This window comes from Cupressus sempervirens, chromosome 1 (assembly GCF_028749045.1).
Source record: "Cupressus sempervirens isolate cs-2001-9-10 chromosome 1, ASM2874904v1, whole genome shotgun sequence".
In the NCBI taxonomy this organism is placed as follows: domain Eukaryota; kingdom Viridiplantae; phylum Streptophyta; class Pinopsida; order Cupressales; family Cupressaceae; genus Cupressus; species Cupressus sempervirens.
In genome coordinates, this window is record NC_143118.1 from 484,564,318 (window position 1) to 484,708,496 (window position 144,179).

The 144,179-nt window shown below is 34.7% G+C and overlaps 1 protein-coding gene across 1 annotated transcript; it reads left to right on the forward strand.

The window, feature by feature from the left end:
- The first annotated feature begins 45,274 nt into the window (after positions 1-45,274).
- EMB2775 (ATPase family associated with various cellular activities (AAA)) lies at positions 45,275-105,234 on the forward strand. The gene is made up of 11 exons (XM_089828621.1): positions 45,275-45,511; positions 71,993-72,103; positions 72,190-72,222; positions 78,049-78,217; positions 78,725-78,906; positions 79,164-79,300; positions 79,789-79,887; positions 80,877-80,946; positions 81,110-81,184; positions 81,345-81,390; positions 104,869-105,234. The coding sequence occupies exons 1-11, from the start codon at positions 45,428-45,430 to the stop codon at positions 104,925-104,927; spliced, it is 1,065 nt and encodes a 354-aa protein (XP_089684747.1). The 5' UTR covers positions 45,275-45,427; the 3' UTR covers positions 104,928-105,234.
- Positions 105,235-144,179: the final 38,945 nt, after the last annotated feature.

Sequence of the window (144,179 nt, forward strand, 5' to 3'; positions counted from 1 at the left end):
CTTAGGCTAAACCCAAAAAGGTGTGCCTTTGGTGTCACTTTGGGACAATTGCTAGGCTACATTATATCAGCAAAAGGCATTGAGATCAATCCTGAAAAAGTCCAAACTATCATGGAAATACCTCCTCCAAGAAATATCAGTCAATTGAGAAGTCTCCAAGGACGTCTACAATCCATAAGAAGATTCATTTCCTAGTTGGTTGATAAAGCACAATCTTTTAACAAAAATTTGCATAAAGGCTCCACTCATATTTGGAACGAAGATTTTTAACATAGACCAAATCAAAGGGTACTTGGCTAAACCTCTAATTTTGATGCCACCCATTCCAGGAAGACTTTTCATCTTGTATATCTCAGATACAACTTCTTCTCTTGGAGCATTATTAGTACAAAGTGATGAGAGTGGTAAAGAACAGGTTATATATTACATAAGTCAAACTTTGGTAGATTATGAAATGAACTACACCAGTATTGAGAAAGCCTACCTTGCCACTCTCTACTTCTCAAAAACTCTAGCATTACATGTTGGCACATACAATACACCTAATTTCCAAAATTAATCCTCTAAAATGTTTGTTTTGCAAAGCTAAACTTACCAGTCATCTAGCTAAATGGATGATGATTCTTTCTGAATTTGATATTCAGTATGTCGAATGTAAAGCTATCAAGGGGCAAGCCATAGCTGACCAATTGGCTGATTTTCCACTAAAAGATACGACACCCATGAAAATTGAGTTTCTAGATGCCTCAATTATGTACATCATTGACAGAACTTGGAAAATGTTCTTTGATGGTTCCCATACATAGAATGGGGCTGCAGTAGGCATCTTGTTTATTTCCCCTTATGGTTATACGATCCCAAATCCTAAAAAATCTTCTTCCCTTGCACAAACAACATTGTAGAATATGAGGCATTTAGCAAATAGGATGAAAATGGCTCTGGAATGGAGAATCATTGAATTTCATATCTATGGAGATTCTCAACTTTTTATAAACCAAGTGAACAATTAATATCAAACAAAGGATGACAAGTTGATACCTTACAAGAAATTGATAGACACTCTAAGGAACTATTTTTCTTTTGTGACATTCTAGCAAATTCCTAGAGCATAAAACAAGGTTGTCAATGCTATGGCTACTCTAGCATCTATCCTCCAACTACAAGAACATGAATCATGATTTGAGTTCCAGGTGGAGGAACTATGTCATCTTGCTTATGATTCCTTAGATAACCAAGTGATCTGTACTATTGTAGGTCATGATTTGTCTGGCTATGCGGCTTTCTTCTCTTACCTGTGTGATCAAGTTATTCCTAAAACCCTCATGTGTAACCACAAATGCCAACTCATCTGTAATGCTTCACATTACACTCTGGTCTCTAGTGACTTGTATAGGAAGAGTCTAGACAGAATGTTGCTTAGGTGTTTACAGCTAGAAGAATCCAAAAAGGCACTCACTAAAGTCCATAATGACATTTGTGGGGCACATTCTAATGGCCTTGCACTTGTTCAGAAATTTCTTAGGGCAAGTTATTACTGGCCAACCATGCAAGCTAATGTCATTCATTATGCCAAATCTTGTCAAAAATGTCAACTTCATGGCAACTTAATTCATGCTCCTAGATGTAACTTGATTCCCTCTGTGACATATTGGTCATTTCAACAATGGGCCTTTGACTTGGTAGGCAAAATTCATCCAAGTTCATCATTAAAGTAACTGAGTATTTCACCAAATGGGTTGAAGTTGTACCACTATCCGCTACTATAGGCAAACATGTTGCCCTATTTATACTGAACCACATCATTTGTCATTATGGTATTCCTTCTTCCATTGTTACTGATAATGGAGGACAATTCAAGAACAAGGACCTCAAACAACTGTGCAAGAAATCTTGAATCAAACAACATTGGTCCTCTATCTACTAACCTCAAGGGAATGGCCAAGATGAGGCCTCTAATAAAACATTGTTGAATATCTTACACCACACAGTTCACAAGTCTGGGAAAGATTGGCACCTACAGATAAATCTGGCACTTTGGGCCTACAAAACTACCATTTGTACTCCTAAAGGGGCCATGCCCTTTTCTCTAGTCTATGGCTCTAAGGTTTTCCTCCTATTAGAAGTTGAGATCCCCTCCTTGTGAGTCTCCTTACATGGGTTGATAACTGATGAAGACCATAGAGCTATGTAAGTACAGGAACTAGAGACTCTTGATGAATGTTGCAAGGTTGCTTTTGATCACACGAGGGCTTCTCAAAAGTGCATGTCTACTTAGAATAACAAGAAAGTTCACCCTCATAAGTTTCAAGTACATGAACTTGTGCTTAGAAGGAATCCAAAAAATTAGCAGCATAGAGAGCAGAAGGGAAAGTTTGAACCTAACTGGTTAGGCCCATACATTATCACAACAATATTTGGGTCTAGTTCTTATCAACTATCTACTCCTAAAGGGGAAGAACTTGCATAGCCTATAAATGTCCTACATTTGAAGAAATTCTATGCTTAGAGGTTCACAAGTCAGCTATCCTATAAATATTTATGATCCTAAAAAAATCCTAAAAAATTAGAGAATGTCCTAAAAAAATGATCATCTTAGTGAATACCTAGCAATAAGCACTTTGACTTATCACCAAAAAAATAAAAAATACAAAAAATAAAAGTCTTAAAACAATCTGCCGAGTGGTGAAAACTTGGTAACAGGCACTACTTGAGACCTTTGCACCTATGTCTATCAGTCTCAAATCACTCACTCTACAACACATTTCCTAGCTTGGGATTGTTTCTTGTCCTCATCTTAGGGGCATAGTTGCTTAGCCTATTGAGGTGCCCTTGTGCATTAGGGTTTCTTTGGCAACTCACACAACATTTCTCAACACTACCCCCCAACTTGACATCAAGTGTTTCTCAACACTTTTTAGATAGTTTACCTACAGCCTCCAATGTTGCGATATTTCTCACTATCAGAATCAAGTCTTGAAGAAATGGCAAGTGACTTACACATGCACACTTAAACACTTAAACTATTGAGTTATGATGATTTTTATTTTCTTTGGGTGATGTCTATGATGGTTTCTTTGCTATATGTTCCCTCCCTAATAGTCTTTTGAGGATGTCATTGACTAGAAGACTAGGAGCACAGGGCATGTTTTCTTGATTTATGCTTGTGGGTATACTTTGTTTGTCTACGGTGTTTTCGAGCATTTATACTTGTGCTACTTGACACTTTGATGTAAAATGTATTATCCTTGACTATTTTTGCAAGACCACACTCGGGGGTTGTCCTAGTGCTTATGCCTTGATATAAGTGTAATCTTGCTATATCAAACCTAGGGAATCTAATCATGTATCCATCTTGACTTACATGTTTTTGATGCTTAGATTGGGTTTCTACATTCCTATATGATATCAATCATATTCATATCTTCATAGTTATACTAGTGATGGTTGTACGATCTAATAATGTCTCTAATAAATGCTCAATGATGAAATTAGAGTCAAAATGTTATGCGCTTCTTTTTGGTGAACCACTTTGCATATTAGCTTGCATTATAGGTTCATTCTCTAGCATAGTTTTGCATTCTTTCATATGGGGAGAGCTCTCTCTTCATCTTTTCTTAGACATATTAGCTAACTACTTTCATAGCTTTCTTTGTTTTCTTTTGAATCATGTCTTTTCATCTTCTTGATCTTTTGCTTCACCTTTTTTGCTATCCTGACATCACAAGGGGTTAATATAAATATCACATTCAACCTATCCAAGTGTTACATGTTTCAAAAACATAAGTCTATATCATACACATGAGAGCTAAACATCATACATGAGAGAGATACATGAGAATATCCACATAAGTATAAAAGCAACACATACATGAGCAAGAAACCAAAACATCACATGAAAACTTAAAATGTTGAAACATCCATCAAAATGAGACAAGTATACAAATTTGTCAAATCCAGTATCTCATATATATAATGTGTCACAATACATATACAAATGTGAGATCCAAAATCTAGATATCCACCTCAAAATGCATGGAGTACACTCAAAACTATCAAAACTGCCAGCCTAGACCTAAGACTGACTCGCACCCTTTGTAGCTAGTGATGGCCCTGATGGCAAAGCTTGTCTCCTATATGGCAATTGTACCACACCCTCTGATCTGTCAGCTTGCTCTAAATAGTCAAGAAGTCCCTGCCTTGGTGGCACCACACCCCTATAGGTGACATAATAGTATGTAGCACATGTGCTATGATGTGATGCCTCTCGCCTAGCAACATCTCACTCCTTGCGGAGCTCCTCTCCTCGCACTCGCTCATCCATGAGCTATTAATCTTATACTACAATGATGACCCAGGCTACCTATAGCTCTACCTCTAAGGTCTAGATCCTCACATCGTGGTCATCATCTCCCTTGGTAAGCTACTCTGCATGTACGTCTACCCACTTTGCTCTCTCGCATCTCAATGGATGCTCCTCCTCCTCCACCTCCCTAGCAGCCTACACCCACATCTATCTCCTCCTAGATTGGGAACTATCCCTTACCTCCATCATTCTACTACCTCTACCTCTGCCTCTACATCCTCCTCTGCTATCACCTCTTCCATGTCCCCCTATTGCGGTTAGGGCATCTGGCTCTGTAAATTGAGGAAAAGGATGTCTCTACATCTTGTATAGGTAAGCTAGATCTACCCCTACATCAGCTACATCTGGGCAATAATCCCAAGGAGTTCACACCAAAGCTATTGTCTCTTGGATTGTCATCTGATAGTCTAGCATGGGTAGCCATCCTCATGTTTCATCTATGTGGAAGCAAGCATAAGTAGTGGTCTCCACTAAGATCACCTATGCTCTGCAAACTAACACCATATCTAGATGATCATAAATCTCTCCACAATATTTGAGTGTCTGCTTACTAATGGTTTGCTATATCACATATACTCTAGCTCCTAGGCATCAAACCATCTATGGCACTCTCGATAGGGTTGCCATGTGAAAGCTATCAACTTGTCAAAAATCTATCAGTAATAGGTGATATCACCACTATGGGTCAGTGGGACAAATCTTGTGTATCCAAAAATGTAGGGTTGGCTCTGCTCCCATGGCTACACCCATGGTCAGATAATAGCAATGTGCTCCCATACCTAGATCTGTGCTAACACTGATTTGCATTCCCAAGAGTGACCCTCATGGTACACTATCTCATGTAGCTCATGATATGTGTCTGCAAGAATAGCTAGCCCCCATGCCATCTTGTGAGGTCATGCAATCAAGTTTGCTAACAATTGATCCCATCCTAGTGGGAAGCCCTTTTCACTTCTATCTGTCACCAACACCTAAGCAACTAGAGAGAATAATAAACATGGTAGTGGGTAATCATCCCCATACTCATTAATGAGTCACTCCCAACTCAAATGACAATCTAAGATGGTGACATCGTGAAATATCTATTGCATCATTGCCCACCCCTTTGTCGGGGTCTAATCATAGTACACCTACAACATATAACAAAACTTGGCATCAATATACCTCACATCAATATCAGACCCTGAAAGAATAATAGAGCAATCAAACATACAAATCACCAAATCACTATGGCAAGGTACTCGGAGGATGCGATACACATCCTCTAAGGTGATTGTGGTCTCTCCGATTAGTAAGTGAAAGGTATTATGATCATTGTGTCATTGCTCAACAAGTGTAGTCAACAATCTTTGATTCACTCATATATGGGGCATCTATGTAACCCATCTCAAGCCCATGCTAGCTATGGTAGTAGCCTCATCATTCGTCAAATACTCTACAACTTGCAACCCCACCACTTTGGGGGCTCTGATAAGAAGTGTAGGAAATATCATCTATAACACAAGACATGTGATCAAATTCCATGTGACATTTCTTGATATACCCATGTGATACATTTTTGTTGTGTGACATTTCGCACCAGTTCATGTGACAAATGTGTATGTTCCATACGACATAATTTTGACTATCTGTGCGATACATTTTTTAATGCAAAGTATCACGCAATATTTTCTAAAGTACCCGTGCTATAATTTTTAAAATTTCACATGATATTCCATATTCCACTTCTAAAATGGGCACAAAGGGGTCAAATAAGCTCAAAAAAGTGGTAAAAAGTTGAAAACTTATCGACGCCTCATAGTGGGTTGGCCAGTTGTGTAATCATCTACATTGGAAATCATGTTAGTGGATGCCTGCTAATACTATTTTCTCTCTCCAAATTACTCTAAGCTCTCCAAATTCACAAAAGACAAAATGAATTTGAAAATGACACTTGAACCCCTCTTATAGCCTTCTAACCTCATGTTGACCTAATTTTCAAACTCCTCAAAATTTTGCAAAAATTACACCCCTAGCTAGTTTCGACATCCTAGATCCATTTTTGGGATCGAAATCAAAATTCAAGTTCATCTTGATAGTCAAAATTGCATTTTAAAATTCTACCTTCTTCTAAGCAGTTAGGTAACCTTTTTAGGTCTAATCTTTGAATCTTTGTTGGGGCATCTTCATTTCTTCATGTCTTCATCATTTCTATACTTCATATCTTCTTCAATTCACCTTTTCATGTCCATAATCACCTTTCTACTTGATTTGACCTTATTTTCATGCTTTCTCCTTCATGGTCAACTTTGGTCAAACTAGGCATTATGTCATTCCTTGATAGTCACTCTTTGGTTCTAGTCATCTATCTATAATCTTGGACATTGCTATATCTCAATTTTCTCATATCCCGCTTGTTTTTGTATTTCCCTTACCTCATTTAAATTTTGATCCTAAGGGGGCAGAAATACTCTATCATCACTTGCTATAGCTATCTCTTTCTCAGGAGCATATGATTGATCTTCATTTGTTCTCGATCTATCTACTTTGCTAGGTGTTAGCATTCTTCTTGAATTCTAACATCGCCTTTTTTCTAGTGTTTAGTACTATCGCTATTAGGTTGTACATTTAGGATTTGCTATCTCCTTCTACGTTTTGTTCTTTGGAATTAGATATTTCTATCTATTGCTGCCTACCTGGCTTCTATTTTCTTTGACATAATTTCCTAAATTGATCATGCATTAGTCAAAGAGGGACAAATGTAATCACCTAAAAATGGTCATCTAGACTATTAGCGCCTTCTCAACATTTTGGCTAATTTAACTAATTATTTACCTAGACCAAATTGCTAATAATCAATTAATTTGATTATAACCTATAGTTTGACTATGCTATCCTAAGTTCATTATTTGATTAAAAGAACATGTCCCCTTCTAATTAAATAAAAGACCCCATTCTTCTAACCCACTTAAAGTGCATAACCCACTTAAAGTGCACACACAAAGTCCTTTTTCTATTTTTCAAATTAAAAGAAAAGGCTTTGTGACTTTTGTCTTATTTGGGAAGTCAACTTCTATTTTATTGGTTGACTTGTGTGTGTACATGGATCCACTTCATTTTTGAACTCCACCATTGATCTTCCATCATCTTTACCTTGATCTGTGTCGTCCATATGACTTTAAAAGAGAAAGAGCATTCCCCCTTAAAGGATCCATCCACCTTTTGAATATCATTATGCTGCAAGTTTTCTAATAGGTTTCTTTGGAGCTTTGTGGAGAACTTCCATTTTCTTGTCTTCATTCTCTCTTTCCATCACATTCTAGCTTAATATCATGTTGCATGTTAGTTTAGTTTCTCTTTTGCAATGACTTATCTCACACAACTTAACTAGGTTGGTGTTAACACTCTCATCCTTGCTTAACATAGCTGCATTTTTCATATTCATACTAGTTTAGTCTACATTTGCATTGCATTATTGAGGCATCCTTTGTAGACATTTGCACTCTTGCATCTCATTTTTAAGAGAACCTCCCATTGCATGGTTTACTAGAAAGAAAAGCATTCCTAAGGCTCAACTAAGAGCCTTCATATTTGAATCATACTCTCTTGAACTCCATGGATATGGAGCTCTAAGCCAACATCCAAGCATTTTGAACTCATGGAATCACTTGGATAGAAGGGTTTAGAGTGTGACACAAATCGAGTGTACAGATAGAAGTAGTAACACAATTTTAGGAACGTAAGTGTGGTAGCTACAATTTTTTATTTTTTTTAAATGTAGATAATGTAACATCAAAATTTATCAAAACATAAATTTTTCTTATTAACTAAGCTTGAGACTAACAAAATTTTGAAGATATTTCATGAGCATCTTGCTACTTGTCTTCATGCTTGTGGTCTTATTTAGACTTCTTATTCCCTAGTGTTTTAGTAGAATTATGACATTTTAATTTTCTATTTTATAGAAATTTTATTATTATTTGAATTCATACATAGTAGAACATGCATTTATTTGCTTAACATGAATTGCAGAATCATTTGCATATTTTTCTGAGAAACTAGCACAAGTAATAAGATTTGTGTCTAGTCATATATCTTTGAGTGCTCTAACTTATAGTGTATAGGAATCTATCACTACAAGACTTTAGAAAAGTGTAGTTAACATTCAATCTAGTTTTAAAATGATTGAACACAAGAATTTAAAGTTGTTGAATTTCTTTTGATAAAGATTTGGATTGTTGTTTTCATAATATTTAAAATTTATGTTCCTTGAGAAGAGTATCTCATGTTACAATGACCATGAGCATGGTAGATCTAATGTAAAGAAGATAATTTTGATTTTACTTTGCATTATTCTTTAAAGGCTACTAGCTCAATGGAAGAGCATTGCTTTATAAGTAAGAAGATGGTGGTTCAATTCCATCATGCTCTAATATGACTAAATTAATGATTAAATAAACAACTAAATATATGATGAAATGAATGACCAAATAAATTACTAAATAAATTACCAAATAAACCACCAAATATACTACCAAGTAAACTGCCAAGTAAACTGCCAAATAAATTACCAAGTAAATAATCAAATACACAACTAGTTAACAATAATTAATGATGAAATAAACTACCAATTAACAACAATAAATGACTAAATCAATGATTAAAATAGTTTAGTCATAAATTTAGTTACAAGATAAATGATTGACAATAAATTACTAAGGTGGCGTGATCAAAACTAGTCATATATCTATAATTTTTAGTAGTCTACTTAGTCATATATTATTATTTGTGTACTAGTAAACATTGTTTTATTACTTGGTATGTATTTTTGAAGTGCAGATCCGAATGCATATATATAAGAGTAGAAGAGACATGTCTCTATGTTAATCAATAGTGGTTATGGTAAGTTAATTTCCATTACACACTATTAACAATTATACATACATACACACACATATATATACATATATACATACACACACATATAATTAATGACTAACCAAATACAATATTGTTTAACCAATAACCACTAGGGATTAACTCTAGATCAATTCAATACGACTGAAGGTACAACATTTACACCCTCTTAGCTGGGGAAGATTGTTATAGAACACATTAAGCTCTCAAGCATATAGAGAGATATCATCTCAATATGATATTCTTAGAATAACATATTTAAAGATATCAACATATATCCATTGAATTATATATAATCTTGTCGTGCCCAAAATATCAGGGCAAAAACACAGTTTTTTTTTTAGGTTAATTAATCCACTATGTTAATACATGTTACCTAAATAGGGTATGGAAAGTTTAGAAGTGAGTTGAAGTTGTGATTCAGAATGATGCCTAGACGACATCTCAGTTAGAGGGTGACATCATAAATTTGAGAAAGCATTAGGGTTCCATATTTCAATTCATTAGGTTGGTTTAATTCCCTAGGTTAGCAAAATTTGCATCTCTTAGGAAGTGATCTGGTACTTTAATATTTAGTCTTGTTTAGATTCATACTTTAATCTAACTAATTAAATCATCATTATTCTTTTTTTTAATTACCTTCAACATACCTTGTTGGATAAGTTTGTAATCATATTCCTGGATGATATTTTGATATATTCTCGTAATGAGAAGGAGCATGAGGAGCACCTGAGACAAGTGTTACAAGAGTTGAGAGAAAACCAGTTGTATGACAACTTATCAAAGTGTGCATTCTATAGACCTAAGACACATTATTTGGGTCATGTTATATCATGGGATGGAGTCTCAATGGATCCATCAAAAATTAGGGCCATCATGTATTAGCCAATACCCACCAGTGTAACCAAAGTGAGGGGTTTTATGGGACTAGCAAGACATTACCGATGCTTTATTGCATTATTTTTTAAACTAACACACCCAATCACATCTCTTTAGAGAAAGAGGAAGAAGTATGAGTGGGCAGAGAAGTGTGAGAAAGCTTTCCAAGAGCTCAAGAGAGCCCTCATGAGTGCATCGATCCTCGCAATGCTAGATCCTTCTATGAATTTTGTGGTGTGCACAGATGCATCTTTAGATGGTATAGGGGTAGTTCTTATGCAGGATGGATGACCTATTCCCTACGAGTCTAAGAAGTTGGAGGCTCCTGAACTCAATTACCCTACTCACGACCTAGAGCTTATAGCAATTGTTCATGCTTTAGTGAGGTGGTGACACTTTCTTCTAAGTCATAGATTTGAGCTTCATTTGACCATCAGAGCTTGCAGTACATATTTACATAGTTAAACCTTAATGTTAGGCAAAGAAGGTGGATGGAGCTCCTTTGTGAGTACAATTTTGATGTTCATTACATCAAGGGAAAGGATAATGTGGTTGTAGATGCCTTAAGTAGAAGGTGTCATGAGCTTTCATCTGTGACTACTTATACTGATTTGAGAGAGTGTATCCTACATCATTTTCTAAAAGATGAGCTTTATGCAGAAGTTAGTCAGTTGGTGCATTCTCAGAGACCCTTAAAAGGGAAGTACATAGAGTATTCATTAAAGTCTAATGGACTTTTGCATCATAGAGGACATATTTATGTACCTTCCATTGGGGATTTGCACGAGCTCATTGTACTTGAGGCTCACAGAGCACCTTATGCAATGCACCCCCGTGTTAAGAAGCTACATGCAGATCTAAGGTAGTTATATCACTAAGAAAGCATGAGATTGTAGATTGCTATCATTGTTGTGAGATGCCTTGAGTGTTAGAGGGTGAAGGCAGAGCATCGTCATCTTAGTGGGCTTCTTCAGCCTCATGAAATTCTAGAGTGGAAATGGGATACTAAATCTATGGATTTTATTATTGATCTTCCCATGTCTTCTTGTTGCCATGATGTCATTTTAGAGACAATTGACCAAGGTTGCCCACTTCTCACTCGTGCATACTACTTTCACATCATAAGACATAGCTCAGGTGTTTTTATGGAACATTTTCAAACTTCACAACATTCCCCGTAAGATCATCTCAAATAGGGACTCGTTATTCACTTCATCCTTTTGGAGAGAGTTGCAGGCAACATTGGACACTAGAGTCAATTTTAGTACAGTGTACCGTCCTCAAATCAATAGTCAAACCAAGAGAGTGAATCAGGGTTTGGAGGACATATTGTTTATGTATGTGATGGACTATCAGGTCAAATGGGAGGAATACTTGCATCTTGTTGAGTTCACCTATAAAAATGGGCACCATTCCTCTATAGGTATGCGACCTTATTAGGCCTTTTATGGAAGACCTTGTAGAACACCCTTGAGTTGGGATAGGATCGAGGATGGAGTATCCATTGGTCCTCAGATACTTAAAGGGATGGAGCAACAAGTGACCTTGATTAGACATCGCCTTAGAGAGGCACAAGATAGACAGAAGAAGTATGTTGATGTGAAGAGGGTTGATCAAGAGTATAAGGTTGGAGATGAGTCTTCTTGAGAGTGTAACCACACAAGAGTTTGATTCATTTCAGAAAGGGCTCTAAGTTTTCACCTCGATTCGTTGGACCATTTGAGATCCTAGAGAGGATAAGACTAGTTGCTTACCGTCTAGCCTTGCCACCTAGCCTGTCATGCATCCACGATGTGTTCCATGTTTCTATACTTAGAGGATATATATGATGAGTCTCACATTATATATTAGGATGCCTTTTAGGTGGATTTAGATAGGTAATTAGTGTTGGAGCCTATTTGTATTATTCCTCAGCAGACCCTAGCTCTTTGAGGCCAAGAGCTGGACTAGGTTAGGGTCTAGTGGGATTGTTATGATGAGGTCATGACTTCATGGGAGGATGCAACATATATGAGATCTTAGTACCCATACCTTTTTTATGAAATCGAGGAGGAAGTTCATGCCTAGTGGGGGAGGATGTGAGGCCTCACATCGATCCATCATAGCACATCTGGTACATTTTATTTTGACACAATATGACTCGATATGTTGAGACATTATCTGATGGACTAGATATTATTATATTATTTTATGTCATGTGATGCTTTAATTTAAAATGCTTAATCATTTTTTTTGATGTTTTATAAGCATGCATAATGATGACGTATTATAGTAAATGAATTCAGGATTATGAATATATTAAAAATTTTGATTGTACAAATCTTGATGATCAAATATGTGTGCAGAAATGAGGAAAAATTTATTTAAATGAAAGTTTGATATTTTTATCAATGTGATTATGCAATTTGGTTTAAATGTATGAATATGATGTTATCAAACTACTAATGTGCAAATTGAGTGTGTAGGATTACTAACCATGGAATTTATCAAAGAATCTGTAATTGACCCTATGTACAATCTAGGAAACCCAAGGTTGATTCTAATGAAGAGACGCATACTTCATTGTTTTTTATTTTATTTGTATCATAATCTAAGTGTGTGTATAATTCTATAATTGTAAGGTGTTTAATGTAACGTAACAGTGAATCCTATGGTGTCACTTGACACTCATAATTCATATGTGTATTAGCACATTAATTAAGGTTAGCAGAGTAACTTGTTACTTAAAGATTGATTTAGTAATCTAAAACTAATTAGTTGGTAACCTAAATTAGTTACCCTAATTAGAATTTAGTGGAAAGTTTGCAGTCCTAGGATTTTAAAAAGTTTAAATATTTCAAGCTAATTATATAGGTCCTGAAATGATCCTAGAGGCCAAAATTAATGCAATCCAGGTGCCTAGGGGGTATGTGTATGGGTTGGGGACATTTTTCACCCTTCTAAATCCTTCTATTGACTTTTATGACCTCCTAAATATCTCATTTCCCCTTTACTACGAAAATTCAACATCTCCATAAGTTTTCCAAGTTTACACTTCATCAAAAAAGTTTTCTTAATGGTAGGATCAAGTGGGAAGACCCTAGAAGGGTTAAGTCAAGTCTAGAGTTATTACCATTTTAGGTGGGTGAGTTTAGAAGTCTATTTAGTTATCATTTTGAGGGTTGAAGGGTCTTCACTCATTCTCTGCATTTAGAAAGAGTCAAGCTTGGAATTGAAGAGGAAGAAGGATTAACTCTTCTCAAAATCTCCATTGCCATAATCTTTATGAAGGTAGGATTCTTTATGGATTTTTTCTTCATGCTTTGTTTTTGTTTCTTATGTAAATCTCTTGCATGTCTGACTATTTTGTGTGTGTGATGAAATATGTGAGGGATGGGTTATTGTAGGTTTCTATCTACTTTCCTTTCATGTTTTCCTTTTTGTTTTGTGGGAAAAGTTGTTAAGGGTGTGTTGGCATTACTCACCTTCAGATAGGGAAAAAGTGGCCATATATGAGAGGAGGGCCTTAGTTGGACTCTGGGTTAGTGCAAAGTCTCTCCTCATGATGAGGAGAGGGAAAAAGTAAGGTGTTATGGGCCCTTATTTGTCAATACAAACTAGTATTTGTTTGTGGAGATACATAGAGAAAGAATGAAAGATCATTGTGATTATTGACCTCAAAAGAGGCATATGTTTGGTATTTGTGATTGACATCTCCTACCCTAGAAAAATCCACCTTCTCCGTAGTCTTGGTTCAATATGGAACCTATTGTGCAAGCCTTGGATGAGATTAGTTGTTAAGTGTGTCAATGTGATTGAATTTGATTGTCATCCAATCAATTTTGGTTCTCCATGATTATTTTTATGTAAATTTGCAGATTGCTTAGTTGATACCTTGATATGAAGCAAAATTGGATTTAGAGTTTTTTGTTATTCTTGAGTCCATTGCTATGGGGACTTATCCTCAGGAAACATGGTCCTAATGTATAATTCATTACTAACTTTATATTTGTAACGATAATGATATCGGATTTTCTTTCCTGATTGAGTCTTTGAATCAGGTTTTTAATAAAATATATATGAATTGGCTAGCCCACTTATGTTTAGAAAAAAGAAGCAATTCATTTCTTATAACATTCCTTGTGCTCCTGAAAATTCATTCCATATGCAAATGATCAATTGTAATAATATATAATGATGTTCTACGAAGCTGTTTGATTTAATTATGATTATCTGTTAGAGTAAATTTGATTCAAATGAATGTTACTTTATATTGCATTGTTAGTAACTATTAAAAAATACTCCTATTCGAATGCAAAATATAACATCAAAATCTATGCCTATAATCCATCCTAGAAAATGAATTAAACATTATCACCTTATGCCATGTTAAAAAAATTATAAAAGAAAACTAACACTTGATGAGAAAATAATTTAAAAAAAAAAAAACTAACTCTTGGAGGAGAAAAAAAGAACTTCAAAAAAATTCTTCTATTTTGGAGCAAAAATGCTCTATGGAATTTGTATGCAAGTTTTAATTCTCTTTAGCAATAGAGAATATTCGTAGAAAGATTCCTTTTAAAAATCCTTTAACACTTTCCAAATAATAAATAAATAATTATAAAATGCAATAAGAAAATAATATCAATTAAATTAACCTATGTACATCCTATCTTAACCTTACTCCCTTCACCCACTAAACTTTAATCCATAACTTCCTACCCTTGCCAACATCGCCCCGTTAAAGTCCTAAGATTTCTCCACGTAATTTAGACGCATGGTAGAGTGTGGAGTGGATTTTTTGTTAGGGCACACAATCAAAGACATGATTACATGGGACTTCCCTCCAACATCCTTCCTCCAATCAGCACAAGGAAGTTTTAAAACTTTAAAACAATGCCCTTTTATAGTGTCATGTGTACCAACCTAGAAGGGACAAATTTGCACTTGAGGCTAGCAAACATAGGATCACATGCAGGGTGTTGGGGACCACCCATGGCAAGTGGGAAGGGTAGGGATGGAGTTAGAGTAAGGGGCAAGGGTAAGGTATAGGTGAAAGTGGTTGATATTTGATTAGTGTTAGTATAGTATTTAGAAGTTAAGTAATTGCTTAGTGAGTTTAAGAAAAGTAATGTTTAGGATATGTGGTTAGTGTTAAATTAATTAAATTAGATAGAGTATTGGTTAGCAGGTGTTAGTGGAAGTGGTTAGGTGTTAGTAGTAGTTAGGATTTGTTCAGTTTAGAATTAAAATGTTAGATTTGTAATTAGTATTATTTTATTTTATTTAAATTTGACAATTTGTTATCTTGTTTTTTTTTTTTTAAGGTACTTATGTCATGTTTTTAAAAGGGTAAGTTATTGTGAGGCATTGCCCTGACCCATCATAGTACAGTTGATACATTGTTATTTTGATACATTATGACTTGATATGTCAAGACATTGTTAGACAGACTAGACAATATTATCTTATTTTATGTCGTGTGGTGTTTTACTTTGAGATGGTTAATTTTGTTATTTAAATGTTTATTGAACATGCATATTGATGATGTAGTACAGTAAGTAAATGCAAAATTAGGAACATGATTAACACCTTGATTATTCTAATGGTTAAATGTATGAACAGAAATGAGATAAACAATTGATTATATGAAAGATTTATGCTTTGATTTATGTGACTATCCAGATGAGTTTTATATATATGCATGTGATTTTTCTCGAGCTATTGATGTGTGAAATGAGAGTGCAAGATTATTAGCCAAAAAATATAATAGAGAATTAAAACTAGACCATATGTACCATTTGTGAAAACTAGGGTTGAGTCTAATGAAAGATGCAGACCCCATTGTTTCATAATTCTTTTGTATCATAAATTGAATGTGTGTATCATTCTCTAATCATTAAGTGTTAATGTTTTGTAGCAGTGATTTTATAGTGTCGCTTGTCACTCATGATTTGTAAATGCATTTCAACATGATAATTAGGGTACGACAAGTAACCTAAGAATCTGAGTTGGACTAGGTTAGTGACATAATACTAATTAGTTAGTAATCAAGATTAATTACCCTAATTAGGGTTTACTGATAAGTTTGCATTCCTAAGATTTTTATAAAGTCCAAATAGTTCAAGCAATTTAATAGGTCCCTAAATAGTCCTAAAGGCCAAAAATTATGAAAACTAAGTACCTAGGGGGTATATGTATAGATTTGGGGCATTTCTCACCCCTTTAGCCTCTTTTGTTGACTTTTGTGACCACCCAACTATCTCATTTTTGCTTTAGTGCGAAAATTGGAATTTCACCATGAGTTTGATAAGTTAAACTCCACCATGAAGTTTTTCTTAATGATAGGATTGAGTTAGAAGACTCTAGAAGCCCTTGGTCAAGTGGGGAGTTATTGCATTTTGTAAATGGTTGAGTTAAGAGCCTATTTAATGGCAGATTTGAGGGTGGAAGATTGTTCACCCAATCTCTAGATTTAGAGAGTAAAGTAGGATTGAAGGAAGAAGGAAGGATAGCTCTTCTCAAATTTCAGTTTTCCATAACCATTTGTGAAGGTAGGAATCCTTTAAGTTTGTGTCCTCATGTTGTGTTTCATTTCTTAAGTAGGTTTTTGCATATGTGTGTTCATGTGTTTGATGAACATGTTTGGGATGGGATTGTAATGGGTTTTCTTTAAATGTTTCCCTTCGTATTTTACATTTAATTTTTGAGAGAAATTGTGAGGCATGTGTTGGCATTACTCACCCTGGAATAGGGAAGCAGTGGCCATGTACGGGAGGAGTGCTTCAGTTAGACTCAAGTAGTGCAAAGTCTCTCCTCATGACAAGGAGAGGGAGAGAGCAGGGTTTTATGAGCCCCTACTTGCCAATACAATCTATGTTTGTGTGTTGGAAAATTGAAAAGTGAAAGAATGGAAGTTCTTTTGATTATAGCCTCGAAAAGACATCTGTTATGGTGTTGTGACCAACGTCTTGTGTCTAGAAAAATCCACCTTCTCCCTAGTCTAGTTCGATAATGAACCTATTGTGAAAACCCAAGATGGGAGTAAATGGTTGATTATGTCTTCATGTTGAATCTATTTGTCTTCTGGTCAGTTTTGTTTTATCCATGGTTACCTTGATGAAATTACAGATCTCGTAGTGGTCTCCTTGTTATGTAGCCAAGCAAGAATTTAGAGTTTTTATTTCAATTTAAATGTGTTGGGAGATTTCTCTCTAGGATAATGATCCTGTTGTAAAATGTTATATGTTAAACTTATTTTTGAAATGGCCATGACGTCAGGTTTTCTTCCCTAGTTCTTTCCCGATGAAGTCTTTGAATCAGATGATTCAATAAAATAAATAAGAAGTGGTTAGTCCATGTATGTTGAAAAAAATTGGGTATGCATATGATGTTTCTTATAATTCAGTTTATATGCATATGTTTAACGAAAAATAGATGCAATGATGTTTTACCTTTCTTGTGGCATTCTTATAGTTTAAATTACATTCGTATGATTATGGTAATTAGATGAAATGATGTTAAATACAATGTTATGCAATTTGATTTCAAATTATGTTAAGAAAATTTAAATTTCATAAATGGCACTTCATCTTGTATTTTCGTAATTGTTGAAACAAAAAAAAGTCCTAAGTGGATGAATAAACAAAATATTGAACTCTATGTTATAATCCAACTTAGAGAAAAAAAGCACCCCCTTGCCTTGAAAACTAAATAAATTGAAAATCCAACACTTAGAAAGAAAAAAAAAAGGACTTGAAAAAAAAAATCATCCTAGAGCAAAAAGCTCTCTACCCTTTGTATGAGAAAATTTAAATTTCTTTTATAACATGGCATAATTTGAAAGATTCTCTTTAATATCCTTTGTCATCATTTTGAATAATAGTTATGTAATTATGACATAAATATAAATATATAATTATGAGTAGTATATATATATATATTCAACACTACTCTATCATATCCTAAAGTCTCATCCACTAAACTTTAAGCCATAACTCTTAATTCCCTTTGCTCCAAAATGCCTCTTTTGTTGACTTTGTGTTGGTGATAAACCCCACACAAGGTGATGACATCACAAACTTTCCATCACCCCAAGGTAGGTGAGCTTGGGAGTTAGGAGGTGAGGTTAGAGGTAGGTGAGTTAGGGGGGTTTAGAATGGGGCTACGTGTTAGGATTTTTAGTGCTAGAAAATGTTACTTGTTAGTAATAGTAAGTTATTTTATTTTAATAATATTATTATATTAGTAAAGTTTTATGTTTTTGGTATTAATATTTTTATTTGGTTAGTAAGTTTTTTTTGAAAAGGATTTTAAATGGAGATAATTTTAGTTAGGATTTAGTAAAGACTGGTTATTAATTAAATGTTAAGTTAGTAGGTGAAAAGTTAAAATTAAGTAGTTATTTTGTTTTAAGTAATGTCTTAGTTTAATGAAATGTCATTTTATTTTATTTGTCTATTTTAATTATATTGTTAATGTTAGATATACTTATTTTAGAATAGGATTGTAGATTTGAGTATTTTTAGTTTTCGTTTTAATTTATGTTTAGTAGTTAGTTAGTTTGTAGATATAGCATATTGTTGATTAGTGTATGAAATATTTTAAAAGTAAATAAAATTAATATTGTTTTAGATTAATTTAAATTTAAGTAAAACATATATTATTTTTTATCATGTAAGATTTAATTAATATTAGTAATGTTTAAAATGTGATTGACAACACTAATCTTATTAATATTAATATAGTGAAATTTAAGATTTGATTATTAAATATGTAGAAAATGAGTTAGTATGTTAGTTAAGTATTAGTTGGATTAGTTAATGTTCAATTTGTAGTTAGTGTATATTTAATGTTATTTAATTGTGACAATGTTATTTCTTTATTTTAAAAAGGTAGTAATATTGTTCCTTTATAATTATTTATGTTTTAACAAAGAGGGAAATAACAACTTATTTAAATAGGAATTTAAATTTCTATGACTAAATAGATTTGATAAAGTTAAATTTAAGACTAGGAACTATTGGTCTCAGATTGGTTTTGACAATTGAGTATCAACACACTTAACCAATTTTCACATAGAAGTCGAGTACACTATATATGCCGAGCTACAGTATGTGCCAAGCTAGAATTCCAATAGGTGTCGAGTGATCTTTAGGTGCCAAGCAATCTTCAGGTGCCAAGTAAAGATCAAGTGCCAAGTGACTTTAAGTGTCGAGTGAACCATATGAGCCGAGTGATATGTAGGTGCCGAGTCACAGTTGATGTCGAGCAAGCTAGAATGCAATAAGTGTCAAGCAAACTAGAATCATATATGTGTCGAGAACCAGTAATCCAATATGTGTCGAGTAACACAGAATCATCATATGAGTTTGTGCCTTCACAAACTCAGATGTAAACCATTTTTTGAGCTGACATAGAAGAATCTTGAGGCATATTAAGGATAAGAATGAATCTTTTATATTTCCTATCAATCAGCATGCAGCCAATAAGAAAAATGGAGAAGGCATGCAACAAATAAGAAAAGTGCAAGGAATGAGCGGGAATTAAAGATTCAATATGGATCATAGATCCATACCTAACCCTAAGTCTTCAAAATCCTTAAAAGGAGGATGAAACCCCATTGTATGAGTAGAAGAGAGCAGTGTAAGGGAAAACTATAGAAAAATTCAGAGAGAAGTGTGGAAAGACTTAGAGGAACAGAGCAGCATAGTAGTATTCAGTTGATCAAAACAAAGCAAGGGTTACGAATAGATATTGGATCTCAAAGGATCAAGATTAGAGAGAGCAGATCAAGTGCCTAAATTTAGCAATCAAGGATTGTAAGCTATCAATTTTATTAATCTAATACTCTCCAGCAATTGTATTAGAAGGAAAATCCTATGTTGATAGGTTAGCTTAACAACTAGGTTGTAGATCGTTTGAAAAGGTGATAAAATCCTTTAATAGGGTGACACTTCATGTAAAGTGTTTGTAAATCCTTTAAATGGGTCACTATTGATACAACGTAAAGCCTTTAACAGGATAGACCATCAGAAGTGGTCAAACATTATTGCTGCAGTGATTTTATGGGTATCATCCCCCCTCTAGTTTTACCTTCTCATTTTGGAGGGTTTCTAGGTTACCAAATTTGGTGTTATGTGATGTGATGCATATGTTTACTTTATGGTTGTTTAATATGTTTACATGCTTGAAGTTTATTTTCAGTTAAAAGTTATTAAGGTTAAAGTGTGATACTTCTTATTCACCCCCCCTCTCAGAAGTATTCTTCCCATTTGATTATTCCAACAGGAACAATAATCTATTGGAATAAGACTAAGTCATATTTATATTCATGTGTTGAATTGACCTATGAAATGGAAGCTATGAATAATCTAATATTCAATAGTTAATGATTTTAATTAGTTAAGAAGTCCTTTTAACATTGGGAACAAGTATCAAGGTAACTTAACGAACGTCTTGAAAGGATATAACCTATTCAACTAGGAGATAGAACCAAAAACATGAAATGGAATTTGGAACTCTAGAAAACCTAAGGTGACTTATGTATGTCTTTAGCTAACTAGTATTAACATAGTAGATTTATTAAACTTCAAAAAAAAATAAAAATCCATGTGTTTTTGCCCCATATTCTGGGCATGACAGTTATAGGTGTTTTGTTTTAATAAAGAAGGGAATAAAAGATAGTTACAAGATTATGTTGGGTTCTAGATTTAATATTTAAATATCTTAATAGACTTCTAGAAAATAGAATTTCATCATTACGGTTGAAATAGTAAATTTAATTAAATGGAAATTTAATTTCTATAATTTAATAGATTTGATGAAGTTGAATTCATAACCAGAACAATATTCTATTTGGTTAAGACTAAGTTGGTTTAGGGTTGCGAGTAGAAAGTTATGACAGATAACTAGGGTTAAGTATCGAATTGATATTAAAAGTTAAATTAACTTATGAGTTGAATATCTTGAATAATTTAATAGTCAATATTTAATGATTTTAACTAGTTCAAAAGTTCAATTAAATAATGGTAACAAGTATTAAGGTATTTAGACAAACGTTCTAAAATAATGAAACCAGTACACCTATGAGAGTGAACTAGCACACGAAATGAAATATGAAACCTTAGAAAACCTAATGTATCTTGTGTGTCTTAGTCAAACATGTATTCTTTTTATAGGTAATTTTTTTTGTATTGATATTGATAAAGAGAGTGCATTATGGAAATATGGCTGAGAGCCTTACAGTATGAAACTACCCTTACCCTACCCTTACATATACCGTTAGATAAAACAAAACAAAAAATAAAGCATTAACACTTTAAAAGTTCAAATCACCCACCCAGACATTGACCTAAAATCTAAAACAAAAGGAACTACCACCACCGTTGTTATTAGCTACTTCTTGAACCAATTTGCCACTTCCTCATTAGTGAAATTTGGGGTTGAGCAATCATCCTTCACCGAGAAACCCTTATTCATCCTGCGATGCTTTCCACTATCATTGCCCTCATCAGGAAGCAGAGAGGCATCTACCCATATTCCCTCTATTTTGGATGCACCCTCATGCAGATGGGATTTATGTTAAAGTAAATAATTAATTTATTAATTATTTATTTTATTTACTTAAGCTTACTTAGGTAAATGCATTTATTTAATATTTAGTATTTAATGCATGTAGTGGTTAGTTATTGACAACACGGGAGTTTGTTCCCTTCTAGCATGTTCCACCTTTTGTGGATATGTGTTGGGTTGTCATCCTTATCTTCTACCACCTTCCAGCTTGTTCTACAAGCTTCCTTGAGGTCTTTATAAGCGACCTCTCTCTCATTGTACAACAACACATCACTTCTCATTGTAAATACATTTTCTTCTTGTGTTTACACATATGTGGTCTCTCATGTCCATTTAGGGTTTTACCCTTGCTTCATGCTCTTCCTCTCCTTGGCTTCTCTTTGACAGGTTTTCGCATGCAAGTGATCTTGGGCGTCTTCAGAGTTGGCTTTCATCAACTCCAACAATTTCTTCACAAGCTAATGGCAAAGTTGTTGTCCAGGGGTTATCGTGCTCTTCCTCAGTGTGGCCTTCATAAAGCCTCGCTCCTCCTTTGCCACCCAAATGTGCTTAGTCAGGTATTACAAGATCATTCTCCACCCCTTTTATGCTTTGGGGATATGAATGCATGGTAGATTTGAAGAAGGGCATACCACTAGTAGTTGAAGGGAAGAGTCCCCTTAGCCAATCAGCTGCCATGGTTTAGTACCCATCTCAATTCCAACATCCCAGATGACTCACTCTATAATGTCATCCAATCCCAGAAGCCATTGCCTATCCACACTTTTGGCCATGACCCAATGCACCTCTTCTTGCGATCACTCCTACCATCAACGCAAGTGCCACAAACAACGATGCCACATCCAAATTTGACCTCCTCTTTTAGAAATCCTCCAAATGCTCTGGCCCTAATAACTATTGAATGCCTTTTAGAAAGCTTGGTCATAAATCACAAAAATATGTTTCAAGCACTGCATGGATATTTGACCTTCATAGGTTTGTATTTGAGAATCTGAGCCAAGAGCAAAATTGCCTCCATTTTTTACTCAAAGAAAAATAAAAACTTTCCTTGCCTTCAACCTGAATATAAATGCCTTGGAACTCTCCAGAACAAAGTATTGAAACAAGCTGAACACGCCTTTGACACACGTGAGGGATACATTGGTAACATGGAGATCTCTGCTTGTCACGGGATGATTAATGTTATCGTAAGTCGAAATCATGATGCCATTCTTTTCAGACTACAAATTGAAGTACCATGGGTGAATTATTAAATCTAATGGCCAACCAAATTTGTTCTCTTTATTTAATCTCCAAGGTGGTGAAAGTCCTCAAATATTTCATATTGAGGGCCCAATGCTGAATTGGCACCTAAATTGGCTATCCAATCTGCCACTCTATTTGCTTCCCTGAAGCAATGTGAAACTTTAAAATCATCAAATTCTAGAAGCAACTCCTTGACTTTCTATATACTTTGATCCGAATGCCATGCCTCCATCTTATCTCTCTCAATGCCATTGATGATGATTTTTGAGTCTCCTTCCAAAAATATATGTTTGCATCAAATTTTTGCTCCTAATCCCAAAACTTCCCTAGCAACAAAACACTCTGCAGTGTTATTTGTACCATCCTGCAAGCATTTGGATGAAAATGAAAGTATGTTACCCTTATGGTCTCTTCCACACATCCACACCCTGATACACCTGGGTTTCCCCTCACTGCCCCATCAAAATTAATTCTAACCCATTCCTCCTTTGGAGGTATCCATAACGCCTTCTCTCTTTTTGAGATTGGATTAGCCCAAATATGCCCATGAATGGGTCGGTACTTGATATATGGGAAGCCAAATTGTAACTGAGAATCATGCCTAGTGTATACTGAGTGTATGGTATTATGTGCTAATGATGCAAAGGATATTACTTCTACAATCACCCTTTCAAGCCTCTATGCAAACCTTGGCCAAGCTTCTTCCTTATCCTGAAAGATCCTTCTATTCCTCTCTTTCCACATCTCTCATAAGGTTATGGATGGAATAATTCTCCATGTTGAACTAAATACTTGTTTGTTCTTTGTTGACTAGGCTTCCAACCATCTAGTAAAGTGGTTGAAAGTGGGCTTACCCACCCCAGTTTATATTTTACGATGTCCCAAGCCTTATGTGCAAAACTGCATTGGAGAAGAAGATGGTCTAGAATTTCTTCCACATTTTTACACAAAGGGCATATGAAAGGACCTTGGAAGCCCATTTTTTGCAATCGTTCTCCTAGGAGAATCTTTCCACAACCAGCCAGCCATGTGAAGGCTCCTGCCTTAGGAAGACATTTGCTATCCCAACACAGAATTTGTTCCCATGGTATATGATTGTTAATGCCTTCAAGGATTTGATATCCTAATTTGACTATATATTTACCACTCTTAGATCCACTCAAGATCAGCTAGTCTCTATTACTAGAAAGAACTAAAATTGTTTTCTTAAAATCTATTGCAAGCTAAGTCTGTCTATTGGATTCAAATTTAATACTAATATCTCTTTCCATTTTCCTTTTGTAACTTTGCCATTGGTCAGAATCTCAATAAAATTTTCAACTTTTTGCCCTCACTACTGCCTAGTAGTATCTACCAGCTACTCTGAGACTCCCAAATTCTCTAGTTGAAGGCCCCCATCCTAGAAATCCATCCAAAAATTTGCCTGCTTCCCATCCCCAATTTTCCATGTCAGGTGGTTTGTGATTATAAATGTGCACTCCATCATAAAATTCCACATAATTGAGTCCCATAGGGGATCTTCCATTGTTAAGATACAATTATCTTCCATGTTGTCATGATATTTAGCTCAAAGGATCTTGAACCATCTTTGGTTACCTGCTATGTGCATAAAAGTCTCACACTTCTATAAGCCATTATTCTTGAGAGAACCCATGGAAGAGGGAGTCTCAAGAGCCGGCTTATAGTTCTCTATCTGTGACATGCAAAGGCTACAAAATGGTGGCTCTCAAATGAACCAAACTATGCAACCCTTGCAAGGTGCACCATAGAATGAGAGATTCAAAGAGTAGAGGCAAGAGTGCCAACATCCAAGAATCTAGAATAAAATGCAATGCAAATGCAAGCTATTCTAAATGAAATGCAAATTAACAAAGAGAACTAAGCTAAAGCATAAATGAAACTAAGATAAAAAAGTATGCCATAATGTAAGTAGAATGAGAGCTAAGCTAAAATGCAAGAATGCAAGAGTGCTTCAAGTCTCCAAAATCACCAAGAAAACCTACAACATAACAATAGCATGAGAGACTAAGATTTTTTGAATGAGGAGAGAGCCCTCCCTTTTAAATAAAAATGGACAGTAGAGATTAAGAGGCATAAGAGGAATAATCAAGGGAGGAGAATACATCTTGAGTGATCCATGTGCACAAGCATCTCAACCAATCACAATTAATGGTTGACTTTTGATAGGGTTTGAAATGTGTCAAGGAGAATTAAAGTTATTTAAAAAATAGAAGATTCCTCTCACATATGAAATTGTGCATTCATATGTAGACAAAAATGCCTTTTCTTTTATTTCTAAAATAGGAATAATGCTTTATGTGTGCACACCTAGGATAAGAGATGAGTGGAGAGTTTTATTTAATTAAAAATGGGACATGTTCTTTTAATTAAATATGAACTTGGGATCAAGTGGTCATACTATAGGTTATAATCAAATAAATAGATTTTTGAGAATTTAATCAAAAAAACCATTAGAAAAATTATGGGAAAATGCTAGAAAGGGGAGCTCATAGTCAAGATGACCATTTTTAGTTGATTACATTTACCCCTCTTTGACTAATCTGTGATTGATCTAGGAACACATGATGTCAAAGAAAACAAAAGCCAAGTAGGCAGTGATAGATATAGATATTTGATTCCAAAGAATGAAATACAGAGAGAGATAACACATCCTGAATGTACAGCCTGATAGCAGTAGTACTGAACATTAGAAAAAAGATGATATTAGAATTCAAGAAGAATGCTAACACCTAGAAAAGTAGATAGGTTGAGAAAAAATGAAAAGATCAAACAAATGCTCCTAAGAAATAGATAGTAGTAGTAGGTGATGCTAGAGTATTTATGCCCCCTTGGGATGAAAATCAAAATGAGATAAGAGGATGCGAATATGAGAAAGATATGAGGAAATCAAGATATAGCAATGTCCAAGATGATAGATAGAGGATTAGAACCAAAGAGTAACCACCAAGCAATGAAGATATGCCCCAGTTTGACTAACTTTGACCAAGAAAGATAAAGCATAAGAATTAGGTCAAGTGGAGAAGAAAGATGAAATAGAAATGAAAAATGATGATTTCCCCAACAAGATTTAAAGATTAAGCCTCAATAGGTCAACCAACTATATCGAAGAAGGAAGAAATTTTGACTAGGAAGATGAACCTGAATTTGGATTTTGATCCTGAAAATGGTCAAAATTAGCAAAGATAGGTCAAAAGAATAGATGAGATGGTAAGATAGAAAAGAAGCGAGAAATAGGAAAGAAGAGATAAGATAAGATCAAGAAGATTTAAGAGATGGATGAGTGTAGTTAGCTGACACATCCATGAAAGATAAAGAAGAGAACTCTCTCAACATGCAAAATAAAAAGCTAAGTTAGAATGAACCCTAGAATGCAAGCTAGTATGAAAAGGTGCAATTGCAAGGGTTACATAAGTAGGTCCTTGTTTTTATCATCGAAACTTATTAGGATGTCAAAAGATCATACAATCATCACTAGCATAAACTATGAGGATATGAATATGATCTATATCATATAGGAATGTGGGAATCCAACCTATGTATCAAAGACATATAGGTCAAGATGACTATGTAGTTAGATTCCCTAAGTTTAGTATAGCAAGATTACACCTATATCAAGGCATAAGTGCCAGGATAACCCCCGAGCACAGTCTTACAAAAATAGACAAGGATGATACATTGTAGGTCCAAAGTGTCATGTAGGACAAGCATGAATGCTCTAAACCCCTTAGACTAACAAAGTATACCCACAAGCAGAAAGCAAGTAAAACATGCCCCATGCCCCCAGCCTTCTAGTCCATGACATCCTCGAAAGACAATTAGGGAGGGAACATATAGCAAAGAAATCAACATAGACATCACACAAAGAAAATAAAGATCAACATAGTTTAGTCGTTTAAGTGTTTAAGTGTGTGTGTGTGTGTGTGTGTGTGTGTGTGTGTGTGTGTGTGTGTGTGTGTGTGTGTGTGTGTGTGTGTGTTTGTGTGTGTGTGTGTCACTTGGCCATTTCTTCAAGACTTGATTCTAATAGTGAGAAATATCGTAACATCAGAGACCGTAGGTAAACTATTTGAAAAAGTGTTGAGAAACACTTGATGTCAAGTTGGGGGAGTAGTGTTGAGAAACATTGTTTTGTGAGCTGCCAAAGAAACCCTAATGCACAAGGAAACCTCAAAGAGGCTAAGTAGTGGTGTCCCTGAGACAAGGACATGAAACAATCCCAAGCTAGGAAGTGTGTTGCAGACTGTGTGATTGAGACTGATAGACATAGGTGCAAGGGTTTCAAGTAGCACCTATTTCCAAGTTTTCACCACTTGGCAAATTTTTTCAAGACTTATTTTTCAAATTTTTTTTATTTTTAAATTTTTTTTTTTTTTTTGGTGATGCATTAAAGCACCTATTGCTAGGTTTTCACTAAGATGATCATTTTTTTAAGGACATTTTTTGATTTTTAGGATTTTATCAGCATCATATATGATTTTTTTTTTTTTTTAATTTTTTTTAGAATGATTTAGAGATTACTAGTTCTTAAACAAGATCACATAATTTTGTCCCAATGTCTAGCAAGGTATAGGACACGATGGAGCAGTGAGATGGTAGATAAGCAAAGACATATAAGAAAGGAGTATGAAGCAAGTAAAAGTGATACTCAAGGACTTGACTCCTCAAGAGCACCCAAGCTAGGGAAAGATAGCCATATATAGCAAATTTTGGATAAGAAATGGAAGTAATGAGCATATAGGATAAGCAGTTGAAGCCAATAAGAAATATAACATGAAAGTGTGTAGTCCAAAAGAGTAGGCATGCCAAGAGACCTATGAGAACCATGCTCTTCTTTATTGTGATCAAGACCAAGGGGTCAAATAGATAGGATAGTGATGGGATAGAGCAATAAGAATAAAGCTCATGATGGAGACTATGAGTGAATGAGAAAGAACAATAGAGAATCTTGTGGATAAGATAGCCAATATGCAAAGATAGCTTAACATTTTCAAGATCAAAGAGAGAGAAGAGGGGATAGATGGATGATGGAAGAATTATGCATGATGTTTATTTACCACATTTTCATCATGGTACTTATCCAAGGTGCCACAAGAAGTAGTTTTCACCATAGGATGAATTTTATTTCTCTTTACTTTTACTACCAAGGTGCCACAAGAAGTGGTTTTCACCAAGGCACATTTTCATTTTTTTTGAATTTTTATATTTTTGCTTTTTGAATTTTTAGAAAGAGCTCAAGTTGTTTGAATGTAGATAGTGCTCCTATAGGAAATATAAGTCATGATAAGCCAAGACTATAGAAAGGTATGCTCAAATATGTTGATAGGGTGATGAAAGAGAAATGGTAGTAGGAAGAGTACATGGAGGATAAGAGTTCATGTATAGAAAGTAAGTGTAAGCTTTAGAGGATTTCATGAGATTAGCTAAAATATTGGACAAGATCAACATTAACTCACACCTTGAAGGGTATTGGAATAATGGAGGAATCATGAATGAAATAGCTTGAGGTAGTAGAGAAATTTTGGAAGAAGATGGAGTGGAAGCCTTTGGAAGCTTTTTATGAAGATGTTTGGAAGAATATGGAGTGGAGACCTTTGGAAGCTTGAATGTCAAATTTGATTTATTTTCAATATTCAAGTCAATCAAGAGAGACTTGGGAATCCATATAGCTTTAGATTTTCCTTGTTCTTTAGATGCTTGAGATTGCATTTCTTAAATGATGGATGTAGGAACCCATATTTTCTTTGATCTAGCTCTCTTAATAGTGAACCTTTGCAGTCTCTTTTATACATTTTCCTTCTTAGCATTTACATGTTGTTTAGATGGGACATAGTGATCTTCATTTTTCAATGGATTATTATGTTTATTCTTACTTCCAAAGGACTTGGGATTTGTGGATGAATAAGGCTAATATGACTGGTTCAGATGGATATATGGGTGAAAAATCATCAAGGATGAGTGTCTTTGTTGATCTTGAGGTATAATGGGAGAGCTAGGAGTGGAAAATGTAGGAGATGAAGGAACATAAGGTCCCAATATAGATGGAAGGTTTGAAGACCTTAGCTTTGATGGATGAGGACCAAAGATAGACTTAGGAGATGCAAATGGATAGTGGAAAGGGATATCAAAATCTTTAGAGTGAGCAACATGGTCAAAGCCATAAATAGACTCATGAGTAGCTTTGATAGGAACAACATTTTTAATAGGAGCACTTGAAGCTTGAGCAAAATTTTGAACTGGATATGGAGAAGTGGAACATGAGGGGATACTTTGATCTTGACAAGTAGCTTTGGATAGCATAGGAAGAGAACTTTTCTCATAATTTTCAGTAAGCTCAAGGGAGATAATGGAAGTGGTACCTCCATCATACTTGGGGGATGGAAAAGACATAGGATATGGAGGGGTGAAATTTTGAAGGAGATGAAAGGGTTCTTGATCTTGATCTTTCTTGACATCTATAGATTTTTCTTTTTGAGAGTCCTCTTGACATGGAGCAACTTCTATGGACAAGGGAGAATGAAGAGTGAATGGACTAGTGCTTGGATCTTTAGGCTTAGTAGCATGGAAGAGGTTTATAGTCAACTGAAGGTTAGCTTGAGTTTCTTTTAGAGGTAGCCCTTGGGGATAGCCATAGTGTACATGAAAAGCATTAGGTTCTTTATTTGATAGAGCCATGTTGGAAAGATTTGAAGTGTTGGGAGGTGCGTGAGTGTTAGAAGAAGTGGAGGTATCAAGGAAACCATCACTAGACATAGGTTCATTAATATGATCTTTCTCAAGAAAAGTATTCTCATCGCACGAGTCATTAGAGGTATCAATAATCCCATTATCAATAAGATCTTGGATTTTATGTCTCAGCTCAATGCAATTTGAAGTGTTATGCTCATTATGTTGACGATGAGTACAATAGATATCCAAGAATGGGTTTCCATACGAGTTAGACTTAGGTAACGTGATGAGCTTGGTGCCAAGAAGTGTTTGCAAAGTTTCATCATAAGAATCTTCCAAGGGAGAAAAAGTTCTATCAAAAGTATGTCTAGAGTCCTTTTGTTGTTTCTCAAGTGAATGGTATACATCCATGTATTCATCATTGTCTTGGTCAAAGATAGGTCCATCATGATAGCTTGGAATAGGCTCAATGGAGGTATCACTTTCTTTCTCTCTAAGGAGGTCTTTAGATCTAGAAGATCAAGACATTTGATGTCTTGGAGTAGAATATGTAGACCTTAAAGAAGATGAGCCATGTTTATTTAAAGGTCTTAAGGGAGATTCATTTAAGAATGAAATCTTCTCCTCTAATCTTTTCTCAAGTATAGACTTCATTTCTATCATACACTTAGAGAGATGAAGGTAAGAAAGATCATTTATCTCTTCTAGTTCTTTGTATTGAGCATATAGATTTTGAAATTCTTTAGTGGCATGGAGGATATCATGATCATCTAGATTTGTTTAAGGTTTGGTAGCACAAGGTTTGAATGCCATAGTGGTAGATAGATAATCAAGCATGAAGGAGACTAGAGGAAGCTAAGAAGGTGACACAAGATAACTGGATGTCCAAACTAGAGAGGTAGAGTGTTCACTTGCCAAAATAGTAAAGATAGAGTAAAGTGACTTGTCAAGAAAGTGTCCAAGAAACTTACAACATTAGTGACTCAAGTCAAGATCTAGGCAAGAAGCCAAATAACCAAGTAGATAGAGCAAGTAGGGTGGCAAGTGAACAACTTTCCCAACATAAGAGTGTAGTCAAGAAATCAAGGTAACCATTTCAACAAAAAGATAACTAGCAAGCGAACATAGACAATGAAGATAGAAAGACCAAGAGCACTAAGACCAAAGAGTCACTTTAAGAATGTTCAAGCACTGGAGACATAGAAAAGAAAAGTCAAATGATGAGACTCCCCTTAGCAAGCAACACAAGAAAAATGTTAAGACTTGATGCTTTGACTTGGTTAACAAAGTTTGACAATAGTTGATGCATAGCAAGTTTGATGTTCAAAAGAAATATCTTTCCAAGCAAGATAGTGACACATGGAGTAGTTTTCAAACAATCAAGTAAGGGACAAAGAAACCTTGCATGATACAAGAATATGTGAGGTCTTAAAAGAAAGCTCTAGAACTATCGTTACGTGTATGTTCAAAAGATTTCCACAGGTCTAGCACATTCAAGAACACATCAAGCAATATCTACCTAAAAGGCATGGTTCATTAATCAACAACTTGGCCCATGCTTGATGCTCCTTCACCTCACACCAAGTGGTTTCCCACAAGAGATATTGGCTTTGTCATGGAAGTGTCATAAGCACAACCAAGGGAACACATATGATGAGTGTAAATCTTGGGGTGATCTAGGTAGTCCACTAGGATTAATCCTTGCACCAAGAAGTTGAGCGGAAAAATAGGGTAGATACTAACCTGGGGTATTTAGAAAAGGCTTCCATTCATAATGTTCCTCTTGCACCCAATTAAGGGACACCCCACCTTGCGGTGGGTAACAAACCTCGCAGCCACAAGAGCACCTTAAGCATTCTTGCTTAGTGATCTCCTTATGGTTGAAATCCCATAAGCAATCACACTAAGCAAACACAAACACTACGTCTACCAAGGTTTCGTGTCCTTGATAGCCTTGAGTTTATAGTGGGTTGGAAGAGTCAGGTAATTTGCTTGTCCCCTCTTGGGTCGTTCCTCTCAGGTTGTCCAAGAGTAGGCCCTCTAAAAGATCCTAACTACCACAAAATGGATCCACTCTCAAGGGTCAAGATTTTTGATTCACCTCAAGGGTGAAGAGCATACTCTCCTATCTTGATTGCTTCCCCCAAACACACCAAGAAGATTCAATTATCCCCTTGATTTTAAAATCCAAAGGTGGGTCAAGATTTATGATTCATCGTAAGGGTGAAGAGCATACTCTCCTATCACTAAGGAGTCCAAATTGCAAGTTTAATGTGCCTAAGAAATGAAAACAACTAGTAGAATGCCACACATGCAATAAAAAAAGTACAAGAAAGTTTGGTTTTTATGCTTTGGGAAGCCTTGCAAACAATCATTAGTAGCCCTTGTGCATTTGAAGCTTTGACATGCATTCTTTTTAGCAATGAAAATGAGAAAATCCCTGCAAAGCAACCAAGGTTAGGGCATAACAACCAAGTAAGACCTGAAACAAAAAGTGGTTAGTTGCCTCAAAGATCCAAGTTATCTTCCAACCAAGTGTATGCAAAGAAAGTGCAAGTTAATCATAAATGCTCTCATTTTTACTCTTTAATTTTGATCTAGTCAACAAGATTGGACTTGTTTGCTATGATTTTGGATCCAAAAATAGAAATGAAAATAAGAGACCCCTATCAAAAACCAGAGAGCTTTCCAAAAATGCAAGAAATTCAAAAAAATCTCTTCATTTGTGCCCTAGGGACCCATTTTGTCAAAATAAACTAGATTTATCAAATTGAGTTTTTGATCCTTAATATGGCCTCAAAATTCAAAACACAAAGAAAGTACCCCTTGTAGAATTAATTTTTTTTCTAAAAATATAAGTTTTTCCAAAAAAATTACTATTTTGTGACCATAAATGATTTTTTATGAAAAATAGAAAAATTCATAACTAATGCAAATCAAGTCAAAATGATCTAAAAATCAGATTGAGACATCTTGGACACATAGTCAACCTACAAAAAAAAATTCAACACTAAAATCTAAGTGGTTTAGGAGATATGATCAAATCTTCAAAAACCTAGGATTTTGGCCTTCAAACCAATTTGCATATGGGTTAGCCTTAAAACCAAACTGAGAACTATACAAAACCACTTGATTAGATCCAAGAAGTTATGGTAAAAAATTAGAAATGATAATTTAATCAAAATTCAAGCAAGACATAGAGCTAGAAACTTGTTCTAGCCCCACGATGGGCGCCAAAAAATGTGTGCATAAAAGTGTCACACTTCTATAAACCATTGTTCTTGAGAGAACCCATGGAAGAGGGAGTCTCAAGAGCTGGCTTATAACTCTCTATCTATGATGTGCAAAGGCTATGAAATGGTGGCTCTCAAATGAACCAAACTATGCGACCCTTGCAAGGTGCACCATATAACAAGAGATTCAAAGAGTAGAGGCAAGAGTGCCAATATCCAAGAATCTAGAATAAAATGCAATGCAAATGCAAGCTATTCTAAATGAAATGCAAACCAAAAAAGAAAACTTAGCTAAAGCATAAATGAAACTAAGATAAAAAGTATGTCATAATGTAAGTAGAATGAGAGCTAAGCTAAAATGCAAAAATGTAAGAATGCTTCAAGTCTCCAAAATCACCAAGAAAACCTACAACATAACAATAGCATGAGAGACAGATTTTTTGAATGAGGAGAGAGCCCTCCCTTTTAAATAAAAATGGATGGTAGAGATTAAGAGACATAAGAGGAATAATCAAGGGAGGAGAATACATCTTGAGTGATCCATGTGCACAAGCATCTCAACCAATCACAATTAATGGTTGACTTTTGACAGGGTTTGAAATGTGTCGAGGAGAATTAAAGTTATTTTTAAAATAGAAGATTCCTCTCACCTAGGAAATTGTGCATTCATGTGTAGACAAAAATGCCTTTTCTTTTATTTCTAAAATAGGAATAATGTTTTATGTGTGCATACTTAGGATAAGAGATGAGTGGGGAATTTTATTTAATTAAAAGGGGGACATATTCTTTTAATTAAATATGAACTTGGGATAAAGTGGTCATACCATAGGTTATAATCAAATAAATAGATTTTTGAGAATTTAATAAAAAATAATCATTAGAAATATTATGGAAAAATGCTAGAAAGGGGGGCTCATAGTCTAGATAACCATTTTTAGTTGATTACACCTGCATTATAGATCTGCCAGACTAGTTTGGCTCTGAGAGCCAAGTTAAGGAAAGACCAGTCCCTTAGCCCTACACCCCCCTCGTCCTCTTTGTCTGCACACTTTTGACCAGGGCATAAGAGGGACCCTTTCACCTTTCTTAGTCTCATTCCAAAGGAATTTTTGCATACTTCATGCAATTGAAAGAATATTTTTCTTAGGGATTTTAAGCAAGTCATATAGTAGATCGACAAGGCTGAAATAATTGCTCTTATCATTGTGATTCTTCTTGCTAAAGTTAGCCATTGTCCCTTCCAACACTCCATCTTTTTCCTGTAGTCTTTAGTCAACTTGTTCCACATGTGCCCTTTGCCTGCCTCACCAAGAGAGGCACACCTAAAAATCTCCCTGGTAATGTGCCAATTCTGACTTTGAAAAACTCTACAATTGCCCTCTGGGACCCCTGTTTAGTGTTGAAAAAATGAATTTATGATTTCTTCCAATTAACGAATTGTGTTGAAGCCTTGTTATATTTGGTTAAAACCTATTGCATACATTTAACCTCCACCATGGATGCAACCCCAAAGAAACAAGTGTCATTAGCAAATTGGGAGTGGGTGGATGCCTCTATTCCCTAGGTGATCAAAATGCCTTTCCACAATCCTTGGGTCCTTTTCCTTGTAATAGACCTGCCAAAGGCTTTTACCAAGATAATAAACAAGAAAGGGGACAACAGATCTCCTTGACGAATTCCTCTACTAGTTCTGAATAAACCCTATGGACTTCCATTCACTAGCACCGAAGCTCTAAAATATGAGATCATACTCTTGATCCAATTTAACCATCTGTCTTCAAAACCAAACCTCCATAAGACTTCTAGAAGAAAACCCCTATCGACCCCATGTCATAAGCTTTCCCAATGTCCAATTTGAGCATCATTTTTCTTTTCTTACTTTTCTTTGTTGAATGGATTGCCTCATGGGCAACTATGATATTGTCCAAAATGCTTCTATTTAGGGTGAAACCACTTTGCTCCGGGGAGATGATAGAATCTAACAACAACTTTAACCTATTTGCAGCAATTTTTGTAATAATTTTATAAACTACATTACAAAGCAAAATAGGCCAAAAATCCTCATACCTAGATGGATGTGTTTTCTTAGGGATAAGAGCAATCAACATATTGTTGAAATCTTGCAAAATGAAACCCACACTTCTTGATTCCTCCACAACTTCCAACAATTCATCCTTCAAAATCTCCCAAAATTTTTGATAGAAAAAGGCCTAGAAACCATACAGACTTGGAGCCCTCTCACCTTCTAGCCCAAAAACCGTAGCTTTCAATTCATTCAATTTGATTGGTTCCTCGAGCATTTTGTTATCATCTTTAGAAATAAATCATGGGATAACACTCAAAATCTATTCTTGTGCCCTACCCCTATCCACCCGATCCTCCCTCCATAGCTCCTCAAAAAAGTCCACAACCTCCTTGTTAATGCTATCCATATCCTCTAAAATAACTCTCTATTGATTCTCAATGGATATCATCTGATTAACTTTGCTTGGTCTTCACTAAGCTATGAAAAAACTTAGTGTTTCTATCTCTAGCTTTAATCCAATTCTCCCATGAATTTTGCCTAAAGAAGATTTCCTCTCTTTTTAAAACTTCCTAGTACTCACCCAAAATATCCTGCTCTGTTCTATAATCAACATCGTCCATCCCTACTCAACACGTTGCTATTTAAAGCCTCTAGATTAGCTTCAATACTTGCCCTCTTCTAAAAGATATTCCCAAAATGAATCTTATTGCACTCCTTGAGTGTGGCCTTGAGATGTTTAAGCTTTGAGAGAAACCAATAGGCCACATTACCTTCAATTGATGGAGTACTGGCCCACCAGTGGAGCACTTTATCAAATAAACCTTCCTCACTGAACCACATTAATTCAAATTTGAAGGGGCACCTGATTGGTATGCCATCATTTTGTACTACCATTGAGACTAGATAATGGTTAGAGCCCGATAATTCCAAAATTCTTCCTTCAAAGACTACTGGTAATGTCTGCCATTCTCTTGATAAGAAGATTCTATCTAATCTTTTAGAATTGTGAGAGAAGCCTTTACTTCTGTTTGTCCATGTGTGATGTCCACCTTTAGTAGGTACTTCATAGAGCATATTGTTCTGTATGAAAAGATGAAAGTCTTCTTGTACAAAACCCAGAGAGCAAAACCCTCCCCTTTTATCCACCACAGTTAATGTGGCATTGAAATCACCTACAATAACCCTGAGCTCATTGTCCAGAGAGGCGCAGTGATTAGAAATCTTCCCCCAAACAACCTTTTTTTCTTACATTTTAGTGGCCCATACACATTGATCAAAACCCTTGAAAAGTTAATAGTTTGTGAAGAGAACCTAAAAGCTTGCCAAAATATTGCCTTCACCAAGGGATTTCCCTTGAGAATTCTTTGTTTCCAAATTATGCCCAAACCTCCCGAAGCTCTAATCGCTTCAACAAAAAACCCAGAACATTTTTGTTTGACTCCAAAAACCTTTGCCGCCTCCTCTACTTCCATCTTTGTTTCTTGGATACATACAATTCTTGCTTTTGCTTGATCAAGGGATCGCTTGATCAAGCGTCTTTTGTCAAAAGCATTGTAGCCCTTGACATTCCATGTAAGGAATTTCATAGTCTCCCAAGAGAGACAATGTCCCTCCTAGATCTCAAGCAAGTTTGGCCTTGCATATTCCCTACATCCGCTAGTAATTCCAAGTTATTTTTCCTCCCTTTTTTCTTTTGCAACCCTCCTAATTGTTTATTAGCCTTGCATGATTTGGTCTGTGAAATTGCACATGGCTCAACATTTCCTAGGCCTTCCTCTTTTGTTGAGTCTCCATCTCCCAACCATTCCTCAATCTCTGGGATTCCTCCAAGATAAGAGACCGCCCTTTTTGTGGGTGAGGATAGTGTATTGATTCCATCCTCAACCTTTGAGGCCTTCAAATTCTCTGAAAGTTTGTGTAAAGCAATCAGATCAATCCCTTCCTCTGCTTCCAGGTTATCCAAATCTTTTCTTTATTTTCTTCCATCCTAACCTCTACAACCTTTGAAAAATCCTCCTATGCAACCTTCAAAACTTGCTCCCTATCAACCTCCTGACCATCCAAAATAATTTTTTTTGCACTTGTAAGATTTGGTTCCAACATTTCCTCATGGGAAACACCTTCCTCAACCATAGGGAAAACCATTTCAATACCCAACCCATGATCCGACCGAAGCTCAGTTGCCACTTCAGCTCAAATAGGTTCTTTGCCTACGATGCCTAATGGGCCTGGGTCCATTCTTAACTCCAAAGGCCCTTGTTCCACTGGTTCCTTACCTTTTTTGTTAGTTTTGCAATATTCCTCTGAGTGACCCCAAATATTGCATAGTTTACATCAGCTGAGGGCTTCCTCAATCTCTATCTCCTGCCACTAATAACCCTCCACTGTTCTTATCTTAATAGCATGAGGGAGTAGAGGATGAGGTTTCCACGTAATACAAATCCTATCATACTGGCTAAAATCTTTATGTTCAATGGCTTCATTCGCTTTAATGAAAAACCCAATCTATCCCCTATTAATATGAAAATATCCTTATTCTAGTACTCATGAGGAAGATTGTACAATCTGATCCAAATCGACACTTCCTCCATCTTTGCTTATTTAGGGTTGAAATTAGGAACCAGTCTTTGATGAAGAAACCCACTCTGTCCATCAAAAAGGGACCATTGAACAGAACCCTTATTTTCTCTCATTTGACTCCATAATGATTAAAAAGAAACCATTATTCAGGGTCTTGATTGTCGTTTATGGTCCCCAAGTTTTTGCGACCCATCGTTTCATCTTGGCCGAAGATGGCCATCCTCCCCCCCATTTCATAAAGAAAGCCCTTTCTCTCAAGAGAGATACTATGGATTTCCATTCCTTTGAATCAATTTGAATGTTGATCGCCTTATTGTTAACTATCTTTGGGAAGTCCTTAGTTAAGTAGACTACTACTTTGGTCGCTTGTTAACATCCTTTCTGATCCATCTCCTTGCATCTCCCATCATCTTGATCTTGGGGTACGCAGCATCCTTTTGGTGTGTTGAACCTTCATTCATATACTAGTATTCATCTCTCCAGATCTCCCTATGCCCTTTATGCTTTTTAGGCTAAAATCTGGGCAGTCTCCATGGAAACCTAAAGCCTGCATGTCGATCTCTACACTGTTGTACATAGTACCTTCTGTCACCATCACAGAACCCTAGTATCCTTCTCCTCTCCATCATTGCTCTGTCTCACTCTTTTGAATTTATATCCATTTACAAATAATAGTTAGTCAAACGTGTATTAACATAGTGGATTAATTAACAATAAATAAATAATTTTTTTCTTTGTTTTGCCCTGATATTTTGGGCATGACAAATCTTTATGATGAATGCAAAGAAATTGTTCAAATCTTTGTGTTGTTGTGTACCAACGATGTTTTTTTACTAAATAATCTGTGATATGTTCTATACTTTTATATTTTGTGATGTATTGCAAACATAAAGGTTTTGAGTACTATTATTGTGTTAGAATTCTTTTAGAATAACTGAGAGGGGGGGGGGGGGGGGGTGAATCAGTTATCCAAGGTCCAAATGCCCTAATAACACTTTTTCACTACTTTTAATGAATCCATACACTTTTCATTCATCCAAACTTAAATCAACCATATTAGCAAGTTATAGTAAATCAACGTGCAGAGATAAAACATGCAAGATCAACACATGACACAATGATTTAGGTGGAAACCCAATTTGGGAAAAACCACCAGTAACATGCTACTTGATTTTCACTCTTCTAAAGTGATGCCCTGTTAAAAGCCTGCCCTGTTAAAGGCTTACAACACACTGCTAAATGTGACCTTGTTAGAGGATTTCACCAAACTGTTAGGAATGGGCCTAGTTAAAGGACTTCTGAACATTCATTTGGAATGTCACCCTGTTAAAGGATTTACCTCATGGCTATTAAACCAACCTAAGTCCATAGGATTTAAACTATTTGTTACAATTGCTAGAGAGTAACAATAATGGCTTTTTGATTTGATACAACTTACAACATACTTTGCAGATTTCAGATCACTTCTTTAGTTCAGTCCTATTCCTTGGCTTTAATCATTTCAGCTCTGACAGCTTGTCTTCGTCTCAAGCTTTGTCTCCTTGAGTCTTCTTACTCATCATGCCAATGCAATCATCCTTGTGGTCGTCTATCCAAACAGTATTTCTGTGCTTTCTTCTCCTTAGCACCTTCTTCAGCAACTATGCTTTCATGCTTGACCACCTCTCTCTCTTTGCTTCATGACCTTATGACTCCTTAAATAGAAATCTAATTTTCCTTTTCTACTCAGTTCTCCCTCTCCAATTTGTAGGGTTTCAAATGGATTAGGTAGGCTACAATGTATCTACCTCATATCTTGTTCTTATCTAAAGACTTCGTCTAGGTTCCAGTTGTAACCTCAAAAATGTTCTACATGGTGTTCTGTGCCACCAACTCATCATTCTTATCTTCCATTTAATTCATATACTTCTAGATAACAACCTTGTCAGCTTAGATCTGGCAAATCTTCGATTATCGAAATAATGTAGCAACTCGACATTATTGGTTAACTGATGCTCGACATCTCTATGTTACTCGGCACTATTGGTTTTCTGATGCTCGGCATCTATTTCCTGGATAGCTTGGCACCTAAATAAAATTGTATCACTCGGCACTTGATTAATCTGGATCACTCGGTACTTGATATCACTCGGCACTTGATAAACTCTGTATCACTCGGCATCTGAAGTTCACTCGGCACTTGATAAAATCTGTATCACTCGACATCAACTAGGAATCTGTTCGACACCTACTAGCTTGCTCAACTCCTTCTCTCTAATGAACTTTAGTTAGGCTTATAGATGTCTTAGCTAAAACCTTATATCTTTGATATGTTTCAGTGTGCCCATTCTCAATGTCTTAGAGTATGTCATCAGTACATTATTTCATCAATGGCTTGACTGATCCTTCTACTTCATTCCAACATCATAACTTCAACCTTTCTCTAGGTGTTCTAGTTACATCTTATTGATTTCCTCCTCCTTGTTAATCAACTAATTGATAGTATTTGGATCACTAAAGCAATTGTCATTCCTGCAAGTAGCAAGTTTGACATCAATGACAAAATAATGATTGAGAACATTCTTTACTAGTTCCACATGATCATTCCAACAATCTTCCTTATGATCTTTTCAATCATTTCCAACATATTGTAATCATTTTAAAAGCTATCATACCCTCTATTAAATATATGTTAAGAAAAATTGATTAAGAAGGATTAACTAATTTATTTTACCACATATAAAGACATTATGCTCCTCATGATTTTGTGAAAAAGCATAATGATAAATATTTTCTAACTTGAATCCCTTTCTATGTACTCTTTGCTTTGAGATGCTTAGCGTTAATAACCAAAGAGAACATAAGAATGAACCATCTTGTGAGACATTTATTTCTTGTATTATGTTTGCCATTGTAGTGATATTTTAAAGACTTACTTGGTTGCCTTGCTACTATAAATGATATTCAAAGCTCTATTCTATTACCTTGTTATAGTAGATGACATTTCAAACACTTACTACTAATGTTAGTTGCTCTTCCAAAAGCTTGATCAAGTTGTTCTAGCATTTCGAGTATATGTTTTGTAGATAATCCCAATTTTTCAAGAACTGTAAGTAGAGATTTCGTTAAATTACAAAGTTGGTGTCCATTGCAATATGTGGGGATGTCTTTCCAAGAATGACCACCCTCGTAAATACAAATTAATTTGTAATGAAGATACTAAATTTTGGTGGGAAAACATGAAGAAATGGGTTAGAAACAATCACATTGATGTAATTTTGACAATGCTTTTCATTATTCTTTAAAGAGTACTAACTTAATGGAAGAACACCTACTTTACAAGTAGGAGGATGGATCGATTCTATCATACCCTAATATGACTAAATTAATGACCAAATAAATAACCAACTAAACAATCAAATACACTACCAAAATAATTACCAAATTACTACTAATTAATAACAATATATGACCAAATCAATGATTAAAATAGATTAGTCATAAATTTAGTTGCAAGATAAATGACCGACAATAAACCGTTAATAGTCACACGATCAAAATTAGTTATATATCTATAATTTTAAGTATTTTATTTAGTCACGTGTTGTTATTTTTGTTCTAGTGTCTTTTCTACATACATCATGGATAGTTATGAAGTAGTTCAGAGCTGTTCAACATCAGTTTGGACCCCACATGGGCCAGTTTAGATTTGAGTTAACTTTTGGCAGTAGTTAACTATAAAATCTTCTAGTTCTATCTTATTTTGTGTCTTTCTTGCAAATATGAGCCAAGGGGTTTTATTTCATATTTGGAGAGGGAAGATGGAGTTTTGTTAATGGGGTAGTTCATTTTTAGTTCTACCCTTGTTTGATATTTTGAGCCTTTTATTTAAGGCATGATTATTTTTATTTTTTTTGGGTGGGGAGGGGGAGGTGGGGCTCTTTCTTTTTCCTATTGTTTTGGAGTTCACACTTGATGATTTGTAGCATATTTCCTAATTATTAATATATAGAGATTGATTTCATCTCTCTTTTTTGTCCAATGATATTCCAAGGGATTTGCTTTAAATATAGTGTCTCACTTTCGGTGTTTCATGCAAAAATTTACATATCAAAGTGCATATATATTATTGTGTCTTTCATTGCGACGTTGAAATTGATAAAACATTATGGTTTTATTTGTCAAAAACATTAGAATAGTAGGATCTGTAGTAAGAGGCTTTTTTGTAAGGTGCATCTAATTAAGTTTGTGAGTTTTAAGCATCTTTTAGGAGTAATCTCGTGTTCAATTCATCAACTTCAAGTCCAAATATTCATTTGGTGCACATCACCCATTAGGTTTTAGTTTGTATTACATAAGCATGTATCTTTTTTATTCCATTCATTGTTCAAATTAGTTTTACGCGAGTACCATCAAGGAAACAAACTTTTAACCTTGAAGATTCACTCTTGCTACAAAGCACCCATAATCTAAGAGTGTTTCCAACTTTCAACTAAATAGCTAAACATTTTAGATGATGCCAAGTGTGCAATCACAATTCACAATGAAAATCTTATAAGAAAGGATTCACATACCCCATAATCTTTTCCTTTGTCATGAAATCTAATAATTTATTTATACCATTATTTTGTACACCCTCCTCAACACCAAACTCTGGTAATTCAAATTATAATAATATTGGTGCTAACGATCAATATTTCAAACTTCAAAATTCAAACTCATACCCATGATCACAATGTCATAAGTTAATCCATACAAAATATTCAAAAATACAATCAATGTTTTAGAATGTCATTGCCTATTTGGAAATTGAGTGTTTGCAATAGTATTTCTCCCTCACAAAGTACATGCAATCTTGAAGTTTTAAAATGTGCCTTGTTTTTTGTGAATCATATCCATAATTTTACTAATCTTCCAAGTATGGACCTTCCCTTCTAAAAGCATTAATAATTACCTTAGAGTCCCCTTTTAAGTGAACCTAATTTACTTCCAATTTTAGAGCTAATTTGATGAGTAGAAAGGCTTCCATTGATTTTGCATCGTTATTCATCCCATCCTTGAATTTGGATGTTGCCATGGACACTATGTTGCTATCCCCATTTCTTACAACCCAACTTGCATCTAAGGGTCCTAGTTCCCTTTGGAGGCACCATCAAAATTAATCTTATTCTACCTCTAGTCCAACTTTAGCCACAACATCCTCCCCAATTTTATCAGTAAGAATAACCCTAGAAATCGATAAAAAGATAATTGTAAATACTTGTTATCTCTAACTTTTATATCCAAAAAAATGGGTCAATACTTGAAAACAAAAGCCACATGTTGTTATATAATAACATTAATATTTGAAATACAATTTATATTCAACACAAATGGACCAATAGTTGAACACTATCTTTTTGACAATCAAATAATTTGTTGCATTTACTTTTTGTGTTTGTGATAATAAAAACTATTGATATAAAATACTCCAATGCACATACATTGAAACCTTAATAGTTATATGCATGATTCATTTGTTTTGCACTATGACAACAATGCTTATTCAAATGAGATCCTTATTTTATAAAATATATATTTATAGTAGATGGTTTTGAAATTTCATTTGAAACAAGAAAAATATTATCTCACTCATTAATTTATAGATGTATCTTTTTCATAGGTTCTCTTGTGTTAGTATGGGTCCATCTTGACCAACATTTTTTTATTTATTGATTTACATGTAGCTTGATTATACATAATATATAGTATATATGTGGCGAGACTGCATATTATAAGTACAAGTGTTATGGCAATAATTAGACTTGCACACAACTATTAAAACCTATTCCAAAATAACATAGAAAATTTGATCTCTTTTGAATTTGGAGATATAAACTTCACCATAAAAACTTATGGTCACATGACTATATCTATGTAGTTATAAAGTATTCCACACAAATTCTTGGGATTCAATGTTCAGAGAAAAACTATTGATATTAAACTAAGCAGTGTTACAATACATATAGGAGGGACGACAAGGATTTAAGGGTGGTGTTTGTGCACATGGATACCAAACTCTTGGCATAATCATTGTATTGTAAGATGCTATTAGTAGCAAATACTCTTCCAAGCCATGGTCATGTGACCCTCTACGAGCTTTAATCAAATGACATGATCATCAACATTCAATATGTTCATTGATGAAAACACAAATAAAATAGGTGCAACTTTATACAAGGCTTCCAATTAAATGACATGTTATATCTAGAACTCTTGTTCATACTTTTGTTCGGAAAAAATATATCTAATGTCACATACATTGATCATTTTAATCTATTAATTGAAAAGGTAAGCTATACAAAAGAATCAGTTTGTTAATCTCTATTAACATTGTTTTTACAACTTCCTCTATGTTTGCATGTAATTCATTTTGAGGCCCAACCCAAATATTTGGCATCACCATTCAACTTGATTTTAATTCTTAATTAATGCAAATCATGTAATCTAGGTATGAATTTAAATTCCAACTTTGTCTATTATATGAATGTAACATTTTCATGCATTGATCCATGTTTATTTTATTGACTTTAGCTTTTAAATACAACACCTTACTGAATGGTTCATTACTAGATAATGTTCAAAAAAAAAAGTAAAATATGTTAAAAGAAATACTTATCATACTAGTCAAAGCTAGTTATGAGCTCATTAAACAACAATGCATTAGAAGGAAATAAAAATATATCCTCATAATATTGAACAATATTAGTCACACATAATAGAAAGATTAAATTAGGAAAAGAAAAAAAACACCTATATGTATTATAAAATGGTCAATAAACACAATAAATCATCTTATATTTTTATATGTTCTTAACACTAGTCATCAATTAACATATATAAATAACATTTACTAATTATTAATAATAATAATGATCAAATATTAGAAAATTATAAGAAAATCATAAAACTTTGTTTGATTATAAAAGAAACTACTTAATAAATATAGTGTGACAAAAATATACTTGTTTTTGTTACCAAAGAAACTACTCAAATTTATGTTTTATTGATTATAAGTTATGAAAATCTCAGCAAATTTTTTTACTTGATTACAATTTAAATTTTATATTCTAATTTGCTAAAGACAACCATCAAATTTGGGCGTCAAGGTGGACAATTGCCCTAAGATCTTGTGTTTCATATTTTCATTCATCTTTGTCTACTGGTGAAGTTGAAAGACTCACAAAGAGCCCACCAATGATCAATTCTTGCTGAGTGCCAGACCCTCAACATCTAAAAGGGACTAAATTTTATATTCTAATTCGCTAGAGAGAACCATCAAATTTGGGCATCAAGGTGGACAATTGCCCTAAGATCTTATGTTTCATATTTTCATTCATCTTTGTCTACGAGTGAAGTTGAAAGACTCACAAAGAGCCCACCAATGATCAAGTCTTGCTAAGTGCAAGACCCTCAACATCTAAAAGGGATGGTGCTAGACTATACCCAAGACAAATTTGATGGAATGGATACCTCTCAATCCTTGGTTCTTAACCACAAAAACACTTAACCTCCATTAAACAATAATAATAAGAATGGCAAAATATTAACAAATTATAAAACTTATTTTTGTAAATGTAATTTTTTTTTTTTGGTTACAAAAGAAACTACCCAAATTTGAGAATTAGGGTCCTTAATTTATTAACAACTTTTCTATCAGATTATGTATTTATTAATTATAAGTCATGAAAATCTGAGTGAAATCTTTCTTTCACTCGATTGGATTCCTCCAAAATTTTATATCCTAATTTGCTAAAGACGGCCATCAAATTGGGGCGTCACGGAGACATTTGTGCTTAGGTTTCATGTTGTCATTCATCTTTGTCCAAGCGACATCCTCCCGCCAAAACACTCCCAGGGTTTTACATAAGACTGCAGATGGGAAAAGTCGTATAGAGGTGGAGGGTTCGGCATTTCGCTGTATCGGATTAAGAGCGAAAAGCGAAGATGCTGTGGGTAGACAAGTACAGGCCCAGGTCTCTCGATAAAATTATTGTGCATCGGGAAATCGCTGACAATTTGAAAAATCTGGTATTTTTTCCGCTCGGTGGCCTTTTTGAGACTTTGTTTCCAATTGCAACATGTTGCAATCTATGGTAACCTGATTACCCTTTATATTTCTATATATTTCTAATCCAATGCAATGTTATGTCTTTTACTCAAGATGATTCTAGCTTGACGAGTTTTAAACGTATTCAGGATCTGATTAGGCACAGCTTAATAAATTGCTTATCTCCAGAGGAAAAATACATTTGAAGTCTCTTCATGAAATTTTATGCCTAGAACTAAAAATTATATATTTTGGTAGTCATTTGTTTGGATGCTGAAAAATAATTAAAGCGAAGATTTGCCGAGGCCGCTCAAATAACAATTTATTCAGTGCCTATTGATATAATAATGTGAATTGGTACAATTCTTATTGGCAATCATATTGGGTAGGAAAAGTATTGCATGAAGAAGTTTCTTAGTCAGCAATGCCTTTTGGCACAAGTTCCACAACCAAACCTAGCTTTGATAATCACTTTAAGGTGGCTCAACAATTGTGCCATTGTTTGTGCTAACATTCATTTGCCACTTTCCATGGACTTCAGCATGAATGTGAGGACAATGGTTGCCCTTCTATTGCTTGGTTGACCTTTCTGCAGTTATTTGGTGACATGCATTTCAAATCTAATTATATGAATGATTTTGATGATGATACTACAAAGCACTATGGCTCATTTTTGATTTCATCAAGTTGTCTACTTGCGAAGCAATTTGCAATGCAACATGACACCTTTTTTTACGTTATCTTTTGCTTATCAGATAGCCACTTTTTTAGGGTTCCCATCTCTATATGTAAATTAGTTGCCTCTATGTTAGAACCTCATGCTGATGATTGATGTCTGCTCTCATTTTTTGGAGGACATTGTATTTGATTTGATAAGAGTCCCACCTTGTCTTAGGAATCCTCTTTCAGTGGATGTAATATAGGTACTTCTGATCAATTCGTCCTTCTTTGTGATCCACCTTTTGTGAGTTCTTCTCATTTGGATACAGTTGCAGCTATTGTAACCCTCCTATTGGAGTGGATATTCCTCGTTTGGATGATAATATCCAACTTTTGGTTCATTTTTGATGATAACTTTTCTTTTACCAGCATCTTTATAGAAAAATAAACTAGTCTAGACAGTTTTTTCTTGCTTCCTGCATATACTATTTTGTAGTGGGAAGTCTTTAAATGTCCACCTTTTACTATATCTCTTTGTAATGTGGAAGACAACTGTTTGAATCTTGCTGCAAGTGGACCTTCATTACCATTCAATTGTTGTACCTCTTCCTCAACTTGCGAATATTTGGTGCACAATTCATCTTTTTATAACTGTAGAGTACATATCTTTTTTGACATCTTCATTTCGTGCAGTTAAGATTGGGGGGAATTTTATGAAACTACCCAATCTTGCAGCCTTAACATATCATCCAATCCATTATACAGAAACAAAATCTGAATTTTTTTTAATTGTAACTCTCATATGCTTATTCATAAAACAAAATACTTAAAGAGCAATCAGATATGTTGAGAATTTCAACAAGGAACATAATTCAGAAATTTCACAAGAGCATCATATTGTCAAATCTTCAAACCCTCTTGCCTTCCACTTTCTTGGCTGCACTCTATGATGGAAATCTGATTTTTATTTTCATCCTACGGTTCTCATGGCTACCTTAAACACCAATAACACACCTACAAATTCTATCTTCTCTTGTCTCTATTCTTCTCTTCTTGGCAAATGAATTGCCAAAATTCTTCCCAATGCAATTCGCTGGAGCAACTTGCAAGTCCTTTCTTCAACCTTTCTGCTATTGATTGCTGCCTCTTGACATTATTAGAGGCTGCATTTTTGTAGATATTAGAACCATTGGGAGGCATCACAAAGAGACACACAAATCTTCTTTTCTGTTTTCCTTTAGTTGTATTTTGAAATATGTATGAAAATGCTTGAAGTTCCTCATCAAATGCATCCAAATATGGCAATTAGGGTCGCTAAAATATGTCGAATAACTTACTGATGTAAATTTCTTTCAAAAGTGAATTAAAACTAGAAGCAAGCTGGGTTTTTTGGGAAATCAATGAGATATAGATTGTTTTTCCTTCAAATTCACTAGTTTTTCCTTCCATTTTAGTGGTTGAATTTGAAAGAATAAGACAAGAATGAAATGCCAAAGGTTGCTTTCTTTATGCAAGATTATAAAACTCTAAAAGATGGTATTGAAGCTCATCCTTCACGAATAATTCAAAAATTAAACATAAAATAATTATATTTTTGGTAATGCGAGATTGCTTGTGACCGTAGATGCTTTTGCATTATCATTAACCCTTGATGTGTGTGTTTATTGCTGAAGGAAGTTGTTTTAGGTGGTGGGATTAGTTCTTTGTCGGTGTTGTTATATACACCCTCCATTCACTTGAGATTACTTGGGTATTTTTTTTTAAGTGGCAAAATATTTATTCAATTAACGAAGAACAATACAAAGAAGCCAAGGCCACAAGGCAAGAATGAACAGCCCCTCAAACAAAGATAATAGTCAAAGTTCTATGATCTACAAATGATATCTCTATCATCCATAACAAGGTTCTCCAAACGATTAGAATGACTAAAGACAAGTGATTTCAATCCTTAACATTCCACATTCCCATCTGGTTTGAAGCCCATTTTGCCAAAACAATCTGTTGCCTTGGTCCATTCCCATGGGAAATGGGAAAAGGTAATTGTATCGTCTTAAATTGCAAGCACTCCAATTTAATGAAGGTTTAGCACCTATTTAATGTGAGATCGTCAATCTCCTTCTCTCTGTCATCTCTTCTTCCCTTTTTTGTCCTTTTTCCTAGGTGGAATTGGGGTAAAACCTAATAGATCCTCTTTAAAGCTCCTATTTTCATGGCGTTAAGCTCAAGGTAGGATCTATTTTCCCTATGTCCCTCCTTTTCATCTATCTATCCACTTGGAATCTACTCCTTGCACTAAAATGGGATTTCCTCGAAATTTGGACCTAATTTCCGGATCTCGAGATTTGTTTTGGAACCTCAAGACAACCCTAGGGGGTTTTTGCACTTGATTATTAGGGGCGCAATGTGCCCCTATTTTGGCCTCTCTCTTTAGGTCTTGTGTTTTGGGATGCTTGGGTGTTAATTCCTAGGTTTGTCGGCCTGCAGGAGTTAGTCAATTCTGAGCTCTATATAAACCCTTCCATTTGCTCCATTTTTCATATTCATCAACTTATTATTCAAGCATCCACAAGCTCTATTATTCAAGGATTCAAGTCTTCAAGTCTTCAAGCATCTCATTCAAGCATTCCTCCATTTAAGATCAAGTATTGAAGTGTTCAAGCAATTGAAGGAGTTTATCTTCAAGATCTTCTTCAATCCATCCTTTGTTGCATCTTCTACATCCATTCATCTTTGTCTTCTTGGTCCAAATCCTTCGATGAAGTAAGCACATTGCATTCGATTCAAGAGATTCGGCTTTTGTAAGGTGAATTCGTATATTTGCTTTGCATTCATGCTATTTCAATTTTTTCGATTTAAGGTTAATTTCGAAACAGGGGTTTGACCGAGGCAAACCTCCCATCAACAACAAAAATCCTTTTTTATTGTAGGTTACAAACTCCGAATTGATGAACAAGTTGTAGATCAGAGTAACCTTTTCAGATTTCTTTGAAATAGCGAAATCAGATTTCGCATCATACATAGTCAATTAGGGTCGCACTGCACCCCTGATGCACCTGTTCACCCTTGACAATTTGTCAAAAGATTTTTGTGTTTCGTTTGTTACACAGTTTTAAGCCTGGATCTGATACTTTCCACTCATTTTAGTTAGAAGAACAAGCAAAAAACAAACTTAATAGGTGTGGTTCTTTAACCTTCTTTGTCCTTTCAGCATATCTACATATTTATAGCTTTCATTACACACACGCACACACAGAGGGTTTATAAGGGATTGGATATCTTTCTTCTATTCTTCCTGGATATAGTTTGCATTTGTGCTCCTCGTTCATCTATTTAGCACTAATCTTTCTGGACCTAGTTCGTTAGAATTGAGATTGAAAGGATTCTTTTCCTTATCTTCTCTCTTGCTATATCATACACCTGTGTATGTGAGTAGATTATGTGATGAACTTAGGTTTTCTATCCTTGATTCACATTTCCTACCCCACAGTAACAAAGTCAAAGAGGTTGCTAAGCCTGACAATTTGATTGTCCACCAAAGCTAATTGTCAATCCTTTCCCTCTTATCTCTCGCTTATTCAACATGTCAACTATAACTTTTGAGTCAGACTCACAAATCATCTTTTGCCACCCTAGGGCACAACAAGTCTTCTAAGTGCAAAGGATAACCAAGGCATTCATAAAGTTATAGTATGACGGCCTTTATACAAACAAAATAAGAAATGAACAATCCTAGAAGAATCTTTACCAACTCCCTTAATACCAATATCCTTGGATTACCTTTAGATGAATCATCTATATTTGCCTTTAGAACCTCAAAAGGAGGACATCTTCAACATTCATTTGTTTGAAACCTTGCTCTTATTATGTCAAGTTACTGTAGAAGGGAAGTTTAGAGATCTATAGTCCTCCAAACTTAGCTCTGCTGAAGAATAGCCAAATTTGCCAAATCCTTGGCTATAAGGGTCTCTTGTGGTCCATTGATAACCTACATCCACAATTGATGTCTCATCATTTTTTGTTTTCTTTTGGAAACTCCTTTTTCATTCCAACTACATATGCCAAAGAATAAAAGAAGGTTTGATATTCTGCATAATTTGAAGAAAAGGAGTTCGGGTAGGGGCTACCTAAGTGACCCTAAAACCCCATCAATGAAGAAACATGCAAATAAAGCTTATTCCAAATCCCCCACTAGTGCCAACTTTCTCTAAAATAGGGGATATGAAGAAAAGATGAGAGGAGCATTCCTCAATACTATTGCATAATGCCTACATAAGGGGCCATGAAATTGTTGCTTGCACAGGTTATCCCAAGTGAGGCCTCTATTTAGAACTACCAACCACATAAAGAAATCAGATTGGGGCTAAGAGAAATTATTTTAAACATGTTTTTGCCAAGGAATGTCAACTCTCCCAAAAAGTTGCCTATCCATTACTTGATATCTTGAGGCTACAGTGGGATTAGGGCCCCAAGTGAGCTTGTCACCCTCTTCAAAGGAACTACAAACTCTACTTGCTAGGATCTTAGCTCGTGGCAATCCTCATTAGAGCCTCCAAGAGGTCATTCATGGGGCTTTTTTGATTAAAAACCATGGCCTATCCCAAACCTTGAGAGACTTCATAGTCGTTCGCCTTAGTCCAACTAACCTCAAGAAAAATATTGCATAAAGGATGAAGGTGTGGTACATTGACAATAGAGGTGAAAACCCATCCCAAGAATCTAGTCAAAATAAAGCCATTGATCCTTTATTGCAAATCCAAAAGAACCCTTGCTTAATTAGCTTAGCACCTCTTTTAAGAGTTATCCAAATCATGGATCCTTTATCCTCTTGACTATATTGGGGTATATTTGAACTCTCAATACCACATAAATACTTTGCAGCGATAACTTTGGCCCAATCTTGATCATAATGACAACACCATCTCCAATAAAGTTTAGCCACCATGGCTTGATCAATGAGCCTTGTATGTTTGAGACCAAGACCCACACCTTGTTTTGTGCCACAAACAAAATCCCACTTAACTAGGTACTTGGGTATTAGTATACCCTAAGAAATGATAGTTGTTTATTTATTTATTTAGAGTAATAGGAAATAAGTTGTGCAAGCCAATCAACAAGAGCTAAACTATGTTTCTAGCTTGTTGGTATTTGGATTGATCCTATTATAGATATGCACAAGCAGCCTAAAAAATGTGGGTTTGTCTTTGATGAATTTGGGTAAACTTGGATGGAACTTGGACATATCACATTGAACCAAGAATAATTCCGACTAGTTTATACACTTTTAATTTTAATTTTTAAATGTTGTTGTATTGCATAAATCACATGTGTGGATTGGTTTTGTTTCCTCACTTCATCATTTGTGTGGAATCTTTGTAGGATTAGAGGTATGGTCTAATACATTGAATAGAACTTTTCCTGCAAATGTTCGTGAATGTTTTAATATTTTAATTTGATGCCATTTATTGTCTAGCTAGTGTTTCCCCCTTAGGTTTCCTAGTAGGGTTTTACATAATCTCATTGTCAATTATTGAATATAATGTTTTGTTCTTTGAAAAATTGTTTTTACTGCATATATTGAAGCTAAAGTTCAATTTTTATCAATTCAGTATTGAGTTTCAAATGTCAGTTGTGAGTGGGGCTGTTTTATTGTATCATCTATGTAACTGTTTTTTTTTGCATTAAAACTCATGATTTGCATTTTGAAGGCATCAAAATTTCTTCAATCGCTTCCTTGGGAGTAATATATAGTCGAGCATGATATTGGAAAAACATATATAATTTTTGTCAAGTATCTTATATGGATGTTAAGTGATTTATTGAGTTTTGCAATGTTTTTTTGAAGTTAGTAGGTTAAGAAGTCAAAGATGCATATTGATGGGATTTTTTTTGTTGAAAATTGTCGCATGTGATGGTGCCCTTTTTTGAATGAAAAAGTTGATGCATAATTACACTTGCAATGATTGGGTGGTATCTTCTTTTCAACCAACGCTTTTTGAGTGTGTCAAGAGGGTTGAGCATGTTATGATATCGGGCACAACTGATCTTTTTGGCTTGATCACTTCCTGGGAACACCAAATGAAGTTTCTTTGTGCATATAAGTTTTGGGCAAATTATATGTTGAGCTGGCGATCCAAGTGAAATGTTTTGAAGACAACTAATCAAGAATTGTTTCAAGTTAAATGTTTTTATTGAGTTGGTGCTCTAAGTGAAGTTGGGGGATTGTAAGGTTACTTGAGGATGCCCCCCACCTGTCAAGGTAGTTAACGTATTCAGAGCAAGGATTCCTTCCTCTTAGTCTCCAAAGCAAGGATTCCATCCAATTCAAATTATGTCAATTTCAATTCAAGGAGGGTTGGTGTTTTTGGTGAGTTGGTATTGACTTATTTAATCTGGGTTGGTGCCCATTTCATCAATTAAAGCTATTGATCTAGTGTTTTTTAACCTAAAAGGACTTTCCATGTGAAATTTGGTGTTTTATTGTATTTGCAAGACAATGGCAAAAAATAAGACTTAATTTTTTTATTTATATAGTTTATATACCATTGCAATGTATGGTGATTACGATGGAAAATGATAAATTTTATTTAGTTTTATCTAGCAATCATTTAGTTTATTTATTTCTTGAATTCTATTTAAAATTTAAAATTTATTATGCTACATAATTTATTTAATATTGTGTAAGGCTAATAAATATTTTGGCACACTGGGTTCACTACTTAGTGTGTTGGTTAAGTGGTGGTGGTTGTTGTGCTGACTAAGTTTCAAGCCTTGCTATGCCATTGTGATTAGGCTTGTGACTTTGCTGACCCAATGTGCTCACTGGGTTGATTTTTAGCCTTGTTAAATGAAGATGGGGCCCCTCATTTGTGACCTCATCTATTGATAGCTTTGGGTTGAAAGTATTTCATGTGGTGTTGGAGGTTGTGTCATGCCAATATCATCGGTCAAATTAAAAAGTTAATTATTTTGGCATGCTAAATATGTTTTTGATAAAGCATGCTAAATATGTTAACACTTATAAATTGTATATGTTATTGCATGGGCAAACTCAAAATAAACACAACCTCAACTTTTTTAATCAAATCAATAGATAGAATCTCTCAAACCTAAACCTAAACAATTACTAAGATTGATAACTTAGGATTTAATCATGTATACTTGCCTAACAAAATGAAGACTAATGTAATATGGCTGTTTAGATCACTTTTAGGGTTAGCATAGAATTTTACAAGTAAAGGCTTCTCTCTTTATAAACTACATGATGAATATGAGGGGATGGGTGTGATGATTCATTTTACAAGATAATCTTTCTGATATGAGTGTCTTATTGTAAATAGTAGTTTCATTGGGGTGTTTTTGGTCTTTTGGTTTAAACTTTTAGCATCTAGTTTGTGTTTATATTACCTTTTTCAATAGGCTATATAAGTTTGGGTCGTTTTTGGAGTAGTTTAAGAGATCTTGCGATTCTCAAAAAGCTTGAGATTCTATGTATTCTTTAAGATTTTTTTCCCAACAGAATCCTTGCCATTTCTTTTGATATTGTCAACGCATCCTCACAGATTGAGAATTCTTTATAAAGTGATTCCATTAAGAGTTTACCTCCTTTTGATAATTGGCTTGCAAAGTTTTGTGCTTATTAAAAGTGCATCAGACATACCCAAGAGAAAAAGCTTATGTCTAAGCATAAATAATGACATTCTATGGAGGAAGGCAAATGCACTTCTAGTTGAGCAAAAATGACAACCTTGAGAATTAGAGATTCACTAATCTTCTTTCCCATTTCTAATAAAGTTTTGTTATATATGGGATGCATTCTATTAGACATAGCTTTCATTGACCTCTACTTGTTGGGAATTCGACTAGGGTAGATGATATGAGGTTGTCAGTTATGGCAACATATATTGAGTATTAAGTGGGTAGATCGTGAAGAGGAAGTTTTGGTATAAAGACTTAGAAATTTTTCTAAATATCATGAAGATTATCTATTAGCACAGGCATAGTTTTGATTCGTGAGCTTCACAGAGACATTATTGGCACCAATGCACTTACATGGAGGTAGTATAGTGTTAGGATTCTGTACCTATGTGCGCAAGTCATTTGGATCAATATAGACAAAATTATTGCAGTTTTACCAGTCGCAAAACTGGATAGACAAAACATGACAAAATTAAGGAATTCAAAATTTTATGTTAAGGAATTTTTTTTTTTTACCAAAGTAATTACTTGACTAATTACGGACAACATCCTAGATGTTAACGTTAAGTGGGCAAAGTATAGAATTGTATTTTGGACACATGTGAAAGCGTGAAAGTCGACATGACAAAACATTATGAAATAAAGAACAATCTTTGAAATGCGTGTGGTTATTTGTGATAACTATGCTATTATTTTGTGATGCAAACTTTGTGACAAAGCAGTAAATGGTAGTATATGCGAAGTTGGTACAATGAACTACATAGATCATATCAGATGTTGAAGATATCAGCATTGAGAAATAGGTTTTTGTATCTATTCCTTTTGTACATCGAGTATCATTGAATATTGCATGTTTGGGCGGTGGGCTCATCTTTTATACATTTTGTTAATGTAATAACAACTCCTAACAGGGTGGAGACTTCTAACAAGGATCGAGACACTATACAGATGTAATAGACTCCTAACATGGTCAATATCTTTCACAAGATACTTTTGATTAGTGGATCATTTTGTGGGTACCATCTCCACCGAGGTTTTCCCTAGTTAACAAATAATGGTATTATGTGTTGCATTGCTTTATGGTTGTTTTTACTATTCAACTTAATCAATTTATTTATTTATGTGAGTTGTAAGATTGCGAATGATATCCATACTGTTGGGTAAAAGTTTGTGGAATACTAATTCACCCCTCCTCTTAGTATTTCCTATTTCTAACAATTGGCATCAGAGCACAATTACTCAGAAAAGACCTACCAACTTAAGTAAGATCTCTGTGGATAAGGATTTGTTACATAAGAACTTGGATGAAGCTCTTGAGCAACTTGATGTACTTACAAAAGAATGAGATAGTTCGAAGGACAAATATGAAAATGTGAAGGACTAGATTGAGAAGCTAAAATACAAGATAGAATCTATCAGATCCAAGAAAGAATCTAAAGATCAGAACAAGGATTGCAATGAAGTTTCAAGGCTTAAGAAAGAGAATAAGGTTTCAACGCATGAGCTAGAGATAATAAATTTGAAATTGAGTTTGAAGGATGATTACAAAGAAATTGAATTAGATTTGAGATTTGAGAATGTAGACCTGAGATCAAAACTTGTGAAAGTGACATTTGAACTTGAATTATCAAAGTAACAATATACAAAACTTGAGAAGTGTAATGCAATTGTGAAAGGAGAACTCACATAGTCTAAGCAACATCTTGAAAGGTTGTATTCAAGTAGCGAAAAGCTTGATGAGCAGATTTTGGCGTAGAGACCTTCTTATGATAAGACTGATCTTGGATACTTTGGAGGAGAATCATCAAAGAGATCTGAAGCTACTAAGGAACCAAATCTTGTGATCCAATAGCTTGAACCATAACAAGTAGATCTGTACAAGGTTGAGTCAAATCAATTTGAAAATGTACCTAAACAAGCTAAACCACCTAAAGAAGGAGACAATTAATTGGAAAATGCTATGCATGCAATGATTTGGTCATAGAAAGGAAGTAAGTATACTAACCCTATTTCTGGTTATTGTTATAATTGTTATGGTTTTGGACATAAAGCTAGTGAGTGTAGGAAACCTAGATTTAATAATAATATGCATCAAGGTACTAACCCTGCAGCCAGTAGACCTATTGGAGGGACCAATGTTGTAAGAAAGGGTATCTTGTGTTATAAGTGCAACAAATTTTGGACATATTGCTAGAGATTGTAGATTATAGATCAACCAATTATACCTAGATATGGAAACAATGTGATAGCATGTCACATTTGCAACAATTTGGGACATACAAAAATATTTTTTAGGATGAACAATGTAAGAATGCCAAATAACATGAGGAACAACATGAGAAACCCAAACTTTAGAAGGAATGTGAGCAATGCTAGAAGGAACAGTGTTCTGGGACTCTACGAGTCCGAGGCAGAGGTGGCCTTTTTGAGGCAAATGGCATTTGTACTCTGACTCGGCTGAGTCTTGGCGGAGTCCATGTGGACTCGCCAAGTCCAGGGACTCTGTCGAGTCTTGAGCTCAGGACTCTCCTGAAATTTTTTAAATTTTTTAAAATTTAAATTTTAAAAAGATAGAGATTTCTGGAAGGCGTTTTTTTTTCAGTATATATTAATTTTGAAAATGATGTTGTCATATGTCAGGAAATTATTAAGGATTGAATCTTAAATCTCAAATCTTCAACTTTATATTATGTTATTCAATTTTTTTTCCTTCACAAATTCGCTGTTATACTTATGGGATCTATGCAAAATTGTGTATGAGTGTAAGGTAGCTTCTATTTATCTCAATTATTGTGTATTTGATGTTAATTGACTGAATGATGCATGAAAAAATCATTATATCCTTAAAAATCTTTGAATTTCATGGGTTTTTCGATTTTTCAAGTCCTTGCCAAGTCCTGGCTGAGTCCGAGTCTGAGTCCAAGTCGAATTTTGACTATCCAAGTTAGAGGCGAGTTCGAGTCCCGTAACTATGAGAAGGAACAAGAATAACACCAAAAGTTAGAAAGTGTGAAAGAATGTGTACAAGATCTTAATGAGACATTTGTTAAGGCTAAGGCTCCAACAAGTTCACAAGATTGTGTAGAAATGAAGATAAGTGAAACACTTGAAAACAAGTTGATGTTAGTGATAGTGGCTAACTAACCCCTATCTATTTGAGCAATTTATTTCATAATAAATAAAGGGAAATTAGCATTAGAAAACTATTTGAACCCTTAGGCGAAGATTTAAAGTTTGCGTAGTTAATATAAAGTAGACATGGATATAAGGAAGCTATGATTAAGTGTGCATAAGATTTTGAGTTCATATGTGAGTGTGCTAAGAGAAAGTTCTATGGATAATGGAAACAACTTTTTGATGCTTGCTTACTAGCGCAATTGATGCAGAAGTTAATTGGAAGTGATTTAAAGGCTGAAATTAATTGTTTTAGCACCATTTGATCGTGCAAGGAATTAAAGAGTCATTAAGAGTGAATTTGAGAGCGAGTTGAAGTGAGTTGAAGTGAATTTGAAGGTGATTCCAGCGAGCCCTAATCCCATGATATCAGAGGTATTTACAATCTTGCGTAGTTAAATTGTGAAGTTGTATTCAGTACTTTATCAGTTAAGATGGAAGAATCCATGATTCATAATGTTGAGGACATCCCTAGACCTAAGATGAAGATATACCCTATTCCATCATTGGAAGACGACCCTACAATCGCGTTTTCACAAACCCCAGATGAAGTATTGTATTTGGAAGACATTGGTAGTTATACAAAATGCATAGGAGAAGGAAATATTTTAGGATAATTTGATAAGATTTACAAACAAGACATGTCATTCAAGGTAGGTTTTGAACACCTGGGTCAGAATGGAGTAGAAAATTATTTGTTTTACTATGATTATAACAATGTAGACTTGACAAAGATAATTCACAGCAAAATTCATGATGGAAAGTTCTGGATGGGAGACAATGTGATTGAAATTTCCGCAAAACTTATTCATTAAGTTATTGGTTTGAGCAATGAAGGTTCCATCCTGCTAAATGAGAAGAATGTGAAGAGAACTATGATTGTAAACACACAATCCACCTATAATGGAAGAGGCATAGTCATCAGTAAGATCAAATAGGATGATGTAAGATTTGTTTGTAAGATTATTGCATCTAAACTATGTTCTAGTTCTAGAGAGGATGATATAGCAGCTGGATTTGTGCATATTGCATACAAGATATGTATTGAGAGAATCAAATTAAATTTGTGTGAGATTCTGAGAATTTAGTTGATAGAGAATCTAGAAAGGATCAAGAAAGTGAAGAATGACCAGTTTAGGCTTCAAGCCTTGATTACATATATGTTTTTCCACCTATTGAGAAGATTTCCTTTCATGCTAGTTTATGAGTTGAACAACTGTAACAAGTGTACCAGGGAAAAGATAACATACGTGTCTAGAAGACATCGAATTGAGAAGATTAAGGACAATGCAACATTGATCTTGAGGACATTTCAGAATGAAATGAAGCAATAAACAAGAGCACCTAGATCAATGGTTGAGAAGTACAAAAAGGAAATATGTTTTATGGTCAACACAAACTTTACATACATCGAGGTAGTTTAACCTAGAATACTATATGTTGACCCTCTTGGTTATGAGGTAATTGAGGAAGAGATTGAATGATATGTTCAAGCAATTTTGAAGTTAGAATCAGATGATGAATTTTATAGATTTGGAACATAAGAGGAGAACATGCAGTTGGCCTATCAAGTTAAGCTTGAGAAGTCTGCCAAAAGAAAGGTAGAAAGCACAATGAAGAAAATTGTGGAGGAATCACAATTGACACTACAAGAGTTCATAGCAGTAAAATAGGCTATGTCTGGGATGAAGCAAATAGGACAAGAGAACATTTTGTTTGTGCCTCCATTGGCAACAACAAGCCCTGGTTTTGAGGCAACACCATTAGCTATGGGAGTTACAATGGCAAAACTAGTAGCTAAGACATCTTCCACTTCATATGTAGCAGTTGCACTAGTGCAACCACAAGTTATTCAACCTCCACCAGTTCAGTCCAGTGAAAAATAAGAAGAGGTGAGTATAGTTGAAGTAAAGAGGAAGTTTGCGAGGTTAGCAAAAGTAAAGCAAGAGCTAGCAAAAGCACCTAGACAAAAGGTGACGAGGAGATGGCAACAAGATTTGATAAGAGGCAGAAAGTGATAGTTTCCTATGAAGGAAAGAAGAAAATGAGAGGACATGTTTCTCGTACAGAGACTCAACAGAAACAAGAAGAAAAGGAGAACATTGAGACTACAAACAAAGGCAAAAAGCAGTGGAAGCCAAAGGTTGAAAAGCTAAATTGTATGATCATTGATGATGGAAACTTTGTACAATTGAACAAATACTATGATTTGTACAACAACATTGAGAAATTTATGTTGGAGGACGCTATTATCAGACACGTGATCTTATCTAATAAGAAGTTTGTAGAGACTCAAGGACACATTCCTAAGGATCTGTATGATAGATTAGTAAATAGAAAGATGAGAGTAGCAGAGGAAGTCAAGGCAATAAGAGAAAGAGTGATACATAAACTTTGTGAAATTGAGAATGAATATCATTTTCAAAGAATTTTGAGAGTATAGAACCCTATTGAGGAACAAAACAAGAGCTTTTCTATTTATGGGAGGAAATTATGAAGAGGTAAACAAAGAAACAGAGGATGCTGTTATTAAGGTAACGACAAAGTTAAAATCATTGAAGTGCAAAAGACTTAAGAAGACAAATACTGTTTTCTATCGTACCTAGTAAAGAGCAAGAAAACATAGTGATAGGGGGGCCATCCCTATTCCCATAGCAGCAGTACCAACAATTCCTACACTTGCAACAACAAATACAAAGATAAAAGACGTAGAGGATAGTGGAGCAGCAAAAGCATCAACATCACAAACCCCTTAGATGGCAATTGGTACAGATACCATGAATGTTGACAACACTAGTATAACTGTAGATACAACAAAAGATCTTTTCAAGGATTATGGCCCTAGTGTTGACAATTTGGTAGGGTATACCAACTCTAAGGAGGAAAAGAAAGATGAGGTAGAAGAGAAAAAGAAAGAAATTAAAGAGAAGGAAGAGCAAGAAAAAAAAGAATGATGATCTGACTACTTTAGCTGATGAACTCAAGAGAGTTGATAAGGGAGTGCAAGAAAGTTGGAAAATTGCACAAGAATCTTTCCACTTTACATTACATTTAAAGCATATAGAGACAGAGACAGATGCTATTTTGAGTCAACAAGCGGATGAACCAGTGAAATTAGTTAATGACAATTAGACTATTGGAGAGACCCAGTTGATTACTCCTATCAGAGATGCAAGCAGAGAAGCAAAAAGTTCTTCAAAGTAACCCCTTGAGACCTTGATTGCAAACATGATGAGCTCCACTCCACAGACATCAACAGAGGACCCTGAGATAGAGATGCTTGGTAAGCTAGTTGCATTGGCAACAAACAGGATAATTGAGAAGAGTAGAGGGAATAAATGAACTCAAGAAATTCTTGAGAGGATGACTAAGAAAATGGAGAGCTTGATAAGCATCTAGATAAAGGAGGACAATTTGCAGAAAAGGCCACGAAAGTCTTGGAGGAATTTGATAGTAACTTTCAGACTATAGTAGAAGTAGCTATAGTCAAGGCACAAACAAAGCATAATGCAAATTCTTTTAGAAAGGTATGCTAAAATATGAAGGATGATTTAGCTAACTCAGATATTTGTATTAAAGAGCTGAGGAGATGTACACGTGAAGGCAAGGAACTATATGAGAAATGTGCGTTAACGCATGAGCATATAGTTCCTTGCCTTCATGTATACATCTCAAACCAAGGCTAAAGAAGATGAAATGAAGAATGTAATCAGTGACATCAGGAATGCAAATGCTCAAGTGATCCACTTGGAGCAAAAGATAAGCAAAATTTATGATGAGAGAGGATACTGGAAAGCAACAGAGAGCAATTACTACAGAGGTTCTCTTCGTTGAGAGAACAACTATCGTTAAAGACCGACACTGTGTAGACACAACTTGAAGATTGTTTAAAAGCGAAGAGATCATATGAATACTTCAGCATCTAGATTTTCAAGCAATTGAATTAACATCCTATGGATTGTGCATGTTTCTTATAGTGGTAGATTCAGTAAAAGTAATATGAAATGATGGACTAATCAGTTTGAAGAATAACTTTGCTGATTGTATTGTATTGTTAAACAATTCATCAGCATGTAGAAATGAGAGGTAGATTTAAAATTTTGATTTGTACATAGTTTTTGACTCACCTTTGTCATTGATGTCAAAGGGGGAGAGCATATGGAAAATTGTATATATATGTAAGGGGGAGAGAAGAGTATAGTATGGAAAATTGTAAATGTAATATGTAAAGGGAGACATAAGATAGAGTGTAGTCAAAGGGGGAGTAATAAGTATTATGAATATTGGAATTAGGAGATTTTAAGGATGTAAAGATGGTATAAATAGAAAAGGATCCACATTTTGAATTTTGTAATGGCCTTATGAAAAACTTCACAGTTTTTGCCACTTTTGCTTTTTGGGACTTAGCCAATTTTCCCATATGTTGCCATCATTGCCAAAGGGGGAGATTGTTGCTGATTTGGCTAGGGTAGATGATACGAAGTTGTCATTTATGGCAACATATATTTAGTATTGAGTGAGCAAATCATGAAGAGGAAGTTTTGGTATAAGGACTTAGAAAATTGTCTAAGTATCTTGAAGATTATCTATCAACACAAGCACAATTTTGATCAGCGAGCTTCACAAAGACATTATTGGCACGTGCACACTTACATGGAGGTAGTACACAGTGTCAGGATTCTATACCTATGGGGGCAAGTCATTTGGATCAGTATGGATGTAGTTATTGCGGTTTTACCAGTTGCAGTACTGGACAGACAAAATAGGACAAAAATAAGGAATTCGATATTTTATTTACTAAAATTATTACTTGACTAATTAGGGACGACATCCTAGATGATAAACCTAAGGGGGCAAAGTATAGTTTTGTATTTTGGACACGTGTGAAAGCATGAAGACTAACATGACAAAACATTATGAAATAATATCGTATAAAGAACAGTTATTGAAATGCGAAGTTGTGTGTGGTTATTTGTGATAACTATGCTATTATTTTGTGATGTGAACTTTCTGATCAAAGCAGTTAGAGGCAGTATATGGGAAGTTGGTATAATAAACTACAAAGATCATATTAGATATTGAAGATATCAGCATTGGGAAGAGGTTTTTCTATCTATTCCTTTTTGTATACCGAATATCATTGTATATTGCATGTCTAGGCAGTGGGCTCATCTTGCATATATTCTTTAATTGTAATAACAATTCCTAACAGGGTAGAGGCTTCTAACAAGGTCTAGTCCTCTAACAAGGACTGAGACCCTATACAGATGTAATAGACTCCTAATAGGGTCAATATCTTAAACAAGATATTTTTGATCAGTAGATCATTTTGTGGGTACTATCCCCACTGGGGTTTTCCTTTGGCCAAGGTTTCTCTAGTTAACAAATAATGGTGTTATATGTTGCATTGCTTTATGGTTGTTTTTACTATTCAGTTTAATGAGTTTATTTGTTTATGCAAGTTGTAAGATTGTGAATGATATCCATAGTTGGGCAAAAGTTTGTGGAATACGGATTCACCCCCCTCTCTTAGTATTTCCTATTTCTAACACTACTATCATCTAGTAGCTCTTTTTCATTGTTGATTCAAAATCCTATAACCTTGTTGCCTTGTCTTGGTAGACATAATTCCTCATTAAATGGCTCCAATTAGTGTTTGGTTCTACTTGGCAAATAAGATCAAAAAGGTTTTGCTTATCACAAGTGTGTTAGGCATTTGATAGAAGGAAGTTGTGTCTGATTTTGAATAGTTCCATTCCATAGGAGGCATAGGCACATCTCATTTGGTAGAAGTCACAACCTTGAGATATAGAGATTCAAGTATCAAACCTTTTCACTTCTAATCCTTATCTCATCATCATGGGCTATAACAATTTTTCTAAGAATAGGGAAGGCTTTCCTTGTTTTTAATTGTCAAGCCAAATGTATATAATTGGATCTTATCTTTACCAATGTTAGCCAAAATTTGGTTTCATAGACAGTAGTGAACAGTCTTTCATTACCTAACTAGTGCACATCCTCATCAATACCACCCGGGTCATTATTGGTACTGATGTTACCCTACTTGATTGTTGCAGCTCTGCACTAAGAGATCCTTAGATTAATTCCTATATTGCTGGTTCAGTTTTGGCTTATTTTGTTTGCTAAAACTTTGTTTCTTGAGTATGGTATGACTTGGTTATCTATACATTGTTTTTACATACAAAACATAGTTGATGGTTCAAGGCCAATTGTCAATGTTAAAGATATTTGATAAACCAAAATGGTTTATATTAGTACAAATAGATGGTCAATATGAATGGTTATTATTTTTTCATCGAGAGCATTAATGTCTAACTAGTTTCTTGGGACTCCACACAATGCCAATGCACTAGACAAGTGTTCCTGTGCAATGACCTTTTGCTCTCCATTCTTGATTGAGACTAAGGAAAGCAATTGGTTGGTTTGGGTAGGCCTTTTCAATTGTTTTTTAGTGTAACACGGGGATGGATTCCCCCTGCCTCCCCCCCAAACAAAAAACTGGACCATCTTGGAGATAGGGATGTCCTTGGGATGGGGGGATGGCGTCTCAGCGTTTTGGGCAGCACCACTTAGAGCACCACCTTTGCCAAAGATGGTGAGACGTCTCCGAGACGGGGAGATGTCTGTGGGTGTGGGGGGATGCGACGAAGTCTCCTTTATTGCGGGGGGACGCGACGAATTCTCCTTTATTGTGGGTGCGGGGAGACTTGTAGTTTTTGTTTGCATTATAATATTATATACTTATTTTGATATCATGATTCATGGCACATGATACTTATTGTAATCATCTTTATGTCACAACTCATGAGTCATGACTCATATGATCATTGATTACTTTTAGATAGTAAAGTATAGATACTCATACTATTGATTTGAAGACTAATATATAGACTAATATTTGCTGATGTTCAATGTCAATGTTCATTGTTTGTTTGTCATTTGATCATGAATCATGATGTTCCAATTCAAAACTTCAATGCAATGTTCAATGTTCAATTTTTTATTGTTTAAGTTTACTGATTTTTACATCTTTATGTGATTATATCAAGTTATATTGTATAATTGTAGTACATATTTTCATAACTAGCATTTCAAGTACCATATGTATAGTATATACACCTTTGCTCTCCTCGCCACCCTCGCGTCCCTCGCCGTCGTAACCCCCGCTGCTCCCCTACTGTCCCCAAATCAAGGCCCCTGTGTCCCCCCGTCTCGAAAACTTGTCCTGTCGTCCTGCCGTCCCTCGTCTCCTAGGGCGGTGTAACTATGTTGTTTTTTGCTTTTTAAGAATTGATTTTTTAATTCTATTTGCTCTTTTCTTGGATTCACGTAGGGTCCTACTCCGAGCTTATGGATTTGGCTTGGTTGAGTTCAAATGAACATGAAAAGTCAATGCAAAGTAACATGTATTTCTTCATTAAGAGCATCAATGTCATTAGCTGGTTTGTTGAAACCACACAAGCAATGTCAGTGCCATACTGACTATGCACTATCCAAGTGACCTTTTATAGAAGCCTTTTGCCTCACATCCTTGGTTTTAACTATAAGGGAAGTTGTTAGTTTGGATTAGTTAATGTTCTAATTTTTTTCTTATTAAAAAATCACTTTTGTTTTGTACTATATTGGCTCTCCATGGGTTTGGCTAGGGTAGGGGATTTGGGATGTACATGTTCAGGATGTACTTGGTTCAAATACATTGTTGGGAGGCAGGACATTGGGAGAACCTAGAACAGTATTGGATTAGGATCCAAACCTGATTCAAAATGGTTTAACTTTAAGTTCAACCAATTTTTGCATAAAGCTCATTTGCATGGACTATTTAGTATGATGAAAAAGCTATTTTTTGGCTTTCACAAGACTCACTAATAACAATAAGATGAGATTTAGATTCACTTGCATTGGGCCTATGTTGTATGATTGCTCAATGCTGAAACACTTAAATTTACATAAATTTTTTCATTGCTGATATGTTTCAGGAAGCTAAGGCAGGTTATGCTAACATGATCCTATATAAAATAAGTACCTTCTAAATCTGAATCTAGCTATATAATCAAAGTGTAAATAAATAATGATTACATACCTATTTTATTTCATATTTTTTATGATGAAGGATTTGCCCTTGTATTGCTTGATGACCTACATAATAGGTAAGATTTGGCTTTGATTTGTTGATCTCTATGTAGATGATTAAGCTAACTAGGCTTTTGGAAGGCTATTTGAAAGATATTTATAGAAAGAGGTGTAAGAGTTGTGGCTTTCTTGGATGTAAAAAGGCTTTCCTAGCAAGAATGATCTTGTGAGCATAGGTAGAAAGGATTGCACTTTGGGACTGTAAAAAGAAAGAAGAGTAAAATGAATAATGTAGAACTAGTGTGGATAGCTTACTTTGGAAAGATTTATCAATTTCTCATTTAAAGCATTACCTAACCTCATATTGAAAAGGTTAGTTAGGTTGAACTTGTTACAAGTGATGGGTTTGATTGTGGTTAAACGTATAGATGTAGATTTGAGACCAGGGGAAGGGCAAGTGAATTGTTGATGTAGGAGCATCTTGGGTTACCTTTAATCCTGTGCTTTTGTTCATTTTGACAGTTCAAACCGAGTCCTTTTCAGACCTTGTCGAGCTCTTTAGTGTGAATTGAGTTGTTCCTTTGGTGACCGAGTTCCATCAGAGTGAACCGAGTTGTTCCTATGCTAACCGAGTGATCCTTCATGCGCCAAGTGGACCTATTGTTATTGATGCTTGGGTCCTTTGACCGAGTTTGTCTGTGTTCGGTTCTCAGTTGGAGATCTCTTGCATTTAATTTAGATTGTGAATTTAATGATAGGATCTTGTCTAGGGATTAGTGTTGACTGTTTTGAGGTCGACTTTTCTTTGATGTAATGTTTCAAAATCTTCTGTAAGTTGTTTTGACAAATATAAGTAGAGATATTTGGGTTTAGCTTTAGGTAGAACTTAGAGGACTAGGAGTGAGAGTAGATGTTGTGAGTTTGAAGCTGAAGATAGAACTTAGGGTTATATTTTGTATCTGGCCGTATCCTAGAAGGTCTTATAGCTGGGCATGTATGTTGAACATTTGATGAATCAATAAAAGTATTTGTTCTCTCCCTCCTTGGTGTTGTTTCCCGTGTTTTGCTTTTGTTTTGTTTACTCAGCGAGGTGGTTGGATAGTTGGGTGTGCCTTTGGCCCTAGTTGTTCATTCCTCCTTGCACCAGTTGTGCAAGGATGTATCAAGTGGTATGTGGGAAGGGGAAGGTTTTGTTGAAGCAACATGAGGGACCATGCTAGAAAGTAAGGGAAAGGGTAAGTGAGACATGCCAAATATGGTTTGTGTGAGAGAAAGGTTTATGGTAGTATTATAAGACTTTGCGAGTCTCAAGCTAAGTCAGGGCTTCAATGTTTTACGGCCTCTAAACTTTGACTCAATCAAGTCTTGTAAAGTCCTGCTAGGACTCAAAGAGTCCATGGACTCTCTTGACTTGAAGAGTCCAGTGGCCAAGACTTTGCCGCGAGCAGTTGAGCCATAAAGTAAAAAATAAACAAATTTTAAAGACTTTTTTGGCTTATATGATCATATTACAATAACAATTTCCAATAATTTGTAATGATGATTCCTGATAAGGCAACCAACATGGAGAAAATGTCTTACATGTAGCAGGTATAAAACATAACATTTTGTCAACAAATAAAATTACAGATAGGATTTCACTAATTTTATTGCCAAAAAAGTAGTGGCATTTCATAGATTGTAATCACAAAGCCTTGGAACTAGGTACTAAAAATTTAAAACAAGATGCTTTTCTTTTAAAGAATTGGACATCTCCAAAATAATAAAAGAATAGTTTTAAGGTTTCTGAAAGGTTGAAAAAAATAGTTTGGTAGATTGGTCATTTGACAAAGTTAAAAGATGATTACATTTGAGCAATTATATACTTGATATCATTTCAAAAATTCATTATGATCTTTTTGATCTTCTTAGAACAAAAAATTTAATCGAAGCTATTATGAAATAACTTGCATGGTAGAAGAATATAATATGAAATATGCTGAACAAATGATAATAATATGCTACTTTGAGGGAGCAACCTTGTAGTCCCCTTTAAGGGAGATACCACCAATAGTCTTCGACATGAACACAATACTCAACATGATGATATTAAATAACCTATACCTTCTATACAATTTAGTTTAACTTAATTCCTCTAGAAATTTGCATTTATACTTATGTGATCAATGTAAACTTATGAATGTGTACAAAGTAGCTTCCGTTTATCTCAATTATTGTGTATTTGATGCTAATTGACTAAATGGTGCATGAAGGATATTAAATCCTTAAAAATATTTGAATTTCTTGGGTTTTTCAATTAATTGAGTCCTTGGCGAGTCGGGACATTGAGTTCGAGTCCAAGCCTAAAACTAACTTGCTAAGTCCAAGGTGACTTCAAGTCTTGTAACTATGGTTTGTGGAGGTAACTTGAGCATATGTATACTGTGATAATTGCTAACTTCTTTCTTGCATTGTCACATGTGACAAAATATAATAAATGACAATAAAGTGGTAATGTAAGGGTGTCACTAAAGAATTAATTTCTTTTTGTTGAAGCTCCTCCCTCTAATATAGTAGTTCCTATGCTCAACTTGCAATAATCATTAGAGGTCAAGATTGATCATTCTCAATTTGTTATGCATCCAATAATTATTGTGTTAGGATATTGAGTGTTTTATCATGTAGAGGCCTCATTAGAAGTGAGGTCAAGTGCAGCTTCCAACTATTGTGGCTGTTGTCGAATGGGATTTTGATGGTTTTTGGTACTCCAGATATGCTGGAGGAATTAGAATGGGAGAGCCTTTTCCTTTGTACAACAGTTTTTTGACAAATAATATCAAAAGCTATGCCTATTGAATTTGTGCCTTACATTCTTTTAGGTAGTTGGTCTCAATGCAATTTACTTGGGTCTTCAATTTCAGCTTGGCATGCATGATGTTGTCAATATGTGTTAGACAAGTGTAGTAGTTTTGTCATTGATGTTAAAAAGAGCAGATTTTTCCAATAGATTCATAGATGACGAACAAATGTAGATGAGAGCTAGAGAATGGTATAGGTTAAAGGATAAATGTAGATGTGAGCAAGAGAATGATACAAGTTAAGGGTTAAATACACTATTCATTAACAATAATAGACCACCACCTCCAAAAACAACTGGTTAATACTTACGCTCAGTTTCATCTAATAATTATGCACCAAAGACTCCCAACATTCGAATGCTTTGTTGTGTATCACTATTTGACATTTGTAATAGAAGGGCCATTAACTTGACCATGTTGTGAAGGAATATACTTTGAGTGACATGATATCCTTCTAATAGATGTGTCCAAAACTTATTTTGACGCTTCTACTGGAATTAAAAAAAAATGATGATACCATTACATGGAGTAGCGCCCAAGCAACAATAATGAATGCTCAATGTTCACCAACAAGGAATATGCACTGAGGAATATATTATAGTTCTTCAATGTAATGTGCCCACTTTTTTGGTTTTCTTGTACTAGAGTTAGTGTTGTTTTTTGTGTTGCTGCTAGTAAGATCAAAAGGGTATTTTGATGTTGCCAATTTTTTCAAATGGGTATAAGAAGGGTAGCATCCTTTTCTAGAGCCTTTTGCACACTCTCTTGTACTTTATTTTTAGTAAGTCAATGATATGCATCGACAGAGTCAATTGCCATTTTTAATTACATCGACGGAGTTCATTTTGATGTTTGGAGTTATTAGTTTAAATAACTATAAGTTACTAATTTATAAAGTTAAACTAAATATTTAACTTTATCATTATTTTAATTTATTTTTCAAGTGAGTATGGAAAGGATAAATACTTAAAATAAAGTGCTAAGTTCAAAGTAGTCTTTTATTTGAAAGTGACATAGGGGAAAATATTAAATGAAAGCATTTGCAAAAAATAGCCAAAAAACATTTGTGGGAAAATCACAATTTTTTTTTTGTAAATAAATAGCAAAAAACCATTATAAAAAACAGGAGAAAAAAGTGAAGTCCCAAAAAAATGGAGAAAGGCAAGAAAGAGTATTTTTGTTTGAAAAAAGGAACTTTGAAAAAGTGAAGGGGAAAAATTGATTTTATTTAGTCCCACATGCATTGGTGAAGGGGGTTGGACTTCATGGGAATGATATAAAAGCGATTTTGTGGAGCTCATTTCTTATGCTGGGTTTTGATATTGAGATTGCTTGTGTTTGGAGGAGGTTGCTTATTCATCTTTGGTTTGTGAGGATGAAAACTCTTTTAGGCAACATTCTCCACATTATTGAAAGATAAAATCTGGAGAATGCCTGGTAATTTAATTCAAAGATCACAATCAGCCATATTGGAGAATATGTATCAATCTTTTCCGGGCTTATCCCATATCAGCTTTGAAGAGAACAATTGTAGAAAAGATTGTGGAGGCTATATTTTCTATTTTGTTGGTTGTATCTTCTATGTTGCTGGCCGTACAAGCTTTTATGTGTGTCTAGGCCTTTGGGGACGTTACATTTTTTGTTCAGAGGTATTTTGGACCTGCACTATCTTGTATGCCTTCAGGCAGTCATTGGTGCCAATTGTGGGAGTTGGCACTCATTTTGGAGTAGTATATTTGTGATTCTTGTAAGCAGCTCAAGCAAAACTATTGCTACATTTCTGGGTCTGTCGGAGTTAGATATGTGGCATATTTTATAAACTGGGTCGCTTATATTTTTGAGAATTTTTTTATTTCCAGATCAGAAATTAAATCTGGAATTTTCAGCTGTGTTATTTTTGAATATTAGTCATTTTTCTTAACTAAAGAAGAGTTGCATTATTTTCAATTTATCTGCACTATTATTGTCATTGGTTATATTGTAAAATCAATATTAATCATGTTAAAAAACAAAGCACATATAGGGGTGGTTATTACATTCAATCATAATTATCTCTCTTCAAGCTTTTGGCTTGATGAAATATTTAAGGTCAAACATTAAACTCAATGGCTCGATTCAAACTTAGAAAATCACAAGGTATGCTTCGACTCTACTCAAATCAAGCTGAGTATATTGGACTTGCGTAATAATGGGTACATGTTTTGGTGTAAGCTCTACCTGTAATAATAACGACACTTGTGCGTGAGAAGTTAGAGAAGTTATACTTTGTAAGTTGCAGTTTTTATATCATCTCCAGTTATTGGAGCAATATGTGCAATCAGAGGATTGGAGATCTCAATTTCTGAAAGTTGACATTGATTTGGAATTTTGGATTAATAGTTCGATAGATGCTTTAGTTATAGCTGTGTTGTCACTTAAGCAGTAGAAACTAACTCTTAATTGACTACCTGATAGAAGTAAGTATATAGAAGAATGAAGGACCAACAAACAGTGTGTGAGTGGGAATCGATTATGAGAAGGCTAAAACATGTGGAAGCAGAGATATATCATACACGAGCATAGGATGTTTAATGGGATTGTATGAACTTGTACAGATAGAGTATGTGGTTGATTGTGTTCATATTGTAGAATTTTTTTCCAGAGGTTTTTAAGTACAAGAGTTAGATGTTGTGAGTGCAGTGTGTCTGAATATAAGAAATGTAAGTCAGTGACAGTTTGTAATGTTTTCTTTTGTAACATTCTTATGAGTGGTGCCTGTAGGATGCTGTGTTGGTGCTCTCAATCAAGGAGTTTGGTGATTCCTTAGGGTTGGCGCCCTTTTACCTTGTACTCATTATTCTTTATGTGGCTAGATTAGTACAGTAAATCCTAGCAACATTTCTTATCAAGGTTATTCACCCATTCTGGGTATTCCACACGTTTCATGTGTTGTGCATCTTATGTGTGACTGCCCTCTTGTCAATTCTGTTTCTCATACTTAACAGTTTTTCAAATAAGTTTAAGATTGTTAAGGATCTGGAATATAGTCCTAATGATTCACACACCAACCCACCACACCACCTCAGTAGAAGATTTGTGTTCTACAATGTGAACTAGCTAAGGCTATGCCCATGAAGGTTCCCTACTGGTACATGTCAATTGGATTTAGTGTCATCACTTGTACAGAAAATTTAGTTCTCAACTCATTCAGAAGTCAGGAACATTTTCTGCTTAGCATGGAGGGAATAATGAGAATCATTCTTGTAACTATCTCTGCTTTTATTAATTAGACTAATTGCAGTTTATTTGCATGACCACTTCTTAGGGCTGTTTATATGTGCTTGGCTAACAACCAATTTCCAACCTCATATTTGTGAATTGATTTGAAGTCCATAAAGAAGATTTTATTGATATCAGTTATGGCAGGATATCTCCTTGCTCTCCTGCCATTCTGTATCAGATAGGAGATAATATTGTGTGTTACATGATCAGAATTGTTGTAATTTCATATGCAGTACGCAACTTTGGCATTCCTAGTTGAATATGTCTTCTCTATAAACACAATGACAATGTACATATCTATTTTGTGGGTGAAGTTTTTCTTTTTGTTTCTTGTTAATAATTTGAGTAGAATCTTCTCCAACTTTACACGATTGAGTATTATTGATGTCTTTTGAAAGAATGGAATTAAACACTTGTGGACATTCTTTTTGATATGTGTGTTTGCTTGACCATTTATTTACTTTCCAAGATTACCTATAAAGTTAACTGAAATAGTTTCACGCTTTTTGTTTAAAGTGGACTTCTAAATTTCTTTAGTGTCACTTTTAGTGGAAACTGTGGTCTTTCAGACTAAAATATATATGGTTCTCAAATTTCAGTTTGCAACCCTTTTTTCTTACAGATTAATTAATCCCATAACAGGCAAAACCATGATGCAATATTCTTTAGGGTACTTAATTGTATTTCTAATTACATATGTTCCAAGGTTGTTTTTGGATTGAAGTGGCATGTTTATTTTGTTAGGTTAGTGAGCATGACTGCCCTCATCTACTATTTTATGGGCCACCAGGAGCTGGGAAAAAAACTTTAATCATAGCTCTTCTAAAACAAATATTTGGTCCAGGCACTGAGAAGGTCATATTTTATTTCCTTTCTTGTTTACCTTAGCTATGGGCATGGAAAATCGTGAGATCTAATGCCTATTATTTAATGCTGTTCAGGTGAAGGTAGAAAATCGGCCATGGAAGATTGAGGTAATTTCTTGATTTTTAAAATTTTATTTTCACGTGCAAGAGAAATAGAATCATTGCAATTGTCAGAAGTCCAAGGATATTGCAGCAAAATCTCAATTTCTGGATAATTTAGCCTTTCTGTTATAGTGTATGTTATTAAAGCAACGGCTCTAGGGAATTTCAAATCAGAATTTAGTTAGTAGTTAACTGTTTTTGCTAATATGGTAATATCTCTTAACTAATATCTTTAGGTTGCCATATAAATGCCTGTGAAAGCTTTCAACTGGAACACTTGATTAAAATCATTTCTAACATAAATAGACGCTATACTAGCTGGTTTAAAGTAATTGCTTTATGTACTCACACACCACAAATGGCTACATGTTTATTTGAGATGAGAAAGAAGATAATCATTTGTTTTTTATTTCTAGATGACGTTCCACAAGAATTATTGTTAACCACAAGACTCATTGTTAACCACAAGACTCACTTTAAAGGGTATTAAGTGTGTTCAAAATTTGTGTCAGTCTAATTAAATATTACTAATTACACTTAAGTTTACTTTGGATAATGCATTTTCATATTAGTTGTCATCGAGACACCTAGGAGTTTGCATTTTGTTTTAGCACGTGGTGTAGGTGAAATCCACCTGCCTGTAGTTGTCTCACATCTCATTGTCTGTGAGATCCAACTTGTGTTCTTATCACATTATCATCCTCCCATTGTTGCACATGTTGCACACACTTTATTGCAAAATGGAGGATGATCTACCTTTAGTGGACATGTGATTACACCTTGTCTAGTTGATATAGTTTATCACTTGCATCACTCCTAGTATCACGTTGAGACACATCTACATTGAATTTCATTGATTGGTGCATCTGTTAGCTATTATTATTTGATCAATATTGAATTGTTCATTTGATCATCATTATGTCTCTCTTGTGCTATCTCTTGAGCTTCTAGATCTTGGCATTTTCATTATTTGATCTAGGCAAGTTTTTACATGGTATTAGGGCTTGAGACAAATTCTTGCATTGTATCAAAGCCATAGGAGTTCCATCGTATAGCCTATTTAGAGAGAGTTTTATTGCAAGTCAAGATTGGAGCTTGCTGGTACAAATCAAATGTTTACATCACATTAAGAAGGTGGAAAGACCCTTAAATCAACTTTTGTTTTATCCAAATCGGGCATTCGAGGCTAAATCTCAAGTCATTTGAATTTTGGAGGTACGATGGTGGCAATTCAAGAAAAATAACTACAAAGGTGTTTTTCAAATAGTGGAATCTCATTCATCTAGACATTTTCTTTGAGCATTTTTTTTGGTTTTGGGATAGAATTTTGTGAACTACAACATTGGTGCAGGTTGTTGGTGATCTCTATTCCTGATTTTTAAAAAAAAATCGTAAACTCTGATTTTTGCAACTTCAAAGGCTTTGTTTCGTCTCATATAGAACACATTTTCAAGTGTGATATTTTGAAAGTGCATGATTTTTTGTCTAATTTTCAGATCTGGTATGAATTTGGAGACATTGTGGGTGGACATATCACTATCAACATTTGACCTATTTTGGCACTTGTAATTGATTAGACCCTTGACAGATCTCGTGTTTTAGTTTGTTGAGTCTTTTATAGTTTCATATTTGCTGTTGTAATCATTGAAATTAGAAGTCCGATTTGGCCACTTCTAGCAAGTGGCAATTGTACACACTACATAAAAAGTGCCAAAATCATCTTTTTTTTTGGGGGGGGGGGAGGGAGGGGTGAGGGAGGTTCTTTGATTCATTGCATTTTAGGGGGTGCATTGCTCTTTGATTTAATGTGAGAAGTATCTCATAGACATAGAAATACATCTCGTTGTCATACAATTCACTATAATTATGCATTATGGGTAAAAGGAATCATCACACATTGTAGATGGCTCAATGTCTTGTCTAATCTTTATGGACTTATTCTTGAGCCAAACACATATTGGAAGAGAAATGTTTGACCGATTAAAAATTCTTATATTAGAGATGTGATTGGTATGAGTCTCTCTTTCATTAAGCATCGTCCATTCTACTCTAAGATTAAGAATAACTATTCCCCTCTCCTATTTTGGAATATTATCTAGGAATATTTTGGAGATCCACATATTCCTCCATTACCAACGGATTTAGTTGCAAATTTTCTCATTCCACTTGATGATGCAGATGATATTGCCTATGATGATGATACATTTGCAGAAATCGCAAAACTTGCATTATGGGAGAGTCTTGATGATCCAAAGCTTCAAATTGCAGCTCCTTCTCCAGTTGAGATCACTTCTCCTACTGATGTTTCATGTATTGTTCCAGACATTGTTAATTTTAGATACTCGTTTACCACAGGCAACAATTTGCCCTCCCAACCATGGACAATCTCTGATTGTCTCCCCCAAGCACTGCTCCTTCTCCATAAAGCAAATTGTATCCTTCATTCTTTAAGAGAGGAAGATCAAACTTCCTTTATACTAAGCAAATAGGGCCCCAGGGAGGATGCGCCCCTTCTAAATGCACGAGCCCTTAAATAATATAATTATTATTTTATAATAATAATTATAATATAAGATAATATCATTGGCCCATAAAAGACATAATAATAATAATACAATATTATTAAGTAATTGTCACAAAATATAATTTTATATCAACTTGAGATAATAATTATATTATTAATTAATAAGAATAATTACAATAATATAATCATATTATCACATAATTTAATTATACTATCATGCAATATAATAATATAATTATTATATTACCAATCACAATAATCTGTATAATTATTGTACCAGAATGATAATATTAACGGTTATTACAACCGTTGTTATATCTAAGTTGGCCAAGAAAGGATCTGACTTAGTTACCAGAATTAACAAAGAAAGACTCTCTGATTATTGTACCACAATGATAATATTAACACTTATTACAACTGTTATTATACTTGAGTCGGCTAAGAAGGGATCCGACTTAGCTACCAAAATCGACAAAAAAAGACTCTTTGGTGGTAAACATTTGAAAGAGGGTTAGTAAACCAAAAAAGCTATACATCTAGCTATAAAAACTTGCAACATAAAAATGTTAGAAATGAAACTCAAACTTTTCTTCTCCTCTAAATGGTAACCTTCAAAACAAATATTCAAATGAAAAGCCATGAAAGGAAAGAGTCCAAAAGAGTTTTATAAAGAAATGTTACCATAAGTCCATAAGCTTGAAAATGATTCCAAAGATCAACACAAAGAGATGAGATATTTGAAAGGGTAAAAACAAGAAAAAACCTCATTTGAATTGTATGGATGAGAGTAGAGTTTTGAAAGGGAAAAAACAAGAAAAAACCCCATTTGAATTATATGAATGAGTCAAATGCATAAAGAATGAAAGAGAGAGGAAAGAGAGAGATGGAGCCATAAGCTCATTACAAGAACTACATTATGTGTGTGTTTTTTTGTGTAGAGAATGAGAGAGGAACATCTCTTATATAGAAATGGGAAGAGGAGTTGTTTAGTCACTCTCAAGTGATTGAATGCCACATTCATAAGTGCTTGTGCACCAAAGTATCATAATCCTCTTAATGAGGAATATAACTATTTTCTTTAATAAGGGAATTACAAAAATTACATGTCCTCACACATGGACAAGAGGACAAACAAGTGGCATGTCCTCGTGCTTGTACTAGAGGTCAAAAAATTATAGAAGGGATACCTTGGTTTATCCCAATTAAATAAATAAATACAATCAAGGAAAGATTACTAATTCTAACAGTTTCATTCAAGGTTCCTTTGATTTACCTTTTTGATTTTTTAATGTCTTCGGTACCACATCTGGTGGGATTAACAGTCCATGAAACTGTGATCATCTCATAGATCAATGCTATTTTTGCTGTTTTTTTAAATTTTTTTAACTCTTTTTGATTGAAGTGGGTATGATCATCTCGTAGATCCATGCTATTTCTGCTGTTTTTTTTCTCTTTTTGATTGAAGTGTGTATTCTAAAGACTTGTTGCACATTATCTGAGCTGCCTTTTGCTTGCCTGCAGTGGTTTTAGATTTGGTCATTCATTATGAAATTGCATGGCATAAAATATTTACCGTTCCATATCTTACAGTTTGTCCACTTTTCTTTAGCTGCAAATTGATTCTATTTTTTAAAAATCAGAGGAGTTGTGTACATTAGGAGCTTCATAGACCTCCTAAAGGTCTTCAATCTTCAATGAAATTGGCTGATTTAGAGTCTAGATGGAGTTAGAATCATCAATTTGTGAGGTCCTCTGAGAGAGAACTTTATTCTTTCATGCACAGTGGAATTTATCATGTCTTTTCTGTTCGATATTCAATGTGATATATGCAGGGGAGAGGTTTTCGGGAAAAGTTTTGTACTGGTTTCCTTAGATTTGTTTCCCTTTTATTTTCTTTTGTTGCCCGGTCTTCCTCATTTGTAATTTGGAGTTGAATGTTGAAGATCTTTGACCTCACTTTGTTAAAAACCAAGGTTCTCCCTTGGACAACCTGATTATTTGTTTTTTTGGAGCTGAAGACTGCAAAAAGATCCCTTATCCATCATGAGAGTAATTATTAATCAAGAAGTTTTCTGGTTTTCATTTATTCGCGAGTTCAGGATTCGTGGACCAGGATACAATTCGACCAATCTGCAAATGAAAGGCAATCCTTTGAGAAGCGGCAACCTCTGGATCATTTCATTGATAGAAAACTGAATCTTCAGAGGGATCCTATTCTCATGCAGTAGCCATTCTTCTTTCTGGAGAGGAAATATTCTGCAACCTGGGCATGCTGCTGCATAAACAGAAAATTCTCTCTGCAAATGGTAGGCCGTAGGTGCGTATTTATAAATTACAGATGTGAAAGTCTGGGAATGCTGAGTTCCAGAGGAGGCCATGGCTTGCTTCTTTGTGATGGTCTTGGACTGTAAGGCATGGGACTAATGGATAGGGGTCGTAGATGGATGCATCCAAGCTTGCATATAGTATTTCTAGATTCCAAACAGATTTTGGATTTTTCATTGCAGCTTGTTTAATATTTGTCTAAATGATTCTGATTCATTTTTTAGCATGTTCCTTCTTGTTTGAAATGAAACAATCACATAATTACTTAGTTACCAGATTCGTGCCCTAGAGGCCGGATTTGGATTCGGGTCCGTTTCGGATCCGGATTCGTGCCTGGATTTGTGCAGATCCGGGCAGGATCCTTGTTTTACACAGTGGATTCGTCCAGATTCGTGGGCGCACAAATCTAGGCACGAATCCTCAAGGATCCAGCGTGAATCCTCAAGGATTGACAGGTTTAAGTGAGTCTAAGTTATTTAATATGACCTTTTTAAATATATTTTTTGCTTTCTAGTGCTAAAATGACCCTTTTATGCATTATATATACTAAAAACTGGGAGAAATATACATTTTATATATATATATATATATATATATAAACCTCTGTTCCTAGTTGGGGCTTGGCAAGATCAGTAATATATATATATATATATTCACGAATCCTCTACGAATCCTAATTGGGAAAAAAAAAAAAATCATGAATCCACAGATCTGATTCACGTGCCCAAATCAGATTCGTATCCCGAATCGGTAACTATGCATAATTAAGGTCAGTTAATTATAGTATTACAGTTTTCTACATACATGTGTTTAATTGGTTATTAATTTGCACGACTTGATATGATTTATTGATTTTAACATCTATCTATTTTTGGGACCAGGAAAACATGTATATGTTAAATTATAAATATTGCTATAAATGCAAGTTCTTAATACATTTGATTTATACATGCTAGTTCTTAATACAATGTATTGTAATTCAGGCTGGTACAAGGACCATTGAAGTGGAGTTGACGACAGTCTCAAGTAACCACCATGTGGAATTGAATCCTAGTGACGTGGGTTTCCAAGATAAATATGTTGTTCAAGAGATCATCAAAGAAATGGCCAAGAGTAGGCCCATCGATATAAATGGAAATAAGGGTTACAAAGGTATTTACCTTGGTCTTGCTAGTACTTGTCTGGCTCACTACTGGCCTCTTAATGTGCTGTGATAATAAAGAGATGAGACTAAAGCTACAAAAACTATGAAAATTTTAGCTAGGGTAGAGTCAAAGGTACTTTTCGAGTTGGTTCTCATTGTGTCAGATATAATTTAGAAAAAACATAAAACCTAATAAAAGAAGCCTGAAGTTAATGGGGGAATCACGGTAGGCAAGTCAAATGTATAGCTCTTGGATGTTGAGTGTGTTAGGAATGATGTAAAGCAGAAACTTATTATTAATTCCATTTGCAGTTTCATTTTGTTTCCTTTGTTTTTTTCCTCCCTTTGACCTATTTTTGGATAAAATGCAGGAGAGAATATTCTTTGATGAAGGGTAAGAAGTCAAGTTTACAGAATTGAGAATATTGAAACTGAACTAACAGGTTCTCCTATTTATTGTAGTATTATCTTGACTTTTTGAACATTGACCACCGAAGTTTTTTATTTGCTGGCAGTATTGGTTCTCAATGAGGTTGACAAACTGTCTAAAGAAGCCCAACACTCTCTTCGACGAACAATGGAACTGTACAGTGGAGTCTGCCGAATAATTTTATGTTGTAATAGTGCATCAAAAGTTATTGAAGCAGTTAGGTCTCGTTGTTTAAATGTTCGTGTCAATGCACCATCAAAAGAGCAGGCAAGTATAGAGGAAACTTACAATTCATAATCATTAATAACAGATTATTTACACTGATCCTTCAGCAATATTTATTTTTGTAATGATGATTTAGACCTTAAAAATCGTGATTTGCAAAATTGAAAAGCAGCAAGGGTGCAGTGCTTTCTCACTAATTGTTTCTTGTTTCTTTCAAATTTTAAACATTATTTGTTTTTTCACATGAATCACTTGCATGATCTTTTTACATAATTAATTTATTTTGTTGTTTGGTTCAGATAATTGAAGTACTGGAGTATATTGCAAAGAAAGAAGCACTGCAACTTCCTATAGGATTTGCAGGTCGTATAGCAATACAGTCTGAGAGAAACTTAAGAAGAGCAATACTTTGCTTTGAGACTTGCAGAGTGCAACAGTAATATCCTTTCTGGTTACTGCATTGTGTAGTTATGTGTTTATTGCACCTTAGGTTAAGCTTAGGTAACTTATTTATTTAGGTTTAGTTTTGGTTGTCATTTTTGGAGTGACGTATTATTAGCTTCCTTTGGTGTTACACTTCCTTTGAGAGTGTGGTGTCACCTCATTCCTAGAAATTACAGTTTGTGGAGAGTGAATTGTCAGCCTCTTCTTCTATTTCATAAATGAAATAGCCAAGTTTTTCTCATTGCATTTTGCAGTTGTGTGATTTCTTTGAGCAACTAGGTTATCGTAAATTGCTTTAAGGCATTTGTTCCAAGGAAGATATTTCATGTAAATATTCAAAATCTAAAAATACCCTTATCACGTTTGGATAATTATAGCAATTTCCTTGTTTCCGTCTTTAATTTGGTTTGACATGTATCGTTTTGTTTTCTCAATAATTATTAGAATCTTTTAAGTCAAGTTCAAAATTTTGTTCACCAGATATCCTTTCACTGACAACCAACCTGTGCAACCAATGGATTGGGAACAGTACATTTCTGAGATAGCTTCAGATATTGTGAATGAACAGAGCCCCAAGAGGTTGGTAGTTACATGGAGTATGGGTGTCACAGTACATTTATTTGGTATTGTATGTTCTAAAGGGAATTTGAATTTCATTAGCTTTATTCACATTTCATTTATAGCTTTATGTTGGATGGCTGAATTTTATTGTATACTACATAGATAGGGATGGGCTTTACAATGATGTTTTGTGAAAATAGGAGGAGAGCGCATAACACTTGGACCTTTTCTATCCTGTTAAGCAGTTGATATATGGTTTTAAATGTCAGGATTTATCATTCATTTTGTTTCTGTTCATTTTTGTTGTGTCTGGAAGATTCCCATGTTAACAGGAATGAGCTTACCAGACCACAGGAAGGACTCTGGAACCAACACGTCTCCTGTTCCATCTTTTATTTTTCGATCTCGTGGAATCTTGGTCTTGTAGAAATTTAGTGATTGTACATTGACTGTTACCTAGTTAATGATAAGAATTCTTAAGTGATCTACCTCCTTGAAATTCATCCCCTTGTCACAAAATTGCTTGACACATGACATCAGTAGTGCAACATTTGTTAGGAGGGAGGGAAAACTATTTAGCATTTAACGACCATATTTATGCTAGATAGAGTAGGCAAATGTAATCACCATTTCAGTTGGATGAACTTGTTATTCCCCTGCAAGTGTGACATTAACTGTGTAATTTAAAACTGAAATCTGTTTTGCTTGAGTTGTTGGGTCCCCAGGTCTCTGTCAGTTGAATATCATGATACTTGAAGGATGTAAGTGAAAGTTCAACCATCTATAGGTCATACGTGTTTAATGCTAGGGAATCACATTGAGGAGTTAATTATCTGGGGGTTTACTTCATTGCATGAGAAAAATGAAAAAAAATATTGAACTTCTTATTCCTTATTTATGTTACTATATTTCTTATTATGTGATACATGATATTGCAAACCTTATTGTTTTTGGTATTAGTAACTAGTAAAAATTGGAAACTCATTTGTACTTTTTTGCTTTTGCAGGCTTTTTATGGTCCGGGGAAAGATATATGATCTTCTTGTGAATTGCATTCCTCCTGAAGTAGTTTTGAAGGTGATTCTTTGAAGTTCAGAAGCTATCTTAGAGCTTTACTTAATCAACCTATGTTGTTTTCTTCGTAAAGATATTGGAGCAAAGTTATATTTTATTAATGTATAAGAATTTGTTCAAATCTAAGATCATGTCTAATTGGAATTCATATGAATCACCAAAGTAGAGATTGGTGTTCGAATTGATGAAGAAGCTGGACTCTGAATTAAAACATGAAGTCTGCCACTGGGCTGCTTATTATGTGAGTGTTGGTATTGCTTAACTTGTAGTATTGCATTGCCCTAATTGTTGGATTCAACTTGACATTTTATGACTACCACCAGCTATTGAGAAGAAGAAAAGATGCCATTGGCTGAATTATTTTAAAATTAAAAGTTTTCATACTACATTTCTGCTTGCAGGAACACAGGATGCACCTTGGACAGAAGGCGATATTTCACATAGAAGGTACCAGACTATTTTCACATAGTCAGAAACTTCTTTTGAAGTAATGCCTTTCTTTTAGCATGGATGCATCATCTCTTATCTCCTTCAATTTTTTTGGTTCAAGTTCAGTTTGAGGCATCTTCTTGTGATTGTAATGTCCCCAAGTGGGAGTATACCTGTTTATAAATATAAACATCAATTCCTACAATAACATGCTTAAGTGAACCTTGTTAGCCATTAACAATTTTGAGAAATTATAAACAAATACATCAGTTAGTGAAAAGGATATTTAGATAAGAAGATGCCTAGCTAACTATCTCATTACCAATCATAAATTGGTCTTGGTAGGAAAATCAAAAGGGTGCCAGTAAACTGCCCCATCCAACCTAAGCCCAAGGGCATGCAATGGTTAATGACCCTGTCTAAGTTGCGCTATCTAAACAACATTGTATAAAGGTTGTTAAATATAAACATCAATAACAAATCATATCTGAGAGAGAAGACCAATATGGTCAGTGAATAAGTGACTAAGAAGGAAACAGCAATTATGATTGATATTAGAAGAGCAGTGTTTATCATTACTATGAGTTGTGAAGTGATTCAAATCAATTTAGGACAATGATTAATATGCTTATGTTTAGTAGTGCAATTAACAGCAATTAAGAATATAATAATGCAGCGATCTCGAGGCACTATTCATCAGCAGGTGCCGTTGGTTAAGATGAACAATGGGACACAATGAAGAGATCCGATCTTCCACAATAGACATTGTAATGTCCCCTTCTCCGCACTAGCCTTAATGGCGCCTAGTTGGTCTATCTTCTCATCCGGATAGGCTAACAACATGTGATTTAGGATGCCAGCCAGTCATAGGAGTTTAGGTTTTAGTTGAGGAGATTATAATTGGGAAATCCTAAGGTTTAAGTCACTTTATTTTATTGAGTTGAAATATAAAGTACTTCAGGATAAAGTGACTTAAGTGACTAAAAGACGAAGCAGTCTTTTATCCCACATTGCTAAGATGTTTGTATCTCTCCACACTTCGAGGTTATATAAGAAGGCTTTTACATTGGGATTGGGACCACGAATGAATATATGTTATTTTATAAGTCCCAAGGTTGCTTAGATGTGACTGGATTTCCCTAAGGACGAAACTCCTTCAAGAAAAGTGTGAAACTAGATGCAAACCTAGTGCAGCACAATACTATCAAATTTGGAGTTTGATTTGGAGGTTAGGCAAGAAGTTGGAACTACTGAATTAAACAGGAAGAGAACTGGTCAGTGAATAGTGTTGGCTTCTATGGAACACCAATTTGAAGTGGGTCGACATTCTGTTGGTAAACATATTTGTTCTTTATTGATTATGACTCTTGAATGCCCAAATTATAAACAATATCTGATTACAAACAGTTGAAAAGCCACTCATGGATAGATTGGCTTTTCTTTGAATTGATAGGTACAACTCCCTATGGTAGATTTGTAGTGAATTATGTTTTATTTCTAAACTAATATGGGGTGTGTTCTTGACCCGAGAACAGAAGAGGTAAAACCAAGCCAGACCTAAACAGGATCTAACTCAGGCAGAAAAAGACTTATGAAGAATTGATTAAGTTTATGAATCCACACATCTTATGAACTCACAAAGCTTAATAGCATAACAACTAATATTGAACTGAATTAATTAGAATCTAAACTACAGAGAAGAAGAAGTTAGCTAAAGGGAAAAACGTTTAAGGGATTCCTCTTTGAACATGCAATGACACTACTTATCACATCCGTTCGCTGCCTTCAAATAGGGGAATGAAACTCAGTTGTTTCCTTGCTTCAATCCAGATTAAAGAGAAAACATATAGCTACAACTAATAGAAATGGAACAGAAAATAGTTGATACAAAATACCATCTAATTGACTTTGCAACATCAAGTACTTCACACCAAAAATTTGCCGACCTTTTATTAATCTTTCAATTTCATACATATAGGATTTTGAGATGACCGTTACAATAGAAGTTCAATTGGTTCATCTCCTAAAAGAATGACAAATGGCAAGAAACCAGTTTGTTGTATTTCAATAATTACATAAGAAAGTGAAAGGGGGGCGGAATGTGAATCACTTCGTCTTCTTCCCCTTTTCTACTTTTGTTCTATAGGCCTTAGCAACAACTATGATTGGGATTAGCTCTTCATGCTTAGGCACGTGTATATTGGTGTATCTCAAGAGCCACTTAGAATGCTCCTTGGCCAACTCCTTCACAACATTCAATTGATTTGGCAATTCCTCTGTGGCCACGTGTCTGCATCCACTGAGTTTCTGGAGTTTTGCGACTCTGTTTTGATTAGTAGAAGACACATCAGTCAGACTATCTAAGAATTTGGAGAAATTCTCTTTCATGAAGTTTATCCCAATGAATTCTTTCCTTTGGCCACTAGTCTATGAATTTGTATGTAGCCCTTTCATGATTTCAAATCCTCTGTCTTAGGTCTTCTTCACTTTATCCTCTGTTTCCTTAAGTCCTTTTTCTGCTAATAGGATCATTTCTGACTTGAATTGCGTGCTCTGAAGCCATTCGAACAAAGTTCCATCTCCCTTTGGCAAGATTTTTGCTTCAATAGCTTCCTTTGCCTTCATTTGGATGATCATCTTCAAAAGAGAGATACAATCCTCACACTTAGTTCTTTCTTCGGCCAGAGTATTGCTATTTGCTAAGATGTTATCCTTCTTTGTTTCTAATCTTAAGATAACATTGCCAATTTGTTCTATAATAGTGACTCCCTCTAATTTGAGCTTCCCAATCTAGTCTTTGCCAATTTGGCCAAAGTGCCTATCTTCCTGAAGTTGAGAGATAAGGGCTTGAACTTCGGCAGCAGTAGGATTTCTTGTTATTGATACTTGGGAGATAGTTGCCAGTGGAGTGACCAATTGTCTGATGAATCTGTTCAACTCTTCTATCTCAGCCTTCATCCTAGCTTTTGAGAACTTCAGGTTTTCCAATTGTCCCTCAATTACTTCATTGGTTGACTTCCACAAGCCAACCTTGGTGTCATGTCTGGCCTCTCCAAGGTCCACCGAGTGCAGGGTAAAATCATCAGCAGTTATATCTTCAATTCTCCCTTCTTTGTTGGGCTTGGCTATCTCCATTGTTAGGTGCCCTGTTTCTGGATCTTGCCCAAGTATAGACAAAGTTTTCTGCTTCTTTACCTTGACAAGGGATATGGTATCCTTAGCGGGGGTGCTTTCATCTTTTATTTTTCTCTTCCTCTCCAAAGTATCTTCTAACCAAGAATCAATGCCTATCACTTTGGAGGCCATCCCAAGTGATTCTATGCTAAACATCTTCTTCTTAACTGGAGTGATTGTCATCGTAGTTGAAGAGAAGGGATTCTTTGGGGCCTGAGAAATGAGCTTGGAAGAGCTCCAGCCTTTCTCCACCTTTGAGGTTTTCTTCGTTGCCTCATCAGATTCAGTAGATTCACTACTACTGCTCTTTCCATCTCCCAAATCAACTATCTGTATTGGGGAGCCACTTGGTTGCAGAAGTGTAGCACTTACTGGCGGAACTGGGCTATGATGAGGAGAGGAGATTGGTGTAACATGCGGAGAGGGAACTGGTGTAACATGAGGAGAGGGAACTGGTGTAACAACACTATCCTTTGGCTCCTCCGTCTTCTTCTCTTCAACACCAATTTGGGTTCCAATAACTGGGAGGGAGCCATCATGACAAGTCTTAGCTATGGGAATGCTCTTGTTTGGAGGTTGGTCACCTCCTTCCGAAGGTTGAGCTGGTCCTTGAGTGATAGCTGGTGTTATGCCAAGTGTAGCACTCTGAGAGGAAGAGGGAGTTGCAGCTGTTGGAGAAGCTTATGTAGCTGCGCCTTTACTCCAACTTCTTTTGGCTGTCCTTTCAACCCACTTCCCAGTTCTTTTGATGATTCAGGCCATCATAATGTCTAAATCTTCCTTAGCATTCTCATAAGGCTCCAAACTGAGCCTGGCGAAAGCACGATCTCGACTTTCAAATTCATCTTTACAATCCGCCCAATAGTCTTCAATAATGGTAATGTGTTTGATCACACTTCCAATTTGCAACACCTCCCTAGCATATCCATTCGGATCAAACATAGGTCTCAAGACCTCATACATCTCCAATTTGTATTTCATCTCGAACACTTTGAGCATATTCTTTGCATCAGAGCGGGACTCGCAACTGTAAGCTCTTACTTTCATAGGGAACTCATATCCCTTCTTCTTCAAGCTTCTGCTTAGCACATTCACTTGGATCGCTTGCCTCACAATCTCTATTAGCACGATCATGTCGCTCGGATACTTGGGCAGCTTCAGGGGGAATCCATCGAAAGCTGCAAGACGTAAATATGAGAAAGATGAGAATTGGATAACATAGCTTCCGAATTGACTAATAGCCTCCATTGCCTCTGGACTGAATCTCCTCTTTGAGCATCCTTGGAGTTCCCTGCAAATTCTCATTGTGAATGCGTCATTAACTTTGACATACTCCGCATAACTATTTTGCAATTGCAAACATGGATAAAACTCATAACACTTCATTCACATCATCAAGAAAATTTTCTATTCTTGGAAGGCTTGGCCATAACTGTAGAGCTGCTAGCATGTAAATTAACAAGGAAGACGTATAGAAAGTGTTGTAGAACTTTGCAGCACTAAGAGCCCTGGAAAGATTTTCACTTATCTCATGAGCCCAATCAATGTATTGTATATCTGAACAAATAACTTGTACCAGAAAGAAATATTGTTCAACAAAATTTAGAGCCTCTACCTCACCTTTTAGTCTGTGCAGGAGAACTAGAGTGTCTACAATCTCAGGTTTGAGGTTAGTAACAAATAGAGTTTTGGGGACCTTAGTCTTGGTGCTCCGCGGCTTTTGAAACCAGGATAGCATAATTTCCTTCCTCCACACCATCTTCTTCGCAGAGAACTCAGAGACTGCTCCTCCTACTGTCAAGTCCAAAAACTCCTCTCATTTTGGAACTCGGAGGCAATTCACCACAGTTTGCCCATCAATGGAGATTAATATTGTATGATTAGGTAACACAATTTTTGTGGTATCCAGATTGTAGTGATTTATGCATTCATAAATCAATTTTGGAGCTTGGACTGCCACTGGGAAACCAGTTGCCTCTACTAGTCCACTTCGTTGGAGCTTCTTAGTTATGGGATGAATCGGCTCTGACTTAAACCTCCTTTGGAAATCTTGCATATCATAAAAACGGAGTGAAGTATTTGTGAAATTATGCAATGTGGACTCGATTCCATTTAGCCCATCAAACCCTGCAAATCTGGTTGCCATTCTGTCTGAGAATGAAGTAAATTGAAATTTCAAATTTCAAATTTAGATGAGGAACATGATATGGAATTCGCAAATACAGAATATTTTAAGGCGTCGTGCAATTTAACAGTATAACAGTTCAAGAAAAAGCGGTAGTTTGAATACCTGTTATGTTTCCATCTATATAGGAGTCTCAATTCATCCGTTGATCTTCAGGATTTGTGCCACATGAATGAATTAAACTATAAATCGGTTGAAACAGTAAATGCGGGAGTTTCTAACGGATATTTTGGTGTCTTTTCACTATTTCCGTTGGCCCAACGGTAACTTTCCTTTCTCTCATACTTACTTTTTTGCTTTCCATTATGTTTCAGAGAATTATGAATAGAGTACCCCATAAAGAAATATCCGCCTAATTGAATTTTGCTCAGTATACCTTTCCCACAATGGTTAGATTGTTTCCATTATCATCTTAAGATGTTTTCTATGTAATTCATGGGCCTAATCTGCTTACAAAGTTGATTTTCTCTTGAATGCGGAAAATCGTCCTCATGGGTTGAAAACCCACCGAGGAGAAGATGATTCTCATTTTTCCGCCCAGACTTTCCTTTAAACTTTACCCTTTGAGTTAATATTTCCTTTGGGTTCGAAAAATCTTGAAAGGACTGCGAAAGTCAAAAAGGGGGGTCCACCTCCTTGTTTCTTTCCTTTACAATTGCCTTTGGCGGAAAACGGACTTCATGGGTTAAAGCCCGCCAAGGAGAAGTCAATTTTGAGTTTTCCGCCTAAGATGATTCTGAGTGCTATGATGAATCTTGAATGTTTCCCAAGGTAGAATATTGTAACGAAAATAGGGATTTTCCATAAAATAGCTCATTATCTTCTTATATAGGTCCGTAAACATCATTTATTGCTCTTTGTAGAAAATCGCCTTCATGGGTAGAAAACCTGCCTAGGAGAGGGCGATGCTCGATTTTCCGCAAGCTTTCCTTCTTTCATTGTAGACATGATAAATCACGAACAAGCCCAGCTTTGTGAATAACTTTTGCATGTTGCAAGAATCCCCATCGAATTAGGTAACTAAGCTACGCATAAACTCACAACATCAAGGAAAACCACCTGGCCATGAAATGTGGGAGAAGGGAAAGATGGAAAATCCGATGGAGACTCTTGTCACCTAAGGGAAATCAAAACTAGACCTAGACATACCTAGGCTTAACTAAGACACAAAATTTTCCACTTTTGCAAAATGGTTACAGGGTGAAAAGTGGGGCAACACATTCAAGGAAGCAGACACTTCCAAGTCAGAGTTTCGTATTATTTTGCAAAGTGTGATTTCCTTCATCTGCGTTGTACATAGTGGCAGCATGCCTTTCCATTCAGAGGAGATTACGGGGCATTTGGACAGGTATCCATCCACATTGAATCAGTCCCACATTATTATTTTGCATGTGAGCACCATCCTGTAGGATTGAAGGTCAGGCAAAATAGTATGACAAATGTGGCATTGGAGGTAACTACAGCAGAGACCTTGCGTTGCAGTTGGTAACTGGAGAATACGATAGCTTGTTGAGAAGTGATCACGGGGAGGGGATTAATTGAGCAATACACAGCTTGGGCATTTAGCATCTGCAACAGCATTATCCGCACCTACAGTATGAGTCAGGTTCCATCAACAGCGTAGAGACCAGCAACATGTGGTAGTCGGGTTGAGTACTTGGAAGGATTGATGGAGTGGGTGGTTGCTGCCGGCTCAAGTTTCTTAACGGTATTCACCACATTCGGGTCTGTTCATCCTTACTCACTCTGCACTGTTCATATTGCATATCTGACGATATTGTAAAGACTGAACGACATCCTCAGACTGTAGCTTTAAACTTATTGATTCATTGACCTGAATATAAGATATTGTATTAAGTTCTGTAATCAGTGTCTAATTTTGATTTGGTTGAATTACTGGTATTATTGTTTGGCATGTTCATTCCTTAGTATTAGCTCCATGAAATAGTAAAGTGTTGATACGGTAATACCTTGCTCAAAGAACTGGTTACATTAGAACTGTTTGAAGAAATTCTTGTCAGTCCTAGTTAGATATTTTTTTTGGTCCAAACCAGCAGAGATTATTAGACATCCACCCCAAGATTGCATCTCTCGAGGGAAACTAAAGGATATAAAGTCACATCAAGAATGTGCAATGTCCGCCTTTTGGGATTGCTGTAAATGTTACCCTAGCCCTTTGTAAATATCAAGTCTGCTGACTATCTCTTTGGATACTGATCACTGCTCTCTTGGATGAGGGTTATTGCTCAATGGTTCAATCTTCCTTGATTGATGCCTCGAGGCATGGGTGAATGATGATTGTCTAGTCCCCTCCAATTCTTGTAATGATTCCTCCTTTGTGTTTTATTGGTGGAAGGGTCACCACTTTTCATAAGGATTGAGTCAGCATTTTTTATTGTTGCCTTTGAAAATAATATTTAATCCCCAAATTGATCTCCTTTGGATCTCCTCCTCACATAAAACCTTCTTACTTTTATATCCTCTCCAATGCAAGGGAGAGTCAAATCTCTTCATAATGGTCACAACCTTTCGCAATTACCACCCTTTGAAAGGGTCACTGCCCTTCATCGTTGCTGCTCTTTTGAAAGAGTTTAAGAATATAAAAATGCAGCGATCTTGAGGAACTATTCATCAACTGTTGTGGTTGGTTAAGATTAACAATGGGACACAATGAAGAGATCTTATCCTTCACAATAGACATCCACCCAAAGATCACATCTCTTGAGGGAAACTAAAGGATATAAAGTCACATCAAGAATATGTAATATCCCCGTTTTGGGATTGTTGTGAACATTGCCCTAGCACTTTGTAAATATCAAGTCTGCTGACTTTATCTCTTTGGATGCTGATCACTGCTCTCTTGGATGAGGGTTATTGCTCAATGATTTGATCTTCTTTGATTGATGCCTTGAGGCACAGGTGAATGATGAATTGACAAGTCCCCTCCAATATTTGGAATGATTCCTCCTTTATGCTTTGGTGGTGGAAGGTCACCACTTTTCATAAGGATTGAGTTACCACTTTTTATTGTTGCCTTTGAAAATAATATTCAATCCCCAAATTGATCTCCTTTGGATCTCCTCCTCACATGGAATCATCTCCCTCTTATATCCTCTTCAATGTGAGGGAGAGTCAAACCTCTTCATAATGGTCACAAGCTTTCACAGTTCCCCACTATGAAAGGGTCACCACCCTTCATCATTGCTGCTTTTTTGAAAGAGTCACTCCCTCATCTTCTTTCCTTCGTTTCTTTCTTCCATTAATGCTTCCATAATTTGTTTTGTTCCCTTCTTCCCTAGTTCCTCCTTGTCTCCCCTTTTAAATGAAGTCTTCTCTCTTTTATATCTTATGTTGAGGGAGTTACACCCCTTCATGCATGCCTCTTTGAACTTTCCATTAAATAAAATTAATTTGTAATTAAATTAATATGATACTTCAATATTTATTTAAAATCATTTTTTATATTATTATTATTTATTAAATCCTATGTCAGAAAGGGGATATTATAGTCCATCCCACCCAAGATTGTTGGTCCTCAAGTAATTTGGGTTTTAATCTTGTCAATTGAAGTTTTTGCCAATATGAAGGATACCTGCATTATGCAAGACACACTGCGTACTTGAGAAAGGTACACTTATAAAACACACAGCGAGTAAACATGTTGGAAACACATCACATATGAACCAAATATGGAGTACAGACATTACAAATGAAGTATACACATGAATATATACAGACACAAAGCATGCACATAAAAACATAAAGTATACATATGAATATATTCAGAAACAAAGCATGTAAAATCATAAGTATAAATATAAATTTATGCAAACACAGATTAAGTATGCAAATGCATGTGTTATTGGAGCCAGAAAGTGAGCTTAACACCATCTTGTTGCTCATAATCCATTTCAAGACAGGAAGTGGGCTTAACTTCATTTTCCTACTCATAATCCATTTTGAGGAAGAAAATGGGCCTAACCCCATATTTCTGCTCATAATTCATTTCAAGCCAAAAAGTAGGCTAACCCCAATCTTGCTGCTCATAACTTTGAGCTAGAAAGTGGGCCCAACCCCAATCTTGCTGCGCATAATTTTGAGCTAGAAAGTGGGCCCAACCCCAATCTTGCTGCTCGTAACTCATTTCGAGCCAGAAAGTGGGCCTAACCCCAATCTTGCTGCTCGTAACTCATTTCGAGCCAGAAAGTGGGCCTAACCCCAATCTTGCTGCTCGTAACTCATTTCGAGCCAAAAAGTGGGCCTAACCCCAATCTTGCTGCACATAATCCATTTCGAGCTAGAAGGTGGGCCTAACCCAATCTTGTTGATCATAATCATTTTGATCCAAAATGTGGGCCTAACTCCATCTTCTTGCTCATGATCCATGTAGAGCTAGAAAGTGGGTCTATCCCCATTTTGCTTCTCCCATATGCTTATTAACATCTCATAAATTTGTTCTAATTCCCTAAAAACATTTGCTAAACATGTCCCATAGATCAGCTTTAAAACAAATTTGAAATTCTTTTCATATTTCTCTACCCTATGACAGCCCTAGATCTGCTCTCATTTGCTTTGAGGTCTGCTTATGAAAACCTTATTGATTTCCTCATAACCTTCTTTACATCTGCTCTTAACTCTTGGAATTGTATGATTTTCTTAGTATTGTAACTTAAGCATACATAAGGATCCATATACTTCAACAGTTGTTCTCAGGCATAATTGTTTTTTTGTCATCAAAGATGTTGCTAGATTGTTAAGTATGTTGTTGGTTGCTAGTATACTTGAGGTGTAGGCAGTTATGTGTCACGATGGTTCACCTTGCACCCCCTCGAGGATTATATCTACTCTCTTGGATGAAATTTAGTGGCACTTTTATGCTTATCATTGTGTATGGAGATATAGTCAGATCTAAACTTGATTGGCATCAATGAAAGAAGTGGTAGTTACCTAATATCACATAGCTTCTTATTATATCTATTACCTTTCTTCTATTTGTAGTATGCATTAGTTCATTTCACCCATAGTGGTGAACATTTGGTGTCATTGGAAGTGACAAAAGTGGACGGCGAAGGGAAAGCAATGGGCCAACCAATAGACTACAGTGAATGTAGCCACCAAGAGCACAAGGAGGAAAACCCATAACTCTTTAAAGGCAAATGGACGTTGGCATCAGACTTTGTCTTGTTATTACAGGCGTCCATTGAAACTCACATTAGGAGGGATGTTGCATGAGTAGAGGTACTAGAGAGTGTCATGTGGTGTGTCCTCAGAGTGAGTTTTGTCAAGAACTAGTTGATGTGCTATCTCCCTCTTGACTGTCGGTGCAAACCTTCCTTGCCCTCCAGAATTGTCGTGAGGAGGTCAATTGTGCAAACCAAAGGCAACAAATTCTCCGAGACTACCATCATCAAAGGGAAGAAGAGGCATGTGATGAAACTAGTTGGAAGAAAAACAAAAACTAATTTTTTCAAAGGGAAATAGAAATAAGAGAGAACACGAGAGTGTTACAATTATGTCATGCTGGTAATATGTATTGTCCATGAATAATGAAATAAATAAAGTGTTGTTATTTATACTAAGTTACCACATGTGTTCAAGAAAGATGAAAGTCGGTAGTCGGTTCACCAACAATTTTGGTTCGATGTGAATTCGCTAAAAAGCCACCATTAGATTGGAAAATTCGCTGAAAATTCTTTAAGCAGGACCTTGGGCGAATTCACAAAGAATTTGATCGACTTTTCAAACCGACAGGAGACTACCACGCGAGCCCTGCAGATGAATTTGGAACTACCTTATTTTGTTCTCTTGCAGATGTGAATGCCGGTAATATGAAAATATTAATAACAGCTTACATTTTTCCTTTGCAATATTTGAAAGCGTGAGCTAATTGAGGGGCGGTATTCAGGGGGCAACGTGGATGAGAGATAGTAGACATAGATGGCAGGTGAGGCTCTGATGTGGAGTCCACCTCACCTGCGTTCTATTCTTGTTTGCAATGGTTCGTTCTTGGTCAAACGCCACGTGCTAAAGTATTGTTGGCAATGTTGTGAGTTGACGGAATCTACCTCACCCATAGGTGGAAAATTTGCACGGAGTGATGGATTATGTTATTCTGATTCCTCCACACTACTGCTGCAGGTCCTATGAAAACCTTAAAGGGTCAGATATCTTTATCACTCTGAATATCACAACTCCAATACACCCCACAGAGCACAATTTCTCGTCCTTGTCGCTATTTTCTGCAGACCCATCATCTTATATACTCAACCTGAAACCACAATTATATCAAACGTTGACACGATCACTCTTTACTTGATAGACATTAGATTGTTATATCCTTCATTTATTTTTCTGTTATTATTTTTATTTATTTAGTTATCTTTTATTTATTTGTTTAGTTTATATTTTACTACTATTTTTATATTTCAGTATTGATATATATTTAGTTTATATTTTTATTTATTATTTAGTTTATATTCATTATTATAGTAATATTGTCGTTAATTTAATATTATAATTTATTGTCATTTATTCATGTATTACTTGTTTTATTAGTTATTATTATTTATTTATATTTTAATATTATTGTTTGTTTGATGGTTTTAATGATATTTAATCAGTATGGCTGATTATTAATGTTTACAGTATTATTTCTGAAGTGAAACATTGATATGGTGGTGTATTTTGGACTAAAATATTGATATATGTGGTTGTGCATTTTGCTATGTTGCTTTATTATTAGCATAGTGCTGTATGAACTTATTAGCATTTTGCTATGTGCTGTTCATCTATACAGGATATATATATATATATATATATATATATATATATAAAATCTTGTATAGATGAACCCAAAACAAACCCGAATCCAGCCCAATTTTTTTTGAGTGAATATTGAACCCGAATCTCGAACTCACATCCGAACCAGCAACTTAGTATTTATATATCATGTGTCATTTGCATGCACAAGAAGAATTCATGCCACATTTGTTAAATACAGATAAAGGCAACATTTTTGTATACAATTGTCCCATTTTTGTTGTGTGTTGTTAGGAGACAACTTTCTTCTTTTTTGTGGCAGGCAGGGGTGGGGTGAATCGATATACCTTTGAACAATTTATAGCATTTAAGAAGCCGTCCACATAACATACTTTAAATTCACAGGAAATGAAATTACTGAAAGTAAATTACAAAACACCACATAACACTAGATTTTTATTGTGGAAACCTATGATGGGAGATAACATGAAGAGGGTTCTCTATCAAGTATTAAGTAACCAAAACATTTAAATGCTGTCGACCATAACAAAAAATTGCGCTTGACTATACATTGGTCTGGAGTCTGGACTAACATACCCATACACCATGATAAACTTGAGTAACTGCCGCTAATACCATTAGTGCTGCTGTCAGTGAACTATAGAACCTGAGCAACAGATGTAATGGTAAGAAAGCTGTACTGGAATGTCCAAAATGCTGTCATTAATGAACACTGGAAAAATGGGGTAGCCTAACATAATCCACAGTTAACTCAGGTTTATAGAGTACTTAAAGCACAATCACAACTATTTAAAACATCCTTATGTCCGTCCGCAAAATCTTGTTATTCATCATCATATCTTTACTCTGCAGGCTGGCAGGATAGAGGCTTTGATACCAGTGCAATCTTGCTCCCTTCTTGGGATTGCCCTAAATCTTTCCCAAACGCCTTGTAAATGTCTAAGTCTACTGACTTCCTCAATTTGGATGCTGAATGCCACTGTCATGGATGAGGGTTATTGCTCAATAGTTCAATCTTCCTTGGTTGATGCCTTGAGGTATGGATGAGTGATGATTGATTAGTCCCATTCAATGCTTGGAATGAATACTCTTTTATACTTTATTGGTGAAAGGGTCACCACCTTTCATAAAGATTGAGTCACCACTTTTCATTGTTGTCTTTGAGAATAATATATTATTCCCCAGATTGATCTTCCTTGAATCTCCTCAAATGAAATCTTATCCCTTTATATCCTCCAAAGTGAAGGAGAGTCACATCTCTTCATAATGGTCAAAACCTTTCACAATTACCATCCTTCGAGAGGGTCACAACCCTTCATCATTGCTGCCCTTTTGAAATAGTCACTCCCTTAGCTTCTTCCCAGTCCTTTCTGCCTTCATTAATGCTTCCCTAACTCCTTTTGCTCCCTTCTTCCTTCTCCACATTTCCCCTTTCAAATGAATGTTTCTCTCTTTTATATCTTTTGTTGAAGGAGTCACAACTCTTCATTGCATGCCTCTTGACCTTTCATAAAACTTAATTAATTTGTAATTATCAATCCTATTTTAGAAAGGGGATATTACAGAAGGAGTGAAGTAAATCTGTCATATTGCCTGACTGAAACCCTAGTCACAGTAACTCAGCCATTCAACACATAATGGCAGCAAAAAGATCATTAATATTTATTCAGGCCAGTGACTGATAGCTTTTAGGTTGACCCAGAAATAAGATAAGGAATGTTATGATTAACATTTTAATGAGAGCCGACCTATTGTTTATGTGAAAATAATAAATAAATAGGGTAGTCTCACATAAGAGATGCAAATAGGAGCGATCTCATTAGAATCCTTAATAATAATATCAATTAATAAAAATTAAAATTAGCATAGTGTATGATTATAAATATACTTGACTCTTAAGGAAATATCTTTTATTAATTAAAACAACAATAGTGCTGTAATATTATTGAAAGAAATGATTTAATTTAATTGATGATCTATATACCATTGGGTGCAAGCATGAATTGAGGGGTCTTTAGTCAAATTGGAGATAGAAATCTCAAAAAAGTGCTTGCTTGTCTGGGAGCATGGAAGATATATATTCAAAAAGTAAAAGTCAGACTGCACACTCAGACTGAGTTGCTGGTTAATGGAGTCGGTTGGCATGATTTAAAAAAGAAACAGTTAGCAGAGACGGCACCTACACGTTCGAGAATGCATGACCATAATATCAGAATTCTGAAATAGCAATTGCATCTATTATTAGCTCAATTCAGTTTTTAGTTAATCAATATTAGATTTATTACAGAATCCTTTCAAAGTAATGCAGAGATAACCATGCATTCTTGTTAATATCTCTTTGTCATAGATGGAATACCCCCGTCCAAGTCCTCTCAAGTTCGTGCTTTCATAGGCAATGGAGTGTTTGTTTTGCATTAGGACAGCTCTAATACACTCACCTGAGGCATCACATTCCAACTCAAATGGTTTAGACAAATCTGGAGCGACTAAAATAGGACGTGAGCTTTTCAATTGCTTGAACTGATCAAAGGTCTGTTGTGCTTACTTAGACGAAGAAAACGCTCCCTTTATAGACAAATCTGCAATTGGGGCAGCAACCTATGAGAAACCTTTTGTAAAACCCATATAATTCAAAAAACTTCAATTGAGTAATGTTGGTAGGTGGAGGCCAATCAAGTATACCTTTGATATTTTCAGGGTGTACACAAAATCCATTAGCGCTGATTATGTGCCCAAATTATAATAATTCAGTCATTCCCATCTCTCATTTGGGCTCCCTTGCAAACTGTCATGTCCCCATTTTAAGATAGAATTTTAATAGTAATAAATAAATAATGATAATAAAATCATATATTATAATTAGTATTAATAATAAAAAAAGAAATAGTAATAAAATATTATTATAATATATATAAAAATAAATAATAGTATAATATTTAATCAATAAATAAGCTCTAAACATAAATAAAATTGACTACAAGAGATTATATTGTAGAAAGTAAATAAGTAAATAAATAATATAATTTAAAATAATAAAAGTTAATTAAATCTAATGAAAAGTCAAGAGATATGTAATAAAAGGACACGACTCCTTCAAAATAAGATATAAAAGAGAGGGGACTTCATTTCAAAAAGGGGTGAAGAAGAAGAAGAAGAAGAAAAGAGAAGTTAAAGAAAGATTAACAGAAGAGGAAAAAAATGTGAAGAAAATAAAGAAGTGAATTTTTTAAAAGACAACAATGATAAAAGGATGTGACTTTTTGAAAGGGTTGTAACCATATAGGGTTGTGACTTTTTGAAAGGGCTGTAACTATACAGTGTTGTGACTTTTTTCACATGGATTATAATCATTAAGGGTTGTGACTTTTTGAATGGATTATGACTATAAAGGAGAATATAAATATGATGGGCTTTCTTCAAAAGTGGCAGGAGGAAATAAAGAATCTTATATCATTATAAGATATATTATATCTATATGATGTATATATTTGTATATGTGAATATTGGTCATATATCAATAACTATTTTAGTATTAATATCATTTACAATAATGAGATTGTACTATCAACTATAATTGAAAAATTAGAAATACATATCTACATTTCAATCCTACTACTATTGGCTAAGAAGGGAAGACTGAAGTGTTGCCAAGGAGGGGCTTGTGTAAATTCCAAGCAATGGAACTTTGTCCCAAGATAAGGTAGGGGTCAGCATTCCATAGGCCTTTGTGATACAAACTTGGACCTATAAACTTCGAGGGAATCTATTGATAGTGGTATCTAGGCAACTTGGTTAACACCCACCGTTTCCATCATGATTTGGAATAGTAATAAGATTGGACATAAGAGTTAAATATAACTTTAAGAGTATGGTATTACCAAGGAGCGACTTGTATAAATTCAAGCTAATGGATCATATCCCAATAGAGGGTAGGGGTCAGCAATCCGTAAGCCTTTAGGATATGGATTTGGACTTGTAAGCTTTGAGGGAGTCCGTAGTTGGTGTTTAGGCAACTTTGATAGCTTCCATAATGTCCATCCATAAACCAAATAATCATATGATTGGGTAATTGGAATTATTATTATGGACATATTCTTAAGACTGATGAATAATATGATTGATTAAATACAGGTCAATCATGACCAACCCAGAAAGGGGACATCACACAAAGATTCTCTCTCCTAAATGGTCAACACTTCAACCAATTGTCTCAAGTGTTTTTTCGTGAACTGTTGTAAACACGCATGCCATCAAAGAAAATCAACATGAACTTGCATAAATGTTTACTGAACACCGTGTTTATAAAGGATTGAAAAGTTGCAAGTGCATTTTTCAAACCAAAAAGCATGCCAAGAAACTCAAAATGGTCGAAGTGACATCTAAATGCAATTTTTTCTATGTCCTCACTAATCCTGATTTGATGATAACCTAGATTTCAATCCTATTTTAGAAAAACTGACCGCCCCATGCAACTTATCCCTACTAGGAATTGGTTATTTGTTCTTAATGTTTTTCTTGTTCAATGCCTTGTAATCAATATGCATGCGCATTGTTCCATTCTTTTTCATCAACACCACAACAAAAGAAGCAAAAGGGCTCTTTCTTGGCTTGATGTGGCCCATCTCTAGGATCCCCTTAATAGCCTTCTTAATTTCATCTTTAATTCTCTTAGGGTCCGTTTGGTTTGTGGAATTTAAAAAACCGGGATTTATACAAACCTTGGTTTAGCCAAATCAAGGTTTTGCAAATCTTCATTCCGATTTTTGGGATTTTACTTGAACCGTTTGTTTCACTCGGAAGATGCATGTAAAGACACATTTTTATGTGTAAGCTTGGAGTTGAAGGTAAATATTAAAAAAGAGTCCAATTTATTGTTTTTACACTCCTTAAAAAACATAACCAGGTTTTGATTTTCAATTCCTACTTGCTAGTAGGAAGTTGGAAAACCTGGTTTTGAGGCAAAATTGGAAGTTCAGTATGCTAATTCCATTTTGCCAATTTTGAAACAAACACAAAAAATTTCAAATCCGGATTTTAAAAAAGCCAATTCCTGTCATCTTCCGGGAACCAAACGGACTTTTAGTGTACCTATATGGAGTAGCTATAGCAGGTAATTTTGCTCCCTCTTTTAACTCAATCACATGCTCAATGCCTCTAGTAGGTGGCCTACTTGGAGGGATTCTATTGAAGACGTTGTTTAGTGATCAAAGCTTGTATATTTGTACAATAGGACCTCTTTTGCTCATGCGCTTGGGTAATCACATTTCTGTCCATTCTACCTGATCATACCTAAATAACCTCTCCATGCTCTTAAAGTGACACCACTCTAAGCCCACCATTTGATAGGCCCTTGAGTACCACTTTTTCCCCTTGATGCTTAAATTTTATTTTTAATCTCTCTAAGTTGAAGGAGAATTCCACTAGTGATATCATCCATGCCATGCCAAGAGTCACATCATTGCCTACTATACGAACCACATAAAACTTATCTTGCAGCTGATAATTACTAACCTGCATAATCAGATTTGAAATTTTAAGTGTGCAAGAAAGTTTATGTCCATCACCTACCATTACCTTAAATTCACTATGCTCTTTTTTCTGAAGTCCCCTCCTAGTCACCAAACTCTCATCAATAAATTTACGCGTTGCAACTGTATAAATTAAGGCTACAACACGCTGCCCCCATATAACACCTCTTACTTTGAAGGTAATAACCTTTTGAGTACAAGACAGTTGTGCAATGGCATTCTCCTCTTTAGATTCTTCTTCCCTTTCAACTCTTTTGATGATTCCTCTTCCCCTTTTTCATCCGAATCAGATTGCGGGTCTGATTTTTCTGATATTCTTTTTTCAGCTGCATAATATTCTGTTCAACGTGCCTTCCCTTTTGTTGCACATTTACGACATATAATCCGAGGCTCATTGCATGTAAAGCATGAATTCTTCCTTTAATAGATCATTGAGTGTCTCACTGTCAATTCCAGTGACCATTTCTTTGGCTGATCAGATTCTTTTTTAAAATGTACCTTGTTTTTGTCCCCTTTATGTGAGAACCACTTCAATTGAAATCTGCTCTTTGATGTGGGTGTTTTCATGTCTCTTGCTTTCTTGATGGCTTGTAAGTTAGATGGGTTGAATGCTTTTACCAATCCTTTCAATGGTTCAGTTAACCCTTCTATGAAAAAGACAAAGAGCCCCCTTTGTAAAGCATCCATCACCAAAACTGACAATCACCGAAAATTGATAGCTTATGTATAAACTGTACCCCATGGTTTCATCTGTGCTAGTTCTTTGAAACACAACTCTAGGTTCTTTTTGTCGAATGTTTCAGGTAGCCTCTTAGTGAAATCTGCATAATGGTCATCACTACTCATGGGTAACACCATCCAAATGTATAGAAACATATTTAACTGGCATAGGATTAATATTGAAGTAGGTATTTAGTTTTTGCACCCATCCTCTAATGGCAGTCTTACCTGATCCATCAAAATAACGAAGTGTGAGTCTTCCCACATTCCTACTCAATTCATTGTGTTACTCTGTTTCTTCTGAAAGGCATGTACCTCATCATTAGATCCATGTAATTGCACTGAGTTATGTCATGGTGGAAATCATGTTCAGCATCATACCAATTCTGTCTCAATTCATCTTGTAAGTCTAGCAAGGTTCATTTCCCACTGGTGGTTGTACTCGTGGTGGAAAGAATGGCATAAGGGGTCTAGCTACCGCTGCCTTAGGATGTTGGTTTTCTGCTCCATGATGATTTCTCTCATTTTCTTGTCCATTGTTACCATCATTGTTCAGCCCCATTCGAGTGATTGCATCAATTAATCGATCCATGCGTTGGTTGGCTTTTCCTTGACTTCTAACCAAAGCTTCCAAAAGAAGAGTTGTTCAATCACGGTCCAGTTATCTGTTTTCCCTTTCACCCCTATCACCCATGTTTTGAAATTTCTGGATTGTTCTAATTGTTTCACTGATCGCTGCTCCTCAGTGTCTAATGGCCACTTTTCCCTACATTATTCCAGTTTTTTCCTTTGTCTCTCTTTGATATCTTGTCTCCCTATCACTGATGCTCATATAAGCTCATTACCCCACTGAACAGCAGGAAGAGTTGGGCTCTGGTGCCGCTGTAATGACCCCTGATTTGTTTTTTAAATGTTTGCAATCATTTATGTGGTTTATAACCCAATTTTTGACGTTCAACATTCTAGAAATGTGTTCAAAAGTTGCACAAAATTCCAACATGTAGCACTGAGCATACCATTTGTTGAGATTTCAAAATATTTAAATCACAGATTCTTTCTATTTATTCTTCCATTAAAAATATATTTAGGAAAAAGCTAGTAAAGCCTGAGCTTGTAGTCAAAGAAAAATCAATGTGCACTCTTTCCTTTTTTAATTATTTCATTGCCCCATACAATGTTGAATGTATTACTTATCTCATGTTCCCTTTCATTGCATCTCGAGTTCATTCAAATTCCACAATTGAATCTCGACTTCAGATCCATACCTTCCCCTGAACCATGCCCTTTTTTAACCACAACCCTTCCCTGTTTGTGGCGAGTTTGTAAATAATAATTTTAGTTTGAAGATGTACGTACAAGGGTCGAAAATAAGAGATGGATTTTGTCACTCATTTTGATGATATGAGAATATTTATGTTTGCCATTGCTACCAATCTTGTATATCTCAGTTTTTCATGTAGTCAATATTTAGCATATAGAATATATATCATTTGTAACATATGCAAATTTGACTATATTCCATATAGTTTTAATCTTTTTATTATAGGGCAATTGAGGGTTCTGTAGGAGTTCTCACCTTAATGAAACAAACAGAAATATGAAATATGCATGAAACTCTGATAAAGACGTTTTAGAAGACCATATAAAAAATTTAGTGCTAAAACAGACAGGACAACAATTCTGGCTACAAAAACTGATGTAGCAGTTAACATCATACATAACCTAAAATAACAAAAAACATTTCACCAAGAAGAGGAAATCAATGCGAGGGTCTAAGTACCAATTCATCGTTGAATTCTGTCTTAATGCTAGGATCCAGTGAAGAGCAACAGGAGGTGTGGGAGACCCCACTCTTTGAAATCACCAGTTTGGTTTATAAGCTTGAAACTTCAAGACTACCATCCCAGAGAACAATACAAAAATCATGCATACAGAGGCCAAGTCTTGATAATATAGAACCAAATCTGTATTCTTTTTGACTTGAAATAAAAAAATATGATTTAAATCCTGTCATTTTCTCTATCTGCTGCAATAGTGCAGGGATTCCTTCCATCTCTTGTTATACAAGCTTAGAGCAGTTATCAAGGCAACATCATAATGTGGCCCAGAATCCAGTTCTTGGTAGCTTTGTTAGGAGTGGGGGCACTTAACTGCACTATAAAATCTTTAATAATGGAGGCTTTGTTATGGATAGCTCCTGTATGATTCAAGCCTTTGTCAGCCAAAATCAGACGACAAAGTCAAGAGCGGCTGCATCAGGAAAGCAAAGGGTTTTATGGAGGCAGGAGTCAGAATCTGCCCCGCCATAAGGAGGATATTTAGACTCTAGAGAGAGCCACATTTTGTATAGCAGAAGTCAAAACAGACAAAAAAGAGACTAAGCAATAATGAATTGCACCTTCTCACACATTTCTCAGCAATTCTACATGAAAACCACTATGGTGACAACAATCTGGACTAAAGCATCTTTGGGAATGATGGTGCATTCCAAAGCCCTACACCTACAAATAGTGAAAATTAAGACTATCTAATGTTAAATACTGAGGCATGATTTGAAAGATGGTATAATTGATTTTTCTAAAGGCCCCCCTTAGAATAGGAATAAGAGGAGAGGCCTTGTGAAAATAGATGCTTCTGTTATCCCTTCTCTTTCTAAATCGTTAGGAGCCCCCCCTACAATTCTATGGGCACCCGCCTAAAATTCTAAGCAGGACTCCCTACTATTCTAAGGTCTAATCAGGTAGGTAGCTGCTTGAATTCTACTGGACCATGGGCCCTAAAATTTGATAGGATCCCCCACCCCTTAGAAAGAATAGTCGGGCTGTCCTATGGCGGCATCTACCTTAACTGCTTTATCACCATAGAATGCAGGGTGGTCCCTACTATTCTATGGCCCCCTACTTATATTATTCTGGGTGGGTGGGAACTATAGGGTGCTATGCAGGCCCTACACCTACAAATAGTGAAAATTAAGACTATCTAATGTTAAATACTGAGGCATGATTTGAAAGACGGTATAATTGATTTTTGTAAAGAGAGTTCATAACCAAAGGAATGATTTTCCTTTGTTTGGAAGGTCACTGATTTTGGCTGTAAATGGGAATTGATCATACCATTATTTTCTGGAAGATTAGCAGCTCAATTACATCCCCTGAAACATTGCCCAAACAAAATATCTCCATGCTTTGAACTAACAAGTTTGCTTTTATGATATTCCAGAATTCCCTGTCTTTCAAAAAGTTGATATAGTTAACTGGATATCATGTACAGAAAGATCTTGAGTTGGTCAGGAAAATGCCATGTTGGATAAATGAAGGCAAGGTTACTAAATGTGATTTTGATCCATTGGGCACGTGAAATATATGGGGATCTATAAATATTAAATTCCTAAGATATGAAATTTTGAAATCAATCAGAATTTAGCTACTTTCTACTTACTTGGAACTGAGATGCAGGTTATTTAGAAGAAAGATGATTACTTTGCTAAACAAAATCAATACTCAAGGAAACTCACTATATGTTGACTTTGAAAATTCCAATCTGGAGTAAACATGAAATAATGAATGTTTATGCTTGCATAATTCACCAGAGAAGGGTATAAGCCTGGAAATTGGGTAAGTGTATGAACCTGGGAATCAGCATTGATACCTAAAACATGACTAGGGGCATAGATAACCAAAAAGAGTGTAGAAGTATAAGATAAAAATTGAGAAGTTGGCAATTTTTGTTTAAGCGATTATGCTAGACAGTTGTAGTTTTTATAATTAGAAAGAAACCTTGGGAGATGATCACGATCTAATTGCGAGCTTAGTGATTCCAATTCATTTGAATAATCACAGTTTTCAAGATCTTGGCCAACTTTTGGGGATGTAAAGTGCTTGGAGTTTTCTTGATAGTCGTGATGGAATGGTAAAAACACACTTCAAATAATTCAATGTTCCATTTGGCTATTTATGTAAGGTCAATGTTCAGATACTGATAATGGGGGAGCATGATCAAAGTTTGTCAAAATTTTGTGAGATCTGAGCATAAAGGGTTTGGAGATTCCTATATTAGACTCTAGGAGAAATCTTGGAGCAAAGGCCTTTCTTTCCAAAATTTAAGTCTTGGTTTCCTTATTCAAATATTTTTTAGCAGGAAGTAAATGATGGTTCATAAAGGATGGATTCTGCATTTGTTAGAGTGGGGATATAGTTTTGTGTAGAGGTTTTGGGAAAAATTGTTCTTTCCCATTTACTGGTCATAATTGGGAATGGAATGATGTGGGATAAAAGTGGGGCCTCTGTGCTATGGTTTTTCTCCAAATTTTTATGCCACAGCCCAGCCAATGAAGTTTATTTGCCAAACAATATGGTAGACCGATTAGCTTTGACCCTGTCAAAGAAAACTTTTATTAGATCTTTGTCTAGATTAGTGGGCTTTGAGTGATCGATTTCAAAACTTGGGTGGTTCAGACTTGGGGTGAGCACTTGTGCTCTTCTTTCCCCTCAACGGATTCTTTGTAATGGAGTTCCGCTCCCAGGTTTGTTCACTTAAGACATTATCTGATACCTACCATTTTTTTTTGACAAAGATCTTGTCTTTGTTCAGTGGCAATGGATCTTTGTTATCTCATTGTTCCCAATCGCTCCTTTTGTGTTTTGGATAGGTACATAACCTCTTGCTAGAGTTTTGGAATACAAATTGTTTGAAGAAGATAGAGGGTGCTGTTTGGGGAAGGTTGTGGAGATTGACCGCAAGCCTTTACCAAAACAGTCATCTTTGTGTGTAATTAAGTTTTATATAGTACTTTCATGGGTGATGGCCCCAATAGACTTCATTAATAATTTAATATACAAAAAAGAAATCCTTGTACAGTTTGCCAGTATGTCTGTAAGGGTCTTATCAGTCTCTTCTGGATTTATAATATTCTATTATGTTGTAGTTTTCTTCAAAACTGTAGCCGTAAGTAGAATTTTTTGTTATTTTTTAGTGATGGATAGAGGTGTTTTAACAGTTTTCATGCTGACAATATAATCTGTCATACAATGCTACATATTATGTTTCTATTGACGACTTTACTAATTTTGTTTTTCTTAACTGTCAATAATACTCTCTTTTTATTTGCAGCATTTATTGCAAAATTCATGAGCATATACAAGAAATTTCTTATTGCAACTTTTGGATGAGACCTTTCTGGAAATGGACTCTAGTACCTTCAGTGTTCCTTCCCCATGCGCATGCTGGTTGGTGCTGATTTGTCGGCCTTTAAGTCAAGAACAAAATGGAGCCGAGTTTTGTGCTCTGAAGTTAATGGTTAACAAATTATAAGGAGTGGTAATCCAGGCTGGTTGTTGGTCAGTTGAATACTATGTTTCCAGTTGGAGTGATATCTAGTACCTAAAAAAGTAAAAAACTGTATGCAACTAATCCAACGAGTTATAAGATAATGTTATGCTTTTAATATTTATATAAAGCTCTCATGTTGAAATCTAATATATTTTTGGCAACGTGGTTGTAACAAATTTAGTATGTTCCTATTTCGGTATTTTAAATTTAGTTCCATTTTCTTATATGATTATTTCTTGCATAAAATCATACTGCTGTATTTACTAGTTTAAACATACTGACACTAAAATAAATGAGCTGTGACAAGAACTTTAATAGCATACATGTTTGTTTTTTATTATAAAGGTGACTATCATAGGAAACATGAAAATAGCAAACTAAAAAGCATAGCCACAGGTGGCCATCATATACCCTTGAAATGATATATGTACATCTTCAGCTGCACAACATTTTTGTACTTATACAATTTTATTTGGCAGATCTCGTTGAAAGTGTTTCTCTCTAGAAATTTAAATATTATAACTCTTAATTAGCATGTTTATTAAGCAGCTCTCTGGGAAATTAGTGTCCGTTTACTATCTGACAAAGATAAATAAATGATAATTAATATTTCAAATCTGCAGGGGTTTTTGCTGGTTTGTTTTCCTCAGCCAATGAGGATCTAAGTGGGTTATGTTGCTTTGCACGGGAAGAATATGTTAATTATAGCTAGCTCGGATCCTAGCTAGATTTGATTAGATCATCAAACGCTTTTATCAATCAATTACATTTTATGTTGTATATCTCCTTGTATAAATAGAATAGGTGGGGATCAAAGTTAAATTTACATCATAAAAACTATTGGTGCCAAAAAGGACTGGCTTTGTGTAATGCCCCCTTTTTGGGGACATTAGGAATTCAGTAAATTCCTAAAATATTAAATCTGACTTGTGAGATTAAAGAATTAGCTCGGATCCTAGCTAGATTTGATTAGATCATCAAACGCTTTTATCAATCAGTTACATTTTATATCTCCTTGTATAAATAGAATGTGTGCGGCTCAAAGTTAAATTTACATCATAAAAACTATTGGTGCCAAAAAGGACTGGCTTTGTGTAATGCCCCCTTTTTGGGGACATTAGGAATTCCAAAGTAAATTCCTAAAATATTAAATCTGACTTGTGAGATTGAAGAAAAATTATAAAATTGGTCAATTTAATATTGTAGAGGGGTTGAAAGGTGACAAAAGAAGCTGATGAAGGACAAAGAAGTGGAAATTGAAGTCATAGCTTGATGCATTAAAAGACAGACGGGAGACTCATTTTGGGTATGCTGAATCTGAGATTAATTTTTTGGTTTCTCTTTGAAGAACTTTGGGAAGCATTTGGCTTTCTCTTGTTGAAGTTGAAGGGCGAAAAACCTTCAGGATATTTGTTTGGATCAGACATAGCGTTGATTCATCATGTGGTGAATTCGTGATAAGAGTTCACAATTGCATTTCAGGTTTATTCCTAATTATCCAATCTAATCGTCATCAGTGCTTTTACGATTGGATTTTTATTGTATTGCTAAACATTACAATGCAATAATATATATATGAGAATTTTATGAGTTTGTTGGGTTTAGTTGCATGAATTCTATATTTACGATTCTAAAAATTATTTGAGTAAAAAATGAAAAGGGATATATGGGTAGGATATTACACTTTGTAATTGGATATGTAACACGCATGTGCGCACACACCCCCACACCCACACTTGCGCGTGTAACACACAAGTGTGGATATTGTAAACATGAAATGTGAGAAATACGTGGGATCTATATTCAAGGCAATGAATATTATGTAAGGTAGCAATCTAGTCTAATATACACGAAGCAACATATGCAATTTCCTCAAAGGTAGCAGCAAATGTGGTATACCTAAGAGCTATACTCAAATCCAAGGCTGCAAATTATAATTCCTTGACAACGAATTAGATTCTAGATTGTGATGTTAAGTCAGAGATTGATGCATATAACCAATCTACAATCATACTTATTAGTCGACTGTTATAAACTATTCATTGCAGCGAATTCATAGCTTTTCACTGTGATAACAAATTCAAGATCTCCTGCAAAAACATAATGTCAGATATTGGCATACATCTCTTCAGATCTATCATTCTTTTGAGGTGTACATGTATTTATCATTGGCGATACATCTTTGTTCGACGATATTAGCGATTTGCTTCATTAACTAATGATCCTCAACAAATCAATAATTTTGAGTTATGTAATTTGATTCTAAGGAGCAATAATAGATGATCTACTTTGGTGTTGGGTTTTTCCCTCTTATTAGGAGGTTTTCCCAAGGTAATTGTGTTATGTTTTTGTGCTTCTTTCTTTATTTTCAGTTTACTGTTATCTCTGGTCACTAAATTTAACATGGTATTAGAGCTAGGTTCGTACTAACTAGTGATAAGATTTAACCATAATTGTCTAGCTCTTTTTTTTCTTCTACTGTCAAGATGGTGATAGGTTTATAGGTAGAAGATAGGTTGGAAGGAGCACTAAATTTTAACTCTAAGAAGGCACAAATTCTTGCATTTGAGAAAAATGAATTGCTAGAGTTTGTACAAGGAGAAGAACAAGTTGTATCTACAGATCTAGATGAGTTCTATCAACTCATTTAGGATGCTCTTAAGGCCAAGAAAATCGTAAATAGATTCATTCAAAGACTATCTTGTCCGCGCCATTTCCAAGATGTCTACAACTTGAGAAATGGTGAAATAGTTGGGAGGAATGTATGGGATCATTAAAATGATTAGGGCACTTACATTGAGAAGACAAATGCTTCAAATCAAGATGGAAAGGGGTGAATGTTTCATGGTTTTATTCATGGGGATTTCATAATCTAAAGATTAACAAAATGCCATTGATGGTAAGGTGGTGGACAAGGATCATGTCATGCTTGCATTAAATGGTCTTCCGCACTCTTGGTAGCCATTCATTCAAGGCCTAAGTGGGAGAGGTAAATGTCCTACATTTGATCTTTGTGTTGAGTGTATTCAAGAAGAATCTAGGCTTACATCAAGAGGAATCAAGACTTCTCATGGTGAAAATCAAGTCCTTGCTATCTAATTTGTCAAGAAGAAAGGTGGTCCTTGGAAGAATAATAACTTCCAAAGGAACAACAATTTTAGACCTCATGATGCTAGCAACTCAAGGAAGAAACCAAGAGATCTCTCACATATTTGATATTTTAGATGTGACAAGTTTGGTCACCATGCCAAGGAATGTCAAACTCAACTCAATCAACAAGAGGTAGACCTAAATGAAGTTGCCAACAAAGAAGATAAGAAAGATTTTCTCTTTATTTATGCTTTATCAAGTAACATTCTTATTCTTAGTTGATAGGTAGTGGTGCATCTAGGCATATTATTGGTTCTAGAGATAAATTTTCAGATCTGATTGAAAAAAAATCTAACCTTCATGTTGTTATAGGTGACGATGCTAAAATCCTGTACGAAGTTTTGGTAACACCTCTTCTAAATTAGATTATGAAATTTCGTTACAACTTTCTAATGTTTCATTTGTATTGGGAATTAAAAGAAATCTAATCTCTATCTCTTCTCTAAAAGATAAAGGTTATCAAATTACATTTTCAAAAGGAAGGGTGCTTGCATGGATTAAGAATCTCAACATCAAATCTACTCAGGTAATTGGTAACTTGTTTGAAGGTCTCTATAAGCTCTCAACTAAATCATTTCAAGCTCTCATTCATGCATCACAAGAGTCTAGCGATCTATGGCATAGAAGACTTGGAAATCTTCACTATTAGACTCTTCTTATCGTTAAGAAAATGGTTAAAGGTTGCCTTAACTTAGCATGTTCATAATGATGTATGTAAAGGTTATGCCATAGGAAAGAATAATAAAGGTTCTTTTCATAGAAGTGAATCTAGATCTAAGGAGAAATTTTTTCTTGTTCATTCTAAATATGTGATCCTATGTATGGTGCTTCTCCTAGTAGATTTTTCTATATTGTAACCTTTACATATAACTTCTCTAGGAAAACATGGATTTATTCTTAAGGTTAAAAGGATATGATAAGGTCTTTAATAGATTCAAAGAGATTTAATCTTTAGTTGAAAATTTATCTAGGAAAAGAATTAAAGTACTTAGATTTGACAACGTAGGTGAATACACCTTGGGTAATTTTTATGATTTTTGTGTACAAGTAGGGATCAAGATTGAGTTTTGTGTTACTTGCAATCCTTGACAAAATGCTATTGCTGAAAGAAATAACATATCCATTAGCGAGGCAACAAAGGCAATGATTCATGATAAAAAACTACATATGTTTCTATGGGCTGAAGTAACTAGGACTGTTGTCTGTATTCAAAATAGGTGCCCTCACAATGTCTTAAAAGATATGACTCCGGAAGAAGCCTTCATAGGAACCAAACTGAACATCAATGGTTTGAGAGTTCTCGAGAGTCCAGTTTACATTCACATACCCAAGGAGAAGAGAATCAAATTGGTGTATTGTCTTAAAATGGATGCACCTGCCTTTTAAGACCTTTTAGCTCCCTCTTCGTAATACCTTCTTTGAATCATGGATATGCCTGTGCTCAATCTCCTTTTCTCTCTTCTTCCTCTTTTCACCCTATTCCTCTTGGTATGCCTCTTCTTTCTATGGCTTCCTAGACCTGGTCTTTAGGTCCACCTTGACTTAGGTCGACTTGATTTGGACTAGGTTGAACCAGGTTGACCTAGTCCTCCGAGGTTTCTGGGCTCGAGGCCCAAAAGAATTTAGGGGTTTAATTTGTTTTCTTGCGCTCTCCCATCAACTTGTATTGTTTTCCTGCTTGAAAAGTCATATAGAAAGACACTCGAGGCTCCACTTTCATGACATAAGATCATATTCTCAAGCTCTTGCTCTCAAGTGAAGATTTTTGCCTTTTGCATTCAAGGAGTTCAAGCATTCAAGACTTTCAAGCATTCAAGTAAGGAGATTTCTATCCAGTATTGAAGGATCCATTGTGAACATTTTCTCTTCAAGATCTAGCTTATTGTTGGCCATCAAAGGAGGTCTACATTGAGGCATTCATCATCTTCTTCATTGATGCCCTTTTATATGCATGGCACCATGATGGGATTATGGTAGATCTATCACAAAGTGTGGAGATACCCTATATTCCTAGTTTAGTATCTACAATACATTTACATACAAAATCCTTACAAGCAAGAGTTTCAAGCATGGTGAATCCTAATATTTATTTGGTCTTTTAGTCATTTACATTTACATTTCTCAATTACGGTTAATTCCTTAACCTAGGGCTTGACCAAGGCAAGCCCTCATCAAGCACCAACCACAAAACCCTTCTTTTCTGTGTTGATTTGCAAGATATCAGTGAAAAGTTTTTGGATCTAGAACCTACATTTTGGGAGCTTTCTAGAGAAGTCAGTTTCTGGTTGTTGGACTACGTCAGTCTGGTTGTAAGATGTCTTCCCAAGTCGACCTCGTCCTTTTGTCTCTGTTTTTGGGGAGATTTCCTTTCATATCTTTACCCTAGATCTATATCTTAATTTGGCTAATTGTGTTTACATAGTATTTAGATTTACATTATTTAAGCAATTAGTTCAATTTCACATTCACATTATCCTATCAAGGGCTAAAGAGTACATTTCCTTGTATTGTATTCTTCTTTATAATTCTAATTTAGTATTAGCAACCTTCTTCCTTTGGGTCCTAGCTAATTTAATTTGGATTAGAAGTGGAATCATATTTGGAAATTCCCCTCTTTCCCTCAAACACATATTTGAATGGCTTAGTGGACCTTAGATTTGAGAGATCTACAAACCATATTTAAAGTGTCTCCCTTTCCCCCTTAAACATTTTGGTGAACCCGACAAGTCTCGTCTTTTTGATTTTGGAGTTAGTTCCCTTTATTTCTCCGCTTTGGCATCAACTTCACCTAAACATTTTGGTGAACCCGACTTGTGCCCTCTTTTCTTTTTTGGAGTTAGATTATTTGTTTTAAGTGTTTAACTTCCCTTTTGGTGAATCCCTTTCTTTTTTCTCATAGAATTAGATTTGGCTATCTTGTGTGTGGTTAGATATCTCTTTTATGCTCTTTATTATGTTTGCATTGTTACATCTCATTAGGTTCTCCTTTTGTGATCTCCTCTTTTATGAGCTTAATTATACGAAGTCTAACCTATAGTGTTCCCATTAGGCAAAGCCGTAGACTCATGGGCTCTTTTGATCATGATTCCTCTTTTCTTCCTAGGACTCATGATGACACTCACATTTTTTTCTCATGATCTTAATCCTATAATGGATCATAATTCTTCTCACTCATCCCATGATGACGATGATGCCTTAAGAGTCCCTCTTTTGCAAGTTGATAAACTTTCTTGTGAATTTGATAAATTGGAAACTTGGCTTGCTCAAGAAAATCAAAATCCTGATAGTATTGTTGCTATTGAAGCTCTTAAGAGGTTGTTAACAACAATGATAATAACCTATATATCTTGTGTGGTCTCACCTTATTAATACTCATGATAAGCCTTTGACAGAATGTGCTCAAGAGTTAGGATATCCTCCTTCACAATCATTGAACCTTCTATCCTGATTTCTACCACTCTTTCTAACATAGCTACATATGTTTCGCCTCTTATGAATACTACACAACTTTTGGCTCCTTTAAGTGTTGGTCTTCCTAGCCTTTAACTTCCCACGAGTGTTCTTCCTACTTCCATTCCTTCTTCATTACCTTCGTATATTGTAGTTCCTTTTACTTATTGGAACCCTCTGCTTGTTCCTTCTCATCCTCCTTCGACATCCTTACATATTCGTTTCGTTTCTTATAAGTTTCCTAATCCATCTAGGATACCTATGCCTACTAGCATTTCTTTTGATCCTATAGTTAGTACCTTGGTTCAAACTATCACTATTTTACAACTACTTGCTCAATTAACTCAATCTAAGTACAATATTCCTACCTATGATGTTGCCAATCCCCTTTCCTTAGATATCCTTCTTGCTGTTATTCCGCAACATGTTGAGGCACCTTGTCTTGAGACTTATAATGGTAAGGGAGATCCTAAAATTCATATTAGAAGTTTCCAAACTATATGTAGTGATTTTGCTCACGACTATAGGCTTATGGCTAAGTTGTTTCCACATACTTTTAGGGATAGAGCCTTGCAAAGGTATTGCTCTCTACCTTCTTATTCTATTGATTCTTTTCAAACTCTTGGTAATGCTTTCATTCAATAGTTTTAGAATAATATTGGTCCACAAATTTCTTTAACTTATTTAATGCTTTGTAAGAAAAATGTTAAAGAGAGTAATTGAATTTATTGGTAGATTTAAACATCTATATGCTTAGATTTTTTATCCTATGCTTGATCATGATATCTTTATTTCTAATTTACAAAATGACATTAGGGATAAGATTCTCCTTATAGAGTACACCTCCTTTTCACATCCATGTACAACACCATTAACCATTATCAGTTACAAGTGAGCCAACTTGAGAGCTCTACTTCGATGGCTCCTATTTCTAGTGATAAGAGTGATGCCGCTGAAAATTCAAATAAGTTTTCTTAACCTACGACTTTCATAAAAAACAAGTCTACAAATACAATTGTTGATCAAGTGGCTACTACATCTAGATGTACAACTACTTTTTCCTCTGTATTTTATCCTAATCACTAGTATACTTCATTATCTGAACCTTTGTTCGATATGATGACTAAATTGATTCATGCTCGTGCTCTTAATCTTCCTCCTATTCGTCCTATTGATCCCAGTAAACCACTACCTAAGTCTTTTGATTTAAATGCTTTCTATCAATATCACCATCAACTAGGCCATGATTCCAAACAATGTTATGGTTTGAAGATAAGATAAGATAAAGATAGATAAGATAAATTTATTAATGTCCAACAAGAGACCAACGAGGGTCTAAGGAACTAAAAACAATACAAAGGACAAATGCCAACAAGGGAGCAACAAATGGTGTCCATAGAAAGAACGTGAAAGAAAAACAACAAAAGAACTAAGAAAAGGAATAACAATAACTAAGAACTCCTCACAAGCGAGAAATAGTCCATAATGGAAAGGTAGGCATTAGAGCAATTAGGTACTCTGGAAGGTCACTGCCGAGTGTGATCTCTGTATGATCTCACAGATCTAGTGTGACCTGAGATAGTATAGGGAGGCCACTTCAATCCTCAAGCAGGAACTTTAGTACTGAAAAAAGAGATGATGAGTTGTGTAGGGGTCGATGTCGAGAAAAGTTGGAGCTGTATAGTGTGCTCGCGAAGTTGCATGGTCTCCTAAAGGTAGAGTGCAAGACAATGCTGGTCAATAAATTTGAAAAATGAAGGAAGAGATCGACACACTATTAAAAAATAGTAAAATCTCCCTCAGATCTCATAGTAATTGGGACAAAAAAAAAAGAGAGTGAGATTTGGTCTCAACCTCCCTAAGGTGAGAAAGTCGACAAATCTTGTCCTCCCTACCGATCTGGTGATCAGTCTGAAAATCTAGCTGGTGAGATCCCACTCTAAAAGATCCCAAGGAGATGGGAAGAGTGTGAGTCTAACGATGAGTGAGGTACTAGGGGCATAGGATGATCGCATCCTGGATATCAAGGAAGTGCTCAACATAGAAGGCCATACATGAGCGGAGCCCACCACAAGGATTCCTCCAGGTCGTGATAACGTACTATTTATAGATGTCAAGTCTAACATGCTCATTCAACTCCCATTGAGGTGGAAGAAGATGGGCTAAAGTGTCCAGAGAAAATTGAAAGGGGGGAAGACAATCCAAACTAATACCAATCGAACCCAAGAAGGTAGAGACTTGGGTGTACTAGCAATGAGACTAGTGTCCAGAGTCTGAACCTGCAACCTCCATAGAGGAATAGTAATCCAAGTAGGAATATCAATGACGAGCATCAGAGGAATCAACAAAGCTCTGGAACCGGTGAAGCAACCAAACTAAATCAAAGATGGTCCCTAATCTTAAAGGGTGAGCACCATACTCTGCTAGAATGATGCTGTGCGGTGTGGACCAGTGACACCTGATAATGCATCGAAGGAAAAGAGTTTGGACTCTCTCAATAGAGGCCTAGTCAGACTCCAAGAGGGAGGGGCCGCAAATAGTAGAGCCATATAGGACAATCAGATTGACTAGGGAGTCAAGAAGGGACATCTTAGTCATGGTGTCTTGAAAGTGGTGTCGAAAACATTGTCGCTCAAGAATAGCAAGGGAGCCAAGCCCCTTGTTGACTCTGGGTTGTATGGCTAGTCTTAGGCTGAACTGAGGTCTAGAAAACTTAACCCCCAAATAAGTATATGAAGATGCAATCTCAATCTCGGTACTCTAGAAGTCCTTAAATAATTGAAGACCATAACCCGAGTCTTTCCTAGATTTACAATAAGGTCACATGAGTCACAAAAAGAGGCCAAGCCATCAAGGAGCCGTTGAAGACCATCAGGGGAAGATGCTAGGAGAATCATATCATCACCAAATAGGAGAATAGAGATCAACACCTGATGCAAGTAACAACCATTGCTAGGGAGAAAGTAATCATAGAGAAATGCCTCAAGCTCGTCAATGTAGATGCCAAAGAGAGTGGAGGAGAGAGGGCAGCCTTATTTCACTTCGATAGTGCTTTGGATAGGGTTGGAGAAGCCCTTTGGAGTCTTGAATCTGCCTAGAACACATTCGTATAACCTCATAATAGCTCTAAGGAGAATCCCTAAGATCCCAATGTCCCTAAGATGCTAAAAGAGAGCTACCTGAGGAACAGAGTCGAAGGCTTTGCGAAAGTCAACAAAATAATAGTAAACTTTCGCTGAGCGGTGGAGAGCCTCCTCAATGATGGCCCATAAGGTCAAAATGTGATAAGTGGTCTGAAAATCTATATGAAACCCAACCTAACTTCTAGGATGACAATGTTGCTGATTAAGCTCTCTGGACAAGATACCATTTAGTACAATCACATAGAGTTTGGTGAAGGTATGCCCAACCATGATGGTCCTGTAGTTCCCGGGGTTAGAGGCTGGCCCAAATTTATGGATCAGATAGATAATATGTCATGACCAAGAGTCAAGAAAGACAACACAAACCACTTGATTAAAGAGCAATGTAAGAAAGGGACCCAAGACAGAGATACCCAACTTGAAGAATTTAGCTTGGAATCCTTCCTCATCTAGAGTTCTGCTACTGTTCATAACTCTAACTACCTCATAAATATGGGTAAAGGAGAAGAGGTGACAATAGGTGGGGGGGAGAATGAGATGGAGAGGGGGATAGCCAGGAGCATCAAAGAGGGTAGAGGTGTGGGAGGCAAGGGAGTGAAGGTCCAAAGTAGAGGGAGGGGGGTGGCAGGGAAACATGTTGCACCAAAAGAGCTTTGGAGACTAGAAGAATGTGGCACAAAGATAGCTACACTGCAGAAAAGTGAACTTCTGTTTCTTATGGTGAAGAAAGCGACGATAGTCGAGCCTCAACTAAGAGGAAGATGAGGAAGAAGTGAATTGAGTAGAGTGAAGTATGTGGTGAAAGGATTTGCAGTCCTCATCAAACCACTAGTTCATGGGGCAAGATTTGTGAGTGGGGTGAGGAGTGGGCGAGGAGTTGTAGTGGGGAATGGAGAGAAGGGAGAACTCCCACAAGGCAGACACAAGTGAGTGGAACATGGAGGTGATGTCCCCAATGTTAGAGAAGGGGTCCTGGAAAGGAAGTCGTCTAAGGTGATGGATGAAGAGTTTTGTGTCACCATCGATGAAGCAAAAAGAAGTGTGAGCATGGGAGGGGAAGAGGGGGAGGCTACTAGAAGAAGAGGGGCAAGAAGAAGTGGATAAGAAAGGGAGAGGAGGTGTCAAGGGTCCCGAAGGGTGATGCTAAGGAGGGCATGGTCAGTAAGAGGAAGGCGAGAGATGGTAAAGCGATGAATGAGAGGGATGAAGGAGGTCGTAGAGAGAATATAGTCCACAATGCTAGCATCACCACCATGTGGCCAACAAGTGAAGAGTTCAAAGCTAGGAAAGCAAGAGAGCCTATTCAAAATCACTAAGTCAGATGATTCACAAAGCTGAAGTAAATTTCAACCATACCTAGTTAAGGGCCCTTGACGATCCTCAGAGAGCCGATACATACCCACAAAAATAGGATCAAAAGAAGTTGTACACATGGGATCAACCCTATGATCATGGAGGGGAGGCTGTAGGTCTCTGGTGCGTGTGTTAAAGTCTCCCAAAATGATGATGTCCCCAGTGGCAGAGAATCTGGTAATGTGCTCAAGAAGGTCCTCATAGGGGTCCACACCCTTAGTGCTAGGAACTACATAGTACAAAGATGCTGGCAAAAAGTAGTAGACAATGATATAGGTATCTCTATAGAGTGAAGTCCCTCGATCAATGTGAATCCACATGAACTTGGCATAGCTTTCAAAGTGAACCAAGGAAATAGTACTAAAAAGATGGTCTCGAATAAGACAGGAGACCCCACTAGAACCTTTGACCCCACCAGAGCACCGAACCTCATCTCCAAAAGAGGAGAGCCACTAATAGCTAGAAATAACAGGAAGAGGATGCATGGGATTCTCACGTGTCTCTGTAATAAAAAGGTTGGCATAACCAATAGCATCATTAAATAAGCCAACATAGACTAGAGGATACTATTTCCATTCCAGCAATTGAGGCACAAAGAGCCTATGCTCGTTATTTGGTCTTAGAGGCTGCCCTCGAAACCTAGCCAGTAGGAAAGGTGTCACAGATTACTGCTTTAAGAATTCTGATGACTGCATATTTACCCTCTTATCTGGTTGCCATAACGAGGGCATGAGCTTGCTTGAGTTCTGCCACTTGTGATTGGGTGAGGTCCTCATCTAGGTAGATCTTAGGCGAATGAGAGAATAACTTTCTCTTTTCCTTAAGAGCTCGCAACCTGTCAGATAGGGAGAGGAACTAGATGAAGAGAGTGTCATCTGGGCCTAACCAACACCTGTCAAGAGTGATATTTGAAATGTCTAGCTGATCCTTGAGGAACAAATATCCAACAGTCGAGGGATCATCAATGGAGGGAGACCATGAACTCATAGGTTTAGCTCATGGATCTGCCTAACCCGCTCATCATCCATCTTCCCTTGTACTAACTTCTCAACACCTAAAAGAGGAACCTTAGCCGCAAAGCTTCATAAAGAAGCCCAAGACTTCACCTTCAATTTAGTTTTTGTTAATAGTGAAGAATCGCTATCCACAATCTTTGATTATTTTTCTTTGATAGTGTCTAACTACTTGAGCTGCATGGTAGCAAAGTCCAGATTAGCCTTGAGGCCTATAGTTTTAGCAACTAGAGATTGTACCGTATCTCATAGAGTATGGTTCTTGGATTCCAAAAAAGTCAACCATTTGGAAAGTTTAACATAGAGTGAAGTTGACTAAGCAACAATATTTTGCATGACAACATTAGTGGACTCCACTATAGTCAAGTGATCAATAAGCTGTTGGAGTGCAAGTGGATCAGATAAGGGTGCCATAGCTCATAAAGAAGGGTGCTCCTAAAAATTCACAGCTTTACCACAAACTAGACATTCTATCAAACACCTATCATAATGTTACCAAATGCCTCCACCAAATACCTCCACACAACAATGAACAAAGGCCTAGTTCACCAGTTAGACATTTTGTCAAATAGTTCCCATGTAAAGAACCAAATGTTGTCTTCTCCCCCAACTTGTGTGTAATGACACTCATGTTTTACAAGCAACAAGGGCACAATAGGTAGGCTTTGACAGTCGCAACTCATGTCAAGAGAGTGAGTGTGAGTGTGGACTGGCCCTATGCAAATATGACTCCGATAGTCACAACTCCTGACAAGGAGAGTGGATTGGCCTTGCAAACAAACAAATGGCTCTAGCCCTACAACACCCGACACTAGCCCCACAATAATGGAAAAATCACAGTAAGCTCACGACAAAGAAAATACAAGGAGGAATGACATTCATAGCAAGGACACGATGGGCAGGCTCTAATAGTCGACTCATGATTCTGATAGTCGGCTCACGATTCTTAAGAGATTCAAGAAATATCTATTCAAAACCTTATTGACTTGAAGGATGTATCTATTGATGCTTAAGTTAATAGCATGAATAAGTTTGTTGCGCCAACTAATCAGAATTTGTAGATTTACACTATTCCTTTACCTTCCCACTTAATGAATGTTATTAAACAACCTTCTTCTGATCACCATATTAATTATGATGAGAAGATACAAGAAGTGAATCATGTGGTTAATCATGTTGAGTTAGCACCTTAACCTCCGATTTCTTCTCAACCTAAATTTGAACAAACACTTATTATTAGCTTTAGTTAGTTTGATATGTTTAAGGCACCTAATGGCACCCTTTACATCACTACTAGAGTTTCTCATATTCCTTCTTGTGGTTCTTTGGTTGATCCTTTCCGTGTTGTGAATGTTATCACTAAAAAACACCTTTTTAACAAATGTTTGCATAGAGATACTTATGGTACTACTCTTGTGTGAATTTAAACTTGTAATGGTTTTCTTTATCATCCTCAAGGTTCTATCACTTTAACTATTACTTTATCAGGGAAAGTTATTTTTACTTTGTTGTTATTACTACTTCTGATCAATTTCAAGTTAATCTTGGTATTGTTGAAAATATAAGGTAGACAAGGTTACTGAGAGGGGAGGGGTGAATCAAGAACCAATAAAACTTTATCTTACTTCACCAATTAATCCTTCATATAATATTATGATCTAATTGCATGCATGAAAGAATGAAAATAATAAAACATTCATAACACTTTGACACAAGATATGGTAACCCAAAAACCTTCCAAATGGAAAGTAAAACTGGGGTGGGGATGATACCCACAAGCTTTAATGCTACAATATAAAGTTAACTTGTTAAGGCTTATAATTGACCACTTTTGGTGATCTGCCCTATTAGGAGTAATGAGGACTATGAGGTCCACCTTGTTGAAGGATTTTCAAACATACAATGAAGTATGGACTTTGTTAGGAGATTTAGCAAGAGACTATTAAGTCTACCCTATTAAAGGATTTGACTAATGCACCTATTAGGATGAACTAGTAGTTGATCTCTGATTTGAAACTCTAATTTGCTGAATGAGATTCCTTGTATTACAATGATCACCTGACTATGATAGATAAATCTTTGTTGTCCCTTATACTTCTTGCAGTCTTCTTCAATTCACACTCATGCACTTTATAATCTTCTTCAATTACATGTTTGGATATGATATAATGCATTACATATATACCAATCCAAATAACAACTTACTTGAGTAGGCTACAATACCAAGTATATTATAATTTACAAAGTCAACCCAATTGCTGTAGCTCAAGTTCTAAAGACAAACTTGGTGGTGTTCCAATACATGGAAAACGCTGTCGATGCTCGACAAACTTTGGCACTCGGTCCATAATAATCACTTCCAAGTAGCTCAAACTCGGTCAACACTGTGTGACTCAATGAACAATAAGAAACTCAGTAGCTGCTGAATCACTCAGTTGACACTACATGACTCGGTCAACACTAGATTCATATTGTTAACACTGTGAGATCGGTAGATGTAGTAGAATGTAACGCCCTGCTCGAGAACCCAAGAGAAATAAACTTAACATGATACAATGTTTACTGAACTTTTTTTTTTTTTTTGAAGTTTAAACAACATCAAGATAACATTAATGCGGAAGCAATATGAACATACACATCAAATACACATATGCAAATATAGATACAGTTTCAATTCCTCAAGAGTTTCGTTACGTTGAGTCACATTTAATAATTTTAAATTAATTAGTTTAAGTTCCAAGTACAACGTCTCAAGATCATAAAGGAATAACAGATACATAATCGCATAAGCAAAGCATAAGTATATCTAATACAATGAAAGTACATCCACTAAAAACATCCACTACACATGTCGCAGGGTAGGTGAAAATAGATACAATAAATCAGAATACATGATAACATATATACATCATCTGAAAAGAAGTCTCCAAGATAAGAAATAAGAATGATAAAGGTACATCTTCTGCAACGAACATCCAACAACTGGCAATGTGAAGGGGAACCCAAATGGTAAGAAGACACTACCTCCCGACCATATGGTTACCTAGTCAGGCTTCCACTCCCACCGTGCAGGGAAGATAATGAACGATCCACATACGGCTAATCAAACATAAAACATTCCTAGGCAAGGTAGCCCTAATAGCCAAAACTACCTCAAAGGTAACACATGCTACTCAAGAAGATAGAATAATCCAAAAGTATGAACACTCAATCCAATACCAACTCCACATAACCAACATCATAACAAACCAAGTATAAACCAAATACCAAGGTCATAAGATAAAGTCAAGAAAAGACAATCACCTCAAGTCAAAAGCCACATGTCAAAAGTACATCAGATTATCATCAATGAAAGTAAATAACCATAATAAACACATCCGACAATAGATACACCACCAATAATAAGTACACCACCAGAGATACACAAAATCTACAGAGGAGACTCAGGCTATATACTAGGGAGTGTCATCACATGAATGCTTGAGTTACCCTGGACTGATCTCTTAATAGACCCTAGACCCTCAAGCGTTGAGTTACCCTGGATTGGTTACTCTAAACCCCAGACCCTCAACATCACACATATGGAAACTAGAAAGCCCTCTCAAGAAGACGAGGCACTCATCTCATTCCCATCCTTAGTCTATACAAGCACTCAAGGCATGGGTAGATCAAAAATCTCTAACTTATCTTTTTAGTGTGTTTCCCCCCCAAAAGTTTTAATTGCTAGATTATCACTTATTACATAACTTGCATTAGGTTACCCTGGCACTGACCACTTTGGGTCCCGGACCCCTATGCAAGCCACTCCCAAGTCACATACCTAGACAACCTCTCCTAAGCACATAAAAACACAGTTGTGTCCCATACCACAACACCCATAATGATCAAACTCGGTTCCTTAATAGGCAACCTGAAATAAGATGGATCTCCCATCCAAGTACACATAAAAGTTCCACAAGGTATAAACCCAATTTGAATCACAAAGCACATCATGAAAACTAGCCACATAATTGGTATAACAGAAATCCCACAAAACCTCTGGTGTACGTCCTAGATTGGTCAACATCTAATCAACACCAAACTCCAAAAGCATAGATAGTACAAGCAACATCACAGTTTCATAGTTTGGGTTTGATTTGAGATTACACCATAGAGTCAAAGGTAAAGTTTTAGTTTTGTCTCTCAATGAATGTTTTAAGTGCATAAGATTCTCAATTTAACCCACCCAGTAACCCATTCATTTATTTGACTCAATATATATAAAATTATGATCATTTTTCCTAAAAGAATAGTCTGAGTATACCTATTTATTTCTTCAAGTTATAAAAGTAACACTTAAAAAATCTAATCATGTCCCTTAACAACAATAAATAAGTTTACTCATCCGCTAAATAACTCTCGATATTAATAATTCTTAATAAATCAAAATTTAAGTCAATTATTAATTTTTACTAAACCATATTTCAATTATTAATAAAATATATAAATATTAATTTAATAATAAATTTTAATAGTTGATAATATAAAATTATTAATAATTGATAATATAAATTACTAATAATATTATTAATAATTAATAATATAAATTACTAATAATATTATTAATAATTAATAATATAAATTTGATTTAATTTTAAAACTTAATAAAAACTTTTTAACAAAAAAAATGATTTTAAATACAAAAAGTGCATTGCTTTCAAAGCAAGCGCAAGCCTTTTAAAAGGCTTAGCTGCCGTTCGGCAAGCCTGCTATCGCAGGGCCTGCGGCAGCAGTGACTGCCGGCGGCATCCATGCCAAGGGGGGGGGGGGGGTTGGGGGAGGTCGTGGCCCCCACTTCCCAATTGAGTTTTATTTAAAAAGTTTAATTTTATTTAAAATTTCATTTAAACATGTATATGCCATTTAAAAGTTGTTTTTATAAATTTATAATTTTTAAAATTTTTTTATTTTATTAAAAATTATGATATTGTTTCAATTAACTCCACAATAATATATATATATATATATATATATATATATATATATATATATATATATATATATATATATATATATATATATATATATATATATATATATATATATATATATATATATATATATATTTAAACAACGTTCACATTACAATTCTGATAGGAAAACTAATTTTAACCATTCAAATTTCTAATTCATAATTTTCTTTCCATTTCAAACTTTTTCCCAGATTAATTTTCGTTCTTAAAAATTTATTAAAAGGGAACAACATTTATCTTTTAAATCTCAAACCCAATTTCAATATCTAATAGATTCTCGTATTTGTTTGATTTCTTATTCAATCTTATTCATATTAAAAAATACAATTCCCTAAAATATACTCAACGAAGTACCCATCTAAGCCATGTACATATATTTCTCAAACAAGAACAATATTGTGTACTAGAAAAACAACACATGCAAAAGACACGGAGCAAACAGAAATTTGAAGAGCAAAACTACTATACCATTAAACCACGAGATCCTACCTGGATCTGATGCTAAATAGTGGCAGCTAGATAAAGATTCCTACTGCAAGTGAAACCCTTCAAGCTACGAAAAACTTCCCTTCTTTTCCAAACCCTCTGATTTTCTCTTCAAACCTGTGTGTGTCCTGAAATCTGTGTGTGCAATAATGACCCCGAAAACTCCTAATATAGAATCTAATTACCTTTTAGGGTTTCTGTCTCCACAACTCTAAAATTATAATTATTTTATTTAATTAATTCTTTCATGCACAATTAATTTTCTTTTTAATTAAGATATTCTTTTATTATACCTTCATGCACTTTAAGTGAATTGTTAAATTACTTTATTTAACTTTCCACTTTACTTTACTTTAAATTAATTTATTAACTTTAATCTCATGCGCACTATAATAAAATATCTTAATCAAGTTCACATATTTTATTTTTTTAAATTAATCTCTTATATTTTAAACTCATTCATGCAAACTTAAATCTTTTCCATAAATTAATATCTTTTAACTTTTTAATTTATTTTAGAACGTTTTAATTTGATAAATATTTATTAACTTAAATAACAATAATATTTAGCATTTATTTAAAAATGAACTCTAAATATATGATTATTAAATTAAATAAATATTATCACGTTCTAAATTTATTCTTAAAACTTTTATCTTCAAATCCAATTCTTTATATTTAATTAATTTTTCAATTAATTAAATATAATTAAATATTCAAAATATCATAATAATTTCCATTAAATTAAATCATTAATTTAATCTTTTAATTAGACTTAATTAACAGAAAATTCATCAAAGACTCACAAAACAACATATGCACAAAATACTCACGGGTTTTAAAAAGGGTAGACAGTCTGTTACGAGTCCTCCTTGTAGGACAAGTATTATAGGCTTATGGCTAGGATTGGACCTGATCATTATCTTCCCATTCTCACCATTTGAGTATTTGTAATAGGGCACGCTCATCCTAGCAATTCAGGGAAGTCGATGCCCGGTACCTGCATCCTGCATAAAAGATGAGCATGTACATGTATATAATATATCTAAACTAAACAGACAATGGCGGGGAGTGGTTCATCGTGTAGATCCTGACTAGCAGGTGACTACGACTCTCTCCCTTAACCACATCAAACACATCAGACAGAAAGATAAAATAAACACGCACACCATACACATGCAAGTATGGGGTAAGTATTGTAAAAATCACAAGTCTAACATCAAATGCGTACATATAATAATGCATCTCTATAAACACAACATAATCATCATTAAAGACATCATGTTAACATTTTTATGAAAGAAACCACATTTACTAACTAGGAATCATCAAAACATCATTAACGTCAGGTGAAATGAAATCAACTAAACAATTATAATCGATATATTTGTAATTCAAGACATGAAATAATATCATAATATTGTAAATCCAGTATCTCTAAAACTAATCAATGCATAAAATCAGCCTAAGGAATTTGACAATGATAACAGAAATGCGATCTAGGGGTAGGCACTACATAGAACTTGGTTAACATACTAGAGCTCAATTAACACTATGATCTTCACTTCCATTGAATAGCTCGGTAGCCTCTACTATGCTCGGTTTGCACTGTACATAGTTTATGAAGCTCAGTAAACACTGTATAGCTTGGCAAACACTGTAAATTGACTTAGGTGCTCGGTAGATAATGCATTTTGACTACTTGGCTTAGGAGAAATTGAAACACTTGGTTAACACTACAAGATGAATGATAAGCTCGATAGCAATTGTAAAGCTGGATAGTAATGCAACCATTTGACTAAGTGTTGAGTCACTAATAGAAAAATTGACCTAAATGTCAACAATCTCCCTCTTTGGCAGTAGTGAGAAAAACACATATCAAACCAAAAATTTGAACATTCAAAACTATAGGTCAAAAACTTCCTTTATCATCATTCTGAGTCTTCAACTTGGTTTTGACTTCCAACTGTTGTTGCTCAATAACATACTCTATTTTTTTCATTTTTCAAAATTTCTTTTGTAAAGATATTTTTTGCTTATCTACACATGCATCTACATATTACTATACTACCCCCCATGCATATATCTCTCCTATATACATACATTTGGAGTATAGTATACTTTTCTCCCTTTGTCAATATCTTCTCCATTTTAATGAAATAATACCATATACAACATCTTCTCCCCCTTTTTAACATAAATGCCAAAGGTGTATAATATCCATATGTTAATACCAAAATGTGACAAGAAATTAGAATGTACCTTCAAAATTAGTACCATAGTCTTGTCCCAATTCTCTTGTAATACCTTACTTGCATGCAAGGCAACCTGAACTTCTACTAATAATTCCATCATGTGGTCAACTATGGAGTTGTTATCATGGATGAGAGTCTTTGCATGTGCAATGTGTTTCTACAATGCATCCAAGTTTGGAAGAATCATGCCCTAAATTTCTACAAGTGTGGCCCTGATTCTGGCTTCTTCTTTCAATAATTCTGCTTGTAGATTTGTTAGATATCCAATCTTTGTGAAGTATGCAGAACTATAATTGGTTCAAGTGACAACTAGTGTGCACTTGCCTTCATATCTTCATTTATCTTGGACAATATATCCTTTATCTCCTTTGTGAAGATAGATGTGTCACTCAATTTGAAAAATAATGAAATAACATTATTAACAGATGTTTCCAATGAAACAAGAATAGTAGATAACTCTACTTGATCTATTGCAATTTTCTATGAAACTTGCTCCAACACTTAGTTCTCAAATTTTCTTTCTACTCTTTGCAATAGTTTTTGTTGTCCATTAAGATCTTCATTGAATTTGTGGACAATTTTAGTTAGCTGATCAAGAATAGGTTGTGTACTATCAACCTCAATACTCAGAGCATCAACAAAATATGCTTTTTATGTCCTCAATGACTTGATTTTTCTTCTTCTTTTCTTCTCTAGGCTTTTGTTGCTTAGCTCTTTTCTTCAATAGATCACTTGGGGTATCCATTTGATCAGCGATGAGAGTAGAGATATATATCCCAATTTGGAATGATTATGTCCTCATCTAGATCAATTTCTTCTATTTCTTCTTTACCCTCAACCTTTAGAATGGTAGAAACAATTTTTATACCCTTATTTAAGACTTTAGTGCTCGATTGAGATTGATTCTCAACTATCATTGCACTAGCTATGGATACACTTGGAATAGAAACAAGTGTACACACATATGGAATAATAATAAATGTAGAAATGGTACTAACAACAAGAATACCTTGCTATTGCTCAGTCAATCCTGATGGTGGAGGAACTTGCTGCTTGACAGATGAAGTGTTGGGCACTTTAGTCAATGTAACACATGACAGAACAAATCTAGAGCTTGGTTGGGTGCTTGGTGTAGTAGTGGTATCCACAACCAACTTGGTAGAAGCTTTCTCTGAGTCTTATTGCACTAAAGATTTACTTAGATAGTGAGAAAATGAAGCCATGATCATTTCTGCAATTTTCTTTGCATCTATTTCCTCAATGCTTTGTATCTCTGGAAGGCTTCCTCAAGTAGCTTCCTGTTCTTCCTCCTCATCATCAAGATTGACATCATCTATCTCATCATATTTTATTTCTACTTCTTCTTCCTCATCATCACCATCTTTTTCATCAATGCGCACAACAAAGTCAATAAGTTGATGCAACTAATAGATGTGTTTCCATGTAGTAGTGGCTATCTTCACCATATATTCAATATCCTTAAGCAATATCATACATGTGTTTAACTTGAGAGTGAACTTCTCATTTTTCTTCAAAGATTCCTTCACTTCCTTCTCACTGAGACTTGGCATGAGTTGCTTTAAAGTTGTTCAAAGATGTCCTTGGTAGTCTTCTTTGCATTTTTTATCTAGGTTTGACTGCCTTCATAAGTTCATTGGGAATTTTTTATAAAAGATCATCTAGCGAGTACTTCCATTTTCCCAATTTAGTCACAAGAGTATCCTCAATCTTTCTTTTCTCTTCATTTGTTGTCTCATACTTGAGAAACTTAAAACATGCCATGCCAGTTCCTTCTTCAATCCTCTTCAATCTTTCTTGAAGTGTAGGTGAGGATCTTTTGAAAATAATCTTCTCAGCTTCATTTTCACCTAACTTCAACTTCTTGGATTTGGCTGCCCTAATTGTAAATACAATAGGGGAGGATTTGGTAGTTTTGGTTATAATGACCTTCCCCTTCTTCTTGGGAGGCTCTTCCTTCTCAGATTTAGATTCCTCTGCTTTATCCTCTTCATCATCATCTTCTACATCATCTCCTTTTCCTTATGTTAGCATGAGAGGAGAACTTGCTTGCTTTGTGTTTTTCATTAACTTTTCTATCCTCTTCCTTCCTTTGTTCACTGCTTGAGATAGCTTGATCTCAAGCTCAATTCTTGCCTTTTCTTTATGATATGTTCCAAAACAGGTGGTTTTAGGATCCACAGGCTCATTCAATAGAGCTTCAATGATATCCTTAGTGTCATCAATGTTAACCTCATACTCTAGAGGCTTAACCCATGCCACTCTAGGTCTGACTACTTGAATGTATACTTTGTCACAATTAACTATAAAACATATATCTTGCTCATAGTCTTTCACAAGATTTCTGGGTATCCTAAACCTATTTTGCAAAATTTCTTTGAATGTTTCAAAATAATTATCCATGATGCTATCAAAATTCTCACCCATTTTTGTTATATATTCATTGGTTTGATATAAAACTGGAACATCCTTCCTCCATACTACAAAACCTTTGGAAGGGAAATTTTTTTGAACAAATAAGAATATACATGTCAAAAGAGAACCAAACTTACATGGATTTTTCTTTGACACTTTGATGCTCTCCATGTTCTTGTTGGATTGGTTCAACAACTCGGTAAGGTCAAAGGATAGATTATTCTTTACCACCTTGTATGCAAGATCAACAACTTCACAAGATATGCTATTCAACCGAAAAGGGATGTAAATTTTGTGAGCAATCACATGTATGCCATACTTCAACTCCATGTCTATCATGCCATTAAGCTTCATGTAATGCCCCACCATGTGACCCAAAATAAGTTAACCTAAAGTTTTACTAAGTTTGTCAAACATCTTTTTTTAAAGAGAATAACATGCACAACAATCATAAAGTAGCAAAAGCAATTAACATACACTCATATATCAATAACACATAAATAGGTTACAACTCTTAAGGATCCCAAGAGGTTGAGTCACATTTAAGTTTAATTAATAATAAATCTACATCAAATAATAATATACCAGTATGAAACAACTATATATGATGCCACTTGGCAATAAACAAAATTTACAATCATCCTCTGTACAGGTCATAAGGTATGAAAGGCCAAAATAATATACATCATGAAATAAATTACATCATTTCTCAAGATCTTATGAAACCAAATACAATACACTAAGTATAACCATCCATCATAGAAATAAAAGAATAGATAGAAAGGAATATCTACACAAACACATCCAACAGTGACATCTGATAGTTGGATCTCAATGGTATAAGAAAAAGCACTACCACTTGACCTCATGGAACCTAAATGGCCCACTCCCACCACGTTGAGGAGATAGTCTCAAGTCCCAAACAAGATGTCAATCTCAAAAATCTAAGTAATATCTAGGTCAAGGAAAACCCTAAAAGTAATCTAACTCAAAGGTTCCAAAATAAATCAACATCTAGACCTAGAGGCAAACACAAACACATAGGGAATCTATTATGCAAGTAGGAAAATGTCATCGCATGAATCAATGCTAGAGTTACCCTGGTAGTCTAACTTGATTCCGACCCCCTAGTGACTCTATGCGGCACTATTATCTTTTTGTACTGACAAGGCATACTAATGATGCATGATCGCAATCAAGCGTTCTCTCCACTCCCATCTTAGTCTATACTAGTACTCGAGTAATGGGTGAGAACATACACAGACTCTTACTAGGTTCATTTAATTCCCATTTAGTGTAGTGTTTTCACTTATTAAACAACTTACAATGGGTTACCCTGGTAGCCACTTTGGGCCCCAACCTCCATTGCAAGCCACTTCCCGATATTACATATAGATAATCTATCCTAAGCTCATAAAAGTATAAATCAAAGAATCACAAATTTCACCTCAGTCCTATACAAGTGATTGGAAAGCATCAAAAGATAATTCACAATAACACCTTAGTTCTTCACAAGCAACTGGAAAGCATTCCAAAAATAATTGATCGAAGACTCAAAAAAAATTAAGTCAAGTATGTCATAACATCCATCTCAGTATCACACAAGAACACTGAAAACAATAATGAACAATATAACCAAACTCATCATAGAGCATACCAACACATTACCATGGTTGAGTTTAGAAAATCAAGATCAATTCATCATAATATCACAAACACAGAACTCCCAAGCCTCTAGTAGATGTCCTAAAACTGGTCAACAGTAAGTCAACTTGACACCCAACAACAAAATCACACGTCATATAAAGAGTACATACAAAAGTGAATTTCATAATTCATTAGGTTTAAAAAACCCTAACGTTCAATATTTACTAAAAGTTTTCAGATTAAATCATAGATAATTCTATAATGGAAATCAATTTTCTCAAACAAGGGTTTCAACCCAGAGAACTTTTGAAAATAAAAACACAACAGCCACGAAGAAGACATAAATTTGAAGAACGAACAACTATTGCAAAAACCCATAAGATCCTACCTATATCTGATGCTAAATCAATGAACGCACAAACAACACAAGACTTCTTCCTTTTCCTTTGAAAACTCTCTTTTCAAAAATTGGCTCCTCCAAACCTGTGTATTTAGAAATGAGTTCTAATTTCTTTAATAAAGAGTTTTTGCCGCAAATCAAGGCTTTCATCATGCAATCATGCAAAAATCCTTTGTTCTTTAATTGCTATATTTTAATTTTTATGCACACAGTTTATGCAATTTAATTAAAATAAACTTTATTAAATTAAAGCTTTCTCTCCCTTATTAAATCATTTAACGTTTTTAATATAATATTTATTAATTTAACTAATAATATTATTTAGAGTTTATTAAAAATAAAACTTCTAAATAAATTATTATTAAATTAAATAAATATAAATACGCCTAAATTAGAACTTTAATCAAATCTTTTAAATTTAATACTTTCATGCACATTTAAAGAACTTTTTAATTAAAATATTCTTTTATATTTTTCTTTTCCTCCACTTTATAAATTAGTGTAAGCACTATTTAAAGCATAGTTTATTATTTAAATTAATAAGAATAATTAAAGCTCATTATTTAAATACAATTCTAATTTAATAATAATTAATTAAATAACCATAATAAAATATTATTAAATCTTTAATATTTTAATATTTTAATTCTATTTTTATCCAACTTCTTAAATTAGACTTTTAAAATAAATATTTTTAAACTAAAGTACACATTTAATTAATTTCTAATTAATTAAATAACATCATATTCTAATCTTTCTTTAACCAATTTTCTAAATTTAAACCTCTAAATTTAAAACTCTAATTTAGACTTCTAGATTTAGGCTTTTTATTTAAAGCATAAATTTAATTAGTTTTTAATTAATCAAATATTCACATATTTTAATATTTTCTTTTTAATCAAATAATATTTATTACTCAACTAATAATATTATTTAGAATTTATCATTAAAATAAAAATCTTAAATTATATTAAATTAAATAAATATAAATATGCTAAAATTAGAATTAGAACTTTAATTTAATCTTTTAAATTTAATTCTTTTATTTAATTAATTAAATATACTTAAATATTGAATTTTCTATATACATGTAATGTCTACCCCCACTTGACTTTTTTGATTTGTTTTGACTAGATTCTTTTAGGCCTATTCTATTATTATGTTTTATGATTAGTGGTGCTAGATTACCGAAATTGATTAGTTGTATTTCATATTCAGTTTTGTATATATATATATATATATATATATATATATATATATATATATATATATATATATATATATGTTGAGGTACTTAGTGCTGGTTATTTTAGTTATTAAATGATGTTTGTTAGACGAATGATTTTTATGTGGTTTCTATGGATACTTACCTCGTACTTGTATGTGTATGGTGTGCATGTATGTTTTCTTTATGTTTGACATTTTTGATGTGGTTGAGGAAGGGAGTCATAGTCACCTGCTAGTCAGGATCTACACAATGAACCATTTCCTGCTATTGCTTATTTAGTTTGGAATATTGTGTTTGTACATGTGTGGATTATATGCAGATTGTAGGTACTGGTTATCGACTTTCCTAAATTGCTAGGATGTCCGTACCCTATTGCAATATTTCAATGGTATAAGTGGAGAGATAGCTCTTGAGTTCAAATTCTAAACCCTAAGCCAATTGTCCTAAAAAATAGGATAAGTATTTGAGTTAGTTTACTCATCCGAATTTGTCAAGTGACGTGAATTCATGATTTTGACCTTAGAGTTTGATTATGTTCTTTGCCTTCTGTTGTGTTGTCATTTTTGGTTTTGAGGGTATGTGGTGATTTTTTGTTATAATTAAATTAAATTAAAAGATAATTTAATGATTTAATTTAATAAATTTTTTATAAGAAATTTGATATTTAATTATATTTAATTAATTGAGAAATTAATTAAATAAAAGAATTAAATTTAAAAATTTATTAGAGTTCTATTTTTGACATATTTATATTAATGATAATTATTTAGGAGTTTCATTTTAGTATAAACTCTAAATAATGTTATTAATTAAGTTAATAAATATATTATTAAAAATGTCTCATGAATTACTTAAATAAAAGAATAAAATTTAAAGAAAAAGTTATAGTTCTAATTTTGGCATATTTATAATTATTTAATTTAGTAATAATTTATTTAGGAGTTTTATTTTAATTAATAAACTCTAAATAATATTATTAGTTAAATTAATAAATATGATATTAAAAATGTCTCATGATTAATTAAAGTGAGAAAGAAAATTTATTTAATATATTTTAATTTCATGCATAAGCTTTATGCAATTTAATTAAAATAAACTTTATTAAATAATTGCTTACTCTCTCTTATTAATTTATTATATTTTAATTTCATGCATAGGCTTTATGCAATTTAATTAAAATAATTTAATTAAATTTATGTTTTCTCTCTCTAGTTAATTATGAGATATTTTAATAATATATTCATTAATTCAACTAATAATATTATTAAGAGTTTATTATTTAAAATAAAACTCTTAAATAATAATTATTAATTTAAATAAATATAATTACACCTAAATTAGAACCAAAACTTTATCTTTAAGTTGAATTCTTTTATTTAATTAATTCACAAGATGTTTTCTTTCTTTAACCAATTTTCTAAATTTAGACCTCTAATTTAGACTTCTAAATTTAGACTTTTTATTTAGGGAATAAATTTAATTAGTTTTTAATCAATCTAATATTCACATATTTTAATATATATATTTTTAATCAAATAATATTTATTATTCAACTAATAACATTATTTAGAGGCGAGAGCCTACAACACAATGGTAAATTGTGAACCTCTTATCGATGGGTTCGAATCTACTCGCATTAAATAAATAATAATAATAATTAATCATGTCACAATAATCAATCTTGACTTCGGCCTCTTACCAATAAAAAAAATATTTAATCAATCAAAAAAAAATATTATTTAGAGTTTATTATTAAAATAAAACTCTTAAATAATAATAATAAAATAAAATAAATATAAATATGCTAAAATTAGAACTTCAATTTAATCTTTTTTTTTGATCGGTAATGGTATAATATATTAAATAAAAGATAAACAGTTACATACAAGTCATTTGAATATTAGCTAAACATCCTTGACAAAAAAGCCCTAAAGGCTTGAGCACCCAACCTGACTGCCAATCTTAGTTTCAATACAATCCACAACCATACACATATAAAAACCACCCACTGATTACAAGCCTTAGCTCCCTACCACTAACATATCAACCAACTAAAAACATAGAATTCGCTTGCACAAAAAATTTATACATTGTCAGCTTTCCAACATACTCTAGCCCATATCATCGCCAAGTGATAACACTACCCCTGCATCTTTGAGGCAACACGCCTACCTTGAGGACTACACCTTCAACATGGAAAGGTGGCCCATTCATTTGCTAGATGAGCTTCCCTACCTTCCTCCCTTTTAAGCTCCTCCCACAACTTTCCCCATGCATCTTTTTCTGCCTTATATAAAGAAGGCCTGTTTGTCTTCACTCTCCACCGCAAGAAGGGAATGTAGCCGTAGCGTCTACCTTCATCCTCATCCTCAAAACACTCAGAAAGGTCTGAGCCAATGGATGGTACAGACCACTCAAGAATAGAGTCTAAACCTCCAGCATATCCTCTACAAACAAAGCTCTTGCCACATATCCAACCTCCTCTGTGGGATCGTTTAACTCCAATCCCCATGCTACCACCATTGCAGTAACATCCAAATTGGAGTGCCACTTAACCATTCATTCTTGGAAATGAGTACCCACCACACCCAACACCACTTCTATCATTGCATCAGTCTTAATCTTCAACATGCCTTTCATCCTTTCCTTACTAACCGGCCCTTTAAATGCCTTCATCTCCTTATTTGAATCCAAAGCAAAGGAGGCCTCCATTGCAAACAATGTCTCCCTATACTGCAAAAAAAAAAACCAAATCCCTAATTCAGCCAACATCGCATTTTGTAAATGAGCCACCCTACATGCCATCCTATAAAAGCACCCGCCTCACACACAAAATCTTCCAAACAAAATCAATACTTATTGGTTTCTGCCACTTGAAAGATATGACCATTGATAGGAACTTAAAAAGCCAGTTTAGGTGATCAAAGGTCATCTCCTAGCCACTCATCACATGCACCCCTCTATTAATTCCCACAAGAATCCACCAATGAGCAATAAAGGACTAACACTAGTGATGAAACCAAACACTACCACCACCTCAAGAGTCCAACTGTATAGTACCTAGATCATTAACTTCAACATAATTAATTTGAAAAAAATTTGTGGCCCAGTTTGCCAACTTGTTTGCTTCCAAATTGCCCTCCCTGTACACATGGCTCACCTTAAAATCTGTAAATGTATCCATCGACTCTAATTAATTGAATCGGGTTCTGATAAAACCATGTTTGCATCGAGCCTCTAACAATGGTATCAACTGCTACTTTTGAATCCCCTTCTAAGTGAAGATGCGTAACATCTAATTTTTTGGCTAATAAAGCTGCCAGTAGTGCAGTCTCAATCTTAGTCGCATTATTGGTGCCATCCACCAACCTTTTAGCCACAAACCCAATGATTTCCCCTTTATCATTTCTAGCCACTGCCCTTGCACCTGATACTCCTTTATTCCCTTTTGAGGCACCATAAAAGTTGATTTTAATCCATTCCTTTTTTGGCAACTGCCACCTGATTTCTTTCCTATCAATTTTCAGCTTCCCTTCTAAATCTCCATCATTTGCCCATTTGTTCTAATCCCTATCCAAATTTTTTGTACTCTGCTATCCCAGTAATTGAAACATCTCCTAGGGTGTTGAAGTACTCAATTGGCATTCATACATTCTTCAATAGCTCAGTGAATTCTATCCCAAACACCATCCACACTTTCCCCTTTATCTTGAAAAATACGTCGATTCCTCTCCTTCCATATTTCCCATATAACTAAAGCTAGACTTACAACCCAAATATTTGAGTAGAAGGATTTTTTAAAATCCACTGGACAACATTGAAAGATACCTTTTACCAAATTTGGTAGAGGAGCAATCCAACATAAATGTTCCTTCAATTGTATCCAACACTATTGAGCAAAGTCATAGTGGGCTAAAAGGTGATTCGTAGACTCTATTACCTTCATACAAAGAGTACAATGAGATGGGCCCACAAACCCATACTTATACCTTCTATCATCTGTAAGAATCTTGCCTTGCAAAGCAAACCACACAAATGCTCCTTCCTTGGGCATGCATAATTTATTCCAACACAGCTTATGTGGCCACCCCTCCGGAGTTGTCACATTACCACTAAGCTGATACCCCAACTTAGCACAATAACATCCACTCTTGGATGCACACCAAACAATCTGATCCTCCTTATTGCTCAAAATAATCTGCCTTTCCTTAAAAATGCCTTCTAGCCTTGATTTATGCTCATCTGACAACTGCACATTAGAAAGGTCCCTCCAAGCCCAACATGGGCCCAACTTCGTATATTTTTCCTCCACATAATAGTCCATTGTGGTACCCCAAGCAACCCCCAACACAGGAATAAGATTCTCCATACCTTCCAACTCAGCCAATTTTCCCATCCCATTCCAAGTTTCATGCTAGAAGGAGGCTTTTTCCCCATTTCCAATGTGTCAAGAGATATGTTTAGTTATAATAGGTCTACACTCCAACATGAAATTCCAAACAACTGAACCTTTTAGAGGATTCCTAACTATCAAAATCCGCAATGGATCCCTTAAATCTAAATATTTAGCTTGTAGTATTTTAACCCATAATTGATCTAGACGTTCATACATCTCCCATATCAACTTGGCTCCCAAAGCTTTATTGAAAACTTGCCACCTCCTAAGGCTCACTTCCCCTTATTTCTTTGACTTGCACAAGGATTCCCATGCTACCAGCAGAATTTTTTCTTCATTTTGGGTCCCATTCCACAAGAATTTTCTCATCCTCTATTCAATATACCTTAATACCTCCACTGGTATCTTCAAATAGCTCATAGAGAAGGTTGGAATAGCTGAAATAACTGTTTGAAGGAGTAAGATTCTTCCTGCAAAAGACAACCACCTCCCTTTCCAACCATCCAAATGCTTAATGCAACTATCAATTAGTTCTTTCCATAGATTAGCATTATTCCTACCTTGAAACAAAGGTATCCTCTAGTTAATGCACTACCTAGACACTTTACCATATTCCTCTAGCACACTTTTAATACATTGAGGCCCCCTAATACTAGCTTCTCCCATAAGAAAGTTGTCATCCACAAATTGTAAGTGTGTTACTGGATCAACACCTCTAGCAACTTGCAGTCCATTCCACCTTTGATCCCTTCTCACTTTTGAAATTGCTCTTCCCAATACTTTTGCTAGAATAATAAAAAGAAAGGGAGATAAGGGGTCACCTTGATGTATACCCCTTTCTATATCAAAAAAAACCTTGGGGGTTGCCATTCACTAAACCAAAATACGGGGGGAATCAATGCAAGAAAGAATCCACTTACACTAGCAATTATTGAAACCAGACTTATCCAAAATTTTCATCAAATCCAACCTATTCACATTGTCATAAGCCTTTTGAATATCCAATTTTATCATCATACCTACATCCTTGTTCATTCTCAACAAATGTATGGCTTCATGGGCTATAATGACACCTTCAAAGATAGACTTCCCAGGAGCAAAACCACTCTATTTTGAGTATATAATTGTGGTTAAAACCAACTTAAGCCTATTTGCAATTACCTTTGAAATCACCTTGTATATAGTATTACACAAGGAAATAGGCCTAAAATCACTGAAAGTCTCCCTATAGTATGAGTGCAATAAAGGTATTATTCAAGTCTTTAAACACAAAATTCTTCCTTCTAGATTCCTCCACCACCTCCAAGAGCTCCTACCCAAAAAAATACCATTCTTCCTAAAAGAAAAGATCTAGAAACCCATCAAGCCAAGAAACTTATCCCTTCCCAAACTAAAAAGAGCAGATTTCACTTCCTCTAAAGAGACTAGGCAAGTTGACATGTTATTCTGGGCATCTAAAATCAGCTTAGGAACACCATCCAACAATCCTAGATAGTCCTCCTCCGAGGCATTATTATGTGGAGTTCCTATTAGATTCTTAAAAAACTTGACTGCTTTACCATTAATTTGAGCTTGATCTGTGAGAGTAACCCCATCCACATTCTTGATAGAGAAAATCTTATTGACTATTCTCCTTTCCTTAACTGAATTATGAAAATATTTAGTATTATGATCACCCTCTTTGAGCCACAATTCTCGAGACTTTTGTTGCCATAAAATTTCCTCCTTGTGTAAAAATGCCTCATATTCTTTCTTCAACTACAATTCTTTTTGAAATAAAACCTCATCCAAACCCCCTACCATCACCACCTCATTCACTTCCATTAATTGTTTCTCCAGCTTAAACTTAACATCAAAAATATTTTTAAACACTACCTATTCTACACCTTCAACTGTTCCTTTACATGCTACAGTTTCTTGAAAAACTTGAAAGCAAAGGATCCCTTACATTTAGGAGCCATATTCCACCATCCTTTAACCAAATCAAAAAAACCTTCTTCTCGCATCCACATCTTTTCAAACCTAAAAGGAGCATGCTCTAGAGTTGAATTATTCCTAACATTTAAACAAATAGGAAAGTGATCAGAACCTATAAGGGGCAAGATATTAGCTTGGCACAACCATTTCATGCTACCCCAATCCCCACCCAACAAAAATGATCAATCTTCTTTGAAATATTTGTGAAACCTTTCCTTCGATTAGTCAAAGTGAAGTCTCCATTAAAAAATGGTAAATCCTATAGATTATTCCTAAAAACAAAATCAACAAACTCCTGATGTCCTCTATTCAATTTAACCAACCCCCCAAGTTTCTCACTTGGAGATAAAATTGCATTGAAATCTCCACCAAGGACCACCATCCTATCATTCCACTGTATCAATTTATCCATCAGAAGAGACCACAACTATGATTTCATGGTCTGTTGACATGAGCCATATATATTAAAAGCCAAAAAACTCAAATGAAGCTGAAAAGAAGAGATATTCACTAATTGCCAACATGTTCCAGATTCAATCAAAGAAACACTAATTGAAGCCTCTTTCCAAAAAAACCCTAAGCCTTCAAATGTTCTCCTGATGAGCTTGTTTTGGTCACCAAATTTTTTTCTCAATCTTCTTGAAATTGAAGGGTTGAGGGATCAAAAAATTGCCATTCAAGCATAGAAAAGCCCCATTCCCCTTCCTCCGAGGTCTCTGACAACTAGGACCATCCAGACCCTAGTGTTTACTATTCCATTGTGGAGGCACCTTGTTATTAACTTGTATTGCTCGGGGAATATTAAAGGATCATCTTGAGACCCTGTTGCCCTTACTTCCAAACCCTCTACCAACAAAACCAATCTACCCTTACGTCCACAACTGGGAAGACAATTTCCCTGTCCTTCTGGCATCTCTACAGAGCCAAGGCACCTTGAAACTGTTATTGCCAATGCCAGATTTCTATCGCGGCAGCCTCCATTCTTGCTTGTATGCCATCCCCTTAGTCTACTCAACTTTAATTTAATCTTTTAAATTTAATTAATTTTTCAATTAATTAAATATAATTAAATATTGAATTTTCTATATATAATTTTCATGCAAAAACTTTATACAATTTAAATTAAAATATCTTTATTAAATTAATTTTCTTTCTCAATTTAATTAATCATGAGATGTTTATAATATCATATTTATTAATTTAACTAATAATATTATTTAGAGTTTATTAATTAAAGTAAAACTCCTACATAAATTATTATTAAATTAAATAATTATAAATATGCCAAAATTAGAACTATGACTTTATCTTTAAATTTTATTATTTTATTTAATTAAATTCATAGACATTTTTAATAGTATATTTATTTACTTAAATAATAACATTTTTTAGAGTTTATTATTTAAAATAAAACTCCTAAATAATTATCATTAAATTAGAAAATATAACTACGCAACAATTAGAACTATAACTTTATCTTTAAATTTCTTGCATACGCTTTATGCAATTTAATAAAAATAAACTTTATAAATTTTATGTTTTTTCTCTCAAGTTAGTTACGAGATGTTTTAATAATATATTTATTAATTCAAGGAATAATACTATTTAGAATTTATTATTAAAATGAAACTCCTAAATAATTAATAATAATTATTAAATTAAATAAATATAAATACGTCAAAATTAGAACTTTAATATAATCTTTTAAATTTAATTCTTTTATTTAATTAATTTCTCAATTAATTAAATATGATTAAATATCAAATTTCTTTATAAAATTTCTATTAAATTAAATCATTAAATTGTCTTTTAATTTGATTTAATTATAATAGAAAATCAACACATACTCACAAAACCAAAAATGACAACTCAACTAAAGGCAAAGAGCATAATCAAACTCTAGGGTCAAAATCATGAATTCACGTCACTTGACGAATTCAAATGGGTAAACTAACTCAGATACTTGTCCTATTTTCTAAGATAATTGGCTTAGGGTTTAGGATTTGGACTCAAGAGTTATCTCCCCACTTATACCATTGAAATACTACGATAGGGTATGCTCATCTTGGCAATTCAAGGAAGTCGATACCCGGTACTTGCAATTTGCATAAAATTTACACATGTACAAACACAATATTCTAAACTAAATAGGCAATGGTAGGAAGTGGTTCATCATGTAGATCCTGACTAGCAGATGACTACGACTCCCTTCCTCAACCACATCAGAAATGTCAAACATAAAGAAAACATACATGCACACCATACACATGCAAGTATGGGGTAAGTATTCACAAAAAAACATATGAATAATTAATCTATCTAACCATCATGAGATAACTGAAAGTCACTACATAAACATATATCATTATTGAAACAATCATGAAATCACTGGAATAACTAGTAACTCAACACACATATCAACTGGATATGAAATACATTTAATCTAATCCAGTAACCAAGTACTGATAATCATAACACAAAATAAAAAAAATAACCTAAAAGAATTTGACAGTACAATTAGAAAAGTCAAGTAGGGGTAGGCATTACATCCACTCTCCCTAGACTTAGGCTTACTCGTGGAAGCCTACAAGAAAGATACAACTAAACTAGGGGTAGGCATTAGATCCACTCCCCCTAGACTTAGGTTTACTCTTGGAAGTCTACTACAATGACTAGGGTAACTAAAAGTCAAAGAGTACTATCTACAATGTCAAACAAAAGCTTATTTAATAACTCATGCAAATAAGTTAACTATGTATACATTTTCAATCCCTTAGAGAAATATGATTCCACTTTAATAATAAACCAAAAACCCTATTGATCCAACATTCATCTTTTAATAAATATTGCAATAGATCCTCTAAAACACTCCAAACAAAGGATCAACATAATGCTCACAAAGACAATTAAAGGCATACTACCTTAAAGCATAATCATAAGAAAGCATGTCTGAAATCCAACTCACAAGTTTTTCCTTTTTCTATTTTTCAAGTATCAAGTCTAAAGTTTTCAAGTTTCAATTTTCCAGGTGTTAAAGTTGCAAAAGATACATAACATTGTTTATGTTTCATTTGAGTTCAACTAGTTCAAGTGTTCAAGTTTGAAATAGATACATATAACAGTTCAAGTTTTGTTTTAATTCAACTGGTTAGCAACTACTGGCATTCCAATATACCTAGAGCTCCCAATGTAGAAAGTCGGGCTCTGATACTAGATGTAACGCCCCACTATGTGACACAAAAGAAGTTAACCTAAAGTTTTTACTAAGTTTGTCAAGCATATTTTTTTTAAAGAGAATAACATGCACAACAATCATAAAGTAGCGGAAGCAATTAACATACACTCATATATCAATAACACATAAACAAGTTACAACTCTTAAGGATCCCAAGACCTTGAGTCACACTTATGTTTAATTAAAAATAAATCTAATATTTAATAAATCCACATCAAATAATAATATACTAGAGTATAAAACTATTTAAATAATATACAATTATATATGATGTCACTTGGCAATAAATAGAATGCACAATCATCCATTGTACAGGTCAAAGGGTATGAAAGACTGAAATAATATACATCATGAAATAAATTACATCATCTCTTAAGATCTTATGAAATCAAATACAATACACTAAGTCTAACCATCCATCATAGAAATACAAGAACAGATAGAAAGGAACATTTGCACAAACACATCTAGCAACGACATCTAATGGTTGGATCTCAATGGTATAAGAAAAAGCACTACCAACTGACCTCATGGAACTTAAATGGCCCATGCAATGCCTACCCCTACTTGAATTTTTTGATTGTATTGTTAGATTCTTTTAGGCCAATTTTATGATTATCAGTACTTAGTTACTGTATTAGATTAAATGTATTTCATATTTAGTTGATATGTGTGTTGAGTTACTGGTTATTCTAGTGATTTCAATAATGATATATATGTTTATGTAGTGACTTTCAGTTATCTCATGATGGTTAGATAGATGAATTATTTATACGTGTTTTCTATGGATACTTATCTCGTACTTGTGTGTGTATTGTGTGTGTGTATGCTTTCTTTATGTATGACGTTTCTGATGTGGTTGAGGAAGGGAGTCATAGTCACCTGCTATTCAGGATCTACATGATGAACCACTTCCTACCATTGCCTGTTTAGTTTAGAATATTGTGTTTGTACATGCATAGATTTTATGCAGATTGCAAGTACCGGGTATTGACTTCCTTGAATTGCTAGGATGAGCGTACCCTATCGCAGTATTTCAATGATATAAGTGGGGAGATAATTCTTGAGTCCAAATCCTAAACCCTAAGCCAATTGTCCTAGAAAATATGACAAGTATCTGAGTTAGTTTACGCATCCAAATTTGTCAAGTGATGTGAATTTGTGATTTTGACCCTAGAGTTTGATTATTTTCTTTGCCTTCAGTTGAGTTGTTATTTTTAGTTTTGTGAGTATGTGGTGATTTTCTATTATAATTAAATCAAATTAAAAGATAATTTAATGCTTTAATTTAATAGAAATTTTATAAAGAAATTTGATATTTAATCATATTTAATTAATTGAGAGATTAATTAAACAAAAGAATTAAATTTAAAAGATTATATTAAAGTTCTATTTTTGACGTATTTATATTTATTTAATTTAATAATTATTATTTAAGACTTTTATTTTAATAATAAATTCTTAATAATATTATTACTTGAATTAATAAATATATTATTAAAACATCTCATAATTAACTTGAGAGAGAAAACATAAAATTTATAAAGTTTATTTTTATTAAATTGCATAAAGCATATGCAAGAAATTTAAAGATAAAGTTATAGTTGTAATTGTGGCATAGTTATATTTATTTAATTTAATGATAATTATTAGAAGTTTTATTTTAAATAACAAACTCTAAATAATGTTATTAATTAAGTAAATAAATATATTATTAAAAATGTCCATGAATTTAATTAAATAATAGAATAAAATTTAAAGATAAAGTTATAGTTTTAATTTTGGCATATTTATAATTATTTAATTTAATAATAATTTATTTAGGAGTTTTATTTTAATCAATAAACTCTAAATAATATTATTAGTTAAATTAATAAATATGGTATTAAAAATGTCTCATGATTAATTAAAGTGAGAAAGAAAATTAATTTAATAATGATATTTATATATGTTTATGTGGGGAGATAACTCTTGAGTCCAAATCCTAAACCCTAAGCCAATTGTCTTAGAAAATAGGACAAGTATCTAAGTTAGTTTACCCATCCAAATTCATCAAGTGACGTGAATTCATGATTTTGACCTTGGAGTTTGATTATGTTCTTTGCCTTCAGTTGAGTTATCATTTTTGGTTTTATGGGCATGTGGTAATTTTCTATTATAATTAAATCAAATTAAAAGATAATTTAATGGAAATTTTATAAAGAAATTTGATATTTAATCATATTTAATTAATTGAGAAATTAATTAAATAAAATAATTAAATTTAAAAAATTATATTAAAGTTCTATTTCTGATGTATTTATATTTATTTAATTTAATAATAATTATTTAGGAGTTTTATTTTAATAGTAAATTCTAAATAATATTATTACTTGAATTAATAAATTAAAAAGTATTTGGTAAGCTTAGGATTTTGTAAGAATGATGTTGATCCTAATATTTATTTCAAGGTATTTAATAATGCAATGCTAATTTTGGTTTTATATGTGAAGGACCTGTTTCTAATTGGTAATGGAATTCTTATCATTAGATACAAGAAAGAATTAATCATTGAATTTGAAATGAAAGACTTAGGAGTAATGTATTACTTTCTTTGTTTAGAAGTATGGAAGAGCTCTAATAAGATTATCTTAAGTCAAGGAAAATGTACTATAGATATTTTGAATTTTTTTTGTATGAACGATTGCAAGCCCATGCTATAACCCCAATGGAAACTAACTTAACAAGGCTAAGTGTACGTATTGTTGATTTTGATTTTGTAGATCCAACTAAGTATAGGTATTTGATCGGATCCTTGATGTATCTAGATAACACTAGATTGGATATTTTCTATGCATTCAATGCTCTTAGCTAGTTCCTGAATGAAACGAAACATGTCCATCTCATTGCAACCAAACATATATTAAATATTTGCATGATACTATTGGCTATGGTTTGAGATATGATCTCAACACCATTATTACCTTGAAAGGCTATTAGACTTAAATTGGGCAGGTAGTGCTACCAATAAAAAGAGCACTTCAGGATTATACTTTAGTTTGAGACGTGCTATGATTTCATTGGCTTGCAAGAAACAATCCTTAGTTTGTATGATTATTGCTGAAGCATAATGTGTAAGGAAACTTGAAAGAAAATATATAGCCATTTCCACATAACCCATAATAGATTTAAAATAAATATGTAATTAAAATCAACACACAAGATAATTGACAATATACCCACAAAAATGTGACACAAGATATACCCTAGGAAACCCTCATTCAGGGAAAAACCCAGCCTCCAAAAGTATGCATCACCATGTATTATTCAACAAGAATACCATTGCAATACAACCATGGAAGCCTTCAAAACCATAGCCACAACCAAGCAATCCATGTGAACAAACATGAATCCACACATCCCATGCCATGCTTCCAACCTTCACAAATTCTCCCTTGGCTAACCTATTAAGCATTGTCTCACTCAACTCTTTTCTTTTCGCCTTTTTTCGCTTTTCTCTCATCTCTACAACTACCCTTATGCCTGCTTATATAGTAGCAAATCCCACAAAACCACCAAGTGGTATTACATAAACCAAGTGCTACCAAACTCCCATCGACCCAACATTTAATATTGAACATTTAATTCCTTTTTCCTAATATTAAATAATTATATCAAATATTATCACAATGTTATAATACAACTCATCAAGTTTATCCCATGTGAATCTGTCCACATTGCATGTCCATCTAGGTACTCCTAGGTGCAACATTACACAAAAAAAAAAATATAGTATAAAATATTATGTAATGTGTGCAACACACATAATCTCAACGTAATGCATTGATGCTAGTGTTACTTCAAGGGGAGTGATGGAACCCTAATTTTTGGCCTCCATTTTTAGCAATCTCAAATCTTTAATCATAAAAATTGAT

What these genes read in the sequence shown, in the direction of transcription:
- EMB2775 (XM_089828621.1), top strand. Translation starts at nt 45,428, where the DNA reads ATGCTGTGGGTAGACAAGTACAGGCCCAGGTCTCTCGATAAAATTATT. An exon ending in TGGAAATAAGGGTTACAAAG is followed by an intron (nt 78,218 to 78,724) that starts GTATTTACCTTG and finishes ATTTGCTGGCAG; the next exon opens with TATTGGTTCTCAATGAGGTT. An exon ending in GGCGATATTTCACATAGAAG is followed by an intron (nt 81,391 to 104,868) that starts GTACCAGACTAT and finishes TTTTATTTGCAG; the next exon opens with CATTTATTGCAAAATTCATG.